Source organism: Macrotis lagotis, chromosome 8 (genome assembly GCF_037893015.1).
Source record: "Macrotis lagotis isolate mMagLag1 chromosome 8, bilby.v1.9.chrom.fasta, whole genome shotgun sequence".
Lineage (NCBI taxonomy): Eukaryota > Metazoa > Chordata > Mammalia > Peramelemorphia > Peramelidae > Macrotis > Macrotis lagotis.
The window spans coordinates 19,493,417-19,637,595 of NC_133665.1; the positions used below are offsets into that span (position 1 = coordinate 19,493,417).

The 144,179-nt window shown below is 36.9% G+C and overlaps 4 protein-coding genes across 10 annotated transcripts in view; 3 read left to right on the top strand and 1 right to left on the bottom strand.

The window, feature by feature from the left end:
- Positions 1 to 5,102: 5,102 nt before the first annotated feature.
- On the top strand, positions 5,103 to 24,475 carry BMERB1 (bMERB domain containing 1). Of its 2 annotated transcripts, none has more exons than XM_074196474.1 (5): positions 5,103 to 5,365; positions 14,915 to 14,988; positions 21,061 to 21,175; positions 22,599 to 22,681; positions 24,092 to 24,475. In XM_074196474.1, the coding sequence occupies exons 2-5, from the start codon at positions 14,916 to 14,918 to the stop codon at positions 24,202 to 24,204; spliced, it is 384 nt and encodes a 127-aa protein (XP_074052575.1). In that variant the 5' UTR covers positions 5,103 to 5,365; position 14,915; the 3' UTR covers positions 24,205 to 24,475. The 2 variants fall into 2 exon arrangements, with proteins under 2 accessions (XP_074052575.1, XP_074052576.1); XM_074196475.1 differs by lacking the exon at positions 24,092 to 24,475 and adding an exon at positions 22,785 to 22,862.
- A 10,878-nt stretch (positions 24,476 to 35,353) lies between these two features.
- On the bottom strand, positions 35,354 to 93,977 carry MARF1 (meiosis regulator and mRNA stability factor 1). 6 transcript variants are annotated; one of them, XM_074196480.1, is made up of 28 exons: positions 93,923 to 93,977; positions 90,433 to 90,634; positions 85,683 to 85,829; positions 85,128 to 85,325; positions 81,353 to 81,527; positions 79,995 to 80,242; positions 78,633 to 78,750; positions 75,974 to 76,146; positions 72,895 to 73,326; positions 72,561 to 72,733; positions 72,312 to 72,470; positions 70,138 to 70,327; positions 67,478 to 67,656; positions 65,429 to 65,509; positions 64,989 to 65,225; positions 64,733 to 64,852; positions 63,933 to 64,108; positions 51,721 to 51,941; positions 50,735 to 50,877; positions 50,450 to 50,583; positions 47,524 to 47,726; positions 46,350 to 46,577; positions 45,089 to 45,319; positions 44,724 to 44,936; positions 44,065 to 44,125; positions 43,848 to 43,988; positions 41,120 to 41,290; positions 35,354 to 39,191 (listed from the first exon to the last, which is right to left on the bottom strand). In XM_074196480.1, exons 2-28 carry the CDS (start codon positions 90,574 to 90,576, stop codon positions 38,953 to 38,955), a joined length of 4,935 nt encoding a protein of 1,644 aa, XP_074052581.1. In that variant the 5' UTR covers positions 90,577 to 90,634; positions 93,923 to 93,977; the 3' UTR covers positions 35,354 to 38,952. The 6 variants fall into 6 exon arrangements, with proteins under 6 accessions (XP_074052581.1, XP_074052582.1, XP_074052579.1 ...); XM_074196481.1 differs by lacking the exon at positions 85,128 to 85,325; XM_074196478.1 differs by having other exon boundaries at positions 79,995 to 80,221; positions 85,128 to 85,829.
- Positions 93,978 to 100,018: 6,041 nt separating this feature from the next.
- Positions 100,019 to 107,061, top strand: LOC141495134 (uncharacterized). The gene is given in 3 exon segments (XM_074196118.1): positions 100,019 to 100,054; positions 106,265 to 106,902; positions 106,904 to 107,061. Coding segments are annotated over 3 exon segments (741 nt in total). The 3' UTR covers positions 106,971 to 107,061.
- An 11,948-nt stretch (positions 107,062 to 119,009) lies between these two features.
- NDE1 (nudE neurodevelopment protein 1) overlaps positions 119,010 to 144,179 on the top strand; it is a 25,878-nt gene continuing 708 nt past the window's right edge. The window contains exons 1-9 of the mRNA XM_074196485.1: positions 119,010 to 119,093; positions 128,329 to 128,459; positions 129,490 to 129,643; positions 134,884 to 135,032; positions 135,265 to 135,401; positions 136,187 to 136,366; positions 140,278 to 140,369; positions 141,905 to 142,056; positions 143,103 to 144,179. The exon at positions 143,103 to 144,179 is cut by the window's right edge and continues 708 nt beyond it. Of these exons, the coding sequence (XP_074052586.1) occupies positions 128,374 to 128,459; positions 129,490 to 129,643; positions 134,884 to 135,032; positions 135,265 to 135,401; positions 136,187 to 136,366; positions 140,278 to 140,369; positions 141,905 to 142,056; positions 143,103 to 143,196 (1,044 nt within the window). The 5' untranslated portion in view covers positions 119,010 to 119,093; positions 128,329 to 128,373 and the 3' untranslated portion in view covers positions 143,197 to 144,179. The remainder of the gene's footprint in view (positions 119,094 to 128,328; positions 128,460 to 129,489; positions 129,644 to 134,883; positions 135,033 to 135,264; positions 135,402 to 136,186; positions 136,367 to 140,277; positions 140,370 to 141,904; positions 142,057 to 143,102) is intronic.

The following is a 144,179-nucleotide window of genomic DNA, read 5'->3' on the forward strand; positions in this document are numbered from 1 at the left end:
AGTTGTTTAACTTCTCAGTGCTTTAGGTCACTAAGACTCTAAATATTCACTGAAATATCTTTACATCAATTGCAATCACTAAAAAATTAAAATGAGATATCAAAAGGAACTTATGGCTAATTGGAAGGATGACTCCTAAGTTCTTCTAAGGGAGATAAGAAAGAATACAGCTGACAGTTGATTTCATTGTCTACTCAAAAGCAACAAGAGAAAGTTGTTTCATGAGGTATTTTGTCATCCCCTCTTGCAATGCCCACGGTAATGAGTATAAGCCAAGAAATTTTTAAAAAAAGGAATCGTTTTCCCATCCTTATTACACAATAGAGTCACAGAGAAGAAATAATATGAATGGTGGTAGTTGATAGAGTGCTGGACATAGATGGAGGCAGAAAGTCAAGTTGAAATCGTGCTTCAGACACCCTAGTGTGACGTCTAGGCAAATCATGTTACCTCTCTAGGCCTCAGTTTTCTCATTTGTAGAATTTAGATTCAAAGACCTCCAAAAGGCTCCTTCTAGCTCCAAATCGATGATTGAGTAAAACTTCTAAATACAACCTGTGAGCCAAGAAGAGCCACTAGGACCACTAGAATAAATAATGCCTTTTCTCTCACCATACGTGAAATGGCATAGTTAGCGCTTGGATTGAGTCATGAAGATAAGTTAAGCTCCCTGTCTTCAGTGACTTCTGATAAGATTAATTCAGTGTGTGAAATGCAGAGTGACAACAGAGCAGTGTCTGCAGGCAGGGTGATAGCTTAATTCTTTCTTCAGCCTGAAGCCCCTCTGGCCTTCCCAGATCACAAGGCCCTGGTGAGTACCTTCCTGAGCCAAAAGCAATTTCCTTTCTCTTCACGAAGCTGAGCTCCACTTTAACAAAGAAACCAGCCTGCTATTCCTTGTTCTCCTTTGGGAATCATGACATAAACCAGTCAGTGATGAGTAATCACAAAGTTTTGGTGTTTTTGTTTTTTTTGGTGTTTTTTTAAAAAATTTATCTGATATTACAAATACCTGGTTTATTGAAATAACCTCCGATTGGTCTACTAGTTTGTGGTCCCTTCCTTCTCTATTTGCATTCATCTTCTGCATCACACTAAAATTATCTTTTTAAGGCACAGGTTTGTCTGGATCCATTCCCTGGTGAAGAAGTTGCCATTCAATAGCTACCTATAGTCTTTGGGATGAAGTACATAAACTTCTACAATCTGGTTCTGATTTACCTTTTCAGATTTATTTCATATCATTCCCCTCCTCTATCTAGTCAGACTGGACTATTAACTTTTCTCTAGATTTAATCTTCCATTTTTCACCTTTGCATATTTGAAATAGTAGGTAGAGTCAGTTTAAAAAAGTCAGTTAGTAAATTTGTTGAGAGGGTATTTAGATATAATGACCTTCTCACCCTGGCTGCTCCTCCACCAGGGGTTTTAGTTGGGAGTTGACAATAGGATGTGAAGGGAAGTACAGCTGTGGAATTTACCCTCTGCAGGGATAGAGAAAATGGAGGCCAGGACTGGCAACTGATAATGTGACTTCTTGCCATTTATCATGAACTGTGTGTCCCAGTCATTTCATGGTCATTTTGTTGCTCTCCCAAGGGAGAGTGGCAGGGTAGAACTAAATATGAAGGATTTCCAGAATTAAAGAGGCAAAAGACATGGGTAGAATACCCAGAATAGGCAACTGAAAATCATCAACAACTCTTGACTGTCTTTCCCACAAATATAAAATGTTAATGAGAACAATTTACCTGTGCATGGGGACACATGAGTGTTTTAGAAGGTAACTGGAAGTCTTTCAAAAGTGGTATTTCACAGTAGGTATTATTAGCATACAATTGACCAAAGGATCAAAACAAATACAATGCAATCTTGCATTGTGCTTATTGTATGGTCACTTGTGGTCATTTAAAAAAAAAACCAAACCACACCATCTAATTTAATGGAGCAAAATGGATCTTAATGACTCTTTTTCACCAATGTTTCTCCAATGAATATTTCAAAATAATGTAAGATTCTTTGAAACATACAGCAACATGATTTTTAGAAAAACCTAGGAAGACTTGAACAAAATAATGAACAGCAAAATGAGCAGAATCAAAACAATCATGTATACAGTAACAGCATTCTTATTTTAAGATTGACTTTAAGTAAGTCATTTTGATTATCATAAATATTCAAATGAACCATAAAAGACACATGAAAAAGATGCTATCTGCATTTGAAGAAAGAACTGATAAACATGTATAGAATAATTTTTTACATATATAATATATATATATATATATATATATGATTCTTAACAATCCCTACTTTTTGTTTGGTTGATTTTTTTAGGGTTTGTTTTTTTTTGCAAGGCAATGGGGTTATGTGGCTTGCCCAAGGCTATGTAATTATTAAGTGTCTGAGGCTGGATTTGAACTCAGGTACTCCTGACTCCAGGGCCAGTGCTCTATCCACTATGCCACCTAATCACCCCAACCATTTTTTTTTAAATCATTGTTTCATGGATCATTGTGGCCAACTAACTGTTGATGAATATATCTCTGCTTGGTTAGACTGGTCCTGAACAAAACAACAAAGACTTTGCCTAGACTGAACTGAAATCTTTCCAGTATGTTATAACCTACCAGAATATGTTTTACTGGTATAGCCTTCAATAACCCAGGATAACTTTTATGCCACTATGAAGCCTTGAAGTAAAGTCTTGTGGATAGACATGGACAAGAGTCTCATAGGATGAGCAAGCATGAATGGATAGAGATCAGCTTTGCTAGAAGAAACAGTCACATGGACAAGATCAAAGTTCTTTTGGAATAGAAAGAGTTTTGAATCAGGGGAGCATGAAAGTGGGCTCAAGAATTCCTAAGTTGACAGGTGAGTGGGTTGGGTTTGAAAGTGGGAGCAAGGAGCAATAATTATAGAGAACTAGTGACAAGTCAGGGAGACAAATGAGGGCCAGAGTGCTGAAGAGGCTTGGAATAGAAACTGTATTAATGGGCAAATATAAAATTGTACTGCTTTTTGATCATATGTTTAATTGGAACTTTCTAACTCTCCACTGATGGATGGTGTTCCCAATGGTGAATCTCTATGATAGAATTTTAAATTCCCCATCATCACTTATACATTCTTTAGGGAACAGTTTTGCCTACTGAAATCCAGAGCTTCTTAATTCAATTAGTGTGTGACTGACAATTAGTGGAGTGGGAAGTTCCCTCTCTCCCAAAAGTGTGCCCCAGGAATTGTTGGGAATTATCCCCTTGAGGGCATTGATAAACTTCTTGAAGGAAGGGATGGTTTCATTTTTTTTCCTTCAGATTCCTACTACCTAGCATAGGATCTTTAGCCTAGTGGACCCTTAACCAAGATTTGAGGCCCTAAATTAATGTTAAACTAAATAGAATGGAATGCACACCTCTTTAACTACCTTCCTTGGGAATAAAGGATTATAAATGTAGATCTTAGAGGTCATCTAGTTCAGCTTTCTCATTTTAGTGAGAAAACCGAGGCTCAGATTGGAAGTAACTTATCCAAGGTCAGACGGGCAGTAGCAGAGGTAAGATTCAAATCCAGGTCCTGAGATTCTAGATCTGGGAACTCTCCTTCCATGTTGCCTGTTAAATTTGACTGACATATACTTAGAAACATATATCAGGAAACTAATACTAGAGAGGAGAAGGAGGAGGAGTCATTGGAAAATTTGGCCACAATATATTGCTTCTAGGGGAAGATCCCAACCTTCTGAAGAACTAACTGCCTCTTCCCTTACCACAAAGGAAATGTTTACTTCAGTGTACATAAAGGGAGCTTAGCAGTGGAGGCAGAGTCCAGCTTCTTTTCTTTGAGGAATTGTGGAAAAAAACATTAGATTCAAGACTGGAAAGATGTCTTAATTTTGAATTCTGGCTCCTGCCATTTACTAGCCATGTGGCTGTGATCTTAAGTTAATTTTCACCAACCCTCAGTATCCTCAGGAGGAAAATACTTGCATTACCTTAATTCTAGTGCCTTTCCTCTTTTCATCATTTCCAATTTATATTGTATATAGCTTGTTTGTACAAATTTGTTTATATATTGTCTTCCCCTGTTAGATTGGGAACACCTTGAGGGAAGGGACTGCCTCTTTTTTGTATGTTCACTGCTTTGCAGAGCCTGGTACATAGTGTACACTTAATAAAGTGTATTTTGACTTAGTGACTGATTGGTTATCTTGATCTTGGGAAATGTTTTTAGGTTATAGTGCTAAGGAAATGACTTCTCCTTCTTTCTTCTTCTTCTTCTTCTTCTTCTTCTTCTTCTTCTTCTTCTCCTCCTCCTCCTCCTCCTCCTCCTCCTCCTCCTCCTTTTCTTCTTTCTTCTTTTTCTTCATTTTTTCCTTCTTTTTCTTCTTTCTCCTCTTCTTCCTCCTTCTCTTCCTCCTTTTCCTTTTTTCCTCATTCTTCTCTTCCTTCTTATCCTCATCTTCCTCCTCCTCCTCCTCATTCTTATCTTTCTTTCTCTTCTTCTTCTGTCTACTCTTCCTCTGCTCTTCCTTCTTATCCTCTTCTTTCTCCTTCCCCTTCATTTCCTCCTTTTCTTTCTCCTCCTTCTTTTCTTCCTTCTCCTCCTTTTTCTTTGCTTTTCCAACATCCCTCCACTCCATATGACATATTAGCTATATTATCTCCTAGGCCAGATCAGCTTCATTCAGCTGGGATGCCAGACTGTGCAGATTTGTTCACAAGTAAAAACAAGTCAAGATCCACAGAACTAGGAAATTTCCTTTCCTCAGCTATTTCACTGGACTAGACAATGGTTTACCTCTTTACAGATCTGATGACAGTACATTTAAGTTACATGGAAAGGTGCCTGTGGGCAGCAGGACAAAAATTGTCACTTACTTTGACCTGATTTAGGACTGGTAATTTTCCTGAACAGTATTGGTGCTGGCTGGTCAGAGCTGGTTTTGGCAACTCTCATGAGCCACTGAGCCAAGAGGGGCCTCAGTTTTTCCCTGAGATGAACTTTGGATTCTCAATGTAGGGAATATATTGAGGAGAATGAGAGAGAGAGAGAGAGAGAGAGAGAGAGAGAGAGAGAGAGAGAGAGAGAGAGAGACTCAGACAAAGAGACAGAGAGACTCAGACAGACAGACAAAGAGACAGATGGATGGAGAGAGAGTGTATAAAACAGAAACCGCAGCATTCCTATCCAGGGAAGAGAATGAGAAGAGAGAAAATATAGACATTACAGAAATTGCTGCCACCTCAACACCTGGAGAGCCCCAGAAGGGCAGCCTTAGTTTTCATCTTGTAGTGTTGTATTCTCAGCTGGAGTTCCAGAGAAGAGCTCTATCCTGACACGACTCTGGGCTAGGAATCAGGTCAGTTGGGATCTATACCTTGAACAATAAACTCCTTACTCCTTGGGAAAATCTCTTGACCTCTTCCCCATCTCTGAATTGGGACTATTACATTATTAGAGGAAATCAATCAGTGAAGAAACATTCATTATGTGCTTACTATGTGCCAAGGGGCAGCTAGGTGACACAGTGGATAAAACACTAAGTTTGGAATCAGCAACCTAAGTTCAAATCCAGTCTCAGACATTTACTAGCTGTGTGACCCTGGGTGAGTCACTTAACCCTGTTGCCTCAGGGTAAAGTAAAAAGACCTGGAATAGGAAATGTCAAACCATTCCAGTAACTTTGCCAAGAAAACCCTAATGGGGTGACATGTCAGATGTGGCTAGAGATGACTAAAAAACAAAATTTGCTAAATTTTGTGTTAAACACCTGGGAATCAAAGAAAGGGAAAAAAACATCTCTGCTCTTAAGATTAAGTTCTACTGTGGGAAAGAGCATGTGTTGGGTATTGGGGGGGGTCCAGTCTTACCTCTCCCTCTAATTAGCTACATTTTGTTCAAGTTACAACTTTTCTGGGTCTTAATTTCCTCAACTGTAAAATTATGGAGTTGAACTAGTTGACCTCTTATGCCTCTTCCAGTGTTGTCTAATGACTCCTGCATCAAATTCAGCTAGTATTGTCCAACTTGCCAAGTTCTTTTATAATATAATATATATATAATATTACATAATTAATTAATAAATAATATATTCTTTTATAATATAATATAATAATTTACCTAGACAAGTAAATCACTTTGCTAATACACATCCTCTCTCTCTCAGTTAAGCCAGTTAGGCTCATTACTGATCCCTTACTCCACCACCCACAGCTGTTCCCTGATCCTCTCTGTCATTTCCAAGAATATTTATTCTTCTAGGCTGATTTCAAGTTTCAACTATTAAGCATATAGGTTTTACCATATGGCTTGTCATTCAGTTGTTCTCTTTGTTCCCTGTTGTCATGACTAGATTTCCCCAAATAGATTGCAAGCTTCTTGATAACAGGAAATTCTTTTGTATCTTCCACAGTACCAGCAGGGCTGGATAGTAGTAGATATCCAGCTGTACTTGACCAAAAATATTCATTGATTGTTTGATTGATTCCAAGCACGGAGCTGTGCTTCTGTCTGGATTCAAATCAATAAATATTTATTAGGTATCCTTGAGAAGATGCTTATTTTCATAGGATGCTGAAGGGAATAGTCACTCAGGTCAGCTTTCTAGGATATTCCAACAAGGAATGAAGGAGGTTAAGAGATAAGAAAGGTAAGAGGTCATAGTTCTTCTGTAGCTTTATCAGCAGTCAACAATAGAATTAAGGGAATTCTTTGGGCAAAGAATTGTTCTTATTCAATTTATCCCTGTCTTGACTGTCAGTTGGCTTTGGAATAGAAATATTAATTATGACAGGAGAAATAAGTGACTCCTATGGTAAAGGGGCATATGTTCTATAAAATGAACTAGCATTTCTGGAGCTGAGACATCCCCCAAATTCTCCAGATCAAGAGTTCTCAACCTTTTTCTGTGTTGTGGAACCCTTCTCAAAGAGAATTATTAAATTATCAAGAGAAATAATTTATGGATAGAGCTCTTGGGAGGTCTATAAATATCAGGTTAAGAACCTCTGCTCCAGATCATCTCTGACCCACTAATGTCATTTGGTTGGGCACTGAAATGTTTGAGAAATTATGTATGGGCTTATAAACAGAGCAGACTGGAGAGAGGACAGGAGAAGGAGGACATGGAGTGGGACCTTCAGGGCACTGACTTGAGAGAGATGGGAGTAAGGGAATTGGTAGTTGGAAATGGGGAATAAGGTTTTACATCAGGAGTTCAGGATCACTGTGATAGAGTTCTAAAGAGGTGGAAGCTTGCTATCTATTGAGGAATGAGTCCAGACAGAGGATCTGTGACTTGAGAAAGTTTCACTGAGGGAAGCAGGAGATTATACTCTAAGTGACCAGTAGAGATAACTCCTAATATAGATAGTATGCCCAGTAAAGAGCACAGATAGACCTCCCAACAAAAAGCAGACCTCCCCAGAGAACATTGTAACCCTGTAATGCTGGAATTGCTCTGTCATGATTGGGAGTGTGCCCAACCACGCATGTGTGCCCTTTTTGTCTCCCTCCAAACTCTCTGAATCTGTGCCTTCCCTTATTAGTAATGTAATAACTTGTAGGACAGTTTATATCATGTGCAAATATGGGCAATCTTCTCGTTATTTATTTGCAATTTTTGTCTGTTTAAATACCTTTTCTTTGAACTGATATGTGTCCTGGTTAGTAGGTGAAAATTAACATATCTGTGGGCACTTGAGCTATAGTCAGCTGTGGAGCTGACTCACTGAGTGATTTGAACCTGGCTTCACTTTCCTGGGAGTCCATGAGAGAAAGGATGATAGTACCTCTGTGTTTTACAATAGGCAAACTATCTTTGAAACATCATAGTTATTTCTAGGAGTGGGGATTTGGGAGGATGTTGACAAGACTGGAGTACATCTGGAAGAGGACAATCAGGTTGGCAAAGGGATTTGAAAATAGGTTATAAGATCTGTTCAAGAAAACAAGGTCGTTTTGCCTAGAGGAGGGAAAAAGCCTTAGATGGGGAATGGCATTTTTCTTCATGTGGAAAAAGAATTAGATTTGTTTTTCTTGGTCCCAGAGGGCACAATTAGAAGCAAGGGTTGGAAGTTACAGAGAGGCAGATTTCAGTTCAATGCAAGAGAAGCTTCCTTACCATTAAAAATGCCCCAAAGTAAAAAGGGGATGTTTTGAAATGTAGTGAGTTCCCCTTCACAGGGTACTCGAAGACCACTTGTTCAGAATGTTATATTGGAAATTACTCTTCAGGTATGGGTGGACTAGATGAACTTTCAACTCTGAAAACCTAAAACAAGCCTAGGTATGTAAGAAGAGATGAAAATCTGGTCCATGGATAGAGATAGCTTATCCTTAGCATCTTAGAACTGAAAGGGTTATCTAGTCCCACCTACTTCTTCATTTTATAGATGAGGAAACTGGGATCAGGAAACAACATTCCAGAAACTTATTAGTAAGTTAGACAGTGGCAAAAATAGTACTGGATCCAGATTTGCTGTGACATGGGAAGAAAAAAAAGCACAATGACCACAGGTTATGCTTTAACACCCCAAATTTTCCTTGGAAGAAAAGATTTCATTGCTCATGGTTATGTTACTCAAATTTATTAGCTATAACTGCAATGACACATTAGTTCCAAGCATATACCTGTGAGATAGTTGTACATGTATCATATACATATATTCGTACCTTCCATACATGTCTGAGTGGGTCCTCAGTGATACTTTTGCTGAAGGGAACATTTAAAAGTAGGCAAGTTGACAAAAGGGCAGTTAGGCGATCCAGTGAATAGAGTGCTGGGTTTGGACTCAGGAAGATTCATTTTTCTGATTTCTAATACAGCCTCTGTCACTTACTGTGTGATTCTAGGCAAGTCATTTAACCCTGTTTGCCTCAGTTTCCTCCATAAAACAAACTGGAGGGAAAAAAAGCAAACTTCTCTGGAAAATGGTCACAAAAAGTTGGACAGAGGGGCAGCTAGGGTGGGTGATAGATCACTGGCCCTGGAGTCAGGAGGATCTAGTTCAAATTCGACCTCAGCCACTTAAAAATTACCTAGCGGTGTGACCTTGGGCAAGTCACTTAACCCCATTGCCTTAAATAAATTTAAAAAAATTTTTAAATTATAAAAAAATCAGAGTTGGGCACATTTGAAGTATGACTGAACTGAACTGAACAAATTGGCAAAAGACAAATAAATGTAGTACTATGTCTGTTGCCACGTGGCACTAGAACATCCTGACCCATCCCAGGGCTAGAACCATTGGCTTCCTCCTTCCATCCCAGGATGAGAAAATCAAAGCACCATCAGAACCTGACCCTACTGTTGATTACAAGCAAGATTGTAACATTTTCCTTCAGGAGAGCTTAACCACTTTTGTATCATATCCCTTTGGTACGAAACATTTTCTCAGAATAATATTTTAAAATAATGAAGGGAATACTAAATTTTAGTTACAGGTTATAGAAAATAAAGGTGTCATTTTTTTGCCATCCAAGATCATAGACTCTCTGAAATGTATGCATAAACTCCTTAGGAGGGTCTGTAGAACACCTGATCTACTGTCTCTATTCTCCATTGGCTAGCAAACTCCCCTTCTCTTTTTCTCAGACTCCCTGTGATTCCAGAGCAGACTGTCTAGTGAGGATTTTATATTTGATTTAAACTAATAGTCATAGAAGAGCTCCACTGAATAGATCTTACTCCATACCATTTCTTTTTATTTTCTTTTGAAAATAAAAATTTTTGGCTGCAGTCTTCTCTGACCATGGCCCAGCCAAGGCTGCTTGACTGTTCTTTTCTCTCTCTCTCTCTCTCTCTCTCTCTCTCTCTCTCTCTCTCTCTCTTTCTTCCTAGCCCTTCTTATGTGTAGTAACTTTTTAAATAAATTTTTGTTTTGTTTCCACCCATGCTTTCCGGAGTCTGAATAATGATTCCCCATAGGCAGAACTGAACCCAAGTAGCCAGTGACTACATTTTGGCGACCAACGAAGGGATTCTCTCTGCCCAGTCTGGGAAACTGGATCCAGCTCCATAAGATTCAAGCAACAGGCCTACAGCTAGTGAACTCGGCAGAACATCAGTCTCTATCTGATCCTGATTGTTCACACCCCTTGGATGTCACATCAATCAAGTTTTGTCTGCAGAATATTCCCTCTCCAAATGGGCCCCTAACAAGTTAGGTTAGGTAGGGAGACTGCTATGCCCCTTCACAGCTTTGAAGAAGTTCCAGAAGATGACCTTCATCCCAATTCTCCAGAAGAATCTGGGTCCTTAATAATTTGAGGAGAATTATGATACTGAGAAAACTGGGCATGGGAGTGATGAGATCAGTTGGAGACAAACTTTGTAAATCTTTTGTTCACATTGTAAAGGGAATCTTCCTTTATCATTTAATTTAGACCACACCTGAGGGCCTGACCTTCAACCTGATTTGAGTTGCATTCTTTTTTGGTGGGACAGCCAGAGAGCCAAGATCACCCAAAAGAGATACCTCCCCAAGAGGCAAAATCTCCAAAGATGGACTTGGGTCATGCCCAGGTCACCACCCCCCTCTGATGGAATCTGGGGGAGTTGACCTCTTTGACCTTGCAGTTTCCTGTGGAACCCTGGTCAGCTGGCCTGGCCAATATTTAATCAGCAATCCAGGTGGTCTTCTCTTAAAACTCTTTCTAACTTTTCTATCCCTTTCTTAATATACTGTAACTTCCTTTAATAAACCTCTATTTTCTTTCCCCCCAAAAAAAGAAAATAAATTTTTTTGAAAATTTCCCCTATCCCCTAAGAATTCTAAAGCACATATTAAGTATAAAAAATTTTAATTTCCCCCAGGCATTTTGAGAAAACCTGCCCTTTTCTTCAAGTCTACCTTTGCCTTTGCAGATCTCACATTAGGTTGTAGCTTAAATCCCTCATGCATAAAGATTATGTTGTTTTGGATTAAATTTTATAAAGAACCACATATTAGTCTGACAGTCTGTCCTCATCGCTTCTCGCTGAATGTATTTCTTCCCCCAGACCAAGTATGAAAGACCAAGGCTTATAATAACACAAGCTGGGTTTGTTTGTTTGTTTTTTCCTCTTCCTTCCTCTATAAAGTAAATCTGTCCAGACTAGAACCCTGGTAACTTTAGGATTACAACAGGGAGTGTCCAATACCAGTCACATTGAGGAGAATCACTAACTTTAAAATGCAGACTTGATTGAGGATCCATGAAGGATAGTATCTTAGCTAGCAAGCCCAGCACCTTGAGTCAGCTGTGATTCTAGTTGGTTGAGCTGGAGGAAGTAATTTTTAACCTTTCTGAATCCTGGTTTAAAATTCTGAATGTATCACCAGTTTTGTCTACCTTCAAGTTCATGGCACTTTAAGGGGCCATTCAAACTTAGATCTTGGAGCCTCCGTTTGCATTGTCTGTCTCTGACCAATCCATCTGGCACCTACTTTGAAGACAGATAAATAGGAAGGAGTATTAATGGTCTCCCAGAGCTCCTTGATGGCAGGGACTGTCATTTGCCTTTCTTTGTATCTCCAGAATTAGTACAGTCTAATAGAGCTCTGACAGATGCTTGCTGTGGATTGACAACTACCTAGTCACAGGTAGCCAGCTCTCAATTCTGAGGTAGTGATATTCCTGGTCTTTCAAGGTGTCTTTCCCTGGAGTTCTGTCTTGGGTTGGCAATCCTAATGGGGCAACTTGAATCTTTCCCATGTGGTCTCTCTACATTTGCTACAGTTCAACACTGGTCTCTTGTCTGCTGGGAGCCCCACTGATTTGGCCGATATATGTTTCAGTGGAGGGAAAAGAAAAATGAGCAGCTTTTCTGGGCCCTGGAATTGTCACTAACAAGTATTTATCAGTCACTTTCCTGGTGCCAGTCACTGTACTTGTTCATGAAGAAAGAACAATCTTTCCCCTTCCCTTAAAGTCTGGTAGAGAAAGACAGAGCATCAAAGAAGGCTGAAAATTGAGTGGGCAGGTGGAGATAGTTCATTCAGGGTACTTAGGTCAGGGTCATGGTGGTGAGAAAGTCTGGAGAATCAAGAATGCAGCCTGGGGGTGGGGGAGAGACATGACTGACCTGCATCCTCTTTAAACTGGGAATTCTGGGAGGAATCAATCAGAGGGGACAACTGCAGAGGTGGGGGTTCTAACCAATGTAAGAAGTAGTCCTGGGTGGAGGGAGCTTCCAGGGAGAAAAGGTTTCTGTGGCATAGTTTAAAAAAAATCCTGTGGAGATTTAGGAATACAACCTAGAGAGGAATGAAGACAAGGCTGGCTTGGGTATCCTCCTTCAAATGATGACTCAAGCTATAGCTTGACTCAATACTCTAAATTCATTGAAATATAAACCAAAAAAAAAATCTAAAAATTAAAAAGAGAATCCCAGATTAGCCTTCACAAATGTAATATCCCCTCACTCATGGTTCTTTTAAGGTTTATCATCTCCTCAAACTCAGCTCCAAACCCCTATTTTCATTGAATCACAGCAGACCAATCCAGCAATCATGAGTTCAAAACAGAAAACATTTAATGAAAAGAATGCAAGGCAAAAGACAAAGAATGGGATGGAGTGTTCAGCATTCCTACTACTTATCTTTCGAAGACTGCCTCCCCCAATCTCTAGATGAATCTACTCCCCTTTCTTACTCTTACTCTGTCAATTGCAAGCCTACTTTGCATTCACGACATTGAGAAGTGCTTAGGCATACTTAGTTTTAAGGGAGAGTTTTTAGATACAGTTAGTGATACAAGAAGAAGAAAGAGGAAAAGGAGCAAAAGCAGAAGGAGGAGGAGAAAAGAAGAAGAAAAGGGGAAGAGGAGGAAGGGGAGGGAGAAAGTGAGTAAGAAGAAGAGAAGGAGAAGGAAATGGACATAAACAAAACATTTTTTAACTATACCAGAGAGAGTGCAAAGGATACATATTAAATTTAATATAGTTTAAAAATAAACTACATAGATGAAATTCATTTTTATTTACAATCCTATTTTCCCTTTGTATATTGAAATGTTTTCATTTATTGATGTTTATTATCAAAAAGAAAATTTATATTAAAAGTAAACTGGGTATACTGAGCTCATGAAGCCTTCTGGAAAATGTAATTTAGAAACTTTCCCCAATCAATGAGCATTTTTGGAATGTGATATCTTGGACCATTCCTCTATATGTAAAATGATTACCTATGTCCAAGGTTTATTGTAAGGGAAACATTTTAAAAACCTGGGTTCTGTACAACCTTTATCAGATTATTCCCTGCCATGGGGAGTGGGGAGAAAAGGGAGGGTGGTAGAAAAATGTGGGACTGAAGAGCTTGCAAAAGGATGTTAAAAACTACCTTTGCATGTAATTGGAAGAAATAAAAAACTGAAAACAAAACAAAACAAAAACTGGTTACTAAGTCAAAAGGACACTTACCATAGCTCTGTGACCTTGAGTATTTTACTATGACCTTCTTTAAGCCCATTTTTCCTTTGGAGAAAATTGAGGGGAACATGTTTTATGTATTTTATAAGATTTCTATGAGAACCAAATGAGATCATATACTAATACCTTCCCTGGAGATAGTACTATGTATTTCCTTCACAGATATACTTTCTATCTATTTGTATAGAGATAGTTTATATCTATATGTTATCATTTCCAGGATGTGCTGTTTCTTTACAGGAGACTATAAGCCCCTTGAGGTCAAAGACTGTTAGGTTTTTGTTTCTGTTCCCAGGGTCTAATAGTGTCTTTTTCTTGTTCATTCGTTTCAGTTGTGTGCACATAGCAGAGATACTGGAGTAGTTTGCCAAATTCCTTTTCTAGCTCATTTTAGAGATGAGGAAACTGAGGCAAGCAGGATTAAGTCATTTGTACAGGGTCACATAGCTAGTGTCTCAGTCCTGTTTGGAATTCAGGTCCAGCACTCTATCCATTGGTGCCACATAGCTGCCCAATATTGTCCAGCACTGGATAAATGCTTATTGAATGAATGATACAATGAAATGGGAAGGATTTTATTATTTTTTCTTTTATTAAAGATATTATTTGAGTTTTACAATTTTTCCCCCAATCTTACTTCCCTCCACCCCACAACGGAAGGATTTTATTTTTATTAGAATTTGGGGGCTCTAAAATATAGGAGAGGCACTGGACTTGTGATTTCATTGACAGGGAGGTCCCTCTACTAATGCAAGGTGGCACCTTCTCTGTAATTTAGACTTCTAAAGCACAGAGAGGTCCAGGGACTTATCTGTGCTAACACAGCTAGTATGTGTTAGAGATAGTACTTGAACCCAGCTCTCTTCCAAGGTTTAAGACTGGCATTATTCTATACCACTCTGCCTGTCTGGCTTTCAAAATGAGTTGCAATTTAAAGGTGCTTAAACTAAAGATTTAGTGACCTGCCATCATTATCTCTCCATCTTGCCCCTCTACCCCTAATATCCTTCCTTCTCCTGTCCTCATTCTGCCTAGTACTTTCTTTCTCTTATGAAAAAATCAGCCACTTTAGGCTGATATCATTTCTCACTGAAGAAAGGAGTGGGGGTCTATTTTCAGAGCAATACAAGGGAGATCTAATGAAAAAGCAGCTAATGAGGAATCTGTAGGGGACATTTGCCTCCATCTGGCTTGGCACAACCAAGTACGAGGGTTAGCAAGCACCTGCTAGGATCCCGCCCCCCCACATATATACCTTTCTTTTTTCTAAAATAATATCTCAAGTGACTTTGGTACAAACACCTCATCAGTTGGGATTGAAGTGATCAACTCTGGCCTCTGGGACTGAAGGGAGAAATTCTCAAATAGCAAAAAACACATTGTCATGGTGGATTGGGGGTGGAGGTAGATCTTGACAAAGCTTCAGAGAGGAATAACCCAATTGTATTTTTGAGGTGTGATTTCCCCCCCCCCCCCTTCTCTCTCCTGTTTGTACAGGATGGATGATATCCAACTGTGCAAGGACATCATGGATCTTAAACAAGAACTGCAGAATTTAGTCGCCATTCCAGGTAATGGTTCAGATTTTTGGAAATGCTTGGGGGGGGGGCCAAGAACCTGTTCCTCTCTTCTTACTATCCTTCTTACTCTCTACAGCTTTAGCTTTCTTTGGGGCCCCAGAAATTAGCACAGAGTCTGTAACACAGCACTTAATAAATATCTGCGGATTGGCTAATCTCTACCATTTGTTGTTGTTGAGGCACTTAGTGACTCCATTTGGGGTTTTCCTGGCAAAGATACTTGAGTGGTTTGCCATTTACTTCTCCAAATCATTTTACAGATGAGGAAACTGAGACAAAGAGGGTGAAGTAACTTGCCCAGGATCACACAGTAAATATCTGTGGTCATATTTAAACTCAGATGAGTTCAGGAGCAACTAGGTGGCATAGTGGATAGAGCACGGGCCCTGGAGTCAGGAGGACCTGAGTTCAAATCTGACCTTAGACACTTAATAATTATTTAGCTGTGTGGCTTTGGGCAAACCACTTAACCCCATTGCCTTGCCAAAAAAAAAATAAATAAATAAAAGTCAGATGAGTTCGAAATGAGTCTTCTCAACTCCAAGCACAATGCTTTATTATGTCATCTAAGTGCCCAGCAATATGTAATAATAATATATAACAAGTCCACAAATGTTTTTCCAATGACAGTTTGTAGACCTTTCCATGCAATCCTTCTGGCACTCTTCTGTGAAATTCAGGCTGCTTTCCCTTGCCCTGCAGTATTGTTTTTTTGGGGAAAAAAAACTGAAGAGATTATCTAATCATACAGTAAAGTGAAAAGTACTGACATAAGGTATTCCAAAATGATACACCTTGTATATAACACTTTAGGGTTTGCAAAACACTTTATGTATATTATTCCATTTAAGTTTCCCAATAGCCCTTTGAGGTATAGAACCAAGAGGCATAATTATCCCTATTTTGTCTATTTAAAAAAACTGAAGCTCACTAAAGTTAAGTGACTTGCCTGTGGTCACAAGCTAGTGTCGGGAGTGGTTTTCGAATCCCCACTCTTAGGTTTCTTCCTTTCTCCAAGTCCAGGGCTGTATCACCTACAACAATCTGTCACTGGATTCAAAGTCAAAAGACCTAGGTTCTCAGTGCTGTTAACTTGCTCCTATTCTGTGCATTTAAACAAATCACTTGTCCTTTCTAAGTCTGAGTTTTTTCATCTGTAAAATGACGGGACTGGGTTAATTGATTTTTTTTTTGGCAAGGCAAATGGGGTTAAGTGGCTTGTCCAAGGCCACACAGCTAGGTAATTATTAAGTGTCTGAGACCGGATTTGAACCCAGGGACTCCTGACTCCAAGGCCCGTGCTTTATCCACTACGCCACCTAGCTGCCCCCAAGGGTTAATTGATTTCTAAGATCCTTTTGGGATCTTCATCCTATGACCCTTCCTTTAATTTATAGATGAAGAAGCTGAACCCCAATGAAGGAAAAATGCCTTTCCCAAGATACAGTTCATAATAGAGGATGCAGAACTATAGCTAAATCTCCTGACTCCCAGTTCTTTCCAATACAAAACAACATCCTAAATTAAAGATGGGGAAATCAGAAGGAAAGAACAAGTGATTTGCCATGATCCCATTATATATGTTTGAGGATTGGAATTTCCATGGCCACAGCTCCTGGGTTGAAAGTCCTGTCCATATCAATTTTTTTCTCAGTCTAAAGTCTTTCCTGAATAAACCACAGAAAGAAATAGGCACGAGAGACTTCAGCCTCCTTATCTTTACTCCGCCTCTTCACTTTCTCACCAAGAGTTCTTCCTCTCTATTTTTGGAATTGTACCAGGTCCTAATGAATTTAGCTGAGGTTGGAGAAAAATCAGAACTCTTGGCAATGTGTCAATAAAAGTATTAAGTTAAAAATACACCAAACCACCAAGAAAATGTTTTCCAAGGCAGAGAGGGACAAAGCAGAGCCCACATGGGGGCAGCTGGGTATGCAGTTGATAGAGCATCAGCCCTGGAAGACCTGAGGACTTCCAGACTCAGGAAGACCTGAGTTTAAATGTGACCACAGACACTTAATAATTACCTAGCTGGATGACCTTGGGCAAGTCACTTAATCCTATTGCCTTGCAAAAACCAAGGGGGGCGGGGAGCAGAGTTCACCTGTTCCTCAGCTGCTGATGTGATGTTGTTGTTGTAGAGTAACTGAACACCATCCTGCTGGGTTAGTCTCTGGAGGACACATGAAAAATTCACTCCAACCTTACTTGCTCTTCTAAGCCCATGTCTGAAATCCCTTCACTGAGGGATTTCGCTCATCATTACCACCCCCAGAAGTTCATGGTGTTCCCATCTCTTCCTTTGTTGAATCTTTTCTTAGGTCCTTTGTATGACCTGGTCATTCACTGACCTCTCTTCCTCATATTAGCCTTTTATTTGGGGGTTTAGACTATCTGCCCGCAAGACAAGGAGGGAGTCTAGTTCACCTGTCTGCTGGACTTGGACAAGTCTGCTACTCAAAATAGCCCCCTAGGATGGAAATTTAGCAATCCTACTCCTTTCCTTCTTCATCCAAAATGATTTATCGCACCCACTCTAGGCAGCTTTGTGGTGAAGTGGATAGAGCTGGGCCTGAAGTTCGTTCACATTCAGTCTCTTATATTTACTAGCTGTGTCATTGAACCTCTGCTGGCCTTAATTTCCTCAATAGTAAAATAGGGATAATAGCATTTAATTCTCAGAGAAGGAGATCACAGAGAGGGAGGGAGAAAGGGAAGACAGAGGAAGAGAGACAGGCAGAAGGAGAGAAAGAGGGAGAGAGCCAACTTGTCTTCAGAGAGAAAGGAAGAAAAGGGCCATTAGGAATAGTGAAAAACAAAATAAAACAAATGAGGGAAAGAAATCAATTAAGAAACCTGGAGGCAATGAGAGCTAGAAATTTTTTTATAGTTTATTATATGCCCTTACATTTGTATATAGTTTCACAATTAAAGAGTATATTTACATATTGCTTCACCTAGGATGCTAATTGGGACTCTAACTGTTCTCTCCTTTCTCTCTACCTTCTCTGGCTCACACCTCTATCCTTCCCTGGATTCCTTTGGTCTCAGGTAAAATCTGACCTTCCATAGAAAGCCCTCCCAATCCCTCTTAATTCTGCTATCTTCCCTGTTTTTATTCCCATTCATCTTTGTATAGTATGTCTATATATAGCTGTTTACATATTGTCTCCCCCATTAGACTGTGAGCTCCTTGAGGGCAGGGTCTGTCTTTTGCTTTTCTTTGTGTTCCAGGACTCAGCAGAGTATGGGGGACATAGTAGGTGCTTCATAAATGTTTCCTGATTGACAGGCTAGTGAACTGAGTGCTGGGTTTAGGTTCAGGAAGAAGGAGACAGGGAACCATGTCTGAGTCATAACCTCACTGAGACCTAGGTCCTTCATTTGTAAAATGGATATAGTAATACCTGACTCATTGGATTTCTGTGAGGCTCTGATGAAACCACATGCACAACTATGGAGCCATAATTATAACTCTTGACTTTTCCCCTTTCTTCTAGTGTTCAAACAGTTTTCAAGTCCTGTTGATTCTTTCTCCATGAAATTATCTGTCCCTTCTTCTCCACTCACCTTGCTGCCTGTAGGGGGTTAGGAAAATCTAGGTTCAAATCCAATCTCAGTCACTAGCTTTGTAATTTTCAGTCTACTCATCTTTAATGTGGGCATAATAATAGCACCTGCCTCCCAGAGTTGTTAGGAGAATCAAATAATAATTGTACAGAACTTAAAACAGTGATTGACAGTAAATGTTGTATACAGGTTAGAAAACATTATTTAAAATTTCATGTGTTCTCCTTGTGACCTTCCCTCTGTTCTCCTCTGGAGAGTTCTTTAAAATTTCATTGACACTGTTTTTTTACTCTCTCCCTTAACTTTCACTACCTACCAACTCCCCCTTCTTCAACCAATAGATACTCTCCTTTCTGGCAAGTAAGTAAAACCGTGCAAAATAAATCAACATATTGGCTGCATTTAAAAATGTGTGTTTCATTCTACACTTCTACCAATCAGTGGGAAATGTGAGCCAACAATTATGATTGGTCAATGTACTGATCAGAATTCTATATCTTTCAAAGTTGTTTTTCTTTATGTTTTTGTAGTATTTTATAAATTGTTCTGGTTATGCTCATTTCATTCTTCAGGGGACATAAATCTTTCAGATTTCTTTGAAATCTCCCCTTTTGATTTCTTTTGTGCCACAATAATATTAGATTATATTCATATGCCATAGTTATTGTCCAAATGATGGGCACCTACTTTGTTCCCAATTCTTTGCTACAATAAAAAGACCATTATCAGTATTTTTTTGTATATATGGGAATCCTTTCCTTCTGTTTTTGACCTTTTGGGGTATGTACACCTTATAGTTTTGTCACTAAGACAAAATACAATACAGTGAGTCTGTTTCCAAATTTGTTTCCAGAATGATTAGCAAGGTAAGAATGAACAAATCCTCTTGATGGACTGAAAGTACTATATAAATGTCAGTTGTTATTACTATTATTATTATTATTGTCATTATTATTATTATTATTTTAGGCAACAAACAATTTCTAACACACCATTGATACCCAAATCCTTTAAGGAAAAGAGACAGGAAAAGCATCATCAACTTCAAGCAATTAGGAAATGTGTAAAAAAAAGTGTCAAACCCCACAATGCAAGGGTTCAGGTTAGACTGAATATATGAACAAGATTGGATTTGGGTTTTAGTGTGTCCTTGATATATAACCCAACAGAATAATCACAATTTGCTCTGATCTCAGTTTAGTGATATTCATGGAGGTCCCTCCCAGATCTTCATTCACTGTTTCTTTCGTCTATTCACTCATTAAGCACCTACCATATATCAGGGACTGTGATCTTCATGTCAAAGCTAGATAATAAGGATGTAATTTTTCTGTCTCTGGCTTTAGAAACCAGATTTTTTAGTAGTTTTGTGAGTTTTGAAATAAAATACATTATCAGTTTAGGGATACTAACTTTATCTGATAGCTGGAAGAATTCAAGAAATGCAACTAAACTTGATTTGAACATTGACAATTGTGTCTGTTTTATATGTAGTTGTTTTGTTCTTCATTTTTAAAGAGGACCATGACATCAGGAAGGTGATGTCATGACTTGCAAATGAATTGGATTAAGTGAGGCAGGGTTGTGAAAAATCTTCAATCTCACTTTCTCCTCCTGATCCAGTGGTCAGATATAGATGGAGAGGACTGGAGATTGCCCTGGATGCAGTGGGAGACCTTGACCTTTTTAAGCTAAGGTCTTTCCCAGGTCTCAGTTTGTCTGAAGCAAAGCCCATTCAAGATTAAGACTAGAAGAGGAATGAGGCAAAGAATGACCTTTTGCAGTCAAGAAAATCAGTCTGGAAGAAGAAGACCCACAAGGTTTCCGGCCAAAACAGAAATAGTTGCTATTACACTCACTCTGAGCCATGCATCCGAGCCCAAGTGAGGTTATTGGGAGCTATCATTGGCCAATCAAGAAGAGCCAGAGTAATTTGGATTTAAGACCAGTTCCAATTGGGCAATGCACCTCCTTCCTTTCTTTTTTCCCTTCCTTCCCTCCCTTCCTCCTCTCCCTCCCCCTCCTTCTTCTGTCCACATGGAGATTCATATAGCATATCTGCAGATGCTCTGTCCAAAGGAATATAAATTTGGATCGCTGAAACCTCACAAGATATCTTGGGGTTTCTAGTTTAAATTTCCTTTTTAAGAACTTTATATTAAATCAATGCCTTTTGTTTTGACATCCAGTTCATGTTTCATCAGTACCTCCTTCACCACTCTTCCACTGAGGGCACATATATCATATAACAGATCAAAAAAAAAAGTTCAGCAAAGCCATTTGTCACATTTACTGTCTGACAGTATATGCAGGAAATATTCTGCTCTTCTAAACCCTACAGTGAAGGAAAGGTGGTACATTTTCTTGATTCTTCTCCAGGGCTGAGTGTGACCATTATAATTATACAGTGTTCATTTCACTTCCCTCAGAAAAGCCAAAATGGCACTTCAGTTCATTTTATGAATCTCTTCTCTTTTCTCAATTTATTTTCAGAAAAAGAAAAAACCAAACTCCAAAAGCAGAGAGAAGATGAGTTGATCCAGAAGATCCATAAATTGGTGCAAAAGAGAGATTTCCTGGTGGATGATGCTGAAGTGGAGAGATTACGGTGAGAATGACAAATGGCCCCATGTCAAGTCTCTAGAAGAGACAAAACTTGGAACAAGTGAGACATCCTTGGATCTAGGATTACAACTGATACTGCTGACTTGATCGTTCCTAACCTCCAAATCATTAAGGGCATAATGTAACCTACCCAACCAATATTGAGCCCTGGAAAAAAAAAGTATTAAAGGGCCTCCCAAGAGCCATTCTTTTAAAAATGATATGCTGGGCAACCTGCAATAATCATTTTTTTTGTACCATGCTTGTGAAGTTGAGGCATGGAGCCAGTGTCCCTCCCCAGATCTATAAATTAGTGGTTGGGATGGAAATAGCCCTCAAACAGACTAACTTTACCTCCTTATCTAGTGCTTAGACTTTACTTCCTGTGAGACTTGGTCTTAATACTATCATAGGAAGATAAAAGTAATATAACTAATAAATGGAAAAAAATTTGTTGAGCATCTGCTAGATACTGGGGATACAAATGCAAAGATGAGACAGTCCTTGCTCTCAAGGAGTTTCCATTCACCTCCATGAGTTAGAAGAGGGTTTTGTTCTGCAATTATAGGAACGATGATGAGTGGAGCCCTAGGAAGTTCATTATCATGCTCTTTACAGAAATAGTGGGAATTTTGATTTCATTAGTCTGCTTAGAGTAAGAGGTGAAAAGTAGAGGTGGAGAAAGAATACATATATGGTATCAGAACACATGACAAAATGTCTAAATTGGATAGATGCATGAGGAGGTAGGTCTTGGGTAGGCTAGATATAGTGAGAGTAAGTGAATTTGTACTCATTCACAGTTAGGCCCCAAGGTAATGTTCTGAAACTGAGTAGGGTAACTCCCCTTTTGAGGAATTTCATGATCTTTAGAAGGCTTAATTAGAGGGTCCTTTTCCAGATAGGGAATTGGCCAGATGATTGGACTGATGGGCAGATATCTGGGATATATAAAAAAGATGACTGGAGTGAATGGAGCAGAGGTTATTCTTAGACTCAGGGGGCCTGGAGGAACAGGTAGTTGGATGGTTAGGGGCATCCAGGTCTTGTCTGATATAACCCAAAGCACAGAAATGAGGACTTCATCAAAAGGGGATGACTGCCTTCAGAGATCAGATGTTAGTGATCAGGACACCATACTTGCCATAATTCTGACTGCAGTTTACTCATTTCATCATGGTCTGGGTAGAGGACCCTAAATTCCTATACAGGATGCCCTGAGCCCAACCAGATTTCTACCCAGGCACAGGTAGTTATGGCTCTAAAGGTGGCTCCTAAAACTTGACATTTCTTGGGACACACCTTAATATCCCTCCCCCATTGTACTTTTTATCCTCTTCCTATTTTTATTAAAGATTTTATGAATTTTTAATGTTTTGTGGTTCATTGGCCTTTTCTCCTCTTTCTTCACATGTCTGCCCTAACAGGGAACAAGAAGAAGACAAGGAAATGGCAGAATTTCTGAGAATCAAGTTAAAACCTCTAGAAAAAGTAACCAAATCTCCAGCCAGTGAGTGTCTTGATCTCAATTTTTTCCCCCCAAAGAAAAAAGAGGCTGGGAATGGGTTAGATACTCAGAGTACATTTGGTGAAAAATCTGAAACCCTTTCCAGGAAATCCATAATATGCCAGCAGTTATACTAAGCAAGTATCAGCAACAAGAGCTCATCTTTATATGGAATCTTAAGGTTTGTAAAATATTTTACTTATACTTAATTTGACCCCAGAAGGGTCCTGTGAGGCCGATGCTATCATTGTCCCCATTTAACACTGAGAAAACTAAAGCTTGGAAAAGTTAAATGCTTTACTCAGAATCACAAAGTTACAGTAAGAATTCTAGGGAGGATTCAAACTCAGAGTATCCTGGAGCCATGGCCAGTACTCTATCCAAGAAGAAAGAAAGGAAGGAGAGAGAGAGAGAGAGAGAGAGAGAGAGAGAGAGAGAGAGAGAGAGAGAGAGAGAGAGAGAGAAGAGGAGAGAGTCATTAATGATGGTAACAGCTCACATTTCTATAGCACTTTCCAAGTTTACAAAGTAGAAATTGTAGGAACATATTATGTTCCTCATTTTTTACATTAAGTGATTGAGTGAACCTGGTTAAATAAAACCCATGGTCACATAGGAAGGCTCCTGTTCTCCCTGAGTAAAAGCCCAGTGCATTTTCTCCTCTATCTTCAGAACTAGGTGTAACACAATGTAGGACCCAGAATTGGGAAGACCTGAGTTCAAAGTCTACCTTGGACACTTGTTAGCTGAATATCCATGAGCCAAGTCTTTCGTTAACTTCTTTGACTGACAGTTTTTTAATATATAAAATTATATCAAAAGAGTTGTTTTGGGGTGGCTAGGTGGCACAGTGGATAGAGCACTGGCCCTGGAGTCAGGAGTACCGGAGTTCAAATCCAGCCTCAGACACTTAATAATTACCTAGATGTGTGGCCTCGGGCAAGCCACTTAACCCCAATGCCTTGCAAAAAAAAAAAAAAAAAAAAACAAACCTCAAAAAAAAGGTGTTTTAAGAGAGGAAGTCATATTTATCCTCTACAAACTTCAAAAGTCAGAGTATAAAAATTATATTTTACAATAAAGTACACTAGTCAGTCAAAAAGCATTTATGAAGCATCTACTGTTTGCCAGATATGCAAGCAACTAGGTACACCAGTGATTTTTTTTCTTTACTAACATTTTTTTACTAACATTTAGCTCCTGTTGCAGAATTTCCTACCATACTCCACCCTCAATATAGTCCCAAGTCACTATCTGGGTTTGCTGGGAGCTTTTTTTTTTTTTTTTGAGATTGATTAAATTCTCGCTGCTTCAGCAGGAAGCTGGGCAGGTGGAAAATACAGAAGGCAAAGGGGGCTTTTCTTATAGCACCCCCCTACCACCACCACCATGTTCATTGATCTCCCTCTGCAGGTTCACCAGCAGAGAAGAAGGCAGAGCCTCCACCTACTAAACCTACAGTTGCCAAGACTGGGATCGCACTCATTAAGGATTGTTGTGGGGCCACCCAATGCAGTGTCATGTAGCCCCTGGAGGGCTCCCCTGCGGCCTTGGGGCCACCCCCACCCTCTTCTCTTCACAGCCCCCATTTCACTGGGGCCTAAACAAAACAAGAAAACTTTAGGCGGCAGAGGGATCCAAGGCAGCCCCGATTCTGCCCCGAGGGCCATGGTGGGTGGGGCCCAGCCGTTCTGTACAGAGTGTAGCAATAGGGAGCCCCTCACTGTTGCATGGCCCCCCCCACGCGCATGCTGAATCCAGGAGTTGTGTGTAGCAGTTTATCTGATCACTGGGAGAGAGCTGTCTTTTTAAAAAGAAAAGTGTATATACACATAGATATATATGTAAATATATATACATATATATGTATATATACATACATACATATATATATATATATATATATATATATATATATAAAATCCCATTGTGCAAACTGACTGGGAGAGGAGTGTGTTCCCCAAGTGTGTACAATTGTGGTTTTTAACAATTTAGCACTTTATAGGACTAGGTCCCTTATCTCATCAAAACTACCCCACCTTCTGTTTCCCACCTTGCCCTCATGGTGGGGTTCTGCTAGTGCAAGTGATAGGGATTACAAGAATCCAGCAGTATTTCCCCTGATCCCTTAGTAACAGGAACCTCACAGTCAGTTCCCAGACCTTGGACTTCTTGGCTCAAGGAAACAAAAGGTCTCCGGTTATCCTCTGAGCCCTGTTGTGGCCAATCCCCACTCCCATAATATGTGTGTGAGCCTGGGTCAGCCTGTCCCTAGAGCTCAGGTCCTCCTTTTAAAGTTCCCCATGAAGGCCATTCTCTGTGGGTACCATGTGACTATGCTTGGCTTCAGTCAGGAACAGTCAAGCCAAGGGGAACAGCTATATAATGGTTCCCTTGGACCAAGAGCTGAGCAAGAACAGAGGTGATGAGGACCAGAATAAAGGACTGAGAGGGGCCCTCTACATCTGCCAGTGGGTCACCAGAGAAACTGCCATGAATGTGGCTGCCTCAAGAGTCAGGTCTGATTTCTTGAGGAACAAGAGTGTGCCAATGGATGGGAGAGTCAGCATGACCTAGCATCTGTGTTCCATGGTGCAGGGGCTTCTTTTCACCAGTCTGCCAAGTCAACTCATGTAAATCATTTTGTACATTTGCTGTCGCCAGCAGGGTGTGGTTTGTGCAACATCTGTGTGTGTGTATGTATGTATGTATGTGTGTGTGTGTGTGGCCTAAATAGTTATGTGACTCGACTTGCTGATGTGCAATCATTCATCTGGAAAAAATAATAAAAATGTAAACAAATGAACATCTCTTACTTTTAAAAGGCCTTTCCTACCTGCTGCAACCAGCACCAAGGGGCTTGAAGTCATCCCCTTTTCTGACACCACTTGTGGCGGATGCTTTAGGGCTCATCTGAGTTGGTTATGGGTGTGAATTAAAGACAATAAAAATGCCTTTCAGTCAGGTGGCCTAAGTTTGGGAAACTCCACCTGGATCAAATAGAGCAGATGGCTGCTGTTCCCCACACCTCCACCCAGGCTCCAGAGGGCCTAGCTGTTCTCCTTCCCCACAGAGAATGTGGGAGTCAAAATCCCAACACCAAGTCCATTACAAAGCAATCACTCACTGATCCAATAAGCAAATGTAGATTGAAGTCTTCATAAAAATGCCACCTCACATATGTCTGACCAGCCCTGATCTAAACCAAACTCATACTCCTGCCACCCTTACTGATTTTTTTCTCTAATTCATTTCATACAAAGGAGAGAGAAAAGTAATTATGCAAGCAATGATAATTCTACACGGAACTAAAAAGTCCTGTTTAGAATGTCATACACTCACATTTTACCCCACAAATACAGAAAACAGCTTGAGCAAAGAGGTTATTCTTTAAAAAAATAATAATGGTTATGAATAAGATTCTATGATCCAGAGCAAATCTCTGGTCCCTTCAGCTTAAATTCCATTTTAGATGACACCAAGGAACCCTTTGTGAGAAAGAATGTTCATTATTCGTTGGGATGTTATCTTCAAAGGTTAAGAGTATATCTGGGGCAGCTAGGTGGTGCAGTGAATAGAGCAACAGCCCTGGAGTCAGTAGTACCTGAGTTCAAATCCGACCTCAGGCACTTAATAATTACCTAGCTGTGTGGTCTTGGGCAAGCCACTTACCCCATTTGCCTTGCAAAAACCTAAAAAAATATATATATATCTGCAAAGAACTCAACTTCTCTTCAGATAACATGCTAAGTGTTGATGATCTGTGTGACACAGTACATTCATCCATCACAACCTAGCCAGGCTGAGCCAGCCTTTAGTTATCCACAACCTACATTTCTAGTTGAGTGGGGGAGTCAAGTGGGCAGCTGGGAAACATTGGGTTGATAATCTTGAAATGAAGAGAAACACTGGACTTTCAGGAATGTGGGGGCATCTGGCAGACTGGAGAGAAGATTGGGAAGCCAAAGTGTTAGACCTAAATAGATAATGAGGCAAACCAAATAGCAGAGCTCATATTCAAACAATACAAGGGTAACAAGAAGGGTACCCAGATTTTAAAAAAAAACAAGAGAAGGGAAACTGAAGGGAGCTTCAGTCAAAATAAGGAAAAAACTTTCTGAGAATGAGTCACTGCTGGGATGAGCTATCTGGCCATAGAGATTAGGTGACTTTCTCATTTCTTTTGATTGGATCTGCCAGTGTTAGTGTCCTGCCTAATTCAAAACGTTAAGAGTCATAACCTAACTCTTGATATCTCTTTAAATTTTAATTTTTTCCAAATATGTGTTCCCTAAACAAGTTGCATTGGCCAAACTTGATTCTTGCTCCATTGAAATGTGTCTTATTATGTCCCTTTTCCAAGACATATAAAGATGAAATTAAAGGGAAAAATGGGAGAGGAAAATGAAAGAATTGAGAATAGAACTAGGGGAAATAGGATCCTAAGTACTTTCTTGCTGTTTGCCAGGGGACACAGGCCTGTCCAAGAGAATAGGGAAGAGCACAGAAGATGATGTCAAGGGCATAGTCCTTGTTGAAAGGGATATGTTATAGTATTCTTTGCCCAATTCTTGGCATATTCTGTATTATATGCTTCATTTGTAATGCATAACAGTATGTAAGATCTTGTCAGGTTTATACAAACATAAGGCAACCAAAGCTATCCAGAAAACATCACCAGGTAACTAAGCTCCTCAGAATTGTAAATCTCTGCCATGGAGGGGGTCTTCACACGTCACCTTTCTATTATTCCCTGTAGTTCAATTGCCCTGACCACCTATATTTGCTACCATATTTTAACTCATTCTAGAAAATAAGGATCCTAAAAGACCTAACCAACACTACAAAAGAAAATTAAACCAAGAATCCACTCCATTTCTGCTGAGGAATTTGCTAATACTTAGATTCTATTGCTACACACAACTCTTTCACATTGGTATTGAGTCAGGAAACCCCTCAACCAAACTGTTATCCTGACTGCTCCCCATCACCACCACAGCCTGAAGCAGCTCATTTCTTTCTGCTAGTGAATCTCTCAGGATGACAGTCTGATTGAGAGACTTCTTCTAGTTCCAGTGATAATTTTTATTTGATGTTTTTCACTTAAGTGCTCTTCCCAAATACCCGAGCAAGCTATAAATGATTAGAGGTGACAAATGGTGATATATGCTACAGAGCCTTAGATAAATTTGCTTTTATTAATCAATCACCCCTCTACCTAGAAGTATGGGGTCCTCTACATCATATCCATTGCAGATCTTTAGGATTCTTCTCCAAGTCTAATTTGCTCTAAGTGGAAGATGGTAGTATCTGTTTTCTTAGAAAAGAATAATTATAGCAGTCAAAGTGGTAGAGTTCATCTCTGAGAATCAATTTATGATGCTAAGTTCAAGGTTAAACATCATTTGATTTGGTTTGGTAAGGTGATGGAGCAGAATAATACAACTATGTGCTGTTTTTGGCTAGGGGCAAATTCAAGCCAGCACTCCCAGGACTGGGAGCATGCTTAGGTTTGTATTTTCCTTGGGTTTATCTTATATCTTATCATATATCTTATATATGAAGCCCCAGAAAGCAAATTGATATCTGGATGGAAGAATTTATCATAGAAGCAAGAAAGAGAATAGAACAAGTTGAAGTCACAGACTGAAATCCAGAGCTGTTCTATGCTGCTCAACTGAACAAACACTCATGTAAAGTATGTGGTTGGTAACCACCTAATATAGATATGGTTTGAATGTGGCACAGATAAATACCATCTGGGATCTAGCCTACCAAGTATCCAAGGAAGAACCCAATTTCCAAACCCTGGTGTTAACAGATGAACAATTGTTGGTGTTTTTTTTTTAATCTCCACATTTAAGGGTCCAGACCCACATGAGGGGTACACACATGTATAGGAGTTAGACTCATTAAAAATGAAACTCAGTTCCTAGAACCAAGTCTGCCAGTCTCCATAAGAAGGAAGTGGTCTTTCCTATGCAAGGAATAGAGAGGAAAATGGAGAGAGAATGGAGAATCCTAGAATATGTAAAAAATCAAATACAAAACCATTTGTTTAGCATTTAAAGTCATTTACAACCTAGTTCCAACCCACCTCTACAGATTTAGTATATATTATTCCCTTTCCTGTACTCTATGTATGCAGTCAACAATCCTAATTACTCTTCATAACATCATTCCATCTCTCATCACCTTTGCACTGGCTGTTTAATCTAAAGTATGATCTTCTCACCTCCACCTCTTGAAATTCCTAGTTTCCTTCAAAACTTAGTTCAAGGGGGGCAGCTAGGTGGCATAGTGGATAGAGCACTGGCCTTGGAGTCAGGAGTACCTGGGTTCAAATCCGATCTCAAACACTTAATAATTGCCTAGCTATGTGGCCTTGGGCAAGCCACTTAACCCCATTTGCCTTGCAAAAATCTAAAAAAAAAACAAAACAAAACTTAGTTCAAGGGTCAACTTTTTCATGAAGCAAAATTTTCTTGATCTTTTCAACCACTATAGTAAGTGGAAAATATTTTTCCAAATTGCTTTATATTTATTTTAAGTGTGTGCATAGTGTGTACATACATATTCTACATCTGCTATAAAAGGCAAGCTCCTTGAAGGCAGGGACTTTTTTTTTTTTAGTAAATAGTATTTTTCCCAATTACATGTAAAAATAATTTTCAATGTTTTTTCTCCTTCCCTCCCATCCCCCTTTCCCTAGATACAAAGCAATCTGATATGTTATACATGTGCAATCATGTTAAACATATTTCCACATTAGTCATCTTGTGAAAGAAGAGAAAAGGGAAAAGCCACCAAAAAAAGAAGAAAGTAGTATGTCTGAATTTGCATTCAGATTCCTTAGTTCTTTCTCTGGATGTGGATGGCATTGTAAAGGTAGACTGCCTTCTGTAATCTATATTGTTTCTGTATTCTTAGCAACTAGCACAATGCTCAGCTCATAGGATTTGCTTGATAAATGACTGCTTAAAATAAATGATCTATTGATTCATTTCAATAAACATTTATTAAGGGGCAGCTAAGTAGTGCAGTGGATAGAAAATCAGCCCTGGAGTCAGGAGGACCCGAGTTCAAAACTATTCTCAAACACTTAATACTCACTTAGCTGTATGACCTTGGGCAAGTCACTTAACCCCTTTGCCTTGCAAAAAAAACCAAACAAATAAAACAATCCAACTATTTATTAAGCACCTACTTTGTGCTGAGTCCTGGAATAGTCAGCCACCACAAACACACACACACACACACACACACACACACACACAAAACCCAAACTGCATAATGCTTCTCCTCAAAGAGAATAATTACATTCTACCTTCAATTTCCTTGTCTTTGAAATTCTGAATCTAGATTTGGGATTCTCACTCCATAACTCTATAAAAAGCTTTCAGCTATTATTGCTACATGTGAAGAAAAATAGAAGACCTAAATACTCACCATTATTCCTGAATATGCTAAACATTAGACCTAGAAGCTGGGTGGCAGAGTGAGCAGAGTGCCAGGTCTAGAGTCAGAAAAACGAGTTCAATCCAGTCTCAGATACTGCATGACCCAGGGCAAATTGCTGTTTGCCTCAGTTTCCTCATCTCTAAAATGAACTGGAGAAGGAAATGGCAAACCATTCCAGTATCTGCCAAGAAAATCCCAAATGAGGTCACAAAAAGTCAGACATGACTGAATAACATCAAAAGGTGGAGATCTGATTACCAGATGCTTCCTTACCATTTCCTTACTATTTTATAATTAATTCTGACAATAGCAAAGGGCATTGAAAGAAAATATAAATGAACCCATCTTACCTATAGAGTTGTTCTTGTGAATGGTGAGCTGTACAGAAACTACTTTAAAAGAAACTTTTTGCCTGCTTCTCCCCCCACCCCCCCCCACCCCAGTTCTTCTTGGAAGATTTTGTTTTTCCAGTCTCTATTTTCTCCTCCCTGAGTTGGTTGTAACACGACATTGCAGAATCAAAAAGTCAAGAGAGAGAGAAGTTGAGAACTGAACACTGCTTCAGACACTTGGTAGCTGGGTTAACCCTAGGCTCAATCTCTCTAAATTTCAAGTTTCTCATCTAGAAAATAGTAATAACTATTGTACCTACCTCACAAGGTTGTTGAGGTCCAAACAAGATGTTTGTAAGGTGCTTTGAAAATCTATTAGAAGGGGTGGCACAGTGGATAGAGCACCAGCCCTGGAGTCAGGAGTACTTGAGTTCAAATCCACCTCAGACACTTAATGATTACTTAGCTGTGTGGCCTTGGGCAAGCCACTTAACCCCATTGCCTTGCAAAAAAAAAATAAAAACTATTAGAAGGGGCAGCCTCTAGAGGGAGTATAGTGGATAGAGCACTGACCCTGGAATAAGGAGTTCCTGAGTTTAAATCTGCCCTCAAACACTTAATAATTACCTAGCTGTGTGACCTTGGGCAAGTCATTTAATCCCCATTGCCTTGCCAAAAAAAAACCTATTAGAGAGCTATGATGATACCATTATCAAATACACAGTCAGAGGCTGTGTGGTGGAATACAATTATACTGACTCTGCAGACAGATGAACTGGGCTCCTGACACTGGCTCTGATATTATGTGATCTTGGGCATTTCCTGTCATTATTCTGGGTCTTAACTTCCTCATCTACAAAATGAGCATAAGAATACCTGTAGGAACTATCTATACCAAAGTCTTGTTCTGAGAAAAGTTTTAAAGGAAACATGAGTTATTATTACATTGACCCAAACACCAGAAAACTTCAGTTTAACATCCATGATTCTGGGTATCATGAGAACTGTATTGTGGAGCTCCCTTAGAGCAGTACTAGAAGAAGCTGTGGTAAACATTTCCATCATTGCTGCAATGTGGCAAGAACTACACTTCTCAAAAGAAACAATTTTTGAAGCTTACTCACCAGCTAAGTTTATCCTGAGAAGAGAGAGCTAAGCTTAGGAGTGTGCTAAGAAAGCATATGCCCATATGATGACTTTCTCACTCTCAGCTCCATAAGCTTGATGCTACACCATATCATACCTTCCATTAAGATTCCAATTTTGTATAGTCCAAGTAATCACCAAATTCTGATTCTAATCCAAACTTCTCCAAGCTAACGAATAATATCTTAGTCACTAAGTTTTAACTTGCTTAATTAACTCTATATAGTTCTTAATCTTTTTTGCACCATGGCTATACCACTTCTCAGAAGCATATTTTCAAATGCACAAAAATAAATCACAAAGTATTATAAGGAACATCAATTATCCTGAAATAGTTAACAAAATATTTTTTAAAAAAAGGGGGTCAGTGAGACATAGTTTAGGGAGGGTTCTGCTCCTGGCCTCTTCTGGGGGGGGGATATAAAAGCACATGCTCAAACTATGATTTTTCCTCCACTGTGCTCCTTGCTAATTTTAAAGGTGTGTAACTATTACTGGAATCCCCAGGGCTTCAAGGATTCCCACCCTCTCCTGCTCCTTGTTCTGGAAATTTTGGCTCTAACTTGTGATGTCATTATCTATAGCACTATCTACATGGACCATAGTCTGTGGTCCATGAACTTGCTTTATAAAATATTAATTTTTTAATTATTAGTTTCTTTTGTAATTTTATGTACTCTATGTATTTGAAACATGTTTCTGAGAAGAAATCTAAAGGTTTCACCAGAGTGCCAAAGGGTTTCATGACAAAACAAATGATGCATACCAGAAGCAAGGTTTGCTAGGAGAAAAGAGGAAAAGGTTTTGAATCTTGGCCCCAATACTTAGCATTCATGTGAATATCTTTTTCTATCCATATCCATAGCAGAACTTTGGGAACTTCAGAGAAATTTCACAAAAAAAGTTAAAAAGCCAGTAAAGCTTAAAGTTGTTTAAGCCTTTATTTCTAAACATTTTAACTCACATAAGGAAAGGTTAGAGGTTAACATAAATTAAGGAAGAAGGGGAGGTACAATGGAGGGACATACTTTGGATCACCAAAACTTTTAAGAAAAATGATCTTCAGAAAATCATCGGTGGAGAAATGGGGTCAATATTCCTGTTTGGCCGCTTACACTCAAGTTGTCAAGCTTTTGTTACATCTCCAGGCTTATGGGACTCTTGGGTTTTCAATTTTTATTAACTCCATATCAGGACTGATATAGATAAAGGGCCACGAGTTTATGAAGAGGCTAATTAGACTCTCATGCTCAGACATGCATGATTAGTTTCCATTCACTAATATCACAGGTAGGGAGACACGTAAGGAGGCTAAGTACCCCCTTGGTCTCTAAAGCCCAAGCACCTAAATTGGAACTGAAAATATTCCAGAAAAGGGAAGAAACGAGGTTTAAAAGTTTTAAGAATTCTATCACAAGAAATGGTGACTCTGATAAAAATCAAGTGGCTTTTTTTTAAAAGATGATCACAATGCCCTTGGTCAAATCATTTCCCCTTCTCTGGATCTGTTTTCATTTGTAAACAGTAATTAAATTCTCTAAGGTCCTCTTTACTTTTAATCCCATAACGATCAAAATCTTAACTGTTAGCTTCAGGTTGTTTCAGACAATGTTAGGAATGCACAAGTTATTTTAGAACTCAAATTGAAATGAATTTATTCAATAAGCCTATATTAAATGCCTACTGTACACAAGGCATCATGTTAAGTAATGGGAATGCAAAGACAAAAAACCTCAAAGAGCTTACACTGGTGGTGGTGTTATTACTATATTCTCTTAAAGAAGTAAAGTCATAGCATTTGAGGAGAAAGAGAACACAGATAGTCAGGGAAATGAGAAAAGGTTTCTTGTAGGACCTAACTTAAATTTAAGCTGTTCCTTGCAAGAAGTTATAAAGCAGAGGTGAGGAAGGAATGCATCTAAGGATCAGTTATAGCCCCTGCAAAGCACAGAACAAATAAGTCAATTTAGCTGAAGCAGAAAATGTGTGAAGAGAAGTAACATGAAGCTTGGAAAGGTATGCTTTAGTAAAATTATTTTGGCAGTTATGTGGAAAATGAATTAGAGAAGACAAACATAGACAGAAAGACAAATAGAGCATTTATTAAGCATTTTAGGCCAGATACTGGGTATACAAATATAAGCAAACAAGGTTGACGTAACCTTCAAAGAATATACAACATAATGGGAGAAGTTAACCTATTAAGGAGAGTTGGAACGACTTTCACACTGGTCAGAAGGGGGTGGACATGGCTGGGAAGCACCATGATTCCAAAAAAAGTTCAGGCAAAAACTCACCAGAAGAGCCAAGGGCAAAGTTCAAGAAGGGAAAGATTTAAGGCAAGTTAATTAGGTTATAGAGAGACTGAACTATAGCAGCAGACAGAAGGTTACAGGTGAAATTGATAAGACTTGACAAGATTAGCTGTGGGGCATGGGAGAGAAAGAAATCTGGATAACTGGAAAAATTATGGTATTTATAACAAATAGGGAAGTTTTAGCCAGAAAAGAAAAGGTTGGATTTTTTTTCTTTGACATATTTGAGTTTGAGATTGTTATGGAACATTGTGAGAGATACATGTATCTAGCAGGATTTTGGTAATGCAACTCAGGAAAGATTAAGTCTGAATTCAGATGTGTTAACAAATAAGGAAATAATAACTATGTCCTATGCTTAGCACCCACTTTTTTTTTCCATCTTAAAAATTCCTCCTAAATCCTTCATTTGTAAAGACATTCCTTATAAAAAAGAATAAAAAAAGAGGGGAAATTCAGCAGAATTAACATATCCATCTTTCTATGTACATATGTGTGCATATATGTATATATGTACTTATATATGAAGTTTTCCTCACTAATAATCTCCCACCTCTGAATAAAAAGAGGGTAAAGTTGGCATTCATTTTTACAAACTGTCCTAAAGTATACCAGAGAACCTGAGATCGGTTTCTCAAATAAGTCACCAAGACCAAATAAAATAGCCCTCTTCATAATCAGGATTCACTATCAAAAAAAACAATGTATTAATGTTCTCTGAGACATATGAGAACCCATTAAGAGAATAAAGAAAACCAGGACCCATAAGTAATGCAAGTTCTTTGAGGTGAAGGGCCATTTTTTTAGAACTCCCAGTTATCAAGCATGTATTTAATGTTTGTATAATTTCATCACCACCACCTTGCCTTGACCCTTGTCTCCCAGCCCTCCCCTCCCCCATCTCCCCTTATATCACACATACCCTGAGTCTAAAGAGGATTGATTATGAAAAGACTGAAGGAACCCCTGATGGAAAAGTAAAGACTCAGAGGAGATAGCTTTATTTATTTAATCCCAGAAGTCAGAACTGGGGCAATGGGTGGGAATAGCAGAGGCCAATTTAGATTTGATGAAAGGAAAATCTTACTAATAATTAATGCTATCCAAAAATGGAATGAACTCTCAAGAGGTGGGGGATCCCAACTTTACTGAAGTCTTAGTTCTTTTTTTTTCTCTTTTCCCTATCTAGATGCCTAGAATGAACATAATCCTGTCACTCTTCCCCAGAATCACTATTTAACTCTTCCAAAACAGACTTTTTTTTTTAGGATTTTTTGCAAGGCAAATGGGGTTAAGTGGCTTGCCCAAGGCCACACAGCTAGGTAATTAAGTGTCTGAGACCAGGTTTGAACTCAGGTACTCCTGACTCCAGGGCCGGTGCCCTATCCACTGTGCCACCTAGCCGCCCCCAAAACAGACTTTTCTAATCTAGTCAAAGCTCTCTCTTCAATAATTTCACAGCACTTCCTATTCCTCTTGTGCAGTTATTACAACCTAATTTGAGGGGAAAAGTTTCAGGTCTGAATTCATCTTTATAATTTCTTCAAGTCACCAGCACAATATATTACATGTTGTAGGTATATAGGTAAATCTTTATTAATAGATCAAAGATGAGAATTGTAATGGTTTAGGGGACAATGAGATGACTCATTTTTCACCCTATGATTTAAGCAACAATTTTCGTAAGCCTGATACTGAACTCCAATTATTTAGACTAAAAGAGAAGACATAATTAATAGGGAGGGTTAAGATGTAGATTCTGGTTATAGCAATCAGATTGACTTTAGGGCTAGTCAAGTAACATGTTTTCTTTTTAGCTAATTTTTTTCAGATGTGCTTCTCCTGATTTATCAAATGAAGTTCAGATGCCCTTAAAAAACTGTTAAGGCATAATGTCTTCTTTTTCATTTCAAATTCTTAATGATGGCTACAAATATACTTGTTACTCTCTAAAGAACACAATGATAGAATAATTATGAAAAAATACTTGGACTTCAAATAACATTAAAGGACCTATGGTTTTGTTGGGTTCTCTATAAACTGAGGGCCTTGGAGAGTTGCCAGAGAGCACAACAGTCAAAATCAGAAGAATTTTATCCTATCCATTTGACTGTACTGTCTTTCATGTCTCATGAGAACAATCAAATATTTTAGATTTCTTTTTTCCATAAACTGCATATTAACTTGAAATAATTTATAATAACAACTCATTTTATTTTGTATATTTCCATATTATTATGGAGATAGATGCCCAGTCTTAACCAAAGGCTTAACTATGAAAGAATCACTTTCCAAACAATTTAAAGTATGTTCAGCAGCAATAAAACAATAAAAGGCAGGGCACAAAATGAATTCTTCTGTAAAGGAAATTCCAGAAATGATTCTAGTTTTATCAATTAAAAATTGGGTGGGTGTGAGAAAGGATTTGTGGTTACTATCTTTTCTAAATCAAACAAAACAAAGTTAGAAACTTTTGTATTCCTCACTGAAAACAGTATTATACTTCTAACTGGCTAGGTTGCTAATTTATTTGTTTCCCCTACTAAGTATCAGCTAAGATGTGCAATTTGCACATTTTGCACACAATAACTGCTAGGTAAATGGTAAATACAATTTCCCCAAAGAATAGGCAGAGTAGTGTGTTCAAAATGCAGTTAAGCAGAAGATAGAAAAAGACAGTTTAAAATTCAAAAAAAAAAAATAGTCATATGAAACAGCATCAAAATGTTATGCTTGCTTGTAAATTTTATTGACAACTATTTGGTCCCAACACACAAAACAGCACTTTGAACCACAAAAAAGTGTTCAAACAAAGTAGACAGTTAAGAAAACAATTCTTCCCCTCTGCCCAATCCAAAACAAAAAGTGCAGGATGGGAGAGGGAGTTTTGGTGACTTTTATTTTAAACAGACAAATCTAAATTGGTAAATCTTTCCAACCAGAAATAATTTAATTGTCCTAATTCTTATAGATCATTTTAATCACATCATTTAATTAAGCCTTTGGATTAAAAAAATATATTGCAATTGGACTGGCCATTTTATGATACATCATGAACACAACTTCCCACTTAATGAATTTTCTTACTTTCAAACAGCAATTTATTAGAATTACACATGGACCTAGGCCCACCTGGCTGTCCTCCATAAATGGTACAACTACCACATTCATAAGATATTGTAGGATTGCAGTTTCTTCTTCCCTTATGATAGCCTCAAGAAGTTTTTCTTTTAGACTGTTTCCAGTGATTTGTAATTACACCTTTTACATTCCTTAAGTTCATAATATTTTGCATATTTTCCAAAGTCCCAATGTGCAAACAATGCCTTATGAAATCTTTGTATAAACTGATGTTTTTGATCAATAAATTGATGAAATGTTTAAAAGCATCTTGGAAAAAAAGTTGTTTTAATTTTTTCTCATTGTACTATGTCTGTAGAGGAAATCTGCCTACAGATGGAATCCACTGTACCATTACACTCAGAAAAATTTCCAGTGAATCTCCATCTGAATCATGGCCATATACCAAATTCTAAGAATCTCTGGGTTTTTTTTTTCAAACAAAACCTAACTTGTAAAATTATCTCTGTATAGTTATTCTGTGGCATTTTCCCAAATGCTGGCTAAGAAATCTGAGCCCATTTTCTGGCTTTCTAGTACATTACAAAAATATTAACCTCAAAAAAGAAATCACTTAACTAGTGGAAGACATCGTGTGACAGGTTCCTTCTGTTTTATGAACACTTCCATTTATCTCTTTGCCCAACAAATACAATCCATCGTAAATGTTGGGTTTACCCAGAAGGGGTAAGAGACCATCTGCCAATGGACATTTCAGCCAACTCTAAAGTTAAGCCATTCCACTAGTACAGTGCTACTTCAAAGGCTGGCTTTTCCAAATGCCAAGATCAAACACCACAAACAACTGAACACACTGCTCAGCACTAGAAGTAACCATCAGAATAAAAACAGTTAAAAGACAATATGCTAACCATACACACAAAGCTTCCCAGTTACCAAAACTTGCTTTAAAAATACAAAAACAAGATTAAGCAGATCAACCTTGGCCTTCCCATGCATTGATAGAATCACTATGTCTCTTTCCAGTGGAAATAGTATTGATATCTCTCAGGTTAAAGTGCTTCTCATAACCTGCTCTGATTCATAATTTATGCATTTAATGCATAGTTTAGAAAAATCAGATCCTTTCCCACCAATACCACCTCTAGACACACAAAATGTGTGTGCTGTAACCCAAACACTCAAGACACGAAGACCATCTTCTTGTCCTTAACCTAATCCATGTCAAACTGGAACATAACATAAAAGGGAAGCTTAAAACATCCTCAATTTCCTAGAAAGCTCCTAAATGGAACTGAAAGTGACAAAAACATTTAAAATAAGTTTTGTCACAAAGCCACATCTGTCTTCTCCAGACATAGTAAAATGAAAAAAGAGGTGGATTTACAAGTCACACAGAAACAATGACCATTCATACCCCTACCTACATTTACAATCAAAACTCCTTGCTACCCGCTCCAATCAGTGTATAAACACTTGTTTACTTAAGAGACTTTTGAAAGAAGGATCATGCATTTTATAAATACTGTCTGAAAACATCAGTAAGCAGTGGTCTAATGAATATCATTTGCTACATGTAAGATTCCACCACTGATGTTTAATGAAAATAAAACCCAAATCTTTCTAGTTGAATTCATACCTCTTTCTTTTTACCGAACACCATTTTATTTCATTATAATTAAGAAAATTTAATAAAATACCTAAAGGATTCATGACCAAGTGCTGGGAAGTTTTTTCAAATATTTAAAAAAACTCTTCAGCCAAAAACTGTGTTCAAGGTAAAAGGAAAAAAACATTTTCAAATCCATCTTAATAGAAATTAAATGGCTCATAGGGGTTTCATTAAAACATGAAAGGGTGTGCAAATAGCTTTGAACCTAATTTTGTGTGCAGAGTCAGACAGTACTTTTCCCTCCTCATCTCATGTCACAAATGAAAGTTAAAGCTTGGTTATGGGTGCAAAAGAAAAGTTGGCTGCCAATTTCACTTTATTTTTGCGTTGCTTTTTGGCTGGGCTCTCCACTGTGTCTTTGCTTGGCCGAGATTCTGAGATATCCAATGATGAGCAAGGAGACACTGAGACATTTTCCAATGCGTCAGGCACCCCAGGGCCAGAGATCAGTTTTTCTTTGCTTACTGTTGTTTTGGTTTGTTGTTCTTCTGTTAAAACCATAATTTCTGTGAAGACAGAAAGAAAAACATTCATTCAGCTCCATGAAATAGAACAACTTGTTTCCATAGTTTTTCTTTTCCCAAAACATACATCTACTGATCATTAGTATAGTGAATCTCAGTTTGAGAGTCAGTAACACCAAAGAAATAAGAGTTCTTTATAACATGGTTGAGAAATCCTAAAAAGTTGCTTAAGACACTTGGGGATTAAGTGACTTGTCCAAAGTCACACAGTTAATTAATGTCAGAAGTGGGATTAGAACCCACATCTGGCTGAGTTGTGCTCGAACCATTATACTGGACTGCCTCTAAAATATTGTTATTAGTTTTACACATCACAAACAAACATACCCTACTTCAATCAAATTTAAATAAATAGAATCATATATCTCTACTGAAGTGAAGAATAATTTCAGATGTTCTTTTCATTTATAGTTGATTTCTTGATGGATAATTTCTCCCAACAATTTTTTGTCTCAAGTTTCTATCAACTAGATAATGATATGTAGATATGTATATGTACATATATATATGTATACACACACACACATATATGAACTCTGAAGTAAAGAATAATTTCAGATGTTATCTTCATTTATTTATTAATTTATTTGCTTTTAGTAAGGCAATGGGGTTGTGACTTGCCTGAGGTCACATAGCTAGGTAATTATTAAGTGTCTGAGGCTGGATTTGAACTCAGGTCCTCCTGACTCCAGGGCTATACCTGTATAAATTTGGATAAATTTATGCAAATTTAATGCAGTCCACTCAAATTTATACTGGTACTCTATCCACTGCGCCACTTAGGTGCCCCTGTTCTCTTCATTTATAGTCAATTTTTCAATGTACAATTTTTCCCTACAGTTTTCTATCTCAAGAATCTGTCAAAAAGAAAATAATCTCCATCAGAAAATAAAAGCTACTCACCCTTATCTAAGTTTGATATTTTTATATACTGGCTTTCATTGATATTTAGCATTACACAAAGTATCCGGCATACTCAAGAAGAGGTACTGATACTAAAGTTATCACCTTATGGAATTAATACGGAGGTCTACAAATAATTTTGCCTACTATTAATCTTCAATTATATGAAAAAAAGATTACTTGGTCATAGATCATCCAGCAATTTCACTGTTACTCAAAGCCTTTCATAACTTAGATATTCCTCACTCTTCCCTTTCTAGTTTTCTTACATCTTTCACCACCTCTCACCTTTCCCCTTCCTGCAAACACACATATTCCTTAACCTAACAATCCTGGTCTCCATGCTGTTCCTCAAACAAGACTCTCCATCTCTTGGCTTCAGACACTTTCTGTGGCTGTCCCCCATCCCTGAAATGTTCTCCCTCTTCACTGTCACCTCTTGGCTCCCTTCAGGATCCAACTAAAATCCTACCTTCTATGGGCTGGTAACATTTCCTCAATTCTAGTACCTTTCCTCTTTTGAAAATTTACTATTTAGGCAGTATTTAGCTTTTGTGTAGATAAATTTGAGCTTCTTACAGCAAGAACTGTCTTGTGTCATTCTTTATCTTCTTAGCACTAATCACAGTGACTAAGACATAGTAAATCCTTAAAAAATGCTAACTGCTTATTAGATTATACTGAAAGTATACAGGAACAGGTAGTAGACAAAACTCATATGCAAGGTTTTTATAAAAGCTCTATGGGCAAGAAAGTAAAATTAATAAAGAAGTCAATTTTTGTCATTTTACATACTATCCTTTATAGGTATGTGGCATAATACTTATTTTATCTGTAGATTTCATTTATCTTTAATACTCTCTTTGTCCCATCTTTAATAATAACTGAAAGCTAACCATAAGGTCAAATATTGGGAATTTTATCATGTAAAATCATGATTTCCATTTATTTAATGCAGTCCACTCAAATTTATACAATAGCAAAATAAATAATTCAGTGAATCCTACCGCAAGGAGCTCGGGGATGTTCCTCAAACTGAATGAGATCAGTAGACTCAAGAATGACTGGATCAGGTCTCAGTTGTGGGGATGGCAAGCAAGAAGGGACTGGTTCACACAAAAGATCTACAGGTGATGTATTGGTTAAACAGAGGAGCTCCTGCTCAGTTTGATTAGGACCTGTGTAAAGAAGAGACCAAGAACACTCTGAAAATGTTGACTGCTCAGACTTCTAAGTCTTTAAGTGCAAGTGAAATGTTTAAAAAAAAAAACACAAAAAGGAAACAGCAACTGCACGGCGAGTCATATATCATCCAAATGATTTGACTGTCATTCAAAGTCCCATCAATAACTTAAGACATCCCTCACTCTCAACTCTCTGGGTTTTTAATATCTTTCACCACCCTTCCCCTTGTGCATATATATATCTAAGATACACATATCTACACTCTCTCTCTCTCTCTCTCTCTCTCTCTCAATTCAGTGATAACTAGTCTACTCTAGTCTACTTGCTTTTCCTAAGACAAGACACTCCATTTCTTGGCTTTCAAAGACTGTCCATCCCTGGAATGTTTTCCTCTTCATTGTCACTTCTTGGCTCACTTCAAGATCCAATTAAAATCTCACCTTGCATGGAATGGAAGTTTTCCTCACTTAATTCTAGTACTTTTCCAGTACCTGAAGGACTCCTTTTATAAAAGAAGAATGCTATTCTCCATCAAAAAAACAGATTATTTGAAGAAAAAAGGCTATATTTCTGGTACTTAAAAAACTTAAGAATCCTAGAAGAGTAAATTAAATGAATCACGGTGATTTCAATAGGACAAAATTTCCCCAAATTACTGATTTATCTTAACCTCAGCTTTTTCACTTTTTAGATGAGAAATGCCACCAGTCTTGCCTACTTCAAAGAACCATGTAAAATATTAAGTAGTGCTTATAAAAATGTTCTTTAAATGTAAAAATTATACAAAATTAATACTAAAAAAGTAAAAATGAAAGGAACAGCTAAGTTGTATAACAGAGTACTGGCCCTGGAGTCAGGAGTATGTGAGTTCAAATGTGATCTCATGCACTTGACACTTATCAGCTGTGTGACCCTGGGCAAGTCACTTAACCCCAATTACCTCTAAACCAAAAAAATAATTAAATAAATGTAAAAAAAAAAGGGTAACTATAAAGTTCAAGGCTCTAAACCTTTCCCAGACCTATTACTTTTCAATTGCAAACAAAATAACAGACATACTATATTAACTAAATAAATCATTTGATCACAGAATTTTAGAAATAAAAAGTCCTTGGAGACCACTATCTCTCCTGCTTTACATCAACTTGGTGGGGAAAATGAAAACTAACAAGTTTATAAGATGACAAGTCATTTTCCAATTGATAAATGGTCAAAGGATATGAAGAGGTAGATGAAAAAATTAAAACTATGTAAAATCACAAGAAAAATGCTCTAAATCACTAAGGATTAGAAAAATGTAATTTAAAACAACCCTGAGGTACCTCATACCTATGAGACTGGCTAATATGACCAAAAAGGAAAGTGATAAATGTTGGAGAAGATGTGGAAAAATTGAAACACTAATGCATTGTTAGTAGAGTTGTGAACCGATCCAACCATTCTTGAGAACAATTTAAAATTAAGTTCAAAGGGCTATAAAAACTGCCTATCCTTTGTTTGATTAAGCAATGACAGTACTAGGTCCGTATCCCAAAGATATCATAAAAAAAGGAAAAGGACCCACACGTACAAAAATATTTATAGCAGCTCTTTTTGTGGTGGCAAAGAAATGGAAACTGAGGGGACACCCATCAATTGGGGAAGGGCCTAAACAAGTTGTGGTATATAAATGTAATGGAATTACTATTGTGCTAAAAGAAATGATGAGCAGATAGATTTCAGAAAAACTTACACGAACTCATGCTGAGTGAAATGAGCAGAACCAGGAAAATATTATACAAAGTAACAGCAACATTGTACTAACAACTATGACAGACTTAGTTCTTCTCAGCAATATAATGATCCAAGTCCATTCCAAAAGAGTTCCCATAACCAGAGAAAGAAGTATGGAATGTGAAAGCAGATCAAAAGATACTATCTTCACTTCTTTTTCTTTCCTATGGTTTTCCCTTTTGTTCTGATTCTTCTTTACAACATGATTAATGTGTAAGCATGACTAACATGATTGTACATATATAACCTAAACAGATTGCTTGCTGTCTTGGGGAGAAAAGAGAGAAGAGAGGGAAGGAGTAAGAAAAATTTGGAACTCAAAATCTTACAAAAATAAGAGTTGAAAACTATCTTTACATGTTATTGGAAAAAATAAGATACTATTGAGTGAAATTTTAAAAACTTTGCAAAGCACATACACACACACACACACACACACAAGAAAAAACAAGGACAAAAAAGATTAAGTAATTTGCTCAGTTATACTAGTTAGTGACAAAACTTACACTTGAGTTGAGCTCTCTTGACTTCCAATCCAAAGTCAAGTTTTTCTTATTGATGGATGGAATTGAATTGATACTTCTAAGATATGATACTGCAGCCCTCTCCAAGACTCTTTAATCTTACTGGTCAATGAGAAATATCAAAAACTTTCTCTACTTTGTATTTAAGAGTAATAGGAATAAAGTTTTAAATTTATTAAGTTAAATCTGATCTCACACACTTGACACTTAACAGCTGTGTTTCTGCTCACTTATCTTAAGTTTTTTCTCTTACCATTAGCACATATTCCCAGGTTGAGTCCTAAGGAGACACAAGATTCAGACGTCTCCAGAGTAAGCTCACTGTTGTCGTCTGTCTGGTTTTCATGATCATTCACATGATTGGCAGGAGAAAAACTGGGAGAACTCAACCGAGCTAGCAGACAAAATATATACAGTTTAGACAAATATAAATACTGGACAAAAACCTTTTCTTCAAAAAATTAACTTACTTTTCATGTCATTTTTTAAAACAACAATTCTTTTGTGACCATGTCCTTTTATCCAGACCACCTGGAACAAAACATATTTGTAGTCAATGAGGGGGAAGGCAAGGGAAAACACACACACACACACACACACACACACACCACACCACAAACAGAATTACAAGTCTTTCAAGAATCATCATATCGAAGTCAAATTTGAGAATTTAGTGGTGTATATAAAGAAATATGCCTGAAGAGTTGAAAATATTTTTCTAGAGTCCTGTTTTTTAGCTTTTGAAGCAGTATAGACTAATCAAAAATAATTTATCTTTACAAAGCTTATTTATAAAACAGAGGACATTCATCTCATTCAGGGTCATCATTTCTAGAACAACTATGAACCAATTTCTTAATTTAAAATTAACTTCTTCGGTGTACATATAACTTAGCTATTTCTATATACAATTTCTTAAAGTTTTTAGCTATACAACATTGGAAAAAAACCCAATACTTGAGTGCTTGAGTTCTTCATTTTAGCAAAATAATACAGTTTATTTAGGGTTTATTTTTGAATTTAAATATAAGTTAAATTTAAACTGCCTGTCATATATTACTCTGGGAACAGAGTGAATATAAGGCTCTAAAAGGAGGCTCTCAACAGAAATCAAAGTGTAAATGATTACCTGAGGAATTGAACCCAAGAGTTCCTCCAGGCTACTACAACCATAGGTCTTGGGCTGTAACACTTCTCCTATATATTTGGTATAGGCCACAGGAAATTCATGAAGAAATATCTGCTGGTAGTGGTATGTATGAAGTAGAGACCGAACATTTTTTGCAAACAAATATAAACTGGTGAGCTTCACATACTCTTCTGTTGTATCAGTGGTAAAAACCTATTAACATCAACAACAAAAACAATTTTAAAAACTAGTAGCATTATAATACAAAGTTACCCTATTTAAGAAACTACAACAAGAATAAAACCTAAAATCAAATTCCAAAGTATTAAAACTATTCTAAAGACTAAGGTCAAATAATTTTATACCTCAACCAAGTAGGGCAGACTCTTCAAAAGTTCAGACAGGGTCATGAATCCATATTCACAAGGATTGAGAAAAGCACTATAAGTAGTTTCATAATGTCTCTTGAGCTGGTCAACAGAAAGAAAGGAAGTTTCTTCCCAAGACATTAACACCACCAGTAGCTGAACAGTGAGAGACCGAAGAGACTTCCTATTTATCAGCTGAATCTGCTTGCCAGATTCTGTATCAGCAACCTGAGAAATGACAAAGAATTTGAACTTTCAAAACTGAAACCATCTAGGTTGCATTAATGCAATTATATTTTTTATGGTCAGTGAGACCTGTTGATAAAGAGATAATGTTCTTGCATTATTTCTCCTAAGATAAAGTGCTATCCATCAGTCCACAAGTTAGGTAGATGAGACAATAATTGACTTTCTAGGTGCAGCTAGGTGGCGCAGTAAATAAGAGCACCGGCCCTGGAGTCAGGAATACCTGACTTCAAATCTGGCCTCAGACACTTAAAAATTAACTAGCTGTGTGGCCCTGGGCAAGCCACTTAACCCCATTGCCTTGCAAAAAAAAAAAACAACCTAAAAAAACCCAATTGTTTTTCTAAACTTCTAAGAGGAAGTCTGAGAATAAAATACTCAGGAGACAGAGCAAATCCATCTGTTCAAAATGTTAATGTGTTAAGTTTGAAAATGCAGCAGTGAAGGATGGAACAAACCTAAAGCCTTGACTATTTTATCTAATAAAATGTTGATAATAACTTATGAAGAAAGTCTGACAAGAAGCAATTTTTTTTTTTAGGTTTTTGCAAGGCAAATGGGGTTTAAGTGGTTTGCCCAGGGCCAAACAGCTAGGTAATTATTAAGTGTCTGAGGCCGGATTTGAACTCAGGTACTCCTGACTCCAGGGCCAGTGCTCTATCCATTGCGCCACCTAGCTGCCCCAGAAGCAATTATTTTAAAAAACTCAAGTTAATGGTAAATAACATTACTTCATTACAATTCCTAGCCAACCTTCTGTCATGAATTTCCCATGTTTTATGCAAAATACAGAGAAGTGTTATGACAAAGGAAAGCTGATTGTAATAGCTAAGTGGCTCATGGGAACAATTCAATAGCAGAATGCTTAACATATAGTAGATTTTTAATGAACATTTGTTGATTGACTGATGAACTGACTGATGAGGCTAATTTAAACATTAAAACATCAAGAAACATAAAGCACATAATCAAAACACTATAAAATTTATCCCAAGAAGAAAAATTAGTTTACCTTTACGACATGGCAGAGTTTGTACATCAATGCTGGAACTGAACTCACATCATAGTCTTGAAGACGCAGAGAATAACCAAATGTTTTATTATATTCTGTAAGTAAATCAGTCATCATAAGACAATTATCTTTCTGAGACCGAAGAAGTTTAACAAATTGGGCAGCTAAAGCCTTGACACGTTCTACCTCTGTCAAGGTAATAATTTTTTCTTGTCCACATTCCAATACCTTCAAAGAGAAACAAAAGGAAATGAAATGTTATAACTCAATGGGAAAATAATAAGTATTCATGTATAGAAAACTTAACCAGAAAATAACTTTATCTAGTGAAAGTATAATGGCCTTCAAGAATTTTTTTTTTCTTTTTGTTTTTTTGTTTTTAGTTTTTTTGCAAAGCAATAGGGTTTAGTGGCTTGCTCAAGGCCACACAGCTAGGTAATTATTAAGTGTCTGAGGCCAGATTTGAACTCAGGTACTCCTGACTCCAGGGCTGGTACTCTATCCACTGTGCCACCTAGCTGCCCTAAGAGTTTATTTCTTAGATGTTTTTCTCAGTTTCCTTCTCCATAGTAACCACAGCACTTGTCATATCTCTACATTAATAAACTGATACAGGTAAAGTCCTTTCAGTAATTCTGAAGATGTTCTAAACCATTACAGTGCTGGCTATGTATAGGCAGCCTATCATTTAGACAACTTGTTCAAGTTTATTTTCAACAGTATTTCCTGTGGGTAGTTTATAGTCAGCTAGTTCAAAGGTCACTGATTCAATAGGTTGTTAAACTTAAGACATATAGAAAAACCAGGCAGAATTAACAACAATAAAGGCCATTTTCTCTCCTATAGACTAATAAATAATGTTTTCTGGTTCCTGAATACTGTAAATGCCACTGTATTGAAGAGGCACACATACATTTGGCGAAGTGTACCCCTTTATTTTCATTTCTCTTCCTTCCAAAGAGAAAGTTACTTATCCTCCTGCTAATGCAATTCTAATATCAAGACTTCATTCCTGTGTTGGGTTCAACTTAAACAACATGCCACCCTTTAAAAGGTTAATTAGAGTTCTAATATACTCTCCAATTCACCCATAAGTTTTAAAATATACAGATAATGAAAAAATATACAGATCATGAAACTTAAAAAATTTTAAAGTTAGTTCTTCAGAACTTACTTGTAAAACATCAGGAATGGCTTCAAAAAGTTCAAGTAGTTTAGTAAATCCATAGTGTGCAAGTTTGCACTGACGGCCAAAGTGGTGATGATAAGAAGGAATAAATCTATTAAAAGGCATCCGAAAATGGGGTTGATGTCGCAGCAAATCAATAACCTCTTTGCAGAATTGTTTTGTCCTTTCTATTTCATCCTGAGTACGTTCTTTAAAAGACAAAACAAATATAACATTTTCATGTGATTACATAAATATTTTGTATCCATGGTGTACCAGGTCTAATATACTGCTTAAAAAACATTAAGTGAAGGGGCAGCTAGGTGGCTCAGTGGATAAAACACTGGCCCTGGAGTCAGGAGTACCTGAATTCAAATCTGGCCTCAGGCACTTAATAATTACCTAGCTGTGTGGCCTTAGGCAAGCCACTTAACCCCATTGCCTTGCAAAAACTAAAAACAAACAAACAAACAAAAACAGGTGTTTCTTTTCTAGGAATTCACACTATGGGGGGGGGACCTAGTTAGGACTTGATAGGACACGGTAATGAAGGACAATGTCATGATATGTTAAATAAATTCATGAAATCATTCTGAAAATTACTTTTTATTAGTTTATCTTTCTTTCCAACTAAAGAGGCATTTTTCTAAAAATTAAAACTGATTGATTTGAGTTTAATCTCTTTACTTTCTTGATGAAGATTCTCTTTAGTCCACCAAAAAAAAAAAAAAACAAACTGAGTCAGGAGTCTGAATCCAGTCAATGTCATGCATAATGCTGGGAAAATCATTTCTCTTCATCAGTCCTCAGTTGTTAATTACTAAAATTAGGGGACTAGACTAGATGTCCTCTAAGATACCCTAATTCTGTAATCCACTAACCTACCAAAGAAAGGAAGGGTTAAGTAAGGATGAGTATTATTTTTAGTTGAATAAGTAACCACTAAATAACTTCAATGTTACTGGTTCCTGAAAAAGACACTTTGGTAATTCTTGTTTTTGCCATTTTTTTTTATAATTATCACTGGCTTCAGGTAAGTAGAAATATCAAAAATTTTCAAGTTTTTTTGTTCTAACAAATTTTAATCTTTTATTTAAATACAATCCAATGTAAAGTAAGAATATCCTATTCACATAATTAAAATTATTACTGGGGTCCATAGCACAGCTGACCATAATCTAGGTCATTTCAAGCTGGTATTTCTTACAATGCAAACAGAAGTTCTGATGAAAAAACATATTGTTAGTGATAACATCCTCTCCTAACTTTATATAAAGAATACTTATCATATAGGCAATTTTCTAAATGAGTTTAATTTCTTCCTTTGCTTCATTTATTTACTGACATATTTGTTTATGAGGAGATACTGTATATATCCCCTGTCTAGCAGTTATGGATTCCATCAAAATACAAAAATATTCGTCATAAAATTATTCAGAAAATGTCAGTGAAAAAATATTTATTAAAATACTATATTCTAAATATTAGGCTAAGTACTGAAGATATAAAGAAAGGAAAAAATCCTTATCCTCAAGAAGCTTGCATGTTAATATGGGAGGCAACATACAGAAAGTAATCTAAAAAGAAAGGTATATGCTTTAAGGAGGACCAGGAAAAGCTTTTCATAGAAGGTAGAAATTTAGCCAAGATTTGAAAGAATCCAGAGAAATCAGAAGGCAGAAATGAGATGGAAGATTATTCCAGGAACTGGGGACAGTCACTGAAAAGACAGGGAGTCAAGAAATGGAGTGCCTTACACAAAGATTCAAAAGGAGACATATATCACTGGATCACAGAATATTTGAAGGTAAGAAAACTATCATAAGATTGGAAAGAAAGGTAGAAATGGGTTTGGTTATAAAAAGTTCAGGAAAACAGAGATAACAGGGGAACCATTATAGTTTTGGGTTTTTTTAGGTTTTTGCAAGGCAATGGGGGTTAGTAACTTGCCCAAGGCCACACAGCCAGGTAATTATTAAGTGTCTGAGGCCAGATTTGAACTCAAGTACTCCTGACTCCAGGGCTGGTGTACTTTCCACTGCACCACCTAGCTGCCCCCCACTATAGTTTTTTGAATAGAGGGTTGACCAGGTTAAAACTACACTTTAGACATCACTTGTATAAAACTATTCATAGAAGCCCTGCTTGTGGTGGCAAAGAATTGGAAATCAAGCAAATGTCCTCCAATTAGGGAATGGCTTAGCAAACTGTGGTGTGTGTCTATTGTTCTATTAGAAACCAGGAGAGATGGGAATTCAGGGAAGCCTGGAGGGATTTGCATGAACTGATGATGAATGAGATGAACAGAACCAGAAAAACAATGTATACCCTAAGAGCAATATGGGAGTGATGATCAACCTTGATGGACTCACTCAGTTCATCAGTGCAATAATCAGGGACAATTTTGGGCTGGGTACAATGGAAAATATCATCTGTATATAGATAAAGAACCATGGAGTTTGAACAAAGTCCAAGAACTATTTCCTTTAATTGAGAAAAAAAACTGATATTTTATTGTCTGATCTTGTTATCTCTTATACTTCATGCTTCTTCCTTAAGGATATGATTTCTCTCTCATCACACTCAATTTGGATCAATGTATAACATGGAAACAATGCAAGGACTAACAAATTGCCTTCTGGGGAGGGAAGTAAGATTAGGGGAAAAAATTGTAAAACTCAAAATAGAATCTTTAATGAAAAAATTGTAAAATTAATAAAGAAAGAACTAGAAAAATATGCAATCAATCATTTAAAAACAAAAAAATACACTTTAGGAAGATCACTCAGGTAGCTGAATGGAGGATGGCTTAAAGTGGGGAAAAATTTGAGATAAGAATACTAAAAAGTTATTGCAATGAACTAGGATATAGGCAAAGAGGTGGAAGATGCAGATTTAAACACAAACTTTTAACAAACTTAGGTCAACATACCCTTTTTGGGGATGCAGATAACCATTTCATCATCTTGCTGGGTCAAACAGATTGTTGTATCTGGAATTTCTGTTATGATATCAATCAATTCACAAACACCATATTCAGTAACATCCCAGTCTTTTGAGAAACACCTGTATATTTAAAATGGAAATGGAAAAGAAAATGAATAAAATGATTGGTTCAAATTTATTAGCTTTTCAAGGGACAGGAAATCTAAATATTACATAATCTTTAAATCTTTTGGGGGAGAAAAGTAATTAATTTTTTTTCTGACAAACTTACCAATGATAAGCTTGCAAAAATTCTTTCACAATAACCTGTTTACTGGCTTGGGATTTGAGAAGTTTTAATAAATCTTGGGTAAAGCGCTTTACTTGGGCTCTGTGGGTTAGAGTCAGCAATCGTTTGGAACCCATTCCAAGGATCTGAAAATCAAATACTCTCTGAATTAGTATCAAAACACTCAGAACAAATACTCAACAAATACATGACAAGGCATCAATTAACTCAACAATCATATTTTCATTTATCAATGTTATTTCCTATTAAAACCTAATATCTACTTCCTATTGCCCCCAGATAGAGAACAGTTCCCTTTAAGTTTAAATAGAAATATTTGCTATAAATTGGATCTGAAAAACAAGGGAAATTCTTCAAATGTCAGAGTTCCTTCTTTAGCTTCCAACAGTAGTTTTATGTCTTTCAAATTCATAGAATTATATGACTTAAAACTTGTGTGAGCTGCAGATATCATCAAGTCCAACTTCTTCATTATACAGAAGGGAAAACTGAGGCAAATAGTAAAACAGTAGAGGTAGATTTTAGTTTTCTGTCTCCAAATTCAGGGCTCTTTCTACTACCCCATAATGTTTGGTTCTCAGATATACTATATGCAAGCCGGCCTAACACCAAGACAATTTATCAAATGTCCACTGATATTATAGGTATCAAATGTCCACTAACATTACATATATCAGAAACAAGGAGAGCCACAGCTGCAGTGTCTTCTTACCTTCATCTTGTATTTTCTGTCTTTAAGCTGGCTTCTGTCTTTAATACACTGATAATATACTACTGAAGTGATATGGTCTTTTTTTTAATGGAAGTTTTTAGACTCATTCAAATGAATTTTGAGCTTTCTGATCTTTTAACTCACAGCCCATCTATCAATAATAATGTCATAAATACTGTTTTACAAAGCAAAAATTTCACTTCAAAATTTCTCACACAATCATTTCTTCCAACAAAATTTCCTGAGGGTCATTCACCTGTAATACGTGAGGTACTGCTTCTAGTAATTCCATTAACCTGGAATATCCATAGTCTGATACACGACATTGCTTTGCAAAGTGATGATGATAGGATGGTATAAATTTTCCTACAGGTATGATACAAGATGGCTGGTTCTTCAGTAAGTCAATAACTTCTCTACTAAACTGGATAAGTTGTGGGTTCCCCACAGGACTTTTGGAACGTAGTAGCCAAGGGTCTAGGATGAGAAACAAAGTGAATATTTAAAAACAAGTAAACAGTAGATAACCAGAACATAACTCTATTTTATATCCCTATCTAGGTAAGCAAAAGAGTCAATATAGTAGCCAAAAATATTTATGAGTTAGCAAATTTTTAAATAGTATTTTTTCCCAATTACACAGAAAGATAATTTTTAACATTCATCTAAAAAAAAAATTTGAGTTCCAAATTTTTTCTTTCCTCTCATCCCCTTCATCCCTAAAACAGCAAACATATAGGTTATATATGTACAATCATATAAAACATATTTCCATATTAGTCATGTTGAGAAGGAAGAAACAGTCTTCAAGGGGAAAAAACTCAAAAAACTCAAAAAAAAAACTCAAAAAAAAAGCTAGTGAAAATAGTATGCTTTGATCTGCATTCTAGATCAATTTTTTTTTAGGGTTTTTTTTGCAAGGCAAATGGGGTTAAGTGGCTTGCCCAAGGGCATATTAAGTGCCTGAGACCGGATTTGAACCCAGGTACTCCTGACTCCAAGGCCGGTGCTTTATCCACTGCACCATCTAGCTGCCCCATGATCATTTTTTCTTATAATGCAATAATATTCCAATTAGTTCAATCATTCCCCAATTGATGAGCACCACCCCCAATTTCCAACTGCCTGCCATCAGGATAGAGCTGCTCTAAATATTTCCATACATATAGGTTCTTTCCCTTTTGTTTTTGTCTAGATGTAGATAGCATTTTTCATCAGGAACTCTTTGTAAATGATTTGGATTACTGTAATATTGATAAGAGCAAAGTCATTCATAGTTGATCATTGCTGTGGAGCTCTTACTGTGTACAATGTTCTATTGGTTCTGCTCACTTCACTCTGAATTAGGTTTTTCTGAATCTGCCAGTTTATCATTTCTTATAGCAAAATATTAAATTATATTCATATACCACAACTTGTTCAGTTGTTCCCCATTTTGCCACAATATGAGCTGCTAAAAATATTTTTGTACACATAGGTCCTTTACCCTTTTTATGATTTTTTTGGAATACAGATTTATTAGTGGTATTATTGGATCAAAGGGTATGCAAAAGTGAGCAAATATTTTCATACTTATTTTCAAATGCAAACATTAAAAGATCAAAAGTAAATCATATTTTTCATAACAGTATTGCTTCCTTCAGTAAATAAAAGCAAAAAAAAATCAGAAATTCCAAATCTGTATGGTGCTTTGTATACAAAACACTTAACCTATAAGGTAAAGCAAAGAGAATCAAGTCAGGGATTAAACTAAACTCTCCCAAATTGTCCTCTAAACAACATTAAAATAATGCCTCAAAACGAATTCTGTGGTGACAAAATCAACAAAAGGATCAGGTAAAACAATATTCCAGGTCAAGACAACTTAGAAAGAGGGCAGGAAAGGTCTGTCCCACAGAAGTAAAAGAAAGTACAGTCCAGTGCATTCTGTGCCAGGCAAGCCAACAGCAAGGGCCTGAGCCTGGTTCAAGCAAGTGTGAGGCCCTAAACCCCAGTTTAAACCAGCAACAAGACTCAGGTCCCTGGCACAAGTCAGCAGTCCATGCCCAGTGCAAGCCAGCAACATGCATTGGGGGGCAAGAGAATCAGAACTCTCAGCCCACAAACAGTAAGAGAGTCAAACAGCTAGTCAAAGGAGATTACAGACCACTCTTAGCTGGCAATGGGTGTAGCATCTGTTGTATTGCCTATACATGGATCCCAGTCACAGTCTCAAGGCAAGAAGGATCATTATTATGCTAGAGCTCCTGGCTGCAACAAAGTGAAGACCCTGGTCACAGTTCCAGGGCAGAAAACAGTACTTCTGATTATTTACAGACAATACAGTACAGGAGAACAATGACCAACACCTTTTCTTATGTCATACCTTGGAAGAACTGAAAACTTATGTAACCCCAGACATAGCTCTGAAATCAATAGTACAAATAAACTGGAACTTCAGACAATGACCCCATCCACCCCAAGAGAAGAGTACAACTTTACCAAAAAATTAGGGATCAAAAATTAAGCTGGAAAAATGAGCAAATAAGAGGGGGAAAAAAAAACAAACCTGATTTTCTATGGTGACAAGAAAGCTCAAAATACAAATTCAGAAGAGGACAAAAATGTTAAAATGGCTACATGCAAAGACTCAAAGAAAACAGTGAATAGGTCAAGGTTCTCCCCACCCCCAAAATTTACAAGAGCTCAAGAAGAATTTTAACAATCAAATAAGAGAGCAAAGAAAATTTGGGAAAAGAAATGAAGAGTGATATAAGAGAATTCATGGAAAAATAGTCAGCTTGATAAAGTAAAAACAAAAGTGGAAAAAGATAAACAAAATGGGGGGCAGAGCCAAGATGGCAGCATGGAGGCAAGGATTTCCAGAAACCCTCCTCCAGAGAACTCCAAATGCCTTAAAATTATGACTCTAACCAAATTCTGGAGTGGTGGAACCCACAGAAAGACCAAGTGAAACAATTTTCTGGACCAAAACAACTTGGAATATCCACAGGAAGGGTCTGATCTAGCAGGTCGTACCACCAGAGTAAACCAACTCCAGCCTTTCAGGAACAGCTCATTAGGGCCTGGATCCTTGGAGGCACATGGTTCTATGGCATCAGGAACAGTTTTCAGACCTGTCAACTCAGGGATCACCAAGAATAACTTGAAAGTGTGGGGAAAATTGCTGCACCAGAGTGAGCAGGTAGCCCAGTGCAGCTCAGGCCTCAGCACAGCCCTTCCCTGGGAACTGAAAGCAGGCCTTTGGAGCTACTTGGCAGCTGGTTCCAAAGTGCTCAATCCACATATGGTAAAGAGGTTAGGGGAAAGTGTGAGTTCTCTTGGCTATTCCTGCAACTAGATTCTGTTGCTCTGTCAAAGTTCAGATTTAGATTGCAGTCTGGGACCCCATACTGTCATGCGGAGCAGGGACCTCCTCACAGCTCCAGGGCAGAGGGGAGAGCCTGTGGTCCTCAACAAATCAGAGCACAGACTACGATAACAGAGTGTCTCATAAGACCTTGAAGGAATATACCTGGGGAGATATCCTAAAAATACTCACAAGTTTGGGAAGTGTGTTAAAACCAAGTCATAGGTTGGGGAAATGAATAAACAAAATAACCCTAATTACTTTGGTTCCATAAAGGAACAAAGAGAATGACAAAGTCAAAGCTTCTGTATTCAAAGTCTCCAAGAAAAATAGGAATTGGTCTCAGGCTATGGAAGAGCTCAAAAAAGATTTTAAAAATCAAGTGAGGGAGGTAGAGAAAAAATTGGAAATAAAAATGAGAGAGATGCAAGAAAACCATGAAAATCAAGTCAGCAGCTTGGTGAAGGAGATACAAAAAATACTGAAGAAAATAACATCTTAAAAACCAGTTTAAATCAAATGGAAAAAATAGTCCAAAAGGTCAATGAGAAGAAGAATGCCTTAAAAAGCAGAATTGGTCAGATGGAAAAGGAGAAAAGAAAGCTCTCTGAAAAAAATAACTCCTTCAACTATAGAATGGAGCCTAAGGGAAGCTGATGACTTTGTGAGAAATCAAGAAAAAATAAAGTAAAACCAAAAGAATGAAAAAACCTAGAAGAAAATATGAAACCATCTCACTGGAAAACAACTAACCTGGAAAACAGATCCAGGAAAGATAATTTAAAATTTTGGGGGCTGTCTAAAAGTTAGACAAGAGCCAAGAAAAGAGCCTTGACCTGTTTTTTTTTTTTATTTAAGGCAACGGGGTTAAGAGACTTGCCCAAGGTCACACAGCTAGGCAATTTTTAAGTGTCTGAGGTCACATTTGAACTCAGATCCTCTTTACTCCAGAGCTGGTGCTCTATTCACTACACACCACCTAGCTGCCCCCTTAGACTTCATTTTTAAAGACATTCTCCAGGAAAATTGCCCTATTATCCAAGAAGCAGGGGGTAAAACAGAAATTGAGGGAATCCATCAATCACCTCCTGAGATCTACCCGCAAAAACTCCAAGGAATATTTCAGCCAAATTCTATAACTCCCAAGTCAAAGAGAAAATATTACAAACAGCCAGAAAGAAACAATTCAAATATCATGGTGCTACAATCAGGATTACACAGGATTTACCAGTGTCTACATTAAGGGCTCATAGGGCTTGGAATATGATATTCTGGAAGGCAAAAGAGTTTGGATTACAATTAAGAATCAAATATCCAGCAAAACTGAACATCCTTTCAGGTGATTAGAAGAGAGAGAAGATCTTTTTTTTTAAATTTAATTTTATTAAAGACATTATATGAGTTTTACAATCCCCCCCATCTTACTTCCCCCCCACACAGAAGGCAATCTGTCATTCTTTACTTTGTTTCCATGTTGTACCTTGATCCAAATTGGGTGTGATGAGAGAGAAATCATATCCTTAAAGAAGAGATAAGAAGTCTAAGAGGTAACAAGATCAAACAATAAGACAACTGTTTTTTTCTAAATTAAAGGGAATAGTCCGAGAGAGAGAGAGAGAGAGAGAGAGAAGATCTTAGGAAAGGGTAGTCAGATACTTTTGAGGAAGGACAAAGTGAAAGGAGAAAGAGAATAGAATAAATGGGAGTGCAGAGGAATAGAATGGAGGGAAATAGACTTAGCAATAGTAGGAAATAGTAGGAAAAAAAATTGGAGCAGCTTCTCCCATGGGCTTATGGTAAAACAGAGCTGATGGTATCTTAATATAGACTAAAGCTCATTTTTTTTCCTTTTCCTCCCCCATTTTCTCTTTGTGGGGGGAGGGGGGATTATGCTTACTATTATAACAAGACTAATTGTAGCAATGTGAAAATAAATTAAATTAATAACATAATAAATTAAAAACAAAATTTAACTGGCCATATGAAAAAGGATTAAGAGAACTTTCAATAAGAAAAATAAGTCAAATGGAAAAGGAGGTACAAAAGCTCACTGAGGAAAACAATTCTTTAAAAATTAGAAATAAGGAAGTAGAAGCTCAGATCTCCATGAGACATCAAGAAGCAATAAAACAAAATCAGAAGAATGAAAAAATAGAAGAAAAATGTAAAATATCTCATTTGAAAAACTACTAATCTAGAAAACAATCTAAAAAGAAATAATTTAAGGATTATTACCTGAAAGCCATGATCAAAAAAAAAAAGAAATTATTAATGAAAACTATCCTGTTATCCCAGTACCAGTGGGTAAAATAGAAATCTAAAGAATCTCTCCATTACCTCCAGAAAGAGGACCCCCCAAATGAGAACTCTCAAGAATATTATAGCCAAATTTCAGTGCTCCCAGGTCAAAGAGAAAACACTGCAAGCAGCAAGGAAAAAACCAATTGAAATATCGTAGAAGCAGCTGTCAGGATAACACAATAGCAAGCTTCTATAATAAAGACTGGAAGGTTTAATATTCCAGAGGGCAAAAAACTTATAATTATAACCAAGAATCACCCACCTAGAATTTCTAAGTATAATCCTTTGGGAGAAAAAAAGTTAAATTCAATGAAATAGAGAATTTTCAAGCATTCCTGTTAAAAAGACCTTAGATGAAATGAATATCTGATTTTCAAATATAGGGTTCAATAGAAGCATAAAAAGGTAAATATGAAAGAGAATAATTAGAGATTCAGTAAGTTAAACTATTTATATTCCTACAGCTAACTCTTAAGAACTTTATCATGATTAGGGGAATAAGAAAGAACATACATAAACAGAGGGCACAGGTATGAGTTGACTATGATGGGATGACATGTACCCCCAAACCCCCCAAAAAAATCCAAGGTTGAGAAAGAGGGATATACTGGGAGGAGGGAGAGGTAGAATGGGGTAAATTATTTTACATAAAAGATACACACAAGAGTATACAGAGAGGGAAGTGAAATATGAGAGGAGGGGAGGGGAAGAAAAGATGATGGCAAGTAACACTTGAATCTTACTCTCATTGGAATTAGCTCAAAGAGAGAATAGTATCCACATTCAGTTGGATATAGCAATCTACGTTACTCTTACAAGGAAGGGAACAAACAGGATGGAAGGAAATTTATGTTTAATAATTATAGCCATGAATGTGAATGGGATAAATCACCCATAAAATAGAAGTAGATTAGAAATAGAATCTAACAACAATGTTGTTTATAAGAAACACACCTGAAACAGAGATGTAGCATGCACACAGACACACACAGACTAAAAATAATGGCTGGAACAAAATCTATTATGCTTCAGCTAAGATCTATGTAAAAAAATAAATAAAAAGGCAAGGATACCAACCATGAACTCAGACAAAGCAAAAGCAAAAACAGACCTAATTTTTTTAAAAGACAGAAGCAAGAAACCTACAGGGACCATAGACAATGCAGTAATAGCAATACTAAACATGTATGTACCAAATGGCAAAGCATCTAAATTCTTAAAGGAAAGGTTAAATGAATTATAAGAGGAAAGAGATAGTTGCACTTTTATAAAAGTGGAGGACCTCAATTTTCCCCCTCTCAGAACCGAATAAATCCAATAAAAAATAAAATCAATAAATTATGGAGAAAAGAATGTTAGAAAAAAATAGACCTCTAGAGAAAACTGAATGGGAATAGAAAGGAATATACCTTTTTCTCTGTAGTACATGGCAACTACACAAAAACTGACTATATATCATGGCATTAAGAACCTCACATCAAATGCAGAAATATTGAAAGCATCCTTCTCAGATCATAAAACAGTAAAAAAAAATAACATTAAATATAGATAAAAAATTAATTTGAAGCTAAATAATCCAATCCTAAAAAGAGTGAGTCAAAGAACAAATTACACAGAGAAATAATTTTAATGATTTAATAATTTCATTCATTAAAGAGAATGACAAAATGAGATAGCATAACAAATTTTATGAGATGTAAAGCAGTACTTAGGGGAAATTTATGTCTAAATACTTTACCAAAAAAATTTTTAAAGGAGGAATTCAATGAATTGAGCATGCAGCTAAAAAAAAAAAATCAGGAAAAAACCCTTATTTAAAATCACCATTTAATTAGCAAATTGGAAATCCTGAAATTCAAAGGAGAGATTGATAAAACTGAAAGAAAACAACTGAACTAATAATTAAAACCAGGAACTGGTTTTATGGGAAAAAAAATAGACAAATCATTGGTTTATTTGATTTAAAAAAAGAAAAACAAATTATCAGCATCAAAATTAAAAAGGGTGAATTCACCATCAATGAAGAAAATATTAAAGCAATTATTAGGAGCTTTTTTGGGTCCAATTATATGCCAGTAAAATTGGCAATTTAAGTGAAATGGATGAATATTTATAAAAATATAAATTGCTTAGATTATGAGGAAACAAAACACCTAAAAAATAATCCCTATTTTGGAAAAAGAATTGAACAAGTTATCAATGAGCTCCTTAAGAAAAAAACTACCAGGATCAGATGAATTTATTAACCATTTAAAGAAATATATATATAAAATTGCCCTGATATCCTAGAAGCAGAGGGCAAGATAGAAATGGAGAGAATCCACTGATCTCCCTGAGAAAGAGATCCAAAAAAAAAAAAACAAAACACCAACCCCCAGGAATATTACAGCCAAATTCTAGAACTCCCAAGTCAAAGAGAAAATATTACAGGCAGCCAGAAGGACACAATTCAAGTATCATGGAGCTACAGTCAGGATCACACAGGACTTAGCAGCAGCTACATTGGAAGCTTGTAGGGCTTGGAATATAATATTCTGGAAGGCAAGAGATTAGAATGCAAATGAGAATCAACTACCCAGCAAAAATGAATGTCCTCTTCCAGGGAAAAAGATGGACTTTTCAATGAACCAGGGGAATTTCAAATGTTCCTGTTGGAATGGCCAGAGCTGAAAAGGCCAGAGCTGAAAAGAAGATTTGATCTTCAAATACAGGACTCAGGTGAAGCATAGAGAATGGAGGAGTATGGTAAATTATGAAGGACTTAATGATGATGGACTACATGTATTACTGTATACCAAAATGATACTGATAATACTCACATGAACCTTCTCATTTAATGGAGCAGGTAGAAGGAGCTTTTATAGAAGGACAGGAGAAAACTGAATTTGAAATATATTGTGGGGTAAAAGTGGAGTCAATAGATAAAAGGGAAATGTAATGGGAGAAAGAAAAAGGAGAGGAGGAATAGGTTAAGATATTTCATATAATAAGATTTTTCTTTATTACAACAAGCTAGTCCAATGATATGGAAGGGGGGGGAAGGCAAGGGGGAATAAGGGAATCTTTGCTCTCAACAGAGGTGGCTAGGAGAGGAAACAGCATATATACTCAATGGGGTATAGACATTTGGAGTAAGGAGAGAATGGAGACAGGAGGAAGGGGGGATGTGAGTGATGGAGTAGACGATGGAACATGGGGGAGAGCGGTCAAATATAACACATTTTCTTTTTTACTTCTTGCAAGGGGCTGGGATTGGATGGCCTGTCCAGGAGCATAGGGCCAGTTGGATGCTAGGCCTTAAGGGGTGTTATGTGGACTCGGGCCTCTCGGCCCCAGGGCCAGGGAATCTGTCTGCTGCACCACTCAACTACCCTACAGCAAAGACAGAGTGAAAGGAGAGAGAAAATATAGTTCATGGTAGTAGAGAAGTACGAATGGAGGGAGTTGCGATCAGCAATGGCAACGGTGGAAAAATATGGACTAACTTTTGTGATGGACTTATAAAGAATGTGATCCACCCGCGACAGTGCTGGTAGTGTTGGAACACAGACTGAGCACATTTTTTATTATTCTTATTTTTCTGGAGGGGGGGTGCAGGGCAAATGGGGCTGGGTGGCCTGCCTGGGGCCGCACAGCTGGGTGATTGTTGGGTGTCTGAGGCTGAAATTGGACCTGGGTGCTCCTGGCTCAAGGGCCAGTGATCTGTCTGCCACCCAGCCACCCATACTATTATTATTATTATTACTACTATTTTATTTTATTTTGGGTCTTTTTTGTTTGTTTGTTTTTTGTAGGGCAATGGGGTTGGTTGGAGTGGCTTGCATGTGGTCACACAGCTGGGTGATTGTTGGGTGTCTGGGGCCAGATTTGGGCTCGGGTGCTCCTGGCTCCAGGGCCAGTGCTCTGTCCACTGTGCCACCTGGCCATACCTACAATTATTATTATTATAATACCTAAATTTATTATTATTATCATTATTATTGTTGTTGTTGTTATTATTATTTTAATTTTTTCTCTCCCTTTTACTTTATTCCTCATGAGGGTCTATATTTTTGGGGGAAGGAGGTATTATGTTTACTCTTAAACAAGGATATTTTAGTAATGTATATTAAAAAAACATCATTTGCACAAAATAAGAATAAATAAATAAAAATGGTAAAGGAAAAAAGCTACTAGAAACAATTAGCAACTTTAGCAAAGTTGCAAGATGTAAAATAAACCCACATAAATCCTCAGCATTTCTATATATTACTAGCAAGATACAGCAGCAAAAGTTAAGAGAAATCCCATTTAAAGTAACTTCAGATAATATAAAATGCTTGGGAGTCTACATGCCAAGGCAGATTCAGAAATTCTATGAAAACAACTATAGAACAATTTTCACACAAATAAAATCAGATGTGAATAACTGGGCAAATATCAACTACTCGATGGATAATCTGAGCTAATATAATAAAAATGACAACTCTATCTAAATTAAACTATTTCCTTAGTGCCTTACCAATCAAACTTCCAAAAAATTACTTTAATGAGCTAGAAAAAATTGTAACTACATATGAAGAAACAAAGTCAAGAATATCAAGGGATTTAATGAAAAAAAAAAAGTACAAAAGAAGGTGGCTTAGCCTTACCAGATCTAAAATGTCAATTTTAGGTTCCCAGATTCACCTTCACAACTGTTTAACCACTAATGGAGTTGAAATACAATCACAATAAATATATTAAATGTTTTCATAATGCCAATTTTTAAAAAACTTTAAAAACTATTTCTAATTCAATTTTTCTTAAGTAGATGCCTGTACTTGAGAAAAAAGGGAGTCTTATAAGAAAATAACAAAAGATAAATGGAAGCTTTTTGTGGAATTTCTAAAAGTGACTTCTCTGAATTTCTATGCTTTTATCTATCAGTCATGATTAAGATCATTTTTTTGTGTGATTCTCAATCAGAATTAAGGGGACAGAAGGACATTAAGATTTTCCTTTGCAGATGAACAAAATTTCTAATAGAGGAAATGAAAGAAAAATTAGGGATGGTAAATTATGAAAAAAAGATCACCTGAAAGGGAATTGAATTATGAATGATAAAAGACTAGAAAAGATTCACAGGGAGTACACAGAATTCCTTTGAGGTGACAAAGTTCAACAGTTCACCTGTTCTGACTACCAGCAAGTCTCACTAGTCCTTTTAGAGAGGTAGGAAGTTAGCAAGGCTTTAGTATGAGGTAGGAAATAAGAGGAAGAAGAGGGGTAGAAGAGGCTAAGCATCAGTGTACCCAAACTGTTCAGATCTATTCAATGAGAGAATCTGTTCAGAAAGCCATCCAAATCTAAGTTTAAAATAATCTTTTCTACCTAAAGCTAATTTGACTTCATAAATAAATTTCTCTCCTGACCTAAAATATCTCATCTCCATCTGCCCTTCAGACATATCAAACTTGATATTCAGTAGACAAATGAAACTCAGGATGTTCAAAACAGAACTCGTTATCTTTCTCTCTAAACCCAGCCCTTCTTCCCAAGCACTGCAGAAGGCAACACCATCCTCCTAGTCTCTCAGACTCACAACTAGGAGACATCCCAGATTCCTCACTATTTCTCATTTATATTATTGTTGTCAATCTCTCTCAAATATTTCCTTTTTTCTCCTCTGACACTGACACTACTCTGGTACAGGCCCATGTCATTTCATTCCTAGATTATTGTAACAATCGGCAACTTCTAAAGTGATTTTCCTAAAAAACAGTTCTGATCCTGTCATTCAATATACTCCAGTGGCATCTTACCGCCTCTGGGATCAAATACAAAATGTTCTATTTAGCATTCCAAGTCCTTCACAATCAATCCTCTTATACCACACTGCCCCCAATAGGCACTCTTCAAATCCCATAACACTTTCTACCTGGCTATTACACCAAGAAGACATTCCATCACACAGCTTTGTGCATTTTTTCTGACTGTTGCCCTGTCAGGAATGCTTTCTTTCCTCTGCTGATCTACTGACTTCCCTGGCTTCCATTAAGTCCAAAAAGAAATCCCACCTTCTAAAGGAAGCCTTCCCTTCCCTAACCTCTCTTAATTCCAATGCTTTCCCTCTTTTAATTGTTTCACATTTATCCCATATACAGATTGCTTTGTTTGCATGCTATTTCTAATATTAGACTATAAATAAACACCTTCAAGACATGGACAGACCTTGGTCCTGGGTGCTTGGCAAATAGTAAAATTTAATAAATATTTACTCATTTGAGTTGAACTAAATAAATATCAAAGAAATAACATGCTCTTCCATATTATCTACAGGTCTAAGAAATTCTAATTTTCCAATTAAACCAAGTTACATGCCTAAAACAAGCAGGAAAGTGTATCAAAAGGCAATTCTGTATCTATAGATAGTTGACACTGAAATTTATAAAAATGCTTCATAAGTCAAAGATGATCTATGACTAAACTTCAAAAAAAATTCTTCAAAGTGTCTAGTATTTTAAAGTGGAGTTTTAAATAGAAAAGAAGAAACTGGTATAGTAGGGTTTTTTTTTTTTTTTTTGGCAAGGCAAAAGTTAAGTGACTTACCCAAAGTTACATAGTCAAGTATTAAGGACTGAAGCTGGATTTGAACTTAGGTCCTCCTGACTCCAGGGCTGGTACTCTATCCACTGCACCACCTAACTGCCCCCTTGTATAGTACTTTCAAAATTTGTTAATAAAAAAAAAATCAGATAACTTCAATAACATATCTACATTTCACTCTATTCTCCAAATATACTGTTAACTGGCTAGCAAGCATTTAAATGAAATTGGTAAGGTATATAAAGACATACCAGTGTTTGGTGGTGGGGGCTTATTGTGTATCCACTTAACTACTTTTATGCCATTCTGTGCAGTAACAATGTTTACTCCAGGAACACAGGTGATGAGATGTTCCAAGGGAACTCCACCTTGATCTTCCTGCACCACTTCTAGATCACTGAACTCTGCAGTGTAGCAATCTGGGAAACTACAAGGAAACACATGAAAGTTAAAAGAATCATCATTAAGTAGTAAAATAATTTGGGGCAGCTAAGTCGTGCAGTGAATGGAGCATGGGCCCTGGAGTCAGGAGGACCTGAGTTCAAATTTGACCTTAGGCACTTACTAATTATCTAGCTGTGTGACCTTGGGCAAGTCACTTAACCCCACTGCTTTGCAAAAATGTAAAAAAAAAAAGAAGTGAAATAATTTAAAGATATCTCAATGATATATAATTTTCATTTACATAAAGTACTCTGCAAACCACAAAAGTTTGTCAGCTATAGAAATATCAACTATTTAGAAATAACAAAGGAACTCCACCATGAGAACTTCAATTTAGTAATAAAACCTCATCCATGAAACAAGATATGCTCCATTTGTTCAGGTCATGTTTTTCCCAAGATATAATGAAATCTTATTCTATTTTACAATTTCCTCATTTAACCAAGTTAAGATTGGGTTGAGTGAAAAAGCAAGGCAAAGCCCCAGGTAATATTTCTTTGTACTTTGCAAGGAAAGATTCTCTCTCTGTCCAATTTAACTAAAAAGGGGAACATGAAATTCATTTTATTCTGGTTTGACATTAAAAGTGACTTTCAAAATTATTCACCTCAGCAACGGCACAGTGCCTTCATGTGTTTGTAGAAGACTATGAACCTGGGGTGCAAATGTCTTCAGAGAGAGTCTAACATAAGGAATCTTGTATGAGTCTGGATCAAATTCATGTTCACTAAAGTAATGAGAAAAAATATTTAGTTACCTATTTATGTTTTTAACAAACAGACCATAACATCAATTTTTTAAAGAATGAAAGAAAACATTTATGACAGGATGAATTTTTTTTTAAAGATGCCTTGATAGTCTACCTGAAATCTTTATTGGAGCAGTGCTGCTTGCAGACAGGTTCATGATATTCTAGTTCTTCAAATATTATTGGACTACAATTAGTTGATGAACCATCATGGGACTGGGAAGACCCTAAGGGACTCTGTCGCGCCTGGCTACTAGGGAGCAGGCATACCATCCACCCATTTCCTTGATCACGTATTGCTACAGTGTCTGTTAATTTATATAGGTCTGATACACTCAATTTGTGTCCAAACCTAAATAGAAAAGGAAAACAAGAAGTACAGAATTTAAATTTACAGTTCAAAAAATTATTCTCAATACTATATGGAAAAATTCATCAGTTTGAGTAATTTAACAGATTAGAAAAATAATCACTATTTATATGACTGCCATATTCATTAATAGAAAACTGAGTTTGTTAGCAATTTCATTAAGCAGTGAAATTCTGTCAACTTACTTTTTTTCATAAACATCCGTGAACTTATACAAAGGCAAGCAACAAGCAGGAGCATCTTGAAGAATAGCTATTATTTCTGAGCTATAAAGATAAAAAATTAGAAAAATATTTCTACAACTTATTTCAAACCATTTTTGTAAATAGATTACAAAATCATTTCATTATTATTATTACAATTATTCACCCAATGAATTTAAGCTTCTTAAGTTCTCTAGAATTTTTAAAACAAAGATCTGGGAACCAAAGAGCAAGGTGAGGTTCTATAATGTAGGTTTGATAAAATACAACCAGAAGATGTTCTATTTTACTAGAAAGTAAAATGAGAACAATTAGCAATCTAATAATGAGGGGACACACTTCAATAAATGTATTGAATGTCATATGAATTGGAATTGTTATAGTTCAGAAGATCATGCTTTAAAATGAGCTATTAATGGCAAACATCTACTATCCTATTATCAAGCAATCAACAACCATGTATTAAACAACTATTATGTGCCTATATACTTTTATCAAAATGATAAATTATCAAAAAAAACACAAAAATTATTTAGAGCTTTCAGTTTCAGAAAACATTTTACAGATGTTATCCCATTTGATTCTCACATCAGTCCTGAAGTAGATGCTATTATTGTCTTTATTTACAGAAGTTGAGGCTGAGAGCTGATGTGACCTGTCCAGTGTCAGTTAGTAACTTCCTAAGCAATGCCCATGCTCAAGCCTCTCTCCTATCCAATGCATTTCCACAGATTGAGTCATTTTCCTAAGTGCCTAATTATGTCCTTAATCCTACTTGATAAACTCTAACTGCCCCCTATTATATAGCCTCTAGGACAGAAATCTCTCTGTGTAGTTTTTTTTTTAAGGTTTTTTCAAGGCAAATGGGGTTAAGTGGCTTGCCCAAGGCCACACAGCTAGGTAATTATTAAGTGTCTGAGACCGGATTTGAACCCAGGTACTCCTGACTCCAGGGCCGGTGCTTTAGCCACTGAGCCACCTAGCCACCCCTCTGTATAGTTTTTTAAGATTCTTTAGAACATGGCCATGTCCTGCTTTCCATCCTCACTATAAATTACTACATCTGCACACTCTATAGAGGGCATGATAGAGAAGCAAATCAAGGAAAATGTTTCTAATATCACAAATTCATATTGGTGCTTCTGCTAGAATCAAAACTGTTAACAGCTAAGTTTCTCAACACGAACTTAAAAGACAGAATCCTAAAGTTAAAATTTGGGAGTTAAATTGAACCTACACTTAACATATAAGAGATATGATATCTTATATGGATAATTTCACTGTCTCTTTACTGGTTTGGAAGTAAAGATTTTCAGGTCTTTGCTTTTAAAATTTAATTTCATTTTTCTATTTTTCAAAAGCATCTAATCTGTGAACATTAGATGACCTGCTACTTTATTTCTTTGTGCAAATCACAGCTAAGTTTTACTTACATACACACACACACACACACACACACACACACACACACACACACATATATTTTTAGGTTTTTGCAAGGCAAACGGGGTTAAGTGGCTTGCCCAAGGCCACACAGCTAGGTAATTATTAAGTGTCTGAGACTGGATTTGAACCCAGGTACTCCTGACTCCAGGGCCGGTGCTTTATCCACTACACCACCTAGCCACCCTCAGTTGTACTTCTTTAAATGAATGACCATGGCATTATAAACTTGAACAAGGATGGAGAAATATTATTTCTAATACATTAATTTATAAGTAGGTATTAGTAAACATTTAAAACACCTGGGGAATACAGCACAGGAAGATTTGAGTTCAAATCTAGCCTCAGTCATTTACTAACTGAATAAACTCGGGCAAGTCACTTAACTGTCTCAGCCTCAATTTTCCCATCAGTAAAAATGGAGATAATAATAGTAGCTACCTTACAGAGTAATTCCAAGAATCAAATGAGATAAGCTACATGTAAATCATATAGCATTTATATGAATACTAGCTCTGATACTGCAAATGTAATCATTTTATAGGTCAAAATTTGTTCTCCTGTAATAGAATTTTTTTTTTTTTTTACCTTAGCAAAGACAATGATTTAGTAGCAGTTCTGGTGGCTAAAGAGACTTGGATTCTTTTGCTGCCAATTTTATATCTGTGAAGACTATTCACTGCAATGATTGCTTCCTGCAAGTTTTCCATCTGAACAATAGCTTTTAACTGATAATCCGTATGAGGGCTGAGTTCTATGCTCTTCACCTAATCGAGCAAAAAGCAAAACTGTATAAGCTTCTTGTCAAGAATTCGAATACAACGAAAAAAGTGCAAAGGAAGGTGGCTTAGCCCTACCAGATCTAAAATTATATTATAAATCATCAATCATCAAAACTGTCTGGTACTGGCTAAGAAAAAGAGTGGTGGATCAGTGGAATAGACTAGGTACAATAGCAGGAAATGATTATAGTAATCTGCTGTTTGATAAACCCAAAGTGTCCAACTTCGGGGACAAAAACTCTCTCTTCAATAAAAACTGTTGGGAAAATTGGAAGTCAGTATGGTAGAAACTTGGATTAGACCAACACTTCATACCCTATACCAAGGTAAGATCAAAATGGATACAGGATTTAGACATAAAAGACAACATTATAAGCAAACTAGGAGATCAAGGAAAAGTTTACCTGTCAGATCTATGGAAAGGGAAGCAGTTTATGAGCAAGGAAGAGATGGAGAACATCATTAAAAACAAACTAGATAATTTTGACTACATTAAATGAAAAAGCTTTTGCACAGACAAAACCACTGTAACCAAGGTCAAAAGAAATGTAGCAAACTGGGAAACAATTTTTACAACTAGTACTTCTGACAAAGGACTCATTTTGAAAATATATAGAGAACTGAGTCAAATTTTCAAAAAAAACAAACCATTCCCCAATTGATAAATGGTCAAAGGATGTGCAGAGGCAATTTACATATGAGGAAATCAAAGCGATCCATAGTCATAAGAAAAATTGCTCTAAATAATTACTTAATAAAGAAATGCAAATTAAAGCATCTCTGAAGTGCCATCTCATACCTCTCAGACTGGCCAATATGACCAGAAAGGACAATGATCAAAGTTGGAAGGGATATGGGAAATCTGGGTCACTAATACATTGTTGGTGGAGCTGTGAACTCATCCAATCTTTCTGGAGAGCAATTTATTGCCCAAAGGGCAATAAAAATGCGCATACCCTTTAATACAGCCAATACCACTACTGGGTCTATACCCTGAAGAGATCATGAAAAAGGCTAAAAACATCACTTGTACAAAAATATTCATAGCAGCTCTGTTTGTGGTGACAAAGAACTGGAATTTGAGTGAATGTCCATCAACTGAGGAATGGTTGAACAAATTGTGGTATATATACGTTATGGAACACAACTGTTCTATTAGAAACTAGGAGGGATAGGAATTCAGAGAAGCCTGGACTGATTTGCATAAATTGATGCTGAGTGAGATGAAAAGAACCAGAAGAACATAGTACACCATAACAGTAACATGGGGTTGATGATCAACTTTAATGGATTTGATCATTCCATCAGTGCAACAATCAGGGACAATTTGGGTGTATCTGCGATGGAGAATACCATCTGTATCCAGAGAAAGAACTATGGAGTTTGAACAAAGACTGAAGACTATTCTTCTAATTTAAAAAAACATACAACAAAAAACATTATTTTATTATGTAATTTTGCTATATCTTATATTTTATTTTTTTTCCCTTAAGGATATGATTTCTCTCTCAACACATTCAATTTAGATCAATGTATAGTACGGAAACAATGTAAAGACTAACAGAATGCCTTCTGTGGGGGGTGGGGGGGGAAGGAAGCAAGATTGGGGGGAAAATTGTAAAATCCCAAAATAAATAAATAAATAATCAAAATTTAAAAAAAAAAGAATTCAAATACAGCAAATCACTACAAATGAGCCTGATTTCACTGAGATCATTTTTAAAACTTAGTGTGATAATAGGAAATACACAACTTTCTTGTTCTGTAATTATTTGAGCTTACTTTGTTTCAGGAGCAGACCTCTAGTTAAAATTAAGGTGAACTTCAGGTACACAAGTCAAGGTCACTAGATCTACAGTAGTCAGAGTAAGAAACTCAAAACAGAAACATTCATGGCATCTTTTCTTGACTTTCTAAATATCAGAAAAACGTAGATTGAAAATAATAACTGAGGTATTGTTAGCAAGCTGAATCTAAAAGCAGTACGCTAGATGGACCAAATACTAATAGTAAGAAATCATAACAATTCTGAAGCAATCTCAGTTTTATATCTTATATTTTAATTATTATTAAGAAATATCATCCATTTATATCTAAGTGTCATTTATTCCAGCCCCATGTTCATGGTGATTCTGGGGAAGCACTCCCTGGAGGGGGGGGGGGGAGTGAAAAAGATTGTCTCTGTAGCTCTAATTTTAGTGATTCAAAGTGATTCCAAGAAGACCAGAAGCAAAAAGAAATGAGTTTGATTTCCATTTTTTTATTTACAATAATAATTTCATGCATTATATATTAAAAGCGATCTTATATATTGAATTAGACTACAGTAAAGCACTAAAATTATACTATACTAAACACTTAAACCACTAATGTTTGCTCCACTAGACAACTTAAAACTCTTTTAGCAAAGGGGACAAATATCTGCCAAAAATATAAAAACAACACAAAGAAAAATTTCGAGATTACCTTGCCATGCCTAGAGAAAGCTTCTTGCATCACTTGCTGCAATTCCTTCCGAGACATTCTGTAGTCAATATTACTAATCTGTATATCAGCACCATTTGCAAATGGGTCAGGGCAGTCTGAACTGCTAGGATTTGTAGCACTGAAAGTAAGTGGGGATGCTCTGTTCAAAAGGTTTGGAGATACACTCCTGCTTAAAAATAAAAGTATATTAAAATATACCAAATGTAATGTTTTTTTAATTTCACTATATAGATGACCCTAAAAATATATTTATTGTTTAAAAATTCTTTGCATATCCTAGCATAATTATACTCATTTTCAAAATAACTGTAATATTTGTTGACTTGTAATTTAAATTGTTAAGTGCATTAAGTATTCTTAGCTTTAAGAATTTTTATGGCACAGTAGATAAGGCATTGGTTTTAAGAGTCAGAAAAACTTTTAAATCTCATTTCAGATATTTACTAGCTGTGCTATAATGTCACTTAATCTCTCAGAACTTGTTTCCTCAAACTGCAAGATAAGGCTATTTTAATTATTCCAATATTGTTATGTGAGAAAAACTATTTTTAAATTTTAAAGCATTATATAAATGAATTATTATTAATAAAAGAAAAACAAACATGCTAATCTGGGAAATTTCCTTTTAAATACTTACTCTCTCATCAAATTAAAGTTTAAAACTTGGCATATAAAAATTCCACCTAAACATTAGGGATTAATTTATTCTATTCCTATTTCTCTTTCCAGTCTATCTGGATTCTCTGTTTTATCAAAAGTCCTCTCCCTGTAGAGAAAAATCTTAAACCTGTTTTATGAATTCTCAAATGTCTCGAGAATCTTTCTGTAATTATCTTTTCTAAATTAAAAAACCAAAAAAAAGCATTAATTTGGACTCTTGTGATATGCTTAGTTTTGTGACCTCTCCACCCATACTTGATTTAACTTTAGAAAACTTAACAAAATTAAGTATGATGACTGGAAAAAAAAAGGCAAAATTAATGGAACTTCTAGTTCAGAGGGGGATAGATGTTTTTTGCATGTTTGATTATTTTGAATGATAACTTAAACTACATTTGTGATTTGATTGACTTTTAGGAGATTGCCAGGTAAGGTATCTCTCTCTACAATGCAAACTGTAAATTTCTTGCAGCTAGTCTTAGAGAACTGTTTAGAAAACTGAGAGAATAAGTAATTTACCAAGAATCACAGAGCTAGTTTATGTCAAAGGTAGGACTTGAATACAGGGCTTCCTGTCTCTAAGGCCAATTCTCTATCAATCATACCACAAGGTCTCTATAATTTATTAAATTTACAATAAAAATTAGAAAAATATGTATGCTTTGAATCTTTGAAGTCCTAAATAATTAGATGTGATAACTAATATTTGTTAAATTAAGACAACCAGCAGTCTGATTGTAGGTCAGATTTGTTTAGCAGGACCACAAGGATCAATCATAAACTCAAGATTTCTCTATCTCTCTGAAGAGCAATCTTAATTAAATCTTCCCTTTCAGTTTTAAGCCAAAATCATCAGTGTAGAGTATAGCACAAGTGTGCTATTCCCATTCCACAAGACCACTATCAATTTCTTAAAGTTTTTTTTCTTTTATAGGTTCTTTTCCAAGGCAATGGGGTTAAGTGGCTCGCCCAAGGTCACATAGCTAGGTAATTATTAAGTGTCTGAGGTCGGATTTAAACTCAGGTACTCCTGACTCCAGGGCCAGTGTTCTATCCACTGTGCAACCTAGCCACCCCAATTTCTTTAAGGTTTTACACAAACTGAGGACCACAGACCCATGGATCTAGCCTTATTCATTTAAAAAAAAATAGTTTTGGAAAATTATCAGAAATCATTATTTTCCCATAGAGTTCCATGATTACATGATAATAGCATACTTTCAATCAAAAGTAAATTAACATTTCCTATAATTTCCCTTGTCATATATTTTCTTAATCTTTTTTTTTTGGCTTTTGCAAGGCAATGGGGTTAAGTGACTTGCCCAAGGTCACATAGCTAGGGAATTAGTAAGTGTCTGAGGCCGGATTTGAATTCAAGTCCTCCTGACTCCAGGGCCAGTGCTCTATCCACCACCTAGCGGCCCTTATATATTTTCAAATAAAAAAAATCCCCATGAAAAATCTAAACATTCATAATTAAAGCTGGTTTTTACCTAGAAGACCAATTCTGAGACACAAGCAAAGGACTGAGTTGCCTTGATGTAGTCAACTTGCTAAAAGCAGATGGATAACTGACTTGGAACATAATCTCCTCTTTATCTTTTTTCTCTACAGGTGAACTGGTAATACTTCGGTTACCAGGGTTCTCTTTCCTAATTAAGAAAAAAAAAGGGGGGGGGGGAGAAAATTTATTTTGTACCATAATAAATTAATTCAGTTTTAAAATAAGTAGCTTCACATACTTCTGACAGTTTCTATAAACAGATTCTGCTGATCCTGCAGTTTTAGATGTCAGAGTTTCAGCACTTGAAGCACGAGAATTATTTTGTGGAGAAGGTGTATCCATCCTTAGCTGATCTTGCTGGTGGTGTTCGTTGTTTTTATTATTTGTATTAGATTCAATTCGGCACAGTTCCTTAAACAGATACAAAGATAATATTACTTAAAATATGACTGCTACCAGGTCTAAGGTACAAAATGAAATAACTAACACCCCTTGAATTTATCTGTGTTAGATGGAACAGAAGTCAAAGAGGACACAAAGAAAAACTTTAAAAATCAAGTTGTCAAAATTACCTGTAAACTTTTAATGTTAGTATTTTTTGCAGCAGAAACAAGATTTGCTTGTAACCCTTTTCCAGACATGACTTTGGCATTGGGAGATTGTTCAATTCCATCTTTGACTAGGCACAGCTTTGCATTCTTGTTGACCTTTTTGGGAGATTTTGCTTTATCAGGAACATTATTTGAAGTCTTTATTTCACTAAGTTCTTTATTTTTGGGAGTAAATGACACAATAATTCTATTGCCAAAAACATCTTCATTTTCCATTCGTTTCTGGGCACGTTCTGCACTTTCTTGGTTCAAGAAGCGCAGAATGGCACCACTTCCAGAAAGGCTGAGCACTTTACCACCACAGTTATCTGACAGGCGTCTAAGGCGGTTGCTAACACTTTTGCCATCTCGGTTGGTTGGGAGATTATAAACATAGAGCAAAGTGTGGCACTGCTGCAAAAGACAAAAGATTGTTTCATCAACCCAAGAACAATCACTTAGAAACCCAAGAAATAAAATGGTCTTCAAACCATAACTATGATAATTAAAGGGAATGACAAGAAGAGATGGCACAATACCCAGTATCAACAGTTTTTACTCTGATATGTATCTTCTAAAAAGAACTATCTCCTTAGACAAAGTACGAGATTTCTGAATTCTATCACTCTAGAAGGGATGAACACCAGATTGTAGGACAACTAAACTTGTATTAGTCAAAGTATCTCAGATTATCAACCACCGACAAGATGAAGAGATATAGCCTAGACAATTAGACAGATTAGGAACTTGCTGAATGACTAGAAACAAAATACAAAGAATAATCATTGATATGTTAATTTAGATGTTAAATTAGATGTTTAGGTCTTAGATTCTGTGCTACTTAGCATTTTTATTAAAGACTTCCATAAGTCTTTGTCACATTTAGCATAACATTTAACCAATTTTTCAGATAACACAAAATTGGGAGAGATTGTTAACATAGTAGCTATCCTAAACAAATAAAATCAAGATCCACTAAGATCTTGAAATACTACTTCATTAATCCAAATCTAATAAGAGGAAATTTTGAGATAAATATAAGATCTCATACTTGGGTTCAGAAAAATCAATTTTGCAAGATTGAAATGGAAAAAGTAAGGCTAGAAAACCATTTATGTGAAACTCATCTATAAGTTTTAGCTGACCAAAATCAAGTAAGACAAAGCAGCTGAAAAAAAGCAAATACCATCTTAGGAGGCAATAAGAGAGGCATAATGTCCAGAATGAAGTTAGTGAGTCTATACTTCCTGGTCAAACCAAATATGGAATTCTGTTCAGTAACTGCTAAGGAAAAGCAATAAAAAGATAGTGAAGGAACTAAAGATGCTGCCTTACAAGAATCAGTTAAAAATGCAAAGAACTTTTAACACTAGAAACAACTTCAGGAGGATGTGATAACTATTTTGAATTATTCATAGGACTATCAAGGGAAAGAACTGTCCATTTGAAGCACAGAGTAGAATTTAAAAAGAAATGGACTTAGACAATGTAAAGGAAAAAAATATTAATGATTATGTTTATTGAAAAAAGGAATGGGGGTGGCTAGGTGGCACTGTGGATAGAGCACCAACCCTGGAGTCAGGGGTACCTGAGCTCAAATCCGGCCTCAGACACTTAATAATTACCTAGCTGTGTGGCCTTGGGCAAGCCACTTAACTCTGTTGCTTCACAAAAACAAAAACAAACAAACAAACAAAAAAAGCTATGGTCTACCCTAGGAAGTGGATGTCCATTCACTAGCAACATATATAAGCAGAGATTAAATGATTAATTGATGGAAATGGAAGGAATTTCTGTTTTGATTTAGATTGAACTAGACAGGCTATAACACATTTTCCTTAATACTTTCTTTAGTAAACTACAGTATAATAGACTTCTTTGAGGGGCCCTGAACAAAATATACATAAGTTGCATTTTTACTCAAGAGTCAGATTAGAGAAGCCTGGGGTTTTTTTAAACTTTTTTGTGCATATGTCATGGACTTCTCAGAATAATGTTAATAATATAAATAATATGATATAAATATATAAATAATATAATATAAACTGTTAACAAAACAAAATACATGATTATCAAGGAAACTAATTTTGTTGAAATAGTTATCAAAATATTTTTCAAAAAGCTATTCTGAAAGTCTTAAAAAGTGGCTAAAAAGAAAAATGTGAAACTGACAATAACACTGTGAGCTAGGAAAAAAAGGCAAAATATAATGTTCCATGATCAATCAGTAGTCAGCCTTTTCTTAAATTTAAGTAAAAAGGCAAAACAGAGACTAAAAATGCCATTAAAGGTCATACAGATGCTAAATGCAGTTTACTTCCAAATCCAGAAATAAACAAAACCACATCTGAAATAAATATGCTTTCAAAAGCCAAAAACATTCATTTGTGAAGAAAAAAGAAGTCATCAAAGAACTAGAAGTAAATAATTCACTAACAATACTTGGAGGAAGCAAAAGCTCCTCCCCTGAGGAATGGATGGAGGGAATTACAATCAGTAACACAAACTGGAAAAATATGGAAGTAACTACTATGATGGACTTATGATAAAGAAAGTGATCCACCAGAGACAGAGCTGATGGAATCAGAAAACAAACTGAAACACATTTTTTTTCCTCTTTCTTTTACTTTATTTCTCATAAGGTTTTATATTTCTGTGGGGGAGGGGTATTATATTTACTCAAACAAGAGTATTTTAGTAATGTGTAAATAAAAGAAAAACAAAATATAAAAACTTTTTAAAAAGAATATAAACATGGGGGGGGGAAGCTCCTCCCCCAAATAGAAACAAAGAGAGAAAACTTAAAAAAAAAAGAGAATTTGAAAGCTATTCAAAAAAAATTATGATAAAAGATGCAAAATTTGAACTGCTTTGCAATTTTGGCTAGGGAATCATTTGACAGGCATTTAAGCAAATGAATTTCAAAGTGTCATATAAAGAATTTGAGGTCTGACATGAAAATAATTTCCAATCCCAAATTTTAGAGTCATTATAATTTAATATTGTGATACAATTAAAATATTCTTAAAAGTCTCTCTCATATGCACATCCACTTACTTACTGGCATTTTTAGTGGTAATCTTGGGGGCAAGTCTGAAATGAACTCTTCAAATCTGATAAGCTCATGGGCATGATGCAGCAGTGCTTCAGAAGCCTGGTTTTTATGGACCAAAATAATATGGAAACCATGTCGATGTCTCAAGTCACTAAGTTCCAATGCAAAATTGACATCAGCTGAAAGAAAAAGGTGTTATCCCTCAATATTATAAGTTGCGACACACAATTCTACTAATACTCATTGAAGAGAAAGCACCCACTTTACAAATAAATATATACTTTCTTCCCAAATACACATTTTCTTTAAAGCACATAAGCACCAAAAGAAATTTGCTATAATTTTAAACTTTGCAACAGTAGAACAAAAAATAATCCCTTCTTTGAACACATTGATATATCAAAATATGTTAGATTTGTGAAGGCCCCCCCAACTTATTTTAAGATGCCCTATTTTCAAGAGATGAAGACCCCCTGAACTAACTTAACAGTGATCTTTTTGCCACTGCTGTTTATTCTCTGAAGTTTCAAGGAAACTATGGGATTCATTTTAGTGTTCCACTGAGAACTACATCATTCCAGTTGGATTTTGCTATATAAACTAGTTGTTAGAGAAGTAAATTTTGAGACCTGTATTGAAATCTTGTATTAAGATCTGTACTGTAAAATATTTTAGCAGAAACATCTGAATATTTAGAGTAACTTGGACCCAGAAACAAAATCTACCTAAGTGGTGTCCCCTGAGGGATACAATATTTTCCAAACTGCCCCAAAAAAAGAAGTTCCAGAGACTATTCAACTGCATGGGAAATATGAGATCTAAGATTAAACATATTGATTAAATGGACATAGGGAGTGAGTTATGAAATTGTGAGGAGACAATGTTTGTTAATGTTGAAGCTCATTATTGTACTACTTTGTTTTTTTTGTTTCACTGTATCTGCATATCAAAGTGTTAAGTGAATTTCTCCTCTGAATTAGTTCCGGATTTTAGGTTTCTTACTCTGGCTTGTACTGTGATTGATCAATGATTCTGATTCCATTTTGTACTTGGAACTATTCTGTAACAACTCCCAAAATTGTAAATTGCCCAAGTCACATTTCTTTGTCTCTGAATTTAAGTATAGAAATTCTGGCTTCCTAGAGACCTGAATTCACTGTTTCAGAACATCCTGGGGGGGGGGGGGTTAGGTCTCTTGTTAATTTTTTTTGTCGATTATCCTTCTGCCTTGTGAAGTGTTTTTTTTTTTTTTAACCTTAGCCTTCAGATGCTCTTACTAATATCCAAGATATTGTCTTGCCAGATGTCCTCTCTCTCTCTGGTCATTGGCATACAGAGGAGTCACACTGACGGGATGGGGGGGTGAGGATTATATGAAGGGTTCCCCTGAACTTATTTAGTTACCCTATTTTCTAGGGATGAAGTCCTCTGAACTTGACAGTGATCTTTTATAACTGAACTCTATTAAACTCCCAGTATCCTTGAAGATAAACCTGGCTCCAGTTATTCTGCCCAGACTGATAAACTGGTGGTATAGTTGGGACCTTGGTGGATAAGCAGACCATTCCCTCTTCATGGGCTAGCATCTCCCATTAGAGGAAGAAGAATGGGCTCATTCTTGCTCCCCCACCCATTATTTTGGGAGGGTACTCTACCCTTATCCCTCCCCTTGGGGAGAAGATTAGTCCTTTTCCATTCATCTATTATAGCTCTCTTTTTTTTGCTCTAAGGTAAAAACCCAAAGCTTTCCCTGTATCACTGCATGCCTTTGTACTTGGTATAAGGAGTTCCATATGAATGTTCATTTGTCTTTTAATAAATCCAGCTTCTACACATGTACTATGGAGTCATGATTTTCAGTTAATAGTTTCAGTCCTACAAAAGTAGCAAATTTCAACACATATACTCTCAACTCTTTGATTTCATTTCTCATATTACAGCATAATATAAAAATGCACAATATCAACTCATTTACAGAGGCAAAGAAGTTCACTTGCACAGTAAGCAGTTCGTTTGGGGGAAACAGTTAGAAAATGACACTCTGAAGTTCTTAAGTAATACCAGATTCAGAATCAAAACTAAAATTGTCATAATATTAAACCTGATCCTTACATACTGAAAAAGAAAAGAATAAATGGGGGCAGTTAGGTGGCACAATGGATAGAGTACTGGTCCTGGAGTCTGGAGGGCCTGAGTTCAAATGAAGAGTCAGACAATTAATAATTACCTAGCTGTGTGACCTTGGGGAAAATCACTTAACCCTATTACTTTACAAAAACAAAAATGAAGAAATGAATAAAAATATCTAGTCTAAAAGTTTTTTTTTAACTTTTTTGGGGTCATGGAATTCTTTAGGAAGTCTGGTGAAGCCCTTCCCAGAATAATATTTTTAAATGTATAAAATACAGGATTAGGAAACCAAATTATATTGAAATAAAGCTGTCAAAATACTAAAATGCAAATTCATAGACTCTTGCTTAAGAATTCCAGAATAGACAATATTTTCTGATATAATGAGACTCCAACTTAATAAGTATCAGGATTTTTTACAAATTCCTATCTGGGAATATTTTATTTTGTAAGTTTTCAGATTATAAAGTAATACATAACCATTACCACAGAGTAAATTTAACTCAAACCCCCAAATATGTTAACACAAACTTACTAGACACAAGAACCACAGTGGCTGGTGCAGTGTGAGTATCTGCAAATCTTCTGAGACTCTGTCTGAGTTTATCATCAGCAGCATTTTTTGCTGTGGCATTGATATGTGCAACTGTCACCTACAATATTCATAAGAACAAAAAAGATTAACTTCTATTATAGTTGCCCATTATCCTGAAAATATCATCCTTAAGGGAGAAAATTCATGCTTTTTTTTATTTGAACATGGAAAAACATAAATTTCAGATGGCTTTCAATTAATTAGACTTATTTTATATAATTTGTGGATTATCTAGGTATTTAATTCTATTTTTTGTTCCTTTGATCACCTTTTGTTATTTTTTTCACTTTATTCTTTAATTCTTATATCATGATGGAGGATAAACAGAGGGGAAAGAAGAAAAATCTGAAACAAATTAAGCAGCTTTGGTTAAAATATGTGGATAATGGCAGGGATTTGAAACTATGGTCTAAATGATATATGTGGATTAAATTCTTGTAATGATTAACCATCTAAGAAATTATGACAATGCAGGGAATAAGGAAAGAGGAAGGAAAGAAATGGACAAACACCTGAAATGGTTTTGTATTTTTATGACAAAATTTTAAGGTTCATATAAAGCACTCTCTCTTATTTGATTTCCCTGAACCTTAACTTCCAACACACAAAAACTAGCAATAGCAAAGCACATAAATGTACTCTATCAGAAAAAGCTATATTTCCAAATATATATTCCAGATCTTGTATAAGATATATACAAGTAGGAATTTCAGTCAATGTTTAATAGAAATGTAATTTTAGATAATGTAATGACTTTCAAAGCCTACATTATGAAAATGAACTTAGTATTTTATTAACTATGCACCAATTAGGCATTGTCACTATTACCTAGCACAAAACTAAAAACTTATTGACCTGAAAAAATAAAACATACAATAACTTGAAAAACTGACTTTCAGAGTAACTGACCTGGCCCTCTAAAACATTTCCATCAACAAAATATTTATAATCTACTAATTGCAAGGAATATAGGGATAAACAAGGAAGTCAAAGACTTTCCCCTTCATCAGGAAAATTGGGGTGAAAAGGCAAACATATGAAAAATTCATAATATCCAAATAACAACAGAAAACAAAAAATAAAATTACCTAGGACTGAATACAAGTGGAAATTAAGATTAACATTATGATATTATCTAGATAGATAATATAATAAAATACGGGTAACTTCCTGTCAACCCAATCAGTCAGAGAACATACCCAATAAAGATATGAAAAGATTATTACTGGATATTATTATAAATGGAAAAATTCCAAATCATATATGCTTATTATTGTACCATAATACAATGTTTTCTTTTACCTGACAATTATTTAGCTCTTGAATAACTTCTTTGCTTTCTTTACTGATGTCACAGACACAGATGAATTCTGCTTCTCTGTGGCCTTTAAAAAACTTCTCACGAATTCTTTGTACAACAGTCACAGCTGACCGGCCAGATGGAACAGAGCAATTTTCAATGTCCCAAAAAACTCCAATGGGGGGTAAGTTTTCTAGCACCTGTCCTGCTTTTGCCACTTCTGATGACCCTTTAAAAAATTTAACATGTTCTATTGTAAATACAGAAAAAAAGAAAAATTGATGAAAATAAAATCAAGTAAGAGTCCTACTATTGTTTTTCCAGTTAAATATACTTGGTTAGAAAAACACTTGATTATACATCATGCTCTGTCCCAGAGAAACTCCTACTATAGATAAAAAAAATACCAAATTTGCTACAAAATGTCATCTCCATTTACAAAGAAAAAAGCCCAGGGGAGGCTAGGTGGCGCAGTGGATAGAGCCCTGGCCCTGGAGTCAGGAGTATCTGAGTTCAAATCCGGCCTCAGACACTTAATAAAGCCACTTAACCCCATTGCTTTGCAAAAACAAAACCTTAAAAAAAAAAAAAAACAGAAAAAGCCCCAAACCCTAAAGCTCATATGATCAGGTCAAGTACATTAAGCAAGTTTATATTGTGGTCATGCATATTTCTCTGAAATCAACACACATATGTAAGATTTTTACAGCTATAAAAGTAATAATAAAGAAGGTAGCAAAATTAAAAAGGTTAAACAGTTACAAAATTTTTTAATATTCAGTGCTGCATTAATACCTCAAATTTGTAATTTTGAAAACTCAGAATATTGAATAGTACTTCTGTGAAATAGCCACTACCTTAACAAACAGTAGGAATTTATAAATACTATTCTTATTCTCCATGAGTAAAATTCCTATTTTGGTTAGAAAAAGGTGACAGACGCAGTAACAAATCCCACCAACTATAATCCTAACCTGACAATAACAAAATAGTTTCTTCCAACACTTTAATCCCCCTAAATGAAGAGGCACAATTTAAGATGGCACAAAACCTTTTTGATTTAATGAGTTTCAGAATTTTTTTTAGCTATAAAGAAGAAAAAAAAGGAAAGGGAGATTAAAGATTAAAGATAAAGAAGTATATTTGTGATATTAACATTTTACATTAAAAATAAAACTAGGGGAAAGCTAGGCGGTGCAGTGGACAGAGCACAGGCCTAGGAGGAGTTCAAATCTAGCCTCAGACATTTGCTTTAGCTGAGTGATCTTAGGCAAGTCATTAAACCTCACCCCCTTGCAAACACCCCTCCCGAAATAAATAAGTAAAAGTAGTATAAAATGTACATTTAAATATCATTTACCATATTTTGATGCTGTTTTGCTAAGATTGTTTGCAAGTAGCAACGCTGTCTCATTCCCTGTTCCTTTGGTTCCACAGCCATTACACAAAGGGATAGAGATCGATGCAGTCTGAGTATTTGGAGGTGGAATATTTGGCCAGACATTAGCAGCATCAACTATACTATTTCTTGCCGGCTGTTAAAAACAAATTTTCCAATCACATTATTTTAAACTTTATAATCATACTCGATACCCCAAAAGAATGTGCAGAATTTACTTAATACTTTCCCATCTCTTTATTCAAATTAATTTTTAGTTATATTTCCTGAAACCCATAGACATTAAATTCAGAAACTAATTCTAAACAATTGTCTCTTATTCTCTATCACAAAATATGATCATTAAAAGAATGACTAGGGAATTCAGTGCCTAAAATTTCATATTCTAAGGCCTACATCACCCTACAAATTATTTCTTCATATGTATATATGCTTTGGGAAAATACAAAAAGTGCTGAGTCTAGAGTCGGAAGGGCTGAATTCAAATCCAGCCTCAGACACTTTCTTGCTGAGCAAGTTATTTAACCCTGTTTGATTCAGTTTCTTCATCTGTAAAATGAGCTCAAGAAATAAATGGCAAATCACTCCAATATCTTTGAGAGGAAAACACCAAACAGGATGATAAAACACTGGACTCAACTGAAATGACTGAAAACAAATCATGGACTTTTCATTTAGGGTATTCAAGTTTTTCCACATTAATGCAGTCATGCATTATAATTAAGTATCAGATTCCCTCCCAACTTTACTAAAATGTTCAATATTCACCTATACTCTAAACTACATAAATTAATTTATAATTTAGCTTTAAGCTTAATTACATCACAAATATTCAAAGACAAAAAGAAAAACTCTGCAAAAGTGACCTGATTTTGTGGTTTCACATAACTTAAGTAAGAAATGGTAAATCACCCAAAGAGTCCGGCCATTGGGATAAAAACTCCCCTCTGATAAAAACTGCTGGGATAATTGGAAGTTAGTATGGAAGAAACTTAGATTAGACCAACACCTCACACCCTTTACCAAGATAAGATCCAAATGGTTACAGGACATAGACATAAAAAACAATACTATAAACAAATTAGAAGATCAAGGACTAGTCTACCTGTCAGATCTATGGAAAGGGGAACAGTTTATGACTAGGGAAGAGTTGGAGAACATCACTAAAAACCAATTAGATGATTTTGATTACATTAAATTAAAAAGCTTTTGCACAGATAAAACCAATGTAATCAAGATCAAAAGAAAAGCAGTAAATTGGGAAACAATCTTTACAACTAATGATTCTGACAAAGGACTCATTCTAAAATATATAGAGAAGTGAGTCATATTTTTAAAACAAAAAGCCATTCCCCAATTGACAAATGGTCAAAGGATATGCAAAGGCAATTTACAGATGAGGAGATCAAAGTAATCCATAGCCATATGAAAAAATGCTCTAAATCATTAATTATTAGAGAAATGCAAATTAAAGCTTCTCTGAGGTACCACCTCACACCTCTCAGATTGGCCAGTATGATCAGGAAGGATAATGATCATTGTTGGAAGGGATGTGGGAAATCTGGGACACTGTTACACTGGTGGTGGAGCTGTGAACTCAACCAACCCCTCTGGAGAGTTATTTGGAACTATGCCCAAAGGGCAACAAAAATGTGCATACCCTTTGACCCAGCAATACCACTACTGGGTCTATACCCTGAAGAGATGAGGAAAAAGGGTAAAAACATTACTTGTACAAAAATATTTATAGCAGCCCTGTTTGTGGTGGCAAAGAATTGGAAATCCAGTAAATGTCCTTCAATGGGGGAATAGCTTAGCAAACTGTGGTATATGTATGTCATGGAACACTACTATTCCAGGAGGGACGGGATTTCAGGGAAACCTGGAGGGATTTGCATGAACTGATGCTGAGTGAGATGAGCAGAACCAGAAAAACACTGTACACCCTAACAGCAACATGGGAGTGATGTTCAACCTTGAAGGACTTGCTCATCCCATCAGTGCAACAATTGGGAACAATTTTGGGCTGTCTGCGAGTACCATCTGTATCCAGATAAGGAGCTGTGGAGTTTGAACAAAGTACAAGGACTATTCCCTCTAATTTGGGGAAAAAAAAAAAAGATATTTTATTGTCTGATCTTGTTACCCCTGAGAATTCTGTTCTCTTTAAAGATATGATTTCTCTCTCATCACACCCAAATTGGATCAAGGTAAAACATGGAAACAAAGTAAAGACTGATGGAGTGCTATCTGTGGGGTGGGGGTGGGGGAGGGAAGCAAGATTGGGGGAAAATTATAAAACTCAAATAATATCTTTAATAAAAATAAAAAAAATTTAAAAAAGAAATTTAAAAAAGAAAGAAAAAAAGAAATGGTAAATCTATTGTAACAAGAAGTGTAATGAACAGAAGGTTGGGTTTCTCAGGAAGACTGAAGTTCAAGTTCTGCCTGTAATACATACTAACATGGTACCAACTCTCAGAGTCCTGAGTAATTCTTTCATACCATAATTAAAGTTATTTACCCTTTGACCCAGCAATTCATAGCAGTTCTTTTTGTGGTGGTAAAGAATTGGAAATTGAGGGGATGCCCATCAATTGGGGAATGGCTAAACAAGTTATGGTATATGAATGTTATGGAGTACTATTGTGCTGTAAGAAACCATGAATGGCTGGCCTCTAAAGAAGCATGAAACAAATTACATGATGCTGAGCAAAGGGAGCAGAAACAAGAGAACATTGTACAAATACCAACAACATTATGAGTTGATCAACCTTGATGGATGCAGCTGCTCTCAGCAGTTCAGAGAAGTAGGACAACTCTAGGAGACCTGCTATGGACAATGCTATCCACAATCCCAGGAAGAAAAGCAAAACAAACAAACAAACAAAACCCTACAGAATCTGAAAGAACACTACTTTCACTTTTTAAAAGTTTCTCATATTTTTTCTTTCCTGTCTCATGGTTTTCTTACTTTTCCCTTAATCCTAATTTCTTATTATAGAAAATGACTAATCTGCAAACATGTTAAACACAAATATGTACACTATTCACCAGACTGTTTGCCGCTAAGGGGAGGAGGGTGGAAGAAAATTATCTAACTTAAAATACGCATGTAGATGAATGTTAGAAAACTTTCATAACATATAATTGGAAAAATATTACTATAAAAAATTAAATTATTGATCTTTTTCAGTGGTGAGTCTACAAATGAGCTCTCCCACACCAATAAAATGGCAAGTCCAGATAAAGCAAAACAATAAGCAATACAAAGCATGAACTACCTAGCTCAGTTCAAACTCCATTTCTACAGAACTATATTTTTGTTTTAGTAGTTCTTTCATTTTACCTTCAACATCAGACCTAATTTTTATTATTGACTGATTTTACATCTTTCTCTAAGACCAGAAAAAGTTATAAAGATTATTAAAATTAGCTTTCAGAAGGGCATCAAAGTGGTGCAGTGGATAGAGCACTGGCCCTGGAGTCAGAAGGACCCAAGTTCAAATCTGACCTCAGACACACTCAATAATTACCTAACTGTGTGACCTTGGGCAAGTCACTTAATCCCCTGTGCCTTGCAAAAACCAAAGAAAAAAATTAGCTTTTAAATTTAAAAAACAAAATTCATCACAAGTACAATCTTACATCTATAATGTAAAACTCCTTACAAATTCCCATTTCTAAAAATCCCAACTATGTTTACACTGTGTAAAAAAAACAAAAATATACAAACCTTTTTTAAACAGTCTTCGCAGTAATGAGAGCCCTTTAGACAAACCGATGGTGCCACATTTAGATGCAAAGGGTTGGTGCACACATGAGATGTGAGTTCCGATTGTGAAAGGTGCTCTTCCAAATGCCCAGGAGCCCCACTTGTGAAATCAGAACAGGGGAAATAGCCAGAAGAGGTGCAGCTTGGGAGAGCTGGGAACTGATGCAGTTTACGCACATTACCATGACATGATTGGAAATGGAGTTTTCCACAACAGGGCAGGTGTTTACAGGAAGAGAAGTTACTTTCTATACACATGCTGGAAAAGTCACTTGCAATGCCTGCTAAATTATTTCTAGCTGGAGCATTCTTGAGTGAAGATGCAGACTGAAAAGCAAACCCTGACCCTACTTGACAAGTGATTGTCCCAGTGCCTGATGAGTCTAATAGTGAGCCAGCGTGAATCAAGCCCCCAGTACCTCTGCCACCAGTGCTACTGCCGCCGCCGCCGCCGCCGCCACCAAAGTGCATTGGAGGAGTTGAGGGGTCATTAGAGCAATGAGCACAGCAGCTTACTTTAGGAGCAGGTGGAAGTTGTATTTGAGGATGCTGAAGAGGATGAATATCTGGAATTGGGGCTGCTGGGAAAAGTTTAGCGCCAGCATGAAGAGGAGATGGTACGTCCTTTAAATCTACAACAACTTTGTCCTCCATGTAATCTTTCTGAAAAATGAAAGATTGGGATGCATCTTAATTAGGATATGAAATCTAAAATTTCTCACATTCCATTCAAGAGCACAAATCCTATATCTACTTAAGTAGTACTTTATCCAACAAACAAAAACTAAAATTGAGTTGCAAAAATTACCATTATTACTCAAGTTTTAAGGGACTGAATATTGAAGTAGATTAACTACAAATCAACATAAATGAATTCGATAACAAGGCTACTGAACTTTGAGACCAGAGATTTGAGTTCAAATCAAACATTTACTGAGAGCCTACTGTGTAAAGAACACTGTGCTAGAGATTATCATAAAAATCTTAGATAAGATACCATCCTTACTTTTAGCCCTGTAAGGAAAATGACACACCAAATACAATACAAAATAACACATGACAAGTATATAAGAAAGGGGTCAACATACTATTGGAACTTAAAAGAGAACAACTGGATAGAATGAAGGCTTCATAGAGGTGGTAGTATTTGAAATGGTAGGAATTCAAAAAAGAGTGAAGAACATTCTAGGCAAAGAAACCACATAAGCATGGGCAAGAAAGCAAAGAAGTATAGAGCATAAACAAAGATAAGCATAAAATTCAATTTTGTTGGAGTATATGAGAGTATATGGGAATAACATTGAGGGCTTCAAATTCCAAGCTTTACTTTTTAGAATAGCTTGGGCAGAGGAGACATAACCAGAGAGATGAATGAAGAAGATTAAACTAACTATAGAATGATAGATGTGAGAAAGTGATTGCAATAGCCCAAGCAAGTAATAATAAATACCTATAACAGACATGGAACAAGGATGGGAAATGAAGGAGCAAGGAAGAGGTAAATAAACACCAAGGTTTCAAAACTGAAAGCCTAGGTAAATAGTAATACCACTGACAGAAAAATGTGGAATAAGAATGAGAAAGAAATTTAAGGTAAAATACATTAAATTCAATTTTCAATGTACTAAGGATAAAATATTCTCTAGGTAGGCAGTTAGAATACTGAGTGTAGAAATCAAACAGTCAGCAAGGATTTATTATGTATTTATTAAATGTCAGGCACAATGAGAAGCCCTAAGGACACAAAGAAAGGCAAAAACAGTCTCTGCTCTTAAAGGAGTTCACATTCTAATGAGTGTGACAACATGAAAATAGGTATGTACATGGAAGGTAAACAAAATAATCTCAGAGTGAAGGAACTGAGGTGGATATGGCAAGAGGCCTGGCACAGACCTTCTAAAGCTAAGTCTTGAAGGAAACTAGTTAAGTATAGAGCACATTGGGTTCAAATTCAAAGGGTTGGAATACGGAGTGTTGTGTGGATTCCAAAGCAAGTGGACTAGTAGAGTGAGATCATATGTGCATGGAGGAGAATAAAGTATAAGAAGACCTGAGAGGTACAAAAAAGTATCAGGTGGTGAGATACTTCCAATTTATATTTGGTAATTTATCAGCTCTCATGAAGATAGAATTATCATCCCTCTGCTGATATTTGATTTACGTCTAATCTGATCTGTTTCCTGTCTTCAGTCCATCATCTCCCAATACCTATAAAGATGTCTTAAGCTAGACCCACAACCAGCTTCAACACAATATGTCCAAAACACATCTCATCTTTCCTCCCAACTCTCCCTTCTTCCAAATTTCCCTAATACTATCAAGGGTACCACCCTCTTCCTAGTCACCCAGACTCAAAACCTACATGTTTATCTTGGACTCTTCATTCTGACACTTCTCACATCCATTTAGTTTGCCAAGTCTCATTGTTTATACCTTTGCAACATCAATTCTATCCATCTTTTCTTTCCTCTGATATTGACTCCACTTTAGTAGAGGAACCCCTTGCCCTCACACCAAGATTATAATACCCTTCTGAGAGATTGTTTCAAGTTCTCCGCATTCCAAAGGATTTTCCACTCAGTTGTCAAAAAGACTAGGTGACAAATGACCACTTCATCACCACTACTCCCTATTCAATAAAATCCAGTCATCTCCAGGGTCAAATATAAAATCTTTTGTTTTAAAAAGCTCTTCAAACCTTGGCCCCTTCCTCCATTTCTAAACTTCTTATACTTTATTCCCCTCTTCAATCCAATTACATTGGCCTGTTTGTAATTCCTCACACATTATACTTCTCCTCCTGGCTCCAGGCATTTTTTTTTTTAGGTTTTTGCAAGGCAAATGGGGTTAAGAGGCTTGCCCAAGGCCACACAGCTAGGTAATTATCAAGTGTCTGAAGCAGGTACTACTGACTCCAGGGCCGGTGCTTTATCCACTGTGCCACCTAGCGCCGCCCCCCCCTGCTCCAGGCATTTTCACTGGTTATCTTTCTCCCTCTCCTCTCTGCTTCTTTGGTTTCCTTCAAATCTCACCTCAAGGTTCAACTTCTATAAGAAGCTTTGCCCAGTACTTCTTAAATCTTAGTATCTTTCCTCTGAGGTTAGCTCCAATTTATATTATGTGTGAATGACCCTGGACAAATCACTTAACTTCTGTTTGCCTCTATTTTCTCAACTAGAAATAGGTATAATAATAATAGGATTGATGTGAGCATCAAATGAGACAATAATTGTAAAAAGAATTTAGACAGTGCATGTACCACGGGCAACAATGCTTATTTCTTTCCCTTCCCTTCCCTTTATTTCTATCACCAACACTTAGCACAGAGTAAGCACATAATAAATGCTTATTAAATGTTTAAATTGGGATTATAGGAAGCCACTGGAACTTACTGGGGAAGGGGCTCATAGCTGAGGGGGTGACGGACTACAACTGGAAATATGAGGCAAGGAGTCCAATTAAAAAGTTACTGTAGGGGCGGCTAGGTGGCGCAGTGGATAAAGCACCGACCTTGGAGTCAGGAGTACCTGGATTCAAATCTGACCTCAGACACTTACTAATTACGTGGCCTTGGGCAAGCCACTTAACCCCATTGCCTTGAAAAAGAAAAAGAAAAAAAATAAGTTACTGTAATAGTCCCAGGCAAGAGGTAATAAGAGACTAACATAGAGGTAACTGTGGGAACAGAAAGAAAGACATATTACTTAGATAAATATAAAAAGATACGACAATAGATTGAATATATATGGGATATGTAAATTAGGAATTATGGTTAACAACTGAAAAGAAAGAACAGTAATAAAAATAAAGATTTGGAGTCATTCAAATAAAAGTGATAGTTGATGCTGTGGGAAGAAAAGATAATCAAAAGAATTGACAAAGAAAAAAGTGGCTAAGGACAGACACATGAGAAATATCCAACTAAAAGGATAAGAAAGAACACAAGAAAATGAAGAGCAATATGAGGTGAGACGATAACAGGGAGAGTAAGTGCCAAACCTGAGCCAGATTAAAATATAATTGAAAAATGTTTAACAAAATAAACAAAAGCACAATACTTTATAGAAGATGTTAATTTGTGCTTTTCAAAGTCAAGAATCTGTTTCTATTTGAGTTTGCCATTACTGTCTTCAAGGACAAAACAGCAGAAGAAGCAGTTAATACAACAAATACTATGGAGGGCTTGTGAAGAACAAGAACTGGGAAAAGGACATACTGGTGATTAAAAAAAAATCACTGATGACTAGAGAAAGCAATTTCTGCAGTGCTGAGAAAACAAAGAATGTGAAGGGTCAAAGAGAGAACAGATGATGTGAATATGGAGGTATTAGATGAAGACTATTTTTTCCAAGAAGTTTCTATTTCTAGTCCTGATATACTCCAGTAAATGAATTCAACCTATAGCAGTAGACAATGCCTAATATGCAATAAAGCAGCAAACTAAATTACTGACAATTTTCAAGTAATGTATGCCAAAGAAAAACTTTCCATAGAATCATTAATCAAGATGGTTATAAAGAGTTCAATAAAGATATTTAAAGGATGGACCTGGAGAACTGAAGTTTTAAAGTAAAAAACAAGTAGCACTAATATTTTATTCAGTGAGTCTCTGCAATTCATCTTAATTCTAAGAAAACAATTTAAAAAACCAAACAATAAGTACGATAGGGTAATAAAATTTTTGCAAAGAAAAAAATGTAAAATTGTAAAATAACTTACTAGGTGGGAGAAGGGAACAGGAAGACTATATTTGGAAATGAATAATGTAGGTATTACTAAAAATAAATTTTCTTTAAGAAAAAAAAATAAATAAGGAGTTGGTATAACAAAGTATTGAACAGAATACAAAGAAAGCCAATAAAGCTCTCATTTTTCCTTTTCTGTATCATAAGAAAAAGACCTCAAAACTTGAGTCATAGTAACTATAACCTTCATTTATTTTGATCTCTTCTTTTGCTGAACAATACAATGTAGAATTTATCTTTAGAGTCAACTGTTGTCATGTATAAGGGAAAATGTATTCCTAAGAATGTAACATTAAACATTTAAAGTATCTACTCTTTCACAGAACACAGAAGTTATGAAAATATACTTCTCTTTGGTCAGAAAATACAATAATGAACACCAACAGGACATAATAACAAAAAATATATACAATAAAAAAGCTTGACATTGACCATAATGGCATGATATACAAAACAAAAAAATAATCAATTAACTTTTGAAATAAAGAATTTCCCATGTTGTTAGTATATCATATAGTTACCGTTTTTGGACTAAGTGGCAATGTCTGTTCAGGACGAGAAAAGCAATTAGAAAATTTCCAAAGCCATGGCTTAGCATCGCTATCTTGTTGAAGCCATTCACGTGACCTATCGCAGGGGTTCTCGGTTCCGTTTCCTTCCATCATACAACCATACAGTGCAGTTCAACATGCTTTTGTCTTTCCTTTCTTTCATTCTTCCCCCCTGTGAAGAATGAAATTTAAACATAATCTTCTTTAAAAAGAAAAATAAAAACTATTTTCTTCACATTTAAGACTTCAATAGGTTTATAGTGTAATCAAATCAGTTTAATGATCAAATTTTTAAAAATATCAAGCTGACAACATAGACAGGAAGATTTAGATACAGTTTACTAAAGTATTCTGAACACTATTGCTTGCTTGAGAGGTACTATTCATTTTTATTAATATCTTTTTATAGAACTAAACAATCCATCTTCACTACTAAAAAAAATGTTAAAAATATTTTACCGCCATACTGTTTTTGATAAGACTATAAATCAAATCTTTCATGACTGCCTACTCATGGACATCTTCTATAAATACTCAGAAAAACCAATCAAGAATTAAGAATTGTCTGGGGGGGGGGGGTAGCTAGGTGGCTTAGTGGATAAAGCACCAGCCCTGGAGTCAGGAGTACCTGGGTTCAAATCCGGTCTCAGACACTTAATAATTACCTAGCTGTGTGGCCTTGGGCAAGCTACTTAACCCTATTTGCCTTGCAAAAAGCTAAAAAAAAAAAACACCCCAAAAAACCCATCAGATTGAGTCAATATTTCTCATTTACCTAGGTAACCCCCGACAATGGCAAAAGCAATGTTTCATTCCCAAGTTCTTTCCTCTTTCAACACAAACATATCCAACTACTCTCCTTTGTCTTCAATTTTTAAACTTTGAGATAGCTGCAAACATTTCCTCTCAGTAATTTCCCAAAAAAAGATACTCTTTTTTAGAAAAAAAATCAAAAAATAAATTCACACTCCCATATATCTCTTCCAGGTTATCTTCCTTGTAACATGGACTTTCCACTTTAGTAGACAGTACTAAAAATCTTCCTCCCAAACTAATCTTTCTCTGACCTAATCTAGATACTAGGATTCCAGAAGGACTTAAAATTATTTATAAATCTTAATTTTAACATTTTTACTTTATCTTAAGCTAGGGTCATTATTTTAAACTTAATTTATTTCACACCTAAGTCACATCTTTCTTTCCAACACACTGCCACTGACCTCATCCAATAGGTGATCCAACCACAGACATGAGATTAATTTAATTAGAGGATTCTTCCAAAGCTTTAATTTTTCTGCAGGGGCTCCTAGCACAGTAGTTTAATAAAAAATAACACTAACTGTATCTACAGCTGAGTGCTGACATTGTTCAAGCTTTCCCCTCTTCCATGGGGGGGGGGGGTTCCTCAATATTTATTTAAGGATGTGAGACTTTGCATATGTGTGTATAGCACAAAGATATGCACATCTGTCAAACTATTCAAACTTTGCATGGGAGGATAAAGTAATAATAAATTTTTTTTTTCAGATGTACATCTTCCTCTGGGGTTTTGCTACAACCTCACAGAATCTTGAATCACACAATATTGAAAGAACAACAGAAGTCACTGGTTGAACCTTTGGGGAATCTAGTGAAAAAATTAGAAAATGCAAGATATATTTTTCTAATAAAATACTGAATTCCCAGTATGGTCATTTTCCTTTTTCCTTACAGTCTGTGGTCAAGGCAGATAGTTACAGATGCTATGGTCAGAAGTACTGACCATTCTTTTTTTAAGTCAACATGCATTTGTTAAAATGCCTACCAGTTGGAAGGCTCTGGGACTACAAAAACAAATCCAAATAATCCTACCCTTAAGAAGTTTACATTGTACAGAGAGGAGATAATTTGCACATGGCTAAGTAAAAGAAAAACAGATACAAAGTAATTCAGTGTGGGGAAGAGAACTAACATCTGTGTGATCAAAAAAAAAAAACAAAAGCCTAGACCAGAAGGTACAAATAAATTTTTTGCAACATTTCATCAATTTTCTTACCACCAAAACTTTATTTTGTATCCCTATCTATTTTTAATCAGAAAAGATTCTTGTGTTCCCTATACTACTAACCCACCCTACTTCAAATTCATTGACATTCCATCCAATATAGTTCAATATTTTGACTGTACATGCTCATTTCTTTACAAGAGAACTACCAGTATAGCTCCCGTCTCAAAATCATTCATTAACACCTCATTTACAATTCAACTTCCGAAAGGTAGAGCCAAAGCTAATTTTGGTATAATCTGACTAAACCACTTTTACTTCTCTTTTTTAAGAACAAATTCAATTGCAAGGTGAAGCATACTGAGAAGTAAAACTGCCCGATACAAATCACTAAAACTAGTACTCTTCTCTCAAATTCTAATAAATCTTCCCTAGAAATCACCCAAAGTAAAATAATTTAATTTACAAAAATAATTGTAGAATCGGGGAGACTGGGTGATAAGGGTGTGCGTGAGGGCGTCGGTTTTGCGACAGGGCGGTGCGTTACGGAAGCGGAAGTGGAAGTGGGGGTGCTTAAAGTAAAATACACAATCAAATCAAGATGCTAATTAGTTGAATGCAAGAACTCATCAGTCGGTTAATAAACATTTATTAAATTCTCATCCTGTGGCAGGCACAACACTACAGTTACACAGAATGGCAAAAAGACAGTCCCTGCTCCCGAGAAGTTCACAATGTGAATGGGGGAGACAAGAAGAAAACAACCATGTATAAGCAACATACATACTAGGATAAACTGTAGAGAACCAAAAAAAGTCCCAGACTGAAGATGTTCTACTTAACATAAGGGCTGAGCTTTTTCCGAAATAGCAACTCAACCAGTCTGTGAAGAGGTCTAGGGAGGAGGGCCGAGACAAATTTCAAGACACAACTTCGATTCTGGGTAACCATGCCGGAGCCGGGGCTGTGAGCAGGCAGGGTCCTTTGCAAGTGACACTGCCAATATCTGTGGCTTTAGGACCCTCTGTGATGTTGCAGTCTGACAACACGGAGCACTTCCTGGGCCGCCCGGGGATTTCACTCGGAATAACAAGTTCTCTGGCAGCACTTTTGCTGGCGGCGCCCTCGGGATGCGCTCAAGGAAGGATGAGGAGCGACTTCTGGCCCCTCCGGGACCCGGAGGCTCTCCGGCGAGCTTACCCAAACACACCCCGAGGGGACCCCCGCCTCCAAGCGCACGGCCTCCGGGCCAGGGCCAGCCGGAGGGGGTCCTCCCATCGCCCCCGGCCCGGCCCGGCCGCGCGGGCTCCAGCCGAGCCGCCCAGCTCCGTGCGGCAGGAGAGGCGCAGCGGCGGGCCCAGGGGTGGCCCTCGGCCGGGAGGTCCGAGGCTGCGCAGACCGGGGGGCGCCGTGTGGAGGGGAGAGGGGGGAAAGGAAGGGGCCCCGCGGCCCGCCCCCGGCCCGGGGCACACTCACCTCCGCCACCTGCTCCGCCCGCGCTCACATGCCGGCCATACCGCCTCCCCCCCACCCCCCCGGCCCTTTGTTGTGATTCCCGACTCCGCAGCTCCCGCCGCCGCCGCCGAGCGCACCCCCACTTCCGCTTCCGTAGCGCACCGCCGGGCACAAAACCGACGCCCTCACGCACACCCTTATCACCGAACCTCCCCGAATCCTCTCCCGCCTCCCACCGGACACCGCCCCCGCGGGGCGTTCCGGCGAGGCCGGGGGCGGGGCCTGGGCTGGCCCCGCCCCTCCCGGAACTGGCGCGGCTGCTTCCTCCGCCCCCCCCCCCCCCCCCCCCCCCCGCGGAGCCCCGCCACTTCGGCGCATCTAGAGAGCAGTAGCAGAGAAGGGCCGAGAGGGCAGCCGGATGTGCTTGCATCACAAATTTAGGAAACTTTCCGCTCTCTTACTGAACTCTTCCACCTACTTTTTGCCCGGTGACTTAGTCAGGGTACGCTTTTTGCCTTTCAGTGGCTTTCCTCTGTGACTTACTTCATGTGTACCCTGTCTGTAGCTTGCAAGCTCCTTGGGACCCAGGACCGTCTCTTTTGCCTCTTTTTGTATCCGTTCCTGACCGATGCTGGGTCTTAAGTGCTCTTTCGAAGTTGACTTGAGTTGAACCTCACCCGCAACCAGCCTGTAGTAAGCTCCTGGGAGAAAAGGGCTGGGAAGACACAAACAAAAGACCGCGCCTGGCTCCTGGACCTGCTTGGGGAAGGCAACGTGTGAACAATTTTTTTTTTAGATTTTTGCAAGGCAATGGGGTTAAGTGGCTTGCCCAAAGCCACACAGCTAGGTAATTAAGTGTCTGAGGCCGCATTTGAACTCAGGTGCTCCTGACTCCAGGGCCGGTGCTCTATCCACTGCGCCACCTAGAAGCCCCCCCCATGTGAACCATTATCTAAGTGTAGGATTATTTGGAAATAATCAACAGTAGGTAGTCACTGGAATTAAGGATTTCAGATTCTTCAGCTATAAAATGAAAGGGTTGCTCTAGAAGATCTTTGAAGTTCCTTCAAATTCCAAATCTATAAGTGGGTTTGGTGTTTCTGGAAGTTGGAAGCAGGAAAAGAGGTCCCTCTCTGTTTTTGTACTTGGAAGAACGCTCAAAAAATCTATCAAAGCCTTGCAAAAAATGTAAGAAATAATATTACGGGGCAACCACCCCGTGGCAAAGTGGATAGAGCACCGGCCCTGGAGTCAGGAGTACCTGAGTTCAAATTCGGCCTCAGACACTTAATAATTACCTAGCTGTGTGGCCTTGGGCAAGCCACTTAGCCCCATTTGCCTTGCAAAAAAAAACACTAAAAAAAAAGAAATAATATTACAAGAAGTCTCCTTCAATAAAAGATGAAATGAATGAAAAAGTAATATTCAACATTAGTTCATTTTAAGCAGAGACCTTAAGGTTTATTCTCTCCTCCAACTTTAGGGAGTTTATTTTTTTACTAATGAGTTCAGCCATAGTGATACCCCCAGTTAGAAGAATTTCTAACATTTGGGTGAAAAATCAGCCTTTTTGGATTCATAACTATCCCTAAATAACCTCTGGTCTCTATGGTTTACTGGAAACATTTGGGTAATGAAATAGCCGATTATATTATGGTGTCTATAGGAAAAAAAAGGCCTGAGAGGAAAATTTGTCCCCCAGATATCTCCCCTCTCTTTCACAGGTCAGTGGCACCTTTGGGTCTCAGACACCACACAACACATTTTAAGTTAAGTTCTTGTAGCAAAACTGATGCTTATATGTGGAGACCAAAGAACAGAGCAAAATCCTCCAACCAATTGAAATACTTCTTCCTTTTTACATTATCCAATGACTTTCAAAGACTTTTTTTTTCACATTTTGACTAATTGAGTCATTGTTCTCTTCTAGCTAAATTATAGGAGTTTAGACAGGTGTTGGGGATACAAATGCAAATAGGAAGATACTATATAAAGGAATGGTAACCAAAGAACACAGCGGTTACTGTGGGAGATGGCAAAAAGCTAGCCCTGGGGAAGCATAATCTGGCCTGGGGAGTCTAGAAGCTCTCACAAATCAGGATAGCATAGTTCTAGGCATAAATTCCAAATCTAAGTGGATTAGCTCCTCCATGTTCTGGTCTCCCAAGGTCCATTTGAAAGAGAGTAGAACATAGGGCAGATGACAGAATGAAGTCCTCCTAGAAAGCCAAGTTGGTTTTGCTTTTTTCTTCCCATCCCTTAACCCTGTGTCTTTAAATAATAGCTACTAAATAAATTATTGCTGAATTAATGAATTAAAAAAGCTTTCACTATTTCCTCTTTTAGGGAATTAAACTACACATCCTCTGAGCAGAAGGGACTTCAGAGATCATCACATCTAATCCATATTCAAACAAGAATCCCCTCTACAAATAACCAGACAAATGGTTATCCAGACTTTGCCTGAAGACCTCCGCTACCTCCTGAGGTAGCCCATTCCACTTCAGAGCAACTTTAATTGGTTTTCTCCTTACAAAGATCTCAAATCAATATCTCTGGAAGTTCTTCCAGCGATGCTTGCTTTTACTCTTTGTAGTCAGCTCATAGCAAGTAGCAGCCCTTAAGATACTAGAAGATAGTAGTCATGCTTGTGAATGGCATTTTGATTAGACAAATCTTGAAAATTTTGTTGCCATCTTTCTTTTTCTCAGGCAACAGTAAACTTTGATGTCTTTTGAAAGTGGTTACTTCTGTACTGCACCCTTAAAGTGCCACCTAGTGGTCACATTTGAGAAAATTCATTTTCATTATTTTAAGCCAGTAGATTTCAGGTTTCTAATATCAATCAAAGAGCATTTATTTAGCACCTACTATGTGCCTGGCACTGAGCCCTACCATAGTGGAGATACAAATAAAAGAAATAAAACAATATCATACTCTTTGCTCCCTAACTGAAGGAGCCTCACTAGGACAGGTTCTATTCCAAAGTTGTAATTCTGAAAACAAAATAAATATTTACATTGGGCTAAAGTATGTTGAAGAATTGTTATCCAAGAATTTTTTTACAAATTTAGTTTTTTAAAAATAAATGTTATTTTAAAATGCTAACCTGTACACTGTGCTATTAGTAATATCTATTACTGTGGTTTAAATAGTAAAATTTAATTGAGACTTTTTTTAAGATCAGAAGTTTATAACTTAGGGAAGGAGCTCCTACAATATCTATGCAGGTCAATGGTATTTCTGTTTTATTTGATACACTTATATATTAATAGCTTTACCTTTTTTTTCTTTAAAAATTACCAATATATTGTAGCTGGAAAAGATATAGGATTTGAAATTATGGTAATTTTGGACAATAAACAGTTCTGTATAACTAAAAAATTTTCACTTCTTTTGATAAGTAAGATTCATGATTATTTGCCACCAAAAATCATTAGTTGCCTTAGGTTATTTCAATTCTATTGGATTTCCTAAGAAACCATTTTTTTTGGGGGGAGTGCCTTAATCCTTTTCTGTTGTACAGTTTTGATGATCCTATACTACACAACTTACATCAGTAATTAAGAATTTAAGATGAGAATTTAGGAAAAGCTAAGACATTGATTTTATACTTGTACTATATAGTTGGGGCAAGATCAAACAAGTACATGTTCTTCACAGATAATTATGAATCATATGAACTGTGCGAGTCTAGAAGAAAGGAACTCATTCCCTAGTGATCTTGTGTGTTTATCCCCCTGGGTGTGTGTGTGTGTGTGTGTGTGTGTAAAGACAAGGCACTTTATGTCAGAGAGGCTATAAATCAGAGCTCATAATAGAGGTGAACTCATTAATAATTCTAATTATCTTCCCTTGTTGAGGCACCTACCAAGAATAACCTAGTCTGGAGCACTGTATACTTCCTAAGAAGAGGTACAGGTCACTGGAGAGCAAGAGGTATTTTGACTGTTTATAGGCTTGGGTGCTAGTCATTTGTACTTTCTTGTGGGTGTAATAAAGCCCAATTTGAGTGCTGGGAGCTGAGGCCTCAGATACTTATTAGCAATGTGATCCTAGGCAAATTACTTAGTTTCTACCTGCCTCAGTTTTTCTCATATAAAATGGGCCTAATAATATCATTTATATCTCAGAGTTGTAAAGATAAAATGAGATAATATTTGTAAATGCTTTGTAAGCCTCAAAACACTATATAAATGTTAGCTTTTATTATTCTTTTCATTCATTTATTCTCTAGGGAACAAGACATAAACCAAATTCTAATATCCCCTAGGGAAATCCTAATGAGTCAAATTCTGATGTTTTCAGTGAAAACTCTTGGGTGGTTACATGAACCAAAATGATCCAGTTTAGTACAACACCCCTAAGTTACTTAGTCCATATGAAACCTTAGCTTCAATTCTGGAGATTATTAATAAAGGGAATAGAATTTTTCTCTTCCTTTTTTATTCTAGTTGATTAACAAGTAATAAACTATCCCAATTCAAGGAAACAAATTTGATTTAATAGATATTATTAAGACTTGGAGGGCTGAGCTATGAAATATTGCTTTAGAACAGCATTTCTTTTTCAAAAGAAATCAAATGAGGGAAGTATCATGGAAAATATTTAAGTAACAATGGAGGCAGAAAGAAACCCATTCCCTAGTGATCCTGTATGTTTACCTGTGTGTGTGTGTGTGTGTGTGTGTGTGTGTGTTTGTGTCTGTGTCTGTGTCTTTGTCTGTACTTGTGTGTGCATGTGATCATCAGATTATGTGATAAACAAAATGAATAAAAAAAGGAAGTAGGTGAGTTCAGTAAGCATATCACAAGCATGACATAGAAACAAATCCTAACAGTAATGGGAGAATTCAATTATTCAGACATCAGCTGGAACTTTAACTCTACCAAAAACTTAACAATTTCTTGATTTGCCTTAATGTTACCTATCTATAATGTGACTTTCTTTACAATTTTGCAGTGGTCACTTTTGAACTTTTTTTGAAGTTTCTGTTAGTTCAGGCGTTTCTTGTCTCTGCTGACTTTACTCTGCATCAACTCATGTAGATCAGTCCATGCTTCTCTGTAATCATTACATTTGTCATTTTCAAAAGCACAGTAATATTCTGTTACATTCATATAATACAGATTACATTCATATAAACACAGTTTAACCATTCTCTAGTTGACGAGTATCTATTTTGTTTCTAATTCTTTGTTATCACAAAAAAAAAAGAGCTATTACAAATATGTTGGTATATATGGGGACTTCTTATCCTAAAGTCTCTTTACAACATAAGCTTAGTAACGAAATCTCTCAAGCAAAGGATACTATACATTTTAGTTATCTTATTGGTATAATTCCAAATTGCTTTCCTTAATGGTTGTACTGATTCATAGTTTACCAATAATGCACTAGAGCCCTTCTAACTGTATTATTACTATTTTGTGTCTTCTTTGCCAATTTGCAGGATATAAGATGGAATCTCAGAGTTGTTTTAATTTGGTTTTCTTGTTAGTAATTTGAAGTATTTTTCCTATGGTTGTTAATAGTTTGCTATTATTCTTTTGATAATTGTTTGTTCTTATTCTTTGACCACTTCTTTATTGGGAAATGGTTTTTGGTTATATATGCATATATAATATATATAGACACATATGTCTATATATACATGCATATCTATTAATTATTTCTTTCTTGGATGTCAAACCCTTATCAAAGAAATCTCCTCATCAAGTGACAAAGTTACGATTCAAAAAAATATTGACAGATTAGAACATTGGGTCAAATCAAGTAAAGTACAAGTTTTTTAAAAAGAAAATCATTCTTACTCTTGTGTTTTAAAAAAATCAATTTTAAAAGTACAAGATGAAAAAACCATAGTAATGTAATAATTTGTCTTTAAAAGGTCTCACGACTTTATTAGATTGTGAATGCAGTATAAATCAATACTATGATATAGGAGTCAGAAAAGCTAATGGGATCTCTGGCTGCTTTAAGGACATAGCCTTGAGACCAGAGGAGGTGATTGTCCTAGTAAATTCTGGCCTAGTAGGACAAATTCTGGATTCAATTATGGGCATTTCATTTTAGGACAATAAAAGGATAAAGAAAATCTAAAAGAGGACAATCGAAATGGTGAAAGACCTTGACTTCATGTCATTTGAGGAGGTATTGAAGGAGTTAGGGATGTTTAGCTTGGCAAAAAGAATATTTAGAGTGAATGGCTTAGTTATTTTAAAGTATGTGGTGGAATGTCACCTGGAAGAAGAATACTCTTCTTTTTGTTGTAGGTGCAAGTACAAACATTTTTTATTAATTTAACACATTAATCTAAATCTAAATATTTGCAGTTTAGAGAGAGAAATACTCAAATTGGCATAATTCTCCTCTCCCTCATGCCTTTGGACAACATTCCCCACCCCTAGAGGATTTGAAGTAACATTTATGTAATCTTGACTAAAGAAAACATTTAAATATGTTACAATAAAAGTTGAACATTCCTGAACACATCATTTTATCTATAAAAGCTAGTGAAGTTCTCCTTTGGTATTTGCCCTGGAAGACTGAAAGGTCCTTTTCTTGTTTATCAATAGCTTAAGCTTGAATGGAAAGCTACTCATGGCACCAATCACTTTGGGGAGGTAGGGAAACACCGGTCTTAACTAGACAGTAGATACTTTTGTTTTAAGTTTATCCCCTTCCCCCAATTCATATTCCTTGCACCTTAGTCATTGCCATTTTCCTAAAGGGAAAGGCCTGGAAAGTGGTTTTTAACCAGAAGAAAATATTAATTCTTGTTAGGTGGTGAGTGAATAGAGCACTGGCCCTGGAGTCAGGAAGACCTAAATTCAAATCTGACCTCAGAGGCACTTAATTGCCCAGTTATGTGACCTTAGGCAAGTCACTTAACCCCATTGCCTTAAATAAATAAAAGGAAAAAAAGAAAATATTAATTCTTAATATTATAAGTTGAAAAGATGATAAAAGTTTTTTAATATGCTTCTACACCTCTTAGTGACTCACAAAAAACAAACACAAAAACAAAAACCTCTATAAGTATAGAAGGTACAAAGTATTGGTTGATCTGCCTTGGTAGAGAGTTTCCTCACTGAGATTCAATAAATTCATAGGACTGGTCTTAGGACTTGGAGTCAATCCCCAACTCTACCTACCCCCAAAAATGTTGAAAAGAGGTAAATTTAAGTCTGAAATCAGGAAAAATATTCTAAAATTTAAAACTATTCAAAATAATTGTCATGGGTGTAGAAGTCCTAATCAAAACGTATTACTATGAAGTGGAATGCTACAAAGACATTCATAGAATTAGGGGTGTGTTAGTAAATATTTAACAATTGTTGGGAGGAAGGAAGGAAGAAGAGAAAAGAGAAAGGAAGAGGAATGTATGCATCTCACATTTTAAAGTTTCATTTGCATTATTTACATTTTCTCTATTACTTTCTAGACAATCAACAAAACAATAAATCAAGTACTGATTTGTGGCCTTTGCTATTTCTGAGGTAAATGCTTACACTGAAAATTTAACCAGTAGGAGTCCTTCCGAGCTCAAGCACACCACTACATATAGTCTTAGCAGGGCCTTAATATAAGCCAAAGGATTCAAGTTTTACCCAAACTTAAGATATTGGGTTACTTTGGGAATTAGAGATACAAGATATGATGCCTTGTACTCTAAACTTGATCTGGGGCTAAGTCTAAAAATCTTACCCTGGAGCAGCATCTGGATTGGGAAGTATTATCAGGATATAGAGTATTAATTAAATGCTATTAGGGATAGGAATTCTTCTGCTCCTTGGTGGAAGGGAGGAAGTAGCCCCAGAAAGAGTGCTAAATCTAATATAAGGTTTTCCTAGGTTAGGAAATTCCGGTATAGTGAAGGACCTTTTAGTCTCAGAGAGTTGATTAGAGGAATGAGAGACCAGAATGTGTCAGAGATAGGACTTTAAGCTTGGTCTTGCTGGCTCTCTGCCCTCTAGACCATGCTGCTGATGTGGTTTCAATAAGGATCAAGTTAATACTAGATCACAAAGGGGGTGGGGATAACATGGTTTAGAGCTTCAGAAGAATCCTACTGAGGGAGAAAACCTTGGAAAACAGAGATCTTCTCAAGAGAAAAAAGATGACTGAGAGTAGAGAAAAGGGTAAGAATCCAGAGAGCAGAGGAGCATATGGAACCAAAAGAAAATAGAACTATCTAACAGTCAGAGTAGACACTAGTGGCTGCTAAAAACTCTGGGGACCAAGGACAGTCATGGGAGTACCATATATGAAACTTTGTCAAGCCCTGAGAACTCAGAAGAACAGAAACCAGAGGGGGAATCCTCAAATGGAACCACCAATATTCTTCATTTTGAGATCATATGGACTTGGGGGATTCTTCAACAATTATCTGTGGGCTTTTCTTTGTTCCCTTTTCTATGTTATTTGTGTAATAAAGCTGCTGCCTTTGACATAAAGGCTTTTGTGGGAGTTGCTGGGCTGTTTAGTCCATGCATTTCCTCACAATACTGGATGATTCCACCCTGGATCTTTGTGCTTTTGGGGGTTACAAAGGTTATCTTCTATGTACTTTTTATGTATATGTTGTTCCCCCCTATAGAATAAACATTCTGTGAGGATAGGGACTGTTTATTTTTCCTTTGCTTTCCTTTCACTTAGCATATAGTAAGTGAAGTACAATATCAATGTTTGTGAAATTCCTGTATGGAAAGGGGTCCTGACATCCTCAGGGCCCAGAATTCCTTGAGGAATTCTTTAGAAATACAAATTTGGCCAGGTGCCTTTGGGTCTGAAAATAATCAAGTACTCAAGTACTTGACCTGGGGATCCAGGATATATCATAAAATTGTTTGAAGAATCACAAAGCACCCTCATCAAGCTAATTATCTTGCTGTATCTGTTAAATTCTAGGACTGCCTCCCCCTTCCCCAGATGTGACTGGAAAAATAAGATAGTAAATTCCTCCAACCTGTGGGAAGCTCATGAATATGTGACTCCCCCCCCATCTCAGGAAATATGTTCAAATAAAGACCCTTTCTGTCTATATGGAACCTCATATTTACATATGATAAGATGATCTTTGCTTCTGTAATCCTGCGTGCTCTCAGTATACTCCCCCACCAAAAAACACTATCAAAACTCTATCCCCTATACACTCAGGTACTGTCTGATTTAGTTATTCCATCCCCAGGCAGTCCCTGGGGAATAAAGATCTCCACTCTTATCAAACTCTGTTCTCCCATCTTGCTCTTTGGGTTCAACATAAGATGCTTGTTGATTGATTCCCTTTGGATGTATATCCTCATTATAGGGATGCATGTCCTCATTAGTTTTGCCTTTTGAATTCTTCTCTTCTTTTCAAAACCCAGGTAAATGTGAAGCCTTTTCCTAAACCTGCCACCCCCAGCTGAAAAAGATCTGCAACTCCACCAGCTGAAAGTGATCTCTCCCTCTCAAATTTTCTTATAACACTTTGTCTAGATCTTTCTTTTACCTTCATCACAATCTATCTTGTTTCATCCTAACTTGTAAATTTTTTTTAGTTTTTTTTTTTTGCAAGGCAATGGGGTTAAGTGGCTTGCCCAAGGCCACACAGCTAGGTAATTATTAAGTGTCTGAGGCCAGACTTGAAATCAGGTACTCCTGACTCCAAGGCCAGTGCTCTATCCACTGTGCCACCTAGCCACCCCACTGGTAAATATTGTCTTTATTAGATTTCAATCTGCTTGAGAGTAAATCTTTCACCTTTGTACTCTCATTGCCTAGCATAATGTCTTCTGCTGACAAAATTAAATTTTTGTCAAATCTAATTATAATTCTGTTTGAAAAGGCAATTATAATAGTGCCAATCAAGTCACCCAACCCAAATGAATAAATTGTAAGATACCAAATAAATAATTTTAATCATAGGCCTAAGGGTGAAGTCTTTGAAAGTTATTTGATAATGATGTCAGACAGAAATTTTATTCCAATTGGATGGGAGACTGCATTATGTCCTATGAATCCTATATAAAAACATAAATTCAGCTAGAATCTGAGGATTTCAAAAATTGGAGTGTGACGTTCTAACTAAAATCCCTTGAAATGGAAGCACTTGGGTGGGAAAGAGAAACACTCTACCTTTAGTCAGAGGAGGAAACTTGGAAACTCTGAAGGATCTAGACTAGAGTATTTGGGACTGTAGATCTTCCTAGCAGCACCCTAGCATTATCTCACTTAGGTGGCTTAAGACTGGCTGACTACGGGGGTGGAGCCAAGATGACAAGAGAAGATCATGTCTTAGATGCTCTCTCATAAAACTTCTAAACTAAGGATTCTAAATTTGTGAGAGACAGAACCCACAGAGGGACCCAGTGAGGCAGTTCTCCTACTCAAGGTAACCTGGAAAAGAGCAGGAAGGCTCTGCTCCCCGGGGTGGGAGGGGCAGCTTGTCAGAGGGGTGGCTCACCACAGCGAAAGAACTTCAGCCTCCAGGAGGCAGTCCCAGGGCGCTGGGAGGCTGGCTCACAGCAGCAGGGGAGTTTCCTGATCTACGCCCCAGAGAGCACCAGGCACAAATTGGGGGAACAGTGGGGACCTTTGCCAGAGCGAGCATATGAAGCACACAGCAAGCAGCATGGCCAAGGCAGTCCAAATCCAAGAAACAGAAGCAGGTGGAGCCGTAAACAGGAGCCCCCAGGGCATGAGCCCATTGAACCTAGGGAGGGGAGTGAAGAGAGAGACTGCTGAGCTCTGCCCCTGGAACAGGATTCTGGGGTTCTGACCACATTCAGATCTCGATTGCAGTCTAGGCACCCCCCATAGAACAGCAGGCCCCCCCACCTCAGTCCCATGGCAAAGGGGGTGCTTATGGTCATTCACAGACCAGGAGGGAGGACAGAGACTCACACACAGAGACTCTTGTAGGAGTGTCCCAAAAGCTCAGGAAGCACCCCCAAAACAGGCTAAGGCTGGGAAAATGAGCAAACAGAGAAACAAGAGGAACACCATGGAGAAATATTTTGCCTGTGAGCCCAAGAAGGATCAAAACACTCAATCTGATGATGAGGAAGCACAAGTTCCTGCATCTAAAGACTCCAAGAAAAACAGAAATTGGGCTCAGGCTATGACAGAGCTCAAAAAAGACTTTGAAAATCAAATGAGGGAGATAGAAGAAAAACTGGGGAAAGAAATGAAAGAGATGCAGGAAAAACATGAAAATGAAGTCAGCAGCTTAGTCAAGGAAATCCAAAAAAATGCTGAAGAAAATAACATGCTAAAAACCAGCTTAGGTCAAATGGATAAAACAGTTCAAAAGGTTATTGAGGAGAAGAATGCTTTAAAAAGCAGAATTGGCCAGATGGAAAAAGAGATAAGAAAGTTCTCTGAGGAAAACATATCCTTCAGACAAAGAATAGAACTCAGAGAGATTGATGAATTTATGAGAAATCAGGACTTAATACTTCAAAAACCAAAAGAATGAAAAATTAAAAGAAAATGTGAAACATCTCATTGAAAAAACAACTGATATGGAAACCAGATTTAGGAAAGATAATTTAAAAATTATTGGAATACCTGAAAGTCATGATCAGGAAAAGAGCCCTGACATCATTTTCAAAGAATTGCTACAGGAAAATTGCCCTGATATCCTAGAAGCAGAGGGCAAAATAGAAATGGAGAGAATCAACAGAATCCTGCCAAGAAAGAGATCCCAAAACCCAACCCCCATGAATATTAAAGCCAAGTTCCAGAATTCCCATGTCAAAGAGAAAATATTACAAGCAGCCAGAAGGACACAATTCAAATACTGTGGAGCTGCAGTCAGGATCTCACAGGACTTAGCAGCAACTACATTAAAAGCTCATAGGGCTTGGAATATAATATACCGGAAGGGAGAAGAGCTTAGAATGCAAACAAGAATCAACTACCCAGCAAGGCTGAATGTCCTCTTCCAGGGAAAAAGATGGACTTTCAATGAACCAGGGGAATTTCAAATGTTCCTGTTGCAATGGCCAGAGCTGAACAGAAGGTTTGATCTTCAAATACAGGACTCAGGTGAAGCATAGAGATTGGAGGAGAAGGGGAAAATATGAGGGACTTAATGATGATGAACTGCATATATTCCTGTATAGAAAAATGACACTGATAATACTCATATGAACCTTCTCAATTAACAGAGCAAGTAGAAGGAGCTTTTATAGATGAATCACAGGAGAAAGCTGAATTTGAAGTTAAAATATGATGTAAAAATGGAGTCAATAGACTAAGGAAAGATCATAGCTTTTGGCAATAGAAAGCAATAGTAACATCAATATATTTAAAAATGAATTTGCTAAGAATAGATTTTGTACTCTAAACTTCAATCCCCACCTCACCTTTAAGGTGTGCCTATCATTTAACCCTCAAAGTACATTGGTTGCTATTGGAAGTATGGATACTACAGCCAAACTGTGGGATATTCAGAATGGAGAGGAAGTTGTCACATTAAGTGGACATTCAGCTGAAATCATCTCATTGTCATTTAATACCACAGGAAACAGAATTATCACTGGTTCCTTTGATCATACAGTTTCTGTATGGGATGTTAAGACTGGAAGGAAGATATATACTTTAATAGGTCATCGGGCAGAGATCAGTAGTGCTTTGTTCAACTGGGATTGTTCTCTAATTTTAACAGGATCTATGGATAAAACATGTATGTTCTGGGATGTTTTGAATGGGAAATGCACTGCAACCTTAACAGGTCATGATGGTGAAATATTAGATATTTGTTTTGATTATACAGGACAACTTATTGCAACTGCTTCAGCTGATGGGACAGCACGAGTTTTTTGTGCCACTACAAGAAAATGTATTACCAAGTTAGAAGGTCAGGAAGGTGAAATTTCAAAGATTTCCTTCAATCCTCAAGGAAATCGTCTTCTGACAGGCAGCTCTGATAAAACAGCTAGAATATGGGACTCTCACACAGGACAGTGCCTCCAGATTCTAGAAGGCCACACAGATGAAATTTTCTAGTGCTTTCAACTATAAAGGCAATATAATCATTACAGGTAGCAAGGATAATACCTGTAGAATATGGTGCTGAATGATGAGATCTGGGTTTAAGAACATAAGCCTCTCAAAAATGCAAGCAAGATTTTCTGATACATCTTTTAATTTTTCTTTTCAGTATTTCTCCAAAGAACGCTATTTACATGTAGTGTTCTTAGCTTGACAGATATGACTAAAAAGTTTGAATAAGTAGGTTTAGAAGTTGTGTGCATATTATTGGATGGGAAAAAATAGACTAATGGGATATTTTAACAAGGTCACTACTTTCTTTTCTTTTTTTTAAAAAAAGTTATGATTAGCATCATGTTACTGCTCATGAAAACTGGCTAATTTAGCCAAATCTCTTCAAGATTCTGTTTTCAAGCACCTTTGTAACACTATGTTAAATAAAATTTTTAAAGAAAAAAAAATGGAGTCAATAGAAAAAAGGGAAATGTAATGGGAGAAAGAAAAAGGAGAGGAGGAATAGGCCAAGATATTTCATATAATAAGATTTTTCTTTATTACAATGAGCTATTGCAATGATATGGAAGGGGGGAAGGCAAGGGGGAATGAGGGAATCTTCACTCTCATCAGAGGTGGCTAGGAGAGGAAACAGAATATATGCTTGATGGGGTATAGGCATCTGGAGTAAGAAGGAGGGGGGGGACAGGGGGAAGGGGTGGGGATGTGAATGAAGGAAGAGAGGATGGACCATGGGGGGGGTGGCGGAGAGTGGTCAGATATAATGAATTTTCTTTTTTACTTCTTGCAAGGGGCTGGGATTGGATGGCCTGTCTGGGACCATAGGGCCAGGTGGATGCTATGCCTAAGGGGTGGTATGGGAGCTCAGGGCCTCTTGGACCCAGGGCCAGGGATCTGTCTGCTGCGCCACTCAGCTACCCTACAGCACAGTCAGTGAAGGGAGGGAGAAAATATAGTACATGGTAGTGGAGAAATACGAAAGGAGGGAGTTGCAATCAGCAATGGCAATGGTGGAAAAATATGGAAGTAACTTTTGTGATGGACTTATCATAAAGAATGTGATCCACCCACAACAGAGTTGGTGGTGTTGGAACACAGACTGAAGCACATTTTATTATTATTATTATTTGGGGGGGGGGTCCAGGGCAAATGGGGCTGGGTGGCCTGCCTGGGGTAACACAGCAGGGTGATTGTTGTGTGACTGAGGCCGGACTCGGACCCAGATGCTCTGGGCTCAAGGGCCAGTGCTCTGTCCGCCACCCAGCTGCCCCTACTATTATTACTATTTTATTTTAGATATTTTTTTTTCTTTTTTTGGTTTATTCAGGGCAGTGGGGTTGGGGTGGCTTGCATATCACACAGCTGGGTGATTGTTGGATGTATGGGGCCAGATACGGGCTCAGGTGCTCCTGGCTCCTGGGCTGGTGCTCCGTCCTGGCCATACCTACAATTATTACTATTATTTTTTTAATTTTAATTTTAATTTTTTTCTCTCCCCTCTACTTTATAGCTCAAGTGAGTCTATATTTTTGTGGGGAGGGGTATTTTGTTTACTCTTAAACAAGAATATTTTATTAATGTATAATAAAATTGTACAAAATGAGAATAAATAAATATTAAATTAAAAAAACTGGCTGACTACATTCTCCAATTGACAAATGGTCAAAGTATATGCAAAGGCAATTTACAGATGAGGAGATCAAAGCAATCCATAGCCATATGAAAAACTGCTCTAAATCATGTACCACCTCACACCTCTCAGACTGGCCAATATGACCAGAAAGGAGAATGATCATTGTTGGAAGAGTTGTGGGAAATCTGGGACACTATTACACTGTTGGTGGAGCTGTGAACTCATCCAACCTCTCTGGAGAGAAATTTGGAACTACGCCCAAATGGCAACAAAAATGAGCATATCCTTTGATCCAGCAATACCACTACTGGATCTATACCCTGAAGAGATGATGAAAAAGGGTAAAAACATCACTTGTACAAAAATATTCATAGCAGCCCTGTTTGTGGTGGCAAAGAATTGGAAATCAAGTAAATGTCCTTCAGTTGGGTAATAGTTTAGCAAACTGTGTTATATGTATGTCATGAAACACTATTGTTCTATTAGAAACCAGGAGGGACCGGAATACAGGAATTCAGGGAAACCTGGAGGGATTTGCATGAATTAATGCTGAGTGAGATGAGCAGAACCAGAAAAATACTTTACACCCTATCAGCAACATTGGGGTGATGTTCAACCTTGATGGACTTGCTCATTCCATCAGTGCAACAACCAGGGACAATTTTGGGCTGTCTGCAATGGAGAATACCATCTGTATCCAGATAAAAAGCTGTGGAGTTTGAACAAATTTCAAGGAGTATTCCCTTTAATTTAGGGGAAAAAAACAGATATCTTATTGTCTGATCTTGTTATCTCTTATACTTTTTGTTTCTTCCTTAAGGATGTGATTTCTCTCTCATCACACTCAATTTGGATCAATGTATAACATGAAAACAAAATAAAGACTGACAGATTGCTTTCCGTGGGGGGTGGGGGTCAGGGGAGGGAAGTAAGATTGGGAGAAAAATTGTAAAACACAAAACTCAAATAAAATCTTTAAAAAAAAAAGACTGGCTGACTACATTTATCATCAACTGGTAATCTCAGTGGGTAAGGAAACTGAGCTAATGACATGGAGTATTACTCTAAACACAAGCCCACCATAACTCTCCATGGATAACCCCAGAGACCTGAATCATGGATGTGTCCATGCTCTTGGGACCAATGTATCAAAAGGAGTAAAGATTGTGATAGTATGATAGTTGGGAGAGTAATTTATATGACCTATATATTTTTTTATTTTAAATTATTTAACTTAAAACCATTCAACTGCCAAATAAAGTAAAAACCAAACACAAACTCTATGTCTGAAGCTTTGGAAGGGGAAATGATGATTGTATTGTCCCATGTCCTGGTCAGATTACCTCTGGAGTACTATATTCAAATCTTGGTGCTGAATTTCAGGAAGTCTACTGAGAAATTGAAGAGTAAATAAAAAAGGTCAATGTGGATGGTGAAGGACCTCAAGATTAAGTCACATGTGGATACTTAAAGAAATGGGAGAAGAAAAGACTTAGAGGGGAACCATACTAACTACCTGCAAGTATTTAAAAGATGTTGTATGGAAGAGGTATTAGGTAAGGAAAAACTTCCCAACAATCTAAAGTGATATAAAAAATGTAATGGGGGCAGCTAGGTGGTGCAGTAGTTACAGCACTGGACCTGGAGTCATGAAATATCAAATCCAGGCTCAGACAGTTAACTAACTAGCTGTGTGATTTTGGGCAAGTCATTTAACCCCTATTTGCCTCAGTTCTTCATCTATAAAATAAAGGACTCCCTGGAGAAGAAAATGGTAAACTATTCCAGTATTTTTTCTAAGAAAACCCCATGGGCATGAGAACACATAAAACAGACATGACTAAAAGGACTGAAGAACAAAAAAATATATAATGGGCTCATAGGGGCCTTTAAGTAAAGGCTGATTACTTTGTTGGGTATATTGTATCAATTGATCAAAAAGCAATTATTAATTCCTTATACAAAGTAGTTCTAAGCATTGAGGATACACATTTAAAAATAACAGTCCTAACACACTATCAGTGAAAATATGTACTTATCTGAGCACGTACTAAATACATACAAAGTAACTACAAAGGGATTTGGGGATGGGAGAAGCAAGCAGCTAGAAGCATCAGGAGAGGTGTCTTCCTTTTGTTTTCCTTTTTGAAGTAAGTGAAGATGTTCATTCCAGGAATGAGATGCAAAGACATAAACAGGAGAAAAAATGCCATGTGGAAGGAAAAGCATAAAGACCAAAAGGGTTGGTCTGTAAATTGTGGTTTTTTGTGAAGCAATGTGATAATAAGCCTATAAAAGTATGGGTCATCAGGTTGTTAGAAGTTTAAATGCCAAATAAAGAGGTTTGTACTAGATTCAAGATTTCTAAAAGTAATAGGGGGGAATAGGGGGAATGTTGAGTGGAGGATGGATTAGACAGGGGATTCTTGCTTAGGTACATGTTGGACTAGATCTTTGAGGAAACTTCTAACTGAAATTCTGTGAAATGCTTTTTTGGTGGGGGGGGTTCAGTCAACAGAAGATCTTTATATACCTTTCAATATGTCATGATTATGAAAGTGTACACAGATCTGATACGAATGGTGTGTTCTAATGTTGGATTATTGAAACTAGCTAAAAATGATATTTCTTTCAGTGATTTAAAAATCATATATATTACTTTTGCATCTCATTTATTTTACATGCTATTAGTTTTATCTCATTTTAAATACTTGATACTGAGTACAAATGTTAAATATGAAATAACTCAGAGAGTAAAATATACTTGTTGAATTCGTGTATACCCATAAATAATGGATATTTTTGGAGGGGAGGGGGTCAGAACACTGTCCCTGGCTCAAGGCATTCTGTGGATCAGATCATTTTATCCCTGATTATATTTAAGAGATCATGTTATTCCTATTCCATTTGTTTCAGATTGCCCCTAGAATCAAATGCAATTTAAAGCCCTTACAACTTGCTTCCAAGCTGTTAACATTTATTCACAAGTTGGGGTGGCTAGGTAGTGTAATGGATAGTCCACTGACTCTGGCTACAAACACTTGACATTTATTAGCTGTGTGACCCTAGGTAAGTAATTTAACCCCATTTCCTCAACAAAAAACAATATAGAAAAAATGTTCATTCAGAACTTAAGTTCATGGTTAATTATGAAGCTTAATTAGACTAGTGAAATCAAGATGAGTTAGACACAGTTATCATAGAATGAAACATTTCAAGCACTGAGGAGCTACAGTCTTTCTTTGAAGTTCATCATCATCATTCTCCTAAACTATAGCCAATCTAAAAGTTCCATATCTTATCATAAAGTACTTCTCCTCTATTAAAGAAGCAAGATCTCACACAATTTATCAGTCTTTGGAGAGTGCTTTACATGATTCTTTTAATTTTAGGTGCATGAGCAAACAGGTTAGTAAGAATGCCAGTTCCAATAATTCCTGTATATAAAAAAACTCTCTCATGTGTTGGTGTGATTGTTATATCTTCCTGTCCTTGAAGCCCCAGGTGCAAAGGCGATGTTCCAGTTAACAGAATAGCTTTTTATCTTTATCCTTTCTTCTAATTTCCTGTTGACTTTTGACTTTCATTCTGATGAGATGATGGTTTTACATTTGCAAATGATTTCCCCATGACTCACTACTGTGTTAAGATCTTCCTGGCGTCCAGTCCAGTTCTACTACACAACTGATTTGTTAATAATGGAAAGTCACAGTATTGTGCTTCTTGTTCATTTGTCCTAATTGCTACCTTCTCTGGTCTTTTACATTTAGCAACATCATCATAATTTAATGTACTGACATGAATGAAGTCCATAATAGCCTGGAACTCAAGGGCTTCCACAATCTGACTCTAATTTATCCTTCCATGATCATTTCACACTACAGTCCTAACAGAAGTAGCTTGGTGGCACATTGGAGTCAGAAAGACCTAAATTCGAATCCAACTTGAGACACTTATTAGCTTTGGGAACTCGGACAATTCACTTAACCTTTGCCTCTCTAAGTTTCCTCAAATGGTAAATTACAGCATCTGACTTACAGATTTGCTTTATAGAATGAAAAAAAATTGTAATATGTTCAACATACTGCCTGGCAGGTTTTTAAAGAGATTTATTTATTTTTTTTTAAATTTATGGAATAAAACAAACATTTCCATACCACAGTATAATAAAAAAGATTGCAAATGAACTGCAAATCTATTATTGACAACTTGCTATTCCTTTTAAATATATAATAAAGTTATCATATAAAACTTATTAAATACTCATTCTCATTCTTTTACAAGGTCAGAGATTTAGGGCAGAATACTCTCCCTTCCTCACTGAGTTCAGTGTCTGATTTGTAGTTGCTCCAGCTCAACTCCTGTCCTCAAACTAGCAGACTTCATTGTATTTAGTGATACTGTCCCTAACTTTCCATCTCCTCAATCTAATCAAACTCACGTGATTTACTCCTCTATTCCATCTCAGTTACACACAAAGATAGCCATACCCTTGATCTTGCTATCACTCATAAATGTTCCACCTCTATGTTGATGAACTTCCAAATTCTTTTATCTGATTATAATCTTTCTCTTCCCTTCTCTTCTAAATTCTCTCCAATCCAGTTTCCAATCTCATCATTCAATTAAAACTTCTCTCTCCAAAATCACCAGTATGCTTTTGCTGATCATATTTAATGGCTTTTTCCTCAGTGATCCTTGATCTCTCTATAGCTGTTTACCTTCTTCCCGATATTCTTTTTAGATTCTCTCCTGGTTCTCCTTGATGTATGACCACTCTTCGGTGTTTTTTGTCAGTTCATGCCCCAAAACCTTGGATGTCATCCAAGAGTCTGTCCTGAGTCTTCTTTAATCCTTCTATGCTGTCTCATTTGGTGATGTCATTAACTCTTATGGATTTAATTATCATCTCTACATAGATAATTCCCAGACCTAGATATCCAGCTGAACTTTATACAGACTCACATCAACAACTGACTTTATGATTAAATTAGATCTCTCTTGGGCATCTCAAGCTCAACATGGTCAAAATAGAACACATCATTCTCTTTATCCAAACCTTACAATTTCTGTCAAACGTACTACCAAATTCCAAATAACCCATTCTTGATGTCATCCTTGATTCACCATTGTCACTCATCCCACATATCCAATCTGTTGTTAAGTCTTGTCTTTATCTTTATAACATCTCTCACAAGCAACTGCTTTTCTCCACTCAATAACCACAACCTTAGTTTGGCTCTCATTACCTCTTGTTTGAACTATGCCAGAAGTCTTCTGACCGTTCTCTCTCAAGTATCTCATTCTAATCTATTCTACACTCAATTGCCCAAAGGATTTCTTTTTTTTTTGGAGGGGTGGCAGTCAGGGTAAGTGACTTTCCCAGGGATACACAACTAAGGTCCTCCCAATTCCACTGTGCCCCTTAGCTACTCCAGTCAAATTTATTTTTAAAAAATAATCTGACCATGTCACAACCATCATCTCAGCCTGCCCTTCCACTCAATACATTCCAATTCCTCCTCTATTTGGCATTTAAAGTTCTTCATAATTTTTTCTCATTCTTACCTTTCCACTCTCCTCCACTTCTACAGTCCAGCCATACTAATCAACTTACTATCCCTTGGACACATTATACTTAAGTATTTTGTCTCAAGCTGTTTTCCATGGCTAGAATGCTTGCCTTACTCTTCTCTGCCTCTTGGTTCCTTGACTTCCTTTAAGATCCAAACTTAAATCCCTATAAGAGGTATTTTCCAATCTATGACTGCAAGTTGTCTTTTCTTGAGATTACCTTTTATTTATACTAAATATTTGCCAATGTTCAAATTTTATATTATTTATACTATATACCTTATATAATGATATTATATATCAACATGGTATAATAATATAATACTAATATTTGTATATTATTACATATTATATATCATTTATATTATATACATAGCTATCTTTCTCTTGTATGCACATAATTATTTACAAGTTATCTCCCGCATTACATTGTGAGAAGCTTGAGGTATGTCTTCCCATACTTTTACCTGTGTATTCCTAGCACTTAACACAATGCATATTATGTACTTAATAAATGATTTTTAAAATTGAGTGATTGACTGACCCTATGGAATACAACCCAGATTTTTCCTTCAAGGAAAAGAAAGTATAGTTTTAATAGGACTGGCATTGGCAAGGGTAACTTTTGTTATATTGGGTATCTTGATTCTGCTTTGGAAATTGACATTAAAAAATTTGTCCAGGGAGCAGCTAGGTGGTGGAGTGGATAGAAGAACACTGTCCCTGGAGTCAGGAGGACATGAGTTCAAATCCGACCTCAGACACTTAATAATTTGCCTAGCTGTGTGACCTTGGGCAAGTCACTTAACCCCATTGTCTTTAATAAAAGAGTACCTTGCCTAAAGAGTACCTTACATATATGTATATATATAGTGTTTTATTTTTTCCAATTACAGGTAAAGATGATTTTAAACATTAATTTTTTAATTGTTTTTTGAATTTTACAGTTTTTTCCTCAGTCTCATATTCCTCCCCCCCCAGTCCCCACAGAAGGCAGTCTGATAGTCTTTACATTGTTTCCACATTGATCAAAGTTGAATGTGTTGAGAGAGAAATCATATCCTTAAGGAAAAAAATAAGAACTAGCAAAATTACATAATAAAATACCTTTTTTAAAAAAGAAAAATTAGGGGCAGCTAGGTGGTGTAGTGGATAAAGCACTGGCCCTGGAGTCAGGAGTACCTGGGTTCAAATCCGGTCTCAGACACTTAATAATTACCTAGCTGTGTGGCCCTGGGCAAGCCACTTAACCCCATTTGCCTTGCAAAAACCTAAAAAAGAAAAATTAAAGATCATAGTCTTTGGTCTTTATTTAAACTCCACAATTCTTTCTCTGAATACAGATAGTATTCTCCATCACAGATACCCTAAAATTGTTCCTGATTGTTGCACTGATGGAATGAACAAGTCCATTAAGGTTGATCATCACTCTCATGTTGCAGTTAGTGTGTACAATATTCTTCTGGTTCTGATCATCTCACTCAACATCAGTTCATGCAAATCCTTCCAGGCTTCTCTGTGAACATTCAAAGTTTTGAGTCTCAAATTTTTCCCCTCCTTCCTAAAACAGTGGGATTTTTGTTGTTTTCCTTCATTTTCTCAAAGACTATGACATCAGGAATGATACCATTACAAGCATATGAACTGGATTTGAGTGAGAGGGTGCTATGCTAAGTCACCAGCCTCACTTTCTCTTCCAGAGCCATCTGGATCCAGTGACCATATATGAATCAGGATGACTGGAGATGACTCTTGATGTGAGGCAGAGTTAAGTGACTTGCCCAAGGTCATGCAGCTAGAGAGTGTCAAATGTCTGAGGCTGGATTTGAACCCACTACACTACCTAGCTGCCCCTCCTAAGACAGTAATCAATTTGATATAGGTCATATATGTCCAATCATGTAAAGTATATTTTCATATTAGTCATAGTGTGAAAAAAAGAGAATAAAAGAAAAAAACAATGAATAAAAGCAAAAATAGTATGTCTGGATTTGTATTCATACTCCAAGAGCACTTTTCTTCTTAGAACAGCACTATCTCCTCTAAAGCATGAGCATTTTATTCATTATGGAGTCTCTAAGGGCTATTCAGGAAACCTTTGAGCTCTCACATCAGAAGTGATCTTTTTCTGATTTATATTTTATTTCTACTTAACCCATTCAAGTATCATATCTGTGTTATGATTTCATTATTGATGTTTATGGTTTTTAAAATTTCTCTCTACTATATTTAAGCTCCTTGCTTTTTTTCATCTTACTATCCTCAAAACACTAACAGGATCCTTTGCTAACAAAAGCTTATTAAATGTTTGCTAAGTTGAAAATTAATAAACTAACTCCTTTATGTTTGACATAATTGCACATGGATAACCGATATCAAATTGCTTGCTGTCTTGGGGTGGAAGGGAGAAAAATTTGGAAATCAAAAACTTACAGAAATGAATATTGAAAAATGTCTTTTCTTGTATTTGAAAAAAATAGTTAAGTCCTAGGAGAGCTAAGACTTCTCAGAAGCCTGCTTTCATGAGTGGGAAAAAAATAGTATTTATGAGTGTATGGATATTGTTTTTCTTAAGTCTTGTCTATTTTACAGGGATGAATTCCTTTCAGGGACAGTCCTATATATCTCATAATCTCATTCAGTGCTTTGCACAGTTCCTAGTAAATAGTTGTTGCTTAAAAAAATGCTTGTGGATTGATTGTACACAAAGGTCTCAATGAATAGATTAAGCATGACACTATGATTTGTTTACCCTTTTCATTTAAGTAGTAAATACCTTATAAAACAAAGTTAAATTTCAAAATTACAAATTAATGAAATCTGAATTAATTATATTTTAAAGTATAACAATTAGATCATCACAAAGAGATAAGATACCTTCTGTTCCAATGCTATGATCATTGAATTTGCCCAGATAGCACTGAAGGAGTTTTTTCTATAGCAACCTTTTCTTCTTTCTGTGTTGGTGTTAGTATTTTGAATTAATAACTCATGCTCTAAGGCTCATGGAAAAGAAACAAAGAGCTCTCATTTGATAAAGGTTTAAAGGTATAAGAAAGATAAGGGGGGGGGAATGGATTAGATAAGAAAAGACTAAGTCCTACAAGCAGTATTTTAACCACTTAAGGGTTTATTCATTTATTTAACAGACATTAATAAGATCTGTAGAAGTTAGAAGAAATAACTCAAGAAAAAGGATGATAGGAGAGTTAAGACAGCTCCACAATTAATATAATATAAAATAGAATTTGTTATAAAGTGCTATGAGATTAGAGGATGGAGAAATCACTATAATTGCAGCTATCAGAGGAAAGTTTATATAGGAGATGGCATGAAAAATGACGGCTTGCAAGTCACGATATGGAAAGATGGGATGGAATGTCATATAGATATACCACAAAAGGTCTAGCAGATAAGAATGCACAGGACCTACTTGCCTATAAAGAAGTAAAGCAATAAGGTTAGAGTGAAGAGAACTTGAGAGAGAGTAGACTGAAACAGACAGTGTTATGACTGAAAGATCATCTTTAAGAAATACATGCTATAGCAGCTAGGTTTGTCTTGTAGCCATTAACACCTTGTTCAAATCCTGACTTTGACAGATGACCTAGGGTTAGTCCCTTAACCTATCATCAATTCAGGCTGCTATCGAGCCTATTAAATAACAAATAGACTTACTGCAAGACTCCACACTGGGCGTCCCCAACCCAGATGAAATCATAGGTTGGAGCCAAAAATGAAGTCCTATTTTCTATGGAACACAACTGTCCAGAAAAGTAAAATTCATTTAATGTCCTGAATTTAATTAGTAGGAAAGCTTAGATTTAGAATCCCAGCTCTCTTGTTTCCCAATCATAAGTAAGTAGTCCTTTCACCATACTGAGCATTTCTCAAAGTTTTTGGTGACTAGAACAAGAGAAAAGCTACCAGCCTGTCATGTAAGGAAGCGGTGTAGATGACTTGCCCAAATGAGAGGAGTGGGTAGAGGTGAGAAAGACTTGTTTTGCAAAAATGGTGTTTGAGTTTTTCGTGTCCCACTCTTCTTGACCCCGTTTGGTATTTTCTTGGCAAAGGTACTGGAGTGGTAAACCACAAATGATCTCCTGATCATTTTACATTTGGTGAAACTGAGGCAAACAGGGTTAAGTGACTTGCCCAGGACCTCAAAACTAAGTAATAGCCGAGGCAGGATTTGAACTCTTAATCTTACTGACTTCAGGCCTGTCTCTACATCTTCTGTGCCACTTATTTCTCTAATGGAGATCTTCTAATGAATAATGCCAACGTTAACACCAGCTGCTGGGAACCTTTGCCCTGATTTGGGGCATGAAGCCCCAACCCCGGAGGGTGGGTGTCTGAAATTCAGTTTTGTTTTTTTTTTACAAGGCAGTAGGGTTAAGTGGCTTGTCCAAGGCCACGCAGCTAGGTAATTATGAAGTGTCTGAAGCTGCATTTGAACTCAGGTCCTCCTGCCTCCAGGGCGGGTGCTCTACCCACTGCCCCACCCAGCCGCCCCTGCCTTTCATGGTTCTTGCAGCAGAGCCCGGGACAACGCGGGGACGGGGCATGCCCCGGACCTAGGCCATCCTGGTCACGAGGGGAGGAAGCCATGCCGTGGGGTCCTGCCCAGGAGCACCGGGGAGCAGAGTCCGCTCCACCTGTAGGGGAGGCTCAGCGAACCCCGCGATCCGGATCCGGGCCCGGGCCCGGGCCCGGCCCCGGCCCCGGCCCCGGCCCCGGCCCCGGCCCCGCCCCGAGTCTCCCGGGCCGCCGGGGAGGCCCGGGGAGGAGGGAGGAGGGAGGAGGGAGAGAAAAAGTTTCCAAATGGCGCTGAGCTGCGCTGATTGGTGGAGGAGGTCGCGATCCGGCGGCGAGGCCGCCAATAAGAGGCGGCCGGGGGTGGCCGGGAGGCGGGGGCGGGGCCCGGAGGGCTGAGCGGCGCCGCTGCCGCCCCTCCCGCCTGCTTCTCCGCCGCCCGGAGCCCGGGTAAGTGCCGCGGTTGGCGCTGGGAATGCCGGGGACCCCGACTTCTGCCTCCGGGCGGGGCGCGGGTGCGGGGGGCCGGGGAGCGGTTGGGGCTCAGGAAGGCGCCGCGAGCGGCGGCTCAGACGGCCGCGGGCCCCCGGCCCCTCCGGCGGCCTTTGCTGGGTCCCGCCCGCCGGCCGAAGTTGGTGCCCCCCCCCCCCCCCCGTCCCGTCCCTTTCTCCCAGGTTTGGGGGCCCGGGCCTCGGACTCCTCGCTCCGCTGCACCTCGCATTCCAGACTCCTGGGCAGCCCCTTCCCACGCCGCCTTCGTGCCCCTGGGCAGCGCGCCCTCCTGCCCCAAGCCCTTGCCGCCTCCAGATCCTCCTGCAGATCCTCCTCCAGATCCTCCTCCTCCCTTCTGGGACCTTTGGGGAAAAGATCCCTCCCATTATCCTTCCCTCACCCCAGAGCCCTTTTGGAACCCAGTCTCCTTTGGGGAATACAAGCCAGCCTGCTCCCCCCCCACACTCTTCCTCCCCTTCTCTCCTCCCCCTACCCCCCATCCCCTATTCCCTTTCCTCCCTGTGGTTTCTGCTGCAGGCAGTTTCAGATTTCCCCAGACAGCAGTTTTGGGTGCTGCTGGATAGTTGAAAAAAAAATTCTCATCTACAGCTTGAGTTTCAGGGACTTTGGGGGGGGAGGGTCATGGGGAAAACCCTCCAAAACCTTCACATCCTCCTTGTTAGGAAACTGATTAAGGGTCTGGGGTACAACCAGATCTCTTAACCTTTTTTTTTATTGTCTTGGGCCCCTTTGGCATTCTCATGAGGACTGCGAATCTTTTCTTAGAATAATTTTTTAGACGTAAAATGAAGTGAGATGCCAAAAGAAAACGATTTTATTGAAATAAAGATATAGGATTTCCTCCCCACCCTCATTCAAGTTATACATCCCCTGGATACCTTCGGAGGTTGAGTACTTGATCTTGAATGAGATGCCACCTGAAGATTTTGAGCTTCCTTGGTTCCTTTTAGCTTCTTAAAAAAAAATTCTTTTGTGAAGTATTGCTGGTTTGGAGCTTATATCACTATACTTGATATAGCTGATACTGCAAAATTTAATGGTCAGTGAGGATGTTTCCAAGGATTCCAGTCTGGCCCCTACATCACTTGTTTTTTTGGTTCATTGATGGGTGAGATTTCTTTAGTATAGGTCCTTTCTCCATCTATCCATGTATGTGCAGATGAAAGCACCCTTTATTCTTTTTCATTTTTTTGCCCAGGGCTTTTCATAAATCTTTTATAGAGCATCCAGTCAATGTGCTAGATTTCTTTCTCTGCTTCTTTTACTATCCAGAATTATTATTCTGTCACTCAGACTGTTTCTTATTCTTAATGCATGACTAACCCACTTCTTTTCTGGTTATCTATATTTTCCCTTCTTGAGATCATGTCTTCATAGGTAACATGTTGACAGCCTACTTATGCCTACCATGAGCTTTATTTCTAAGTTCATTAATTGCATTTAGACCCAGAATACTGTAAGTTGCTATGAACTTCATATCTACACAAACAACTACATTGATAAAACAAAGCAGATGAAATTTATCAGTGATGTGTAGACAATGATATGCAATTGGGTGGATAATCTTGTTGAAACTTAATGTTCTTTCTGACTCAAATATATAATGAGCATATATGCTTATGTATCTTGGACATCGGAACTGCCTTCTCCCAGAAGCCCATTCCTTTAATGTGGATATTCTCTGATATATGTCTTGAGTCATATAGAGCAACACCATATTCACTGAAGAATCAAAATTACATTTAACCAAAAGACTATTTAGAAGGGAACAAGCAATGATTGTATGCCTATTGTCATGTCTGACTTAATGAACTTATGGATCATATATGTATGCTGTTTTGGCAAAGATACTGGAATGATTTGCTATTTCCTTCTACAGTGAATTAAGGCAAATAGAGGTTGAGTGATTTGCCCATGGATCACACAGTTAATAAGTGTAGGAATTTGTCTTTGAACTCAGGTCTCCCTGACTTCAGGCTCAGCACTCTATCCATTGAGCTGTCAAGCACTTTCTACAAAGTGCTGTTATAATCTCTGTTTTGCAGGTTGAGAAAACCGAGGCAAACAGGTTAAGTGACACACCCAGGATCATCCAATTTAAAAGTTTCTGTGGTCCTATTTTATCAACAGGTTTTCTTGACTCAAGGCCCAGTGCTGTATCCACTGCTCCATCTAGCTGCCTCTAATGGAAAGACTTATTTGAAGGTTGATTCCTAAGTACATTCGTATCCAACCAGTTTCCTTATCCGGTTTTACATTTAACATTAGGTAAAAATAAATTGTGCTTAGGAAATTTTGAAGCCCCTAACTTGGAAGAAAGCCATTCTTCTTTTAAAGAAAATTTCCTTTTAACCCAGTTCATTTTCCTAAGTGACTATTTTAATGAGTTTTTTCCTTTTGTTTCATTGAATCTAGCCCTATATTACAGTCTTATTCCTTGGAAGACGATTGATAGTTTATGATAAAGACAACCTAGTCTAGTAGGTAGAGTGCCGGCCTACTTCTGACAGATGTATCACCTGGGCTAAGTCATTTAACCTTGGTGTATTTGAGCTTACTCCCTAGAACTTAGTTAACCTAAGTCATGGGAGGGAATTCCCACATAGGAGTTCCCCATGTTTGGAAATGTATCTATCCTTTTTTTTTTTTTGTATATAAGCATATGATACATTTTGTGTGCAACTTTAAAGAACATAGAGGTTAAATCAAAACTGAAGGGAGGCCAGCTTGCTCCGACCCCAGGCACAACACTTCTGCAAATTATGGAGCTTACATCATACATTCAAAGCTAATGGACCATGATGACACTTAGTAACATCTTTACCATTCCTTTCTTCTCTTCTCCCTACTTCATTCGTTTTAATCAGAAACTGTTCATGAGGGGTCAGGGAGTGAGAATATGGAAGAAAGGGTAGGTGACAACAATTTTTGGGGCTTTACATGGTTTTGTATTGTCAGAGACCAGCTGTGCTGACTTTCTGTACTGACAGGAAATTTGAAAATATGTTTAAAATTTGTTCTGCTTTTAACAGTGTTTTGAAATCAGAGGTGACTGACTTTGTTTTTAAGGTTTTTTTTTTTCCTGGGAGGTTTAATTAACACTTGGTCATAAGAAGCAAAAAAATTTCTGTTTGCAAATGCATATTTTTTAATGAAGGATACCTGACTGCTTTTTTTGGCAGAAAATACTTTGGTGTAGTTAGTCCCAATTTTATTCCTCCTTGTATTTTGTGACAGATACATAATGAATTTTGTATGCAGATACTTTTTGTCACTGTAACTACCTAGAACTGTTCAGGCATGTGTTCTGAGAAATGATATAATAGTATAATTTATTGGGAAAGAAGACTGTCCTGGAAGTCTGAAGACTTGGGCTCTGGTTTCTGCTTTGCCACACTCAATATAACCTTATACAAAACACTTAACTTTTCTGGGCCTAAGTTTGGAGTGAGTGGATTCAACTGCATGGTCTTCCATGTCAAGTCCCTTCTAGCCTTAATTGGTTCTGAAACCTAAGTAAAAATGATGTGAAAAATGGAAGTTTTGATTCAGACAAGGTAATATTTGGAACAGTTGGAGGAAAGTCTTGCCTCAGTCAGAATATCTGCTTTTTCCATGGTTCAGAAATCAAAAGTACAACCTGTTTGCTCTTAAGGCTTGGTTTTATGGCAGGTTAATTTTTATATGTTAAAAAAAACATTTATCTCTATGTCAAAGCAGAGGTGTGTGAGGTATGTACATATCTACCTTCTGGAATTAGTAATTTATTCGCATTTAAAATAGAACTAAAAAATCCTATAGTATGCCATAGTTTTCAACAACAACTGAAAGATATATGGGCAAGTCCTTTTCAGTTCTCTGATCCTATGATCCAAGGAAAAGTCTCTGATCCTATGATCCAAGGAACATAACTCAAGATAATAAGATTGGATTAAGTATATTTCAGGCTGCTTGAGACAGAGGAGATGGTTTTAGTCAGTCTAGTACTGGGATATACAAAGGAATTGAGCTTAAGAGTCCTCTTGGAATCTGAGGCAATTTTGACTTTTTTTTTATTTTTATTTGTGGAAAAGAACTCTAAAGACTAGCCTCACTCTTATTTGTGTGAGTATAAAAAATTTTTGCTTTATGTCCCTCAGATAATATTATATAAGAGATAAATCAGAAATGTTAGAGGAACAAGTCTTTGAACTTTATTGAGCTTATTTGCTTTAGGAAACAAAAAATATAAGATGTCACTATATTCTGTGCTTTTTTCAGATAATAAAATCTTATATTATTAAGATAGTTATTTATTAAGAAAGTTGAATTGTTGTTGACTTCTTGCCATTTTTCAGTAGCAGTGTATGATTTTCTCAGAGTTTTGTTTTTAAAATAAAAATAGTTGATTTGTATTTCACTCTTTTCATTTTCAACTTCAGGCTTAAATAATTGTGCTGACTGATGGTAACTCAGTTAATATATTTAAGTGTACCACATGCAAAGCACTATGTTTGTAACGAAGGCCCATAATTCTGCTTATCAAGTCCCTGAGTCTGTGACTTTACTTTATGTACATAAGTCTATGATTAGGATCTTGCCTAAATAGTAGAATTTTTTGCCCCAGAAATATGCCTTGATTTCATCTTTTCTTCTAATCCATAAGATTATGAAGCACTAGAAAGAAGGGGGTTTCTTTTAACATTATAATCTACTTTTCGGGAGTGGCTAGGTGGCACAGTGGATAGAGCACTGGCCCTGGAATCAGGTGTACCTGAGTTCAAATCCAGCCTCAGACACTTAATAATTACCTAGCTGTGTGACCCTTAGGCAAGCCACTTAACCCTATTGCTTTGCAAAAAAAAAAAAAAAAAAAAAAAAAAACCCTTAAAAATATAGAATCTGCTTTCCATTGGTTGGAGGTGGGGGGGAATATCCCGGAAAAGGAAACCCTTCTCTGAAATTTACATTGTCATAATAATATCCTTTCAGGTATACCACTTTTATGCGCCTCATGTCTCCTAGGCTTTTCTTATCACCTCTACTAAAGTTCATGTTTATTTACAGATGTAAATTAGGCCTAGACTGGGGATTTTTTGTTTATCCTTAGCCAATAATTTTACTATATTTAGTTTTCTCACATGTTCATTTTATTGTTAAAATTTTTTTATTCTGAATTTTAAAAAGTTGATCTTATCTTGATGATTCAGGAAAATAATATATACTTTATCACAAATAACCACTTGTCTAGTCACACATATATACATATACATGTTAGTAATATGCTCTTTGATTTTTAATATGGCTTATTTCTTTTTCATATTTCTTTGCATAATTGTAATTTTTAATGGATGTGTAATGTAGTAGTTTATCAGATGTTTCTAAGTTTATTTCAGTCAGCTTTGTTACAAATAACTTTTTCCTAGGTAGTTTGCACTTTCTTCTTTTAAAAATGAAATTCTTGGAGTATCCCTAATAGCAGGATTATTTGATCAGAGGTTTGTAATTTTTATTATGTGTTTCTTGGTTGCTCCTTAAAAAGATTGTATCAGTTTACTATACCATCAGGAGTTTTAAAGCTAACTATTTCCTTATAACCTGTAAACATTGTTTTTTTCCTCCTGTGGCATTTTGATGAATGTGAGATATTAACCCCAGAGTAGATTTGCTTTGCATTTTTGGGTTATTTTTGAAGATGATGATGATTATTATTATTACTGAGTTTTAGTATTTTTTTCTGGTGTTTCATTATGATTTGTGTTTCTTTTTATTATTTTTTCATAAACTTTGACCTTGTGATTCATTGAAGATAAGGTATTCTATCAGTTTATAATAAATATTCATGTGTATAAACATACATTGTCTTTGCTAAGATTTTATCCAATATATTTGCTGCAAAGATTGGGAAAAATTTGTATTATTTAACCTGTTCTTGTAAATAATTAAAATTTTTAATAATCAAATTAATCCATCTCATCTCCACTAATTTATTTCATTTGATCAAGAGATAAGCTATCCCTCTTCCAAATCAAAAAAGTTTTTGGTGCAATCTAATGTGTTTTTAACTCATTACTGGGTTACATAGTATAAGAATTAAGTTTTATTTTTCACCATATTTGTATTCAGTTTTCTCAGTATTTTGAACAATGATTTCTTTTGCCAATGTTTAATAACTTTACATATGTTAAACATCAAATACTTTATATAATGCTATTTCTGGAACCTGTATTATGATCTATTCTAATTTTTTTGTCCTCTTAGATGATATTGATAATTATTATTTTGTATGTTTACAGCCTGTCCTTTTATACAAATGAGAAAAAGCAGAATTATTCAACTCTTATTTTACTTCTCTTTTTTCTGTTATAGAAACTGATCTTTGGACTGGAAAGGACAAAACAAATATAGCTAAAGGGGAGTTTAAAGTAAAGATAAGTAGGGTCGTAGTAAGAGTCCTTAGCTGTCCTGAATTACTTCAAGAGACTAGGGTCCACATGAACTATCGCCTAGGGTACTGGCAGATATGATTGTTAAGCCATCATCAGTGATATTCAATGCAGCATGGAGAATGGGAGAGATACTTCAGAATTGGAGAAACAGTACCCCAATTTTTTAAAAAAGAAAAAGAATAGTCTTCAAACTGTAGGCTAATGAAATTGTCTTTGATTCCTGGAATGTATTCAAAGTATGGTGCTAGAACATGCAGAAGAGGAAGCTAGGATCACCGAAGAGATTGCATAGTTTCATCAGGAACATGTCATACCAGATGAGCTTCCATTTCCGTTTTTGGAGGGTTGAAATTAGTTGAAATGCTGAAGAAATGTCATTTAACAGTATTTTAGCAAAATACTTGATAAAGTATCTCTTGTGGAAAAGAGAGGTGTAGGCTAGATGACAGTACAGTACAGTTTAGATGGATTTAAAATTGGTTCAACAACTGGACCCTAAGTACATTCAATAAGGATTCATTTTTAAAGCAATGACTGATAAGCACATTTGAGGGCATATTCCTATAGTTCATATAATACCCATCCTTCCAAAAAAAACCCTAGTTTTTAAAGCACTGAGAATATTTTATTCATTAAAAAGAATATTTTCATTCAACTGGAACATCTCGTTTCAGAATTATCATTGGTTTCTTAGTCAATTCTTTTCTTTTTAGTCCATGTTCTTTTCTTTTTTTCCCCCACTCAATAGTATTTTTTCCAATTACATGTAAAGATAGTTTTCGACATTCATTTTTATAAGATTTTAAGTTCCAAATTTTTCTCCCTCCCCAAGACAGCAAGCAAAGTCCTTATCCCTTTTGCTCTCTTTTTGCTGTTTGATACAGATAACCATATTCTCTTATTCTGTGACTTCATGACACCTTTCTCCTCTGCTTCTTCACTACTTCTATGGCCACTACTTTTCTGTCTCCTTTGCTGACTCATTTTCAGTATTATAATTCTGGGTATCTGGGCCTTCTTAGAGAGCTTGTCTATGAGAATGAGTTGTAGCTCTCTACATATCCAGCCCCAGTCTTTCCACTGAGCTTCAGCCTTACCATCACCTATTTTCAAATTAAATGCCCTGGAAACATTTTAAACTCCACATGTTCAAAATTGAATATTATCTTTCTACTTAAACCCTCCCTTTCTTTAAATCTCACTGTCTCTCACCTCTCTCTCTCTCTCTCTCTCTCTCTCTCTCTCTCTCTCTTTTTTAAAACCTCATTTATTCTAATAGCCTAAGTATTGGTTTGTCTACATTGTCTCTTACCACTTTGGTTTATTTTGTACCCTCCTGCAAAATTAATTTTCCATAAGCACAGATATGACTGTCTCTCTTCTCAAATCTTTCTTGTTGTGAATCCCTTTGGTAGTCTGGTGAAGTTTGTGGAATGCTTGTCAGAATGATGTTTGTTTTTTTTGTTGTTTTTGGTTTGGTTTGGTTTGGTTTTTGCAAGGCCATGGACTTAACTTAGTCAAGGTCAGTTTTATAACTAAGTAAACATTAAGTGTCTGAGGCTGGATTTGAAATCACAATCCTGACTCCAGGACTGGTGTTCTTTCCACTTCAACACCCAGCTGCCCCCCTGAATGATATTTTTAAATGCATAAAATAAAATACATAAAATTACAAAGAAACCAATTAAGTTCATAGTCTAGTAATAAGCTATCCTGACTCCAACCTATTTTCCCCTCCTAAATTCTGCAATTTAGCCAGTTTTCTTCTCTCTGTTCCTCACAAACCTTCAAACTCTTATCTCAGTGACTTTGCATTAACTATCCCAAATGCCTGAAATATATTCCATCCTTACCTCTACCTCAGAGACACCTTGTTTTCCTTCAGGAAGCTGCTCAAGCACATTAAATCATGAAGCTTTTTCTAATTCCAATGACTAGTATCTTCTCAAAATAACTTGTTTATAACTCCTTTGTATTGATTTACCTTATGTTTTTGCTTGTGTATGTGTGTGTTTGTGTGTGTGTACGTGTGTGTGCACGTGTGTGTGTGTGTGTGTGTGTGTGTATGTACTTGTTGTCTTCTCCCTTCAGAGAAGCTCTGGACAGTAAGGGATTGTTTCATTCTTTGTCCCTGTTTACCCAGCTCTTAACACAGGTCTTACAAAGTATGGGCTAAAGAAATGTTTGTCCATTGATTAATTACCTTATTATTTACTTTTTGCCACCCTAAGGGTAAATCAGGGACAATTAATAGCTGATACAAATAATCTAATCTGCCACCTTCCACCACTCTCTTTTGATATAAACCACTATTTATATTTAAAAAAACCCTCTTAATTTTCAACAAAGAGGGTCAGTCACTTTTTTAAGTGACACTGAGATTTTAGAGAAGCTGCTAGTAAGAGTAGGGAATTCCCTTCTCGGAATTTGGGGAGGAGAAGAAAATAAGTAAAAAAATGTGAATGGATAAAGCCCCAAATGAAGATGAGAAACATGATTTCATTGAGAAGAGGAATGCTAACAGAAAGTATTACCCTTAGCAAAATTTAATTTGCTGATCATTAATAAAAGTTAGTACCATTAGCCTCTATATTGACTATATTAGTATTTTGTGTACCCTGAATATCTTGTTGATTGTTGGATTTTATTTTGTCTTTATTATTTTCCTGGAAATATTTTGTTAGGATTTATGGACTACAAATTGAGTGTCAAGTGTATAATGTTATTTAAATCTTTCTTTATAGGTAGCATGCCTCAAAAGTAATATATCTGTCCTCATATATCTTACCATGGAGGACTTAGGTAGGAAGACTTTCAGCTCTGAGGAGGAAGAAATTACCTACTGGAAAGAATTAGCTATACAGTATAAAGAGCGGTAAGTTATTAAACTTCCCCATTGATCCTATCTCATTATCCACCATCTTAGCTCCTCTTAGTGGTTAGAGTCCAGGATTAGGAGTCAGGAGTTCTGTGTCAGAGAAATACTGTCTGACTTCAGGCAAATCATGTATCTTCTCTAGACCTCAGTTTCCTCATCTGTAAAATGAATGAAATTGGACTTAGATCTCCAATGTACCTTCCATCTCTAAGTCTGTCATCCTATGATTCTTTGATTATATCCATCAATTCTGAAAATAGAGAAAATAAACTCTCTTCTGAATCATGTTCTAAGCATTTGTGGTGTAGTGAAAAGAGCCCTATAAACTTGCTATAACCAAGTTTCTCAGTTTCCAGATAACAGAAAAGGGGATAGTAGTGCTCTCAATCTCATATGACTGCTCTGATGATCAAATAATGCAAAGTATATAATAAAACATGAAAGGCTGTATACAAATATCAGCTGTTCTATCTAATGAGAAATCAAATCTTTATAAAAAAAATATTTTGGACTCTGCACTGTGATGTTCTTGACCTCTGGTAGATTGGGGGGGGGGGTGTTGCAAGGCAAATAGGGTTAAGTGACTTGCCCAAGGCTACATAGCTAGGTAATTATTAAGTGTCTGAGGCCGGATTTGAATTCAGGTACTCCTGAATCCAGGGCCGGTGCTCTATCCACTGTGCCATCTAACTGTCCCAGATTGTTTTTTTTTTAAATGGGTTCTCATTATTTCAAAGAACCCAAGGGAGCCTGATATAGGGAAAGACACTGGTTCTAAAGTCAAAGGACCTGAGTTCAGATTTTACCTCTGATGTCATTATAATCCTGGAAACCTCCTAGGAGAAGTTTTATTTCATGGATTATTACATCCTACAGTACATCTTATTACATCCTAAAGACCTTTTAGATTTCAAGTATTGAGGACAAGAAGTTAGAGAAAAGGAAAATTAAAAATTGAATGGTACTAAATTATTCCACAAAGTTCTGGATAATCTCATAAAATTGGTGGTTGGGAATTCTTTTATAGGGCAGACAATACACAAGAGGAACTGCGTGAATTCCAAGAGGGAAGCAGAGAATATGAAGCTGAGCTGGAGGCCCAGTTGCAACAAATTGAAACCAGGAATCGACATCTTTTGTCAGAAAATAATCGCCTCCACATAGAACTTGAATCAATTAAGGTAAGAAGGCCCTTACTACAGATCCATTTAGGGATCAGTTGTATTTTCAAAGGACTATTGGTGAAGATGGCCTTCCTGTCCAAAGCAGAGGGGGATAGGCTGGAGTCTTGGGCTGTCAGTTATGGCGAGGGTTCATTTGGGCAGGAGAAATAAAAAGAAGCCAATTAAAAAACAAAATCTTTTAAAAGTATTGAGTAGGGGGAGCACTTTAAGTGGGCAAAGACATACTAGTAGGCACAAATGTGATAGAATTTTTGGACATGAAGATCCTGATCTCCCTGAAACAGAGGATACATTTTGGGTGAATGATGGCATAAGGTTAGGTAGGACTTGGAAGCTTTGTGCCCTAAGGCAGCCAAATCCCTTAGTATCTGAAAATTATGTTTCCTGTATGTTGTTTTCACTTGATGTTTTAAACTGTCATTATACAATTTATATTTTTTAATTTATCACAAAATAAATTATATGTTATGGATAATGGGATTTCTTGCTTGAAGAATCATGTACATTTAGAAAAAGTAATATTAAATAGTGTTCCTTAGAATATCCCTGATCTATGGATAATAAACTCCTAATTCAGAATTCTAGACTGCCTACCACTTTTCTTCTTCTTATTCTCTCTGATTCTTCATTTTTTCCCAATCTCAACTATTCTTCAATCCTGTTCTATATCTTCTATCATATCATATAAATACATTTTATTTGTTTGAGTTGAAACCCTTTCATTTATACTCCTTCCATCTTTTTGAACTCAACAGAAATTTGACTCTCTCTCCCAAAATATTTCAGCTCCAGATACCATCTCTAGTTGGGTGTACCTTCCTCTCTGGATCAGAAGCAAGAATTGACATGCCCTTTGTTCCATTCTACCACTTCCACCATACTACCACACCACCTCAGCTGCTGCTATTCTATCCTGTATATCACCCTTTCTGGGTTCTGGTTTCAATGAATAACCAGCTCCCATATCATTCTCTCCCTTTCTCAAGATGCTTAATACCTGTCTCAGGTAGATGGTAAAGTGTAGAAAGGGCTGAACTTAGGAAGACAAGTTTGAATCCTGTCTCAGACTCGTCTATCAGATGTATGAATTTTGGCAAATAACTTCATCTCTCAGGCATCTTTTCTTTTTCAATAAAATATAGATAATAATTGTGCATGCCTCACAGGATTATTATAAGACTCAGATGAGATAATTTATATAAAGGTTTTTGTAAAACTAAAAGTGCTATAATAATGCTATATCAATATTAACTATTATTTTAAAGAATCTTTTTTGATCCTGTTGTCCTCTCAATTATGAACATAATTCTCTTCCCTTTTATAAGCAAACACCTCAAAAAGCTATTTTTATTTATTTATTTCTATCTCTCCTCTCATGTAATTCTCAACCTTTTGCGTTTTGGCTTTGTACCCCTTACCAGTTTTAGTCAAATTGGTCCAAAGGCATCACAGCCTTCTTTTTCCTAATTACATGCAAATATAGTTTTCAACATTTATCCTATTACAGGTCTTTTAGTTCCATATTTTTCTACCAATATCCCTTCCCTCCTTCCTTAGCATGACAGTGAACAGTCTATTATGGGGGTATATGTACAATTGATCGTCACATCTTTTAACAGTTAAATTTGATCTTCATCCTTCTTGTCCTTTCTGCAGCATTTGATCCTGCTGACGACCTCTTCCTTTTCCTGGGTATTTTGTCTTCCCTTCTACTGTCATGATCATGATTGCTTGGATTTTCTCATACCTTTGTCTATCCTGAAGTCATTATCCATGTCTTGACTCCTAATCATGATCTTTGATCTTCAGTTCTGGGCCCTGTTCTCTTTTTCTAACATCTTTTTTTTGGGGGGGTGATCTCATCAGTTCTCATAGGCTCAATGAACTTTGCAGATAGATAGCTCCCAAATCAATACATCCATCTCTAATTTCTCTCTTGTGACTTTTTTTTCCTGCCTCAATTCTTAGACATCTCTAACTGAAGGCACCTCAAGCCCAGGTTGTCCAAAAGGGACTTTATTGTATTCCTTATTAAATCTACACCTCTTCCAGATTTTTTTTTGTTGTTGTTGAGGGGATCACTGTCTTTCTATTAACTTGGTTTTGTAGTCATGGAATCTTTCTTTTGTCTACTTTTTCCTTTGTCCCTCCATACCAGTTAGGTGACAAGTCTTGTCAATTTTATATTCATAACTTCTGTTGCTTCAATCCTCTGCTCTCCTCATACAGTTCTTATCTATCATTCATTGTGCAAGTGATTACAACCTCTTCCTTTTTGTGTTTCCTGCTTCCAATTTTCCCAACTCCAAGCTACCCTCCACACAACTGATAAAATTATCTTTATAAAGTACATCCAACTGTGCTCAAGAAAATTTGGTGACTCCCTTTATCCCTAGGAAAAAATACAAATTCTTAGTTTGTAGATTAGACTAAAAGGGACCTCAGGTCATGTTGTCCAAACTCCTCATTTTATTTTTGTTTTTTAGCTTTTACAAAGAAATAGCAAGAACAGAGTACAGACATTTTCTCCACATCTCTGGAGCATACTACCTTAGACTCTGCTGGAAGAAGTAGGCTCAAAACTTAGCTCAGTTCTTATATAGCATTGGTCCCACCAGTCTAGTCTTTGTCTCATTATGCTGGGCTGGAGTCCTAAAAGACTCTTCGGGGTAAATGTGAAGTAGCCTTCTTGGAACACTGGACATTGAGATTTCCACTGAACCCTTTAAACTCCAAGGGTCAAGAAAGCTGCTCTTCCTTCACTTGAAACAGAAAAGCCCAAGAGAAAAAAAGCAAGAAGCTAGTCATATTTCTTGGGCTGTGTGTCCTTAGAAAGAGGCATGGTCTCCCCAGATTCTGTAACTAAGTTACCAAGCTCTCCTACACACACAAATGAAGTACAGATAGCGCCCACATTTTATAAAAGAAAAAAACTAGAGCAAGAAAGTGACTGTTCCAGGGTCCCACAGTACTGGACTTTGATTCAGGCTCTCTGACTTCATTTCTTATGCTCTTTCTGCTGAAGCTGGTATTCATATCTTTTCTCCTTTCAACTCCAGATTCATTTCACATTATTCCCCTCCATATATACTATATATATATATATATATATATATATATATATATATATATATGTATAATATTTTAATCAAACTTTTCCCAATCTAGAAAATTCCTAACTTTATTTAAAGTTCAATTCATTTGCCAACCAGTGGGAAGCCTTTATGAATCCATCTGCTTATTTGTGTACTTTCCTCAAACTTCCATATAACTAATCTGTTTACATAACTTTATCCTTTAGTAGGAAGGACACTCTTGGGGTGGGTTCCTTTTTTTATATATCCCTAGCATGTATCAGAGTGCTTGGCACCTAATAGGGAGTTTTAATAAATGCTTGTTGCATTAGGTTGGATTTTCTGCCTTGTCTGCCTACTTTGAAAATTTCTGATCCCAAGTTAGATTATTTAGTCAAGTTAGATTATGAAGAATTGTGAAAACAGAGCAAGAGAAGTTTGGACCCAATAGGCAATGGGGCATTATTATTGTAGGTTATTAAGGAGGGGAATAACAACTAAAAATTCCTTTTTAGAAAGCAGTCTTGTAGATGTCTGGAAGTAGCAAGCAAGCACCTGAAGTAGAGGACCAGATGGTTGTTTGAAAAATTGAAAGATTGACTTAGACTGATTCTAAAAGCTATATATATCTATATCTATATCTATATCTATATCTATATCTATATATATATATATATATATATATATATAAAAGCAGGAGAATATATCAGCATTAAAAAGTGGAAATAGTAGAAATAACTTGGGCTTTTTAAAAAACCTTTATACTAAAATACCCTCAACAAAAACTCATTTGTAAGTCACCTTATAGGAACATTCTGCAACTCAGTCCTTGACAATTGACTTATTCATCACAAGTTGAATATAAAACCCTGTAAGGAAAGAAACAGAGAAATCTATTGATAGCTCTATCAGCTGACAGTTTATTTTAATTAGCACAAATTGAAAGCTCAAACTTTCAGCAACATTCTTTCTTGTTAATCGTTTCAAAAGAGAAAAAATTTAAATGTGTAAGTATATGGGAAGCATTTTATGTACCTGTATTCTTTCAGGACATATTTTGAAAGTAGGTTAGCTGTCCAGGATTTTGTATAGAATATATTACATAGTTATCATTACTCTCTCTATCTCATTATATGAATAAGGACTTTAGATAATCTAGCAATAAAATGATGTATGAAATCATCAAATCTTTGGGAACACCAGTATGGATAGTTTTGTCCTTAAGGGAGTGTACAACAGGTGGTGCTTCCCAGTTTGGAAATTTACTGAGGTTGGAGATTGGTTAAGCTGTGTCTTTGCTTGTGGCCAGTAAACAGAGCACCATAGGGAACAGAAGCAGTAAGGATGTTGAATGTCTCTCCTCATACTGTGAACAATATGCATGTTCTTTAGATATTCTTTCACAATGGCTTTCTCCACAACTCTCTGGGCTATTCATTATTACATCACTTAAAACACTCCCAGAGACTGACTCATATTTGTTTCTGGAAACAGCTTTGTTTACAGAACAGAGGAAAGAAAAGTTTATATTTCAAAAGTTAGATTGAGCTTTTGTCCTTGAACATGACCATTTTTCATTCTAGCAATATGTTGGGATTATTGCAAATTGTTTTATATGTTTATATGGAAATAGTTTTAAGGAGAAAAATTAAGATGCAATTTTAAAAAAAAATGTGTTTGGGTAGATACCTTGTGGATTTTTAAAAAGAAAAAAGTCTCTATTTTTAATTGAGTTTGTCATTAGATCATTTGAAACAAAGACCATTGAAGGAAAGGTCTCTTTCCTTTACAAAGAATTACCTAAAAAAATACCAAAAAGATAAAGACTGTCCAAGTTTTAGTATCCTATGGGTTAAAGAAAGGTTTTAAATCCCTCATGCTTTAGGGAAAATATGCTCGAACAAAGAAAATAGAAATGATGTTTAGGAGAATTTGTCCTTTTCTTAATGATGGACAATGTAATCTAGACAACTCATGGTCCCTAATGAAATAGGTCAATATTGTTTTCATTTATTGAATAGACTTAGAAAGATTAGAATAATTTTATTTGTATAAGTAACATAATAGTAGTTGCAGAATTGACTTTTTTTTAACTTTTAAGGAAACAGCAAATGTACTTTTTCAGAAATGTTAAGTGATTCATGTGGATGTTTCAATTCTCAGGAAAAGTTTGAAATGCAGATTTCTGAAAAGTACCAACATATCACTGCATTAGAAGATGATCTTGTACAGACTAAAGCGATTAAAGATCATTTACAGAAATATATCAGGGAGCTAGAGCAAGCAAATGATGACTTGGAGAGAGCAAAACGGTAAGATGGATGAACAGGTAGTTTGATTTTTCACATTGTATTGTTTGTTTTTGGTCTGTTTTTTTTTTTTTAGGAAAAAGTAAAATGATGTATTTTTTACATAAGAATATTTAAGATACAGAAATATTGCTTCTTTGAAGATTTGCTCAGTATCTTTTAACTCTGCTAACATTTTTTGATCTAATTGATTTTATAGTGTGAGCTCATAAGTAATTTTGTTTTTTCAAATCAGAGCTACTATCATGTCTTTGGAAGACTTTGAGCAGAGATTGAATCAGGCCATTGAAAGAAATGCCTTTCTGGAGAGTGAACTTGATGAGAAAGAGAATCTCTTAGAATCTGTTCAGCGATTGAAAGATGAAGCCAGAGGTAAGGTGAAGATTTTGACAATTTTCCCTGGAGTCCTCATCCAATAGTCCTGCTTCATCCTCTACCTTCCCTGCCCCATTCCGCAGCATTAACCAGACACTCCCTTTTGCTGGGAAGTTGAAATTTACTCTGGTAATGAATGCTTATGAGCAAACTAAGACTTGTTAGACTACATATTACTGCTTTGGGTAGACACCTCACCCTGTTGTCAGTGTGAGAACAACAGATATTCTTTCATGGAATCTGACCATGACCCACATATGGAGTCTACTGAAATTCGTTTCTCATGTTGGGTTCTGATTCTGTGGCCACAGTGGTATCCATTTCAGGAGAGATGTTTCCTCAATGTTTTCTTTACTTCTGAGGTGATTGGATATTAGGAGCAAGGATGGGGGGGTTGGTTTTTTTTTAGAGCTCCTAGCTGCCAGCTACAATCATGTGGCCTAATGGGAATTGGAACAATCTAAAATCTTGTAACTTTCAATTCATTTCATGAGGCAGAAATCATATTTAAGAGGAACAAAGGAACATGCTGTTCAACCCTTGAATTCTTAATTTTCCAAATTGGGGGAAAAGGGTTATCACAACAATCAGTCAGCTTATTTACTAAGAGAGGGTGTGTGTGTGTGTGTGTGTGTGTGTGTGTGTGTGTGTGTGTGTGTATGGGTTCTATTTAGAATTTACTGCATTAATTTGTTTTTATAGTCATCATTTACTAAAGACATATGGTGGCAATTTAGATTGAAAAGAGAATGATTTTTTTTTTAAATCCTGATCCTTGCAAGACTTGCGACAGGAATTAGCAGTGCAACAGAAGCAAGAGAAACCCAGGACTCCTATGCACAGTTCATTGGAAACAGAGAGGACTGACACTGCTGTGCAGGCGACAATGTCGGTGCCATCTACACCCATTGCACACCGAGGACCCAATGCCAGTATAAACACACCTGGATCATTCAAGAGAGGTAAAGGCATGATGTTCACTGCACTTTTTTTAAAATTAATTAATTAATTTATTTTTATTCTCATTTTGTACAAATGTTTTTTTACATTAATAAAATATTCTTCTTTACAAGTAAACAAAGTACCCCTCCTCCTCCCCCATGAATATAGATAGACTTGTTTGGGCGAAAAAAAGTAAAGGGGAGAAGAAAAAAATTAAAATAAAAAAATAATAATAGTAATAATTGTAGGTATGGCCAGGTGGTGCAATGGACGAAGCAACAACCCTGGAGCCATAAGCACCCAAGTCCACATCCAGCCTCGTAAACCCAACAATCACCCAGCCGTGTGACATGCAAGCCACCCGATCCCCATTGCCCTGCAAAAACCAAAAAGAAAAAAGAAAGAAAAAAAAGACCCAAAATAAAATAAAATAGTAATAATAGTAGGGGTGGCTGAGTGACAGACAGAGCATTGGCCCTTGAGCCAGGAGCACCTGGGTCCAAATCCGGCCCCAGACACCCAAAGATCACCCCGCTATGTGGCCCCAGGCAGGCCACCCAGCCCCACTTGCCCTGCACCCTCCCCCAAATAATCATAACAAAAAATGTGCTTCAGTCTTTGTTCCAACACCAACAACTCTGTCATGGGTGGATCTCATTCTTTATGATAAGTCCATCACAAAAGTTACTTCCATATTTTTCCAACGTTGCCATTGCTGATCACAACTCCCTCCTTTCTTATTTCTCCACTACCATGTACTCTATTTTCTCTCTCCTTTCACTATGACTCTGCTGTAGGGTAGCTGAGTGGCGCAGCAGACAGATCCCTGGTCCTGGGGCCAAGAAGCCCTGAGCCCCCATACCACCCCTTAGGCCTAGAATCCACCTGGCCCTGTGGTCCTGGGCAGGCCTTCCATTCCCAGCCCCTTGCAAGAAGTAAGAAAGAAAATGTGTTATATCTGGCCATTCTCCCCCATGGTCCATCCTCTCCTCCTTTATTCACCTTCCCACCCCTTCCCCCTGCTCCCCCCTCCTTCTTACTCCACATGTCTATACCCCATTGAGTATATTTGCTGTTTCCTCTCCTAGCCATCTCTGATGAGAGCAAAGTTTCTCTCATTCCCCCTTGCCTCCCCCCTTCCATATTATTGCAATAGCTATTGTAATAAAAAAAAATCTTATGTGAAATACCTTGGACTATTCCCCCTCTCCTTTTTCTTTCTCCCATTCCATTTCCCTTTTTTTCTATTGACTCCATTTTTACACCATATTTTATCTTCGAATTCAGCTTTCTCCTGTGCTTCAACTATAAAAGCTCTCTCTACCTGCTCTATTAACTGAAAAGGTTCATATGAGTATTATCAGTGTCATTTTTCTATGCAGGAATACATGCAGTTCATCCTCATTAAGTCCCTCATATTTCCCCCCTCTCCTCCAATCTCCATGCTTCACTTGAGTCCTGTATCTGAAGATCAAACCCTCTGTTCAGCTCTGGCCATTCCAGAAGGAACCTTTGAAATTCCCCTGGTTCATTGAAAGTCCATCTTTTTCCCTGGAAGAGGACATTCAGCCTTGCTGGGTAGTTCATTCTTGGCTGCATTCTAAGCTGCCTTGCCTTCCGGTATATTGTATTCCAAGCCCTACGTGCTTCCAGTGTAGCTGCTGCTAAGTCCTGTGTGATCCTGACTGCAGCTCCACGATATTTGAACTGTGTCCTTCTGGCTGCTTGTAATATTTTCTCTTTGACTTGGGAGTTGTGGAACTTGGCTATAATATTCCTAGGGGTTGGTTTTTTGGAATCTCTTTCTCTGGGGGATCGGTGGATTCTCTCCATTTCTATTTTGCCCTCTGCTTCTAGAATATCAGGGCAATTTTCCTATAGTAATTCTTTGAAAATGATGTCAAGGCTCTTTTCCTGATCATGACTTTCAGGTATTCCAATAATTTTTAAATTATCTTTCCTAAGTCTGTTTTCCATATCAGTTGTTTTTTTCAATGAGATATTTCACATTTTCTTCTAACTTTTCATTTTTTTGGTTTTTAAGTATTGATTCCTGATTTCTGTTAAATTCATCAGTCTCCCTGAATTCTATTCTTTGCTGAAGGATTTGTTCTCCTCAGAGAGTTTTCTTATCTCTTTTTCCATCTAGCCAATCTTGCTTTTTAAAGCATTCTTCTCCTCAATAACTTTTTGAACTGTTCTATCCATTTGACCTAAGCTGGTTTTTAGCATGCTATTTTCTTCAGCATTTTTTTGGATTTCCTTGACTAAGCTGCTGACTTCATTTTCATGTTTTTCCTGCATCTCTCCTTTCTTTTCCCAGTTTTTCTTCCAACTCCCTCATTTGATTTTCAAAGTCTTTTTTGAGCTCTATCATAGCCTGAGCCCAATTTCTGTTTTTCTTGGAGTCTTTAGATACAGGAGCTTGTGCTTCCTCATCTTCAGACTGAGTATTTTGGTCCTTCTTGGGCTCATTTGCAAAATATTTCTCAATAGTCTTCTTTTTGTTTCTCTGCTTGCTCATTTTCTCAGCCTGGGCCTGGTTTGGGGTGTTTCTTGAGCTTTTGGGACACTCCCACAAGGTTGTCAGTGTGTGAGGCTCTGTCCTCCCTCCTGGTCTGTGAATGCGCCCCCTTCTGCCATGAGGCTGAGGTGGGGGGGCCCTGCTGTTCTATGGCGGGGCTTAGACTGCTATCAGGATCTGAATGTGGTCAGAGCCCCAGAGTCCCTTTCCAGGGGCAGAGGACAGAGCTCTGCCATGTCTCTTCACTCCCCTCACTCAGCTCAATGGGCTCATGCCCTGGTGGCTCCTGCTTACTGGCTCTGCCTGCTTCTGTTTCCTGGATCAGGGCTGGGGAAAGACCATGCTGCTTGCTGTGTGCCCTGAGGGCTGGGCTCCATGTGTTCACTCTGGCAGAGGTCCCCCTCTGTTCCCCCACTTTGTACCCGGTGCTCCTCGGGGTGCAGCTTGGGAGACTCCCCCGCTGCTGTGAGCTGAGACCCCCAGCGCCCTGGGGCTGCCTCCGGCAGGCTGAGGTTCTTTGGCTCTGATGGGCCACCCCTCTGGCGGGCCGCCTCTCCGACCCGGGGAGCAGAGCCTTTCTGCTCTTTTCCAGGTTACCTTGAGTAGGAGAACTGCCTCACTGGGTCCCTTTGTGGGTTCTGTCTCTGGAAAGTTTAGTTAGAGTCCTTAGCTGATGAATTTTATCAGAGAGCTCCTAAGACTCCATCCCTTCTTGTCGCCATCTTGGCTCCACCCCCTTGTTCACTGCACTTTTGAGGAGACCAAAAGGAGGGAGGACCAAGATGGATGCCATATTTTGTTTTTATATGTGAATGTGTATTTTTTTACATGCATCTGAGTTATTAACCTAAGATAGGAACTGAATAAATAAGCTAGCTGGTAGTATTCTGCACATTACCCAAGAAACTTATGTTAACTTTAACTAAGTAATAGGGTGAGGATTCAGTGAAGTGATTTTAAACTCCAGTAAATTTAAGGGCACTGTTAAATCAATAGTTTGACTCATGCATCATTTTTTACATCCATAAAATAGATTTGGTATTACCTACATTCTTAGAATTCTGCTGAGATAACTGTCACATAGTTGTGAAACACTTTGTTTTTAGTTAATATTTTGTATTTAGTTGTATCCGTATTAACAGCTACTTTTAATAATGATAACAAATACATATTATTTTTTCTGGATTTCCTTGGGAAAATAGATACATTTGTCCCATACTACATGAGGTAGTTACCCATACAACAAACCCTAAAGTTGTCATATTATTGTAGTTCGTTGTAAAATTGGAAGCCATTCATAATGAAAGTGCAAACAAGAATCAGCAGAATGCTTTTCTGCCATGCCTTGGTCTGGGTCTTGGAGCTGCATAGTGTTTCTAAGAGTCTTTCCCCTTTTCACATTCTAAGGCTTGGAGGACAGTTACGGGGGTACTCCTCTCACGCCAGCTGCCAGGATCTCCGCACTGAATATTGTGGGAGACTTGCTTCGGAAAGTTGGGGTAAGAAGAAATGGCTTCCTGGTATTCTATGGGACTTCTTACAGGTCATAAATTCAAACAGATTTGTAAGACTAGGTGAGATGCATTTGTTTATTGATAGGGGAGTTGTATGAATTTTATACTTTATCTTTGACTCTTTGTGCAGCTACTGTATCACTTTTTTTGTGTACATTTGATTGAAGCTGATTTCTTCTGAAAAGTTGAATAATTCAGCTTTGAAAACAAATGATCTTTGGGTGCATTGTTGTCCCCATTTCAGGGTAAGAGCCTTAAAGGCAGGGCCCATCTTATTTGCTTTAGGTTCTTGGCACATGGTGAGGGCCTAATAAATGATCTTTTATTTTAGACAGGGTTAAGTGACCTGCCCAAGGTCACACAGCTAGGCAATCATTAAATGTCTGAGGCCAGACTTGAACTGGAAGCTGAATTTGAACTCAGGTCCTCCTGACTTCAGGGCTGGTGCCCTATCCACTGAGCCACCTAGCTGCCCCCTAAATGATCTTTTTATTTAACTTTAACAACTAAACTTCTTGAGGAAAGGTTAGTAACATATACAGGAGGAGCTTTGTTTAATTTCATCTTCAGTATGTTTTTCTGCCCTGGCATTCCTACTAGAGCAACCTAGAGCATGTGGTTTAACCTGTCTAACTTTAATTTTCTTATCTCATAAGTGAGAATATTAAATCTATTGATGTTTTTGGTTCTTTCCAGGTCTCAGTCTATGAATCTGTATATTCCAGAATAGAATTCACTTAGAACTCTACTTTCAAACCAAGACATTCAGTCCTTTCCCTGTATGTTTACTAGAGATTGTTACCTGGATTATTCTCCTCAAATTGGTTTTTTTAAAAATGTTAAGAGATTCACTTAATTCTGGCATGTTGAAGGATATTTTGAGGCCATATTTATTTCTCTTTGTTTATCATGCACTTAATTTCTAAGAGAAATTTTTTTTAAAGACTAGGGCAGAAAATTTACTTTTATAGATTTGTTATTTACTCCAAAGGAAGCTTTTCTGTCTTCATAATTTAAAAAAAAACATGTTATTTTAAAGGCTACAGAATACAAACAAAGCTCATTCTATTTTCCATATGAATAGGGGCTTATATGTATGACTTCATGGAAACTTGGAACTAATTCCTTTTGTTATTGCTTCTAGTTTTCTTCTCTAGTCTAATTTCATTAAAGTTATCTTGTTTTCTATTATATTAAACAAAGTCTCAAGTTTCAGCACTTACTAATGTCTGTGCCAAACTCTGAGGCTGTCTTGATGCTTCTTTGTGTTTTACAACCGCTGTTTTCCCAGAGCCAGTGCCTGGTTGAAATGTAGTCTAACTTTACATTTTTGCCCATGGAGGATGTTTAAAATCTTAAACAAGAATCTCAAAAGTTTATTTTCTAATCTAATTGTGTGGCACATTTCCTTACCACGGAATAAAAGAGTAGAAATCATTTAATTTTTTAAAGCAGTTCTCTGGAATTAACTTGACAATAGTCCTTGCCTCTAACTTGGGGATGAAAACATTTTTCTTTAGGCACTGGAGTCCAAACTTGCATCCTGTCGAAACTTTGTATATGATCAGTCGCCAAACAGAGCAAGTGTTGCATCATCAGGGCAAGGCATCAAGACCAGAGATGGCAGTGAAAAACGGCCAAGCAATACCAGTGTGCCTTTGGGAGAGAAAGGGTTAGTACTATTGGTTGCTGTAGTTTCCTTGTAGAGGTAGGAGAAACAGACGACCGATTCCTATGAAATAAAAGGTCCGTTTGCTTGGTAATACCCAGCATCTGTCATATATATATATCTCTAATCTTCTCTACATACACATAAACACTCATTCTCTCTCTGCCTCTTTCTCTTTTTCTGTCTCTGTCTCTGTCTCTCTGTCTCTGTCTCTGTCTCTCTCTCTCTCTCTCTCTCTCTCTCTCTCTCTTCTCTCCGTCTCCTTAAAAATCTAGAGAACCCTCACTGTGTATATATTATCTTCTCTACATACTCTCTTGAGAACTGAGTTGAATATTTGGTCTGGGCAGATAGCTAAGGGAACTGTCATTTCATATTAATATTCTATAACATTGGTTTCTAACTGAGAATTCTTCAGTCAGACTAATTTCAGCGAAGTCATTTGTTCAGAAATTTGCTAATTTGTCTTTTTAACTTAAAACTCCATTCTGTGTTTCTTGGAAGAGTATTTTGTTTTTTCCAGAACTTTCAGGAAATTAGCATTAAATTCTGGTCAGATAAGATTACCAGAGCTAGTCACTAGATCTGGAAATAATTTAGTTGTCCTAATCTATTTTATTTGTCTTTTTGTATTATATTGGATTTTTTTAGTTTTGTTTTTTAATTAATGTTTATCAGAAGCATCATCCAGATTCATGGAATATTTAGAAATATGCCCACCACCTTTTCAAACTAAAAGCCAAATTTCTAGGTGGCTGTCAGACAAAAATTAACCAGGAATTTTTCAGGATGTGAGAGTGATTGCAGATTTCTTCTGAACTATTAGAAATCACTATTTTTTTGGCAGTTTTCAGAAACTGAACATGGAACGTTTTATTAATCCTAATCCACTAAACACTAATCAGAAGTAAGTATAATCTCATCTATAGATGAGGAAATTGATGCACAATTATTGGCCCTCAGATTCTGTTTCTTATCATTTTCTGTATCCTGATGTGAACAAATTACTCCCTACTGTATTAATGGCTTAATTTTCATTCTATCTTAAGGTTAGGAAAACGACTGGAATTTGGAAAGCTTTCTTCAAGTATTCCATCACCATCACTGCCATCACCACAAGGTGTAGTCAAGATGCTGCTTTGAGAATCATGGGCATTGAAGACTGTGGTGTTCTAGTTTTGTTATTATTTTCTTTTGAAACTAATCTTTTTAAAATTAGTTTGAATAAAATAACAACAAAGACATAGTAGTTAACCCCATATGTTGTGGACCAATGTATATTTTGGAAAACTAGCCTGCAGGCAGCAGTTTTCTTAACAAATTTACTTTGCCACTGTCTACAGTGGGAAGACTGAACATTTTCTGTTACTATTTATTGTGGAAATGGCTGTTAACTTAATTGTGGCCAAATAACTGGCCAACTTAGATGTTGTAACTAGGGATGGTAGTCAGTGGGATGTTTTACTTGTCATTTTTTCTTCATATATGTGCCTGCCCATCCTACTGGCTTGCCTCCATCCTTCAAAAGGCCCTTCTTTAATTAAAACACACTATTGATAATGACCATTTTGTCTAACATGAAATTTTCAGTGCTGTATAGGTTTATTAAGGGATGGTTTCATTTAAATCATGTCTAGGAATACAAGGTAATATTCCTGTAGAATGCTTCTTTTAAAAAAGGCATAAATGGTACAGGATCCCTCCTTGTTACCTAACTAAAGCCTTTGTTCTTACTGAGTTATTTAGGTTTTTTATCCTAAAACTTTTAGTCTAATTGTAAGCTAAATTTTATTTTAGCCAAGGTCAGTAAAAAAAAATTATAAATAAATTATAACAATTGACTTAAATCTATTTGTTAGGTATTAATTTCATTTTCAGATTTCGTGAGGCAAATTGAGGCAGTTTGCTTTCTATAAGGAAATCTGAATAAAACAAGCTTCATTCAAAGGCAAATTTGAATTATGTGAGACTTCTTTTAAAAGGACCCACAATGTGTAAAAATGGAATCAATAGATAAAAGGGAAATGTAATGGGAGAAAGAAAAAGAAGAGGAATAGGCTAAGATATTTCATATAATAAGATTTTTTCTTTATTACAGTGAGCTATTGCAATGATATGGAAGGGGG

Coding starts and splice junctions, on each gene's coding strand:
- BMERB1 (XM_074196474.1), top strand. CDS start 14,916: ATGGATGATATCCAACTGTGCAAGGACATCATGGATCTTAAACAAGAA. Junction 21,176..22,598: donor GCTGAAGTGGAGAGATTACG/GTGAGAATGACA, acceptor CTGCCCTAACAG/GGAACAAGAAGAAGACAAGG. Junction 22,682..24,091: donor AGTAACCAAATCTCCAGCCA/GTGAGTGTCTTG, acceptor CTCCCTCTGCAG/GTTCACCAGCAGAGAAGAAG.
- MARF1 (XM_074196476.1), bottom strand. CDS start 90,576: ATGATGGAAGGAAACGGAACCGAGAACCCCTGCGATAGGTCACGTGAA. Junction 85,830..90,432: donor TGCCACTTAGTCCAAAAACG/GTAACTATATGA, acceptor TTCATTTTTCAG/AAAGATTACATGGAGGACAA. Junction 43,989..44,064: donor TTTAAAAAATGACATGAAAA/GTAAGTTAATTT, acceptor TTTGTCTGCTAG/CTCGGTTGAGTTCTCCCAGT.